Source organism: Eucalyptus grandis, chromosome 8 (genome assembly GCF_016545825.1).
Source record: "Eucalyptus grandis isolate ANBG69807.140 chromosome 8, ASM1654582v1, whole genome shotgun sequence".
NCBI classification, from domain to species: Eukaryota; Viridiplantae; Streptophyta; class Magnoliopsida; order Myrtales; family Myrtaceae; genus Eucalyptus; species Eucalyptus grandis.
In genome coordinates, this window is record NC_052619.1 from 65,965,202 (window position 1) to 66,106,872 (window position 141,671).

The following is a 141,671-nucleotide window of genomic DNA, read 5'->3' on the forward strand; positions in this document are numbered from 1 at the left end:
GCATTCGAATTGACGCCCTACTCGATGCGAGGCAATGATTTCTCCATGATCATAATGTTCTGGAGAATTACAATTCTTGGTTAGGGCAAATCCAATTCCATATAAGTTCTCAGAAATTGGGTTTTAAGCCCAAAAGAAAACAAAAAAGTCGTGGTTGACTTTGTCTATAACAAAAACTCTGATGTCGAGTTTGATAGGGCAAGATAAAATGGAATGGAGTGGAGCGATGAATTCAACGTATTTTTTGGTGGATTGTAGGAACAAACAGTGGATTTGTGTTTCTTGTGATTAATTATAAAGAAAAATTGGCGGGGGTGGAATTAAATGGGCCTTTTTAATCAAATTAATTATCATTGTGCTTTGCTGTTAAATACAATATATCAAAATATGTACAAGGAAAATTAGAATTAATTATAAGAAAAATAGTATAAATATTATATCTTTATATATAACTTATAATTGTTATTTTGTCAACATTAGTCATAGTATCCATTTATTATTAATTTATTGTAACTTGTCTTTTGTCTTATAATCTATTTCTATGATTAACTATTAGATATACCTAGAATTAGTAATCACTTAATATCAATCGTAATTCGTTAACTATAATTCATTATTGCTAAGTATTATTTATTACCAAATAGCATGAAAACTATTTTTTTTACTTGCTTATAATTTGTTTAAGAAATGAAATGAGGAGTCACGATTCCTATTATTAGAGGTGGAATGTCGGGCGTGAGCAAAAAAGGCTGGGAGCCCAAAAGGCTGGTCCGATACGATTTTGCGACCCGAATAGGCTCGGGCTTGGATTTCGGGCTCCCCTTTTTTTCTATTCGAGCCTGTCCAGGCCTTTGGAATGGCCCGAACTAATTTCTAAAAATAAAAAATATATATAACGAGTACAAAATACGAGAAAATACGTAAAATAGATAATATATTCACTATGCTCAAATAACGTTAGTATTTTCATAAATAAGTTGAAAAAACATAAACATATAGGGCGTGTTTGGTAACATTTATGTTCAAAAATTGTTTTAGGGAACAGAAATAAAAAAAAAAAGTGTTTCTGTTCTGGGGAACAATTTTTTATCAGAAACATGCGTTTGGTAAACTTGTTCCGGGAATAAAAAGTGAATAGAAACACGTTTGGTAGATTTTATATTTTTTTGTTTCTTTTAATTTTTTCATTTTTTTTTTCATTTTTTCCTTTCTTTTTTTTTTTCTTCTTTTGGCCGGTCGCCGCCGACGGGGGTTGACAGCCTCGCCCAGACACGGCGAGGCTCGCCGGATCTGGGCGAGCTCGGCCTCGCCGGGGGCCGGCGACGCTCCGGCAAGGTCGCTGACCCTCGACGGCGTCGCCGGCCCTCAACGGCCGATCGCCGACCATGGCCGAGGCCGGCGACCGGCCAAAGAAAAAAGAAGAAGAAAAGAAGAAGAAATAGTTTCTTCGAAGTGTTTCGGAGTAAGAAACAACTTTTTTTGTTTCTCATTTCCGTTCTTTTTTGTTCGACAAAAAAACAGATTTTGAACAAAAACGCAAACAAACGCGTTTGCTGTTCTTTTTGTTCGGGAACAAAAAAACAAAAAATCTGTTCATAAATAGATTCAGAAATGAAAACATGCAGGCCCATAGAAGAAGTGATCTTTGAAGCCGAAAATATAACAAGTAATTTGTTTATATATATTTACTTTTTATTTTTTAAATTCGGGTTGGGTGTGAATCGGCCTAGCCCCTACTGTTTTAGTTCAGTCCAAGACCCAGTGTGATGACCTAGTTCAATGAGGATAGGGAGTGGCCATCGGGGCTAGAGGGCTTAGACATTGAGCGGCTTTTGGTAGACTTTTAGGATGGCGTAGGGGACTAGAATAAACCGCATAGCACACTAAACAAACGGAGAGCATGCCTAGGATATACTTATGGAGACGCCTTTTAACATAATGGCAAACTTATCACTGGAACTCCTAGGAAAGTGCTTAGGTAAGAGTAATACCATGATGAGCGTTCTTTTCAGAAAATGCTCACCTATGGGATGGGTCAAAGTGAATAATATTTCGAGTGACTTAATTTAGAGATATAGCATCTGAAAATTCCTGTCCCGTGCTCACCCTAGTGGAACAAGCTTTTCAATTTAGAAATACCCGTTCCACCTCTTGTAAATGCACCAAATGCACAAATGAAGAAGTCGCACCTTCCATCAAATCAAACATGCAGTAAGTAGATGAACGCAAATAGTTAGGGAAAATTGTCCAAAAAGTTTTAGATATATTGCATATTTGCCAATCCAATCCTCAAAATTTTAATTTTACCAATTGAGTCCTAAATCTTTTTACTTTTTACTAATTGAGTATATTCAACCAATTTTGATCGGAATTTGTTGACCTGGACAAAATTTATTATTTTTCAATTTTTTTTGAATTTTTTGAATTTTGTATTTTTTTTCCTCTCTTTTCTTACTCTATTGGTCGTCTAGCCTCCAATGACCAACTGGAGGTTGCAACCGGCGAGGGTCAACCTCACCAGTCTCGAGCAAGGCTTGCCCTCGCCAAATCCGGAGAGGTCGATTCTTGCTAGAGGCCATTGAAGGTCGGCCTCACCAGCCTCATGCAAGGTCACCCTTGCTGGGATTTGGCTAGAGATGACCTCGTTGGATCCCAGCGAGGGCGACCCTCACTGGCCTATAGAGAAAAGGCACTTTCACATCTTCTTCACCAGAAATGGTTGGGGAGAGGAAAGGTTCCTTTTTTTTTTTTTTTTTGGTACTCCCTAGAATAGATCTAATGGAGATAGGACAAGGCCTGTAGCTCAGAGAATTAGAGCACGTGGCTACGAACCATGGTGTCGGGGGTTCAAATCTCTCCTCGCCTACAATTGGCCCAAACGGGGAAGGACCTTTCCTTACGGGAGAGGCTCAACCTCACTAGATTTGGTGAGGGCAAGCCTCGCCTAAGGCCAACGAGGCCAACCTTCACCGATCACAGTCTCTGGCTAGTCGCCGGATACTAGGCGACCGACGGAAGAAGAAGAGAGGGAGGAAAAATCAAAATCAAAAATCAAAATTTTTTGAAAAATTCTAAAAAATATTGAAAAATAATAAAATTTGTCCACGTTAGCACTAGCCATGTCACGTAAGACAGCTAACGTCCACATCAATGAATTTCGGTCAAAATTGACTGAATGGACTCAATTAGTAAAAAGTAAAAAAGTTTATGATTCAATTGACAAAATCAAAAAGGTTTAAAATTGAATTAATAAAAGTATAATAAGTTTAAGGTTTTTGGACAATTTTCCCGAATAGTTGGGAGGGACTTGGAAATCAGCACTTTGACAGACTTTCTTTATGTGCATGGCTGTTTCACTTCCAAGAATGTTAATTTTGTAGTCAAAAGCAGCAGGCTCCTTTGCTAATACAAGATTTCACAACCAAAAGTTAAAAAGAAGAGGGTTTGGCTATGCTAATCCCCATGCTGGGGCATGCATTATCGTACAAGCTTTTACTTGTCGACTTGATTTTCCTATGGCATCTCATCCAATTATTGACACTTGTCGCATCCCGCCCATCAATTATATGCATTTTCTCGGCATGAAAAGTCATTTTTTCTTGATTCTTTATTTAATCGAATTTTTTAATTGAAATAGTGCGATATCGATTTCTGTCAACGAGCACGTAATCGAGTTATACTAGTGCGCGCATGATGGTACGCAAAATTGGAACGATGACATTCTCTGCAGTATTTAATTAAGTAGCACAATAATTCTGGAATTTGTTTGATTAAAAAATAATTAAGCAACAAGATAGCATGCGCATGGCCTCACTCTTTGTTTAATCTTAAAAGAATAAGACTCATGAAAGTCAGCCTGGCTCTCAGCCCTAAATTTTATGTATTTGGAGGTGATCTTAGAATGTTATTTTATGAAATTTATCAAATCTTTTAGGAGTAATGACATAAATGGCCTTTGAACTTTGGTTTAATGTTTAGTGTGTTCCTCAAACTTTTAATTTATTCAATGTGGTTTATGAACTTTAGCCTAATGTTTAATGTGGTCCATGAACTTATTAACTATTCAATGTAATTATTTGACTTTTGGTACATATTCAATGTAATCCCTTAATTATATGAATATATTCAATTTAGTCTTTCCACTAATTTAAGATTAAGAATAACATTGAACATTTTCATAAGTTTAATTTCTTAAAAAAATTCCAAACTTTAGGTTCAATCTCAATTCTGTCCTGAACTTTTTTTTTTTTTGTCTCAGAAAAAATCTTAAACTTTAGGTCAAGTCCCCAATATGTCTCAAACTATTTTTTTTAGTCTTAGAAAAGACCCCAAAATTTAGGTTTAGTCCCAAATTTTGTTTTGTCTAAAAAAAAATACCAACTTTTAATATATTCTCAAATCTATCCTGTGGTCCACTCCCAACTTAACATTGCATTTCTACATCAATAACAAATCCACATTGGCAAGGCAACATGAAAAATTATTCTCAAAATAAAACCGTTCTATGACATGAAAATTAGGGACGACTAATTGCAGCTTTTAGACAGAGGGCTAACGGGGGCAAATTTAAGACCAAAGTAAAAATTGATGATTTTTCTTTTCAATAAAGAAAATTTTGGGGTAGATTTGAAATTAAACCTAAAGTTTGGGTTTTTAGTAAAAATTTGGGTTTTTTATTAGACAAAAAAAAAGTTCAAGGAAAATTTGGAACTTGATTAAAGTTTAGGTTTTTTTTTAGAAAAAAATTTGGGGCGAAATTGGGATGAGACCCAAAGTTTGGGATTTTTTAGGGAATTAGCCCCATTTTCATATAATCTATGAACTAAATTGAACATGTACCCAAAGTTGATGGATTATATTAAACAATTTAAAAGTTCCAGGACCATATTGAACAAACTAAAAGTTCAACGACCACATTATACACTAGGCCAAAATTCATGGATCATTTGTCATTTTTTCAACCTTTTATACATATATGATACATAGCCTCTCAATGAAAAGCAATCACCTATTAATAAAATGAAATATACAAAAAAAAAAAACACGAATATTTGTCATTTTTTGGACTCAGTGCGTGTAAATAACCTCTTGTCCTCTTGAATTATCTTGCCACCTTATTTACCAATCCAAAAGAAAAAGTCACTAAGACAAGTCAACTCTCTAACGTAACTCCAATCGTGCTTCCATTTTCTCCCCCAGTTGTCATCATCGAATAAGCTTTCAAATACCAAACTACATTAACCTTCTAGGTTTGGCCAAGTGTTATGTTTATCTTAAACAAATTTTCATATGCCGGACTAAGTTAATTACGAGTGGTTTTTCATGGGTGTGCCCCAGAGTCGAGGTTCGTTGAATAATCCTCAAGCTCGAACCTTGTGCTTCGAGGCGTGAGAGCCTCCGAATGGCTTTACCAATTCAGCCGACTGCCATTAACGGGAGACCATAATCGATCAATTTTTAGTCTGTAAGTGATGAGGTGGACGGAATCAATCATCGCGTGAGAATCTTATGACAACTTATTCTTTTTAGTGGGATCTAGCTTGGGTCTCTCCGAATTCTTAAATTACAATTAACTTGATTTAGTTATTTATACAATTCTTTCTCAATTGACAGCATTGGGTTAATAGTTTAATCGTAGTAACTCCTCCACTGACTCAGGTAGCATTTGAGGAATGAGGACAATAATCAAATGATCAGGTAAGAATTCAAGAGCAGTTCTCTCAGAAGTTAAATAGGAATATCAGTTGAACCCTCCTCTTTACGCTTCTTCATCATTGAGCAATCAAATGGTCATTAACAATCCATTTCCACTTCCCACATTTCGAGATATAGATCAGTGGTGGATTGAACCCAAGATTGGCAATGCAAAACGCGACTCGAATTAAACAAATGTATGATTGGATTAACCAAGTCAACAAAGATGACCTCCACTATATAATGTCACTCAAGACTTTTATTCAAAAGAGAAAAAAGAAAAAAAAAATCATATATATATTTTTTATGATTTTTTTTGGGCGAATAATTCCCATTTGACCTTCACTGCCTATAATGCCTGTAATGACCATTTCAGAAATTAATAATAAAACGTGAGTGATGTGCGTAATGCATAAACATCGACCGGTCATTAGCCAATTGGCCGAGCCCAATATACAAGGCGTTGACAGGGTATGCATCTGCAGCCATAAACGCCCACTGGCCGGAGCTTTCTATGTGTCTTTTTTATTAAATACTTGATCCAACTAAAATTTTCGAGCCCCCTTCTTGAATTAGTTTATAATTTTTTAGAGGTAAGCCCCAACATCCACCTGTGTAGGAAGCACCTGTGTAGGAAGAGGCCGGATGCAAACTTGTGCAGTTAGGATTTCTTATTTATTTGCAAATAATCCTGGCCTAGTACTTACAAAAGGCATTGACGCAGACTATAAAACAGTTTGCTCCTATCTTTATGGCTTTGGGTTCGGGCTTTTGGGAGTATTTCAAGAATAAAACCTCGAATGCACCAAGTTATGCACCAAACCAGTTGAATTGCGTGGAAACTTATCCGGACATTACTTGAGACCTAATGATTAGTTCATCTTTATACGTGTAGTTTTTTGGCGGTCGAAGGAAAGTGCATGTGTGAAATAGGCACAATATTCAGTTAACCTTCTCGGATGGCATATTTAAATTATCCACTCGAACGCAAGTAGTGTCATATCACACCGAAATTTAGGAATAATATTTCAAAAAGTTCTAAACATATCGTACGTCAACCAATTCAATTATAAATATTTTAATTGTGCTAATTTAACTCTAAACTTTTCAATCTGTTAATTTAATACTAAATTTTATGAAAAAATTGTCAATTTAGTCTAAACCTATTATTTGGATAATGGTTGGAAGAACTATATTAGCAAATTGTCAAAAGATTTAGGAATAAATTAGCAAGTTATCAAAATATTTAAAACTAAATTGACACAATTTAAAAGTTTATGATTAAGTTGATTATTATATAGTAGATTTATGATTTTTTGAACAATTTTCTCCCGAAATCTAAGTGGGTATTTTATAAATTCGGAATTAATGTTTCATTTGTTTCATGAAAAATAAATAATTTGTAAAACATATTCCTAAAATGATAGATCGTATCTTTTGAAATAATTGATCAATGAAAAATGTTTCTTTTACCAACAAAAATTTATATCTAAACATTTTCACGACAATGAAAACATTTTCTATTCAAAAGCGATTCCAAATCATTTGTTTTTTTGTGAAATAAACAAACCTAACACAGCTGCCAACCCCCTTTTATGAAGCTATGCTCTAGAGGGAGAGAGAGAGAGAGACCCTACCCTCCCCTCCCACTAGAGGTTCTCTTCAATCCCAATCAAGCCATAGATCTAGGATTTACAGGGTCTTATCTATACTCTTCCAACCTATTGGTGTTGTTGTCGTCTTTATACGATGATGGTGTTGGGAATGCTAAAAGTAGGTGCGCACCGCCTTCGACAAAATCGTAAGTGCTAGAGAGGAAAATTACAGCGTGTGCTCATCATTAATAATAATGCGAATTTCAGTAGTCGATTGTTAGTTATGCTTTGAAGTTATGACAGATTCATTCTTGTGGAATGTGCTTTGAAGTTATGACAGATTCATTCTTGTGGAATGAGCGAGATTCTACAAGCTGTACTAAGTTATTTTATTTTTCAAATTTGCTCCAGGACTCTAATTTTTTTAGATTTGTTTTATGTTGAAGTTATGTAATTCTCTTAATTTTCCTCTTGAAACCAAAAAAAAAAAAAAGAAGCCTACACCAAAAATAGGATTGATTGCAAAATTGCTGCATACACTTATTAATTGCCGTCAACCTCCTCGTTGGCACATCCCTCTCCTCCCTCTCCCTCAGTAACTCACGGGCTGACTTACGCCCGACAGATTCAGCCCCCCTCAAATTCGCCGTTTACCTGCCTGCGAAGGCACCCCCCAGCTGATGCCGCCGCTGCTGCTGCCCTCATCCATTCTACCTTGTACCCATTCCCACAAATTTTTACAGCTAGATTGTACTAAGACAGACAGATGTCCCCTCGTCTTCAATCAATCAATCAAAAGCAAAAACTGAGGTGCCGTCTTTCGACAGCCACCTTAAATTCCTAGAAACTAAAAGGCAAATTTAATAATCTGCAGGAGCGAGTAGGTGTAGTTCCTATTCATCCATTAATTCATCAAAAAATCGTTTTTTAAAGACGAAGGAGGTGGCGCACGCCTTATATTTCCTAGAGCGTTGACAAATGGGTAATAGTCTTTTTTTTCCAATTATATATATCAAGGGGTGCTTCTCTCCCCCAAGACCTATCCAAGGCGAAACTCAAATCGAAGCGCAATTCCTAGAAACTCTTTCCGCTCCCTTTCTGATTTCCTCTCCTTCGTCTTCTCCCCCGACGTCTTCCGGTTCGGGTTCTGAGTCGTGCCAGTCCCGATTCCTCGTTTTCTCTCGCTGGGTAATCCGCGCGTATACATATGTCTTCGTTTCCGGCCTGCGAATCCCGAAATATGAGCAACATCATGAGGCCGAGGCTCAAGGTCATGTTCGATTTGATTTACGACAGAGGTTAGTTAAAACGTCAAGAAGCCTAGGAGGGGCCAAAGTAGTTGTCCGTGGGCACCTAAATTCGAGAAAGTAGCGTAGTGTTGTCGTGCGTTCTTTGATTTCATCCGACGTCCAAAGTTGTCCTCTCTCTCCCTCGCGTACTTCGAACCGAACTTGCTTTGTCCGAAACAAATATGGACGAGACAAGAAGAAAGCCAAAGAGGGGCCTGATTTTCAAGACGTGGGAGCGGTGCAAGACCCTCGGCCGGGCCGGCAAGAGCTCCTCCAAGCCGAGGCTGACGCACGGCCCGAGCCTCGCCAAGAAGAGCAAGTCCTGGAGCGGGCCCCTGCCTAGCTTGCTCAAGGAGGTCAACGCGCCGCCGCCGCGCCTCCACGGCAGCCTCAAGCAGCTGCGCGCCGCCGTTCCCGAGGGCTGCTTCTCGGTCTACGTGGGCCCCGAGAAGCAGAGGTTCGTGGTGAGGACGGAATGCGCCAACCACCCCTTGTTCCAGATGCTGCTCGAGGAGGCCGAGTCCGAGTTCGGGTACAGCAGCGGCGGGCCCATCGAGCTCCCGTGCAACGTCGACCTCTTCTACCGGGTCCTGACAGAGATGGACTGCGACGGGGATGGGGACGGCAACGGCAGGACGAGGCGGCTCGGGTGCGGTTACGGGATCGCCGCATACCAGCTCCTGAGCCCAGCTCGGATGATCGCCGTCGGCCACCACTATTAAGTTTTTAACTATGGCTTTTAAGCGTTGATTATGTAAAGGTCAGTATCATCTGGTCATGTATGTGAACGAAACAACCAATGTAAGTTCCATACGAGTCTGGTGTCAAGCGATGAGCAGATGCAACCAGCAATCCATGTTGTAATATCAGTGTGGCATATTATATATAAATATAATCCAATATCATATAGGAGTGGTTTACCAAAATCCATCCAACGCCGAATCCTGGAATTCTTTAATTTCTGTTCTATCTAGTTGGCCGCAATTTTTTTTTTTTCTTCCTTCTCTTTCACGAAAGGATTAGGGTTTCTCGTCAGGCTTGAGCCTGAGCTCGACCGATTCGTCTTTGAAGAGTATGGTCATCAGTTTTGGAACGTAAACTGTAAAAGTTGATGAAGAAAGTGTCTGGTGCAGTTGGAACTTGAAAGATGGGTTGTCAAGGCTTCAAGCTGATTAAGACGTTCCATGGCGGCAATGAATAATATCAAAGCCAGATTAAGTTCTCTTATTTCGCAGCGGCCCGATCGCTGTGCTGAACAACGATGGATTCGCTTCATTCGATCAAGAATTCCTTGGACGCGCAAGATACTCTCTTGTAGAGATGCCCGCCCCGTTATCGCCCCCAGAAAGCTTCGAAAGCCAGACGGGTTTGTCAATTTTTCCCGGTCGAACCCGTTTCATTGTGGCGTCACGGGACTCACAGATTATGCCCGAGGCTTTGGGGATATTCTATTGCGGCCGCAAGTGTTCAAGCTGTGTTGCTTTCTCAACCACATGTATCACAGGCTCACGTCAGGCGTGACAAATCCCCCGGAAAAGCCAAAGGAGCAGAGGAAAACGATGCACTTTGGTCGGCCTCGGCGGTACCTAATCCGGTGGGAAACCTCATGATGGTGGAAAGGCGTGTCCGAATGACGACATCTCCCCCGTCGTCTTCTTCTTTTTCAAGGCCCGTTCTTCTCCTCCAAGCGGTGCCATGAAAAACAAGCAGAGCTCGCAGTTCAAAAGAGAGGATCGTCGAGTCGTCGTTGTCTTACATGAACTCGAAGTTTAAGTGCAGAACTCCAGGGGATCGTCGCTCTGACCGTGGGGTTAGGGTTAGACAAGGCCACCGTCGGCGAGATTCTAAATTACTTATTGCTTAATGCTGCATCGTTACTCTAAGGGGAGGGCCGACGGTTATGGCACCATGAACTTCACGCGTGTCCATGAAAAAAGAGATGCTCGGGAAGGACCTAGGGAAGGACCTTTCTAGGCCGCACGTCAAGGGCAGTCTAAGGTAGCTTCTAGCCCTCTAGGGGGTTGGGGTTATTGTATTGATCTGCCCTGCTTTACCACCTCCTTCCCTTTAAAAAAATTACTAAAAATATCTTGAATCTATTAAGGGTGCGAATAGTAACGTTTCTGTTCTTTTTTTGTTCCAGGGAACAGAAACAAAAAAAAATATTTCCGTTCCGGGAAATAATTTTTGAACAAAAGAACACGTTTGGTAACGTTTGGTCGGGAATAAAAAATGAATAGAAAACGTTTGGTAAATTTTATTCTTTTTTGTTTCTTTTAATTTTTTAAACATTTTTATTTTCTTTTTCTTTTTTCTTTTTTCGGCGGTCCCGGCCTCCGGCGACCGGCCGACGGGGCGGCGGCCTCGCCCGGCCACGGCGAGGCTCGCCGGCCCTCGGACGAGGCCGAGCCTCGACGGCCGGTCACCGGCCATGGCCGAGGCCGGCGACCGGCGAAAGAAAAAAGAAGAAAAAAAAGAAGAAAAGAAGAAGAGAAGAAGAAGAGAGAGAAGAGAAATGTTTCTTCAAGAAATGTTTCTGGAGCAAGAAACAACAAATTGTTGTTTCTTTTTTTGTTCTTATTTCATTCTAGAAACAAAAAAAAAAAAGAAAGAAACGCAACCAAACGCGTTTCTGTTCTTTTTGTTCTTTCGGAACACTTTCCGTACGTGAAATGTTCGGAAGCGTTTCTAGAAATGTTTCCATGCACGCCCTAAAAGTACGCCATTGGTAAACATTTCAATTGATTTATTTAATTCTAGACCGATTTATCAATATTTTCAGCCAATTTTAGACCAAGTAATCTAATCACTATAAATGTTGGCCATCCAATGTTGATATGAACAATTTTTTAAATATTTAAAATAATAGTTAATTTTTTTATAATTTTTTATTTTCTTTTTTACATTATGACTAAGTGAGGCAATGTCATAAGAGCTGCCTTGCTTGTGGTCAACAAGGATGTAAAAAAAAAAAAAAAAAAGGATACGAAAAAAATATATAAAAATAATAATTATAAAAATTATCTATATCAGTAATTATATCAGTCGAAATTGATCGAATTGACTATATTGATAAATTATCAAAATATTTCTGCTCAACAAATTTAATTTTTTTTTTTTTTTGGTAATTATATCCCTTTTCTCCTTTCTCATTCTTTTTAGCATTTAAATAATGACTCCTATCCAATGTTCCCACTCAATGATGTAAAAAGATGACTCAAAACTTAATCAATGCAATTAATTTTTTAAGGTATTCAATGAACAGTCAAGATAATCAAGTCTTTGTGCTCATATCCATGAATTATAACAAAAGAAAAAAATGGGAAATTTTTTTTGTATCAAAAGGTGTGAGAACATAGAATTTGATGCTTGTGCGACATAAAAAAAATTCAATCAACTTCATTTTGTATGAATTCATATTACACTCTTCCAAATGCAAAACCTAGAAGATTGTGTTAATTCTACTTTTCCCAATTACTTCTTTTATTTTTCCGGTTGCCTTCATATGATTATAAAAGCACATCAAACATGTCATAAACTTTTGCTTGTCCCGCCGCAACTCAGGTAAATTATCAACTTTTACCTTAAATAGTTAGAATAGATCACAGAAACCGACAAGTCGTATAAGTCAAATTCAGATTCCTAATCGGATTTTGGTTCAATAAATGCAAATTCGTCCTCTTGCAATTTAACCTGTTAGACCATGCAACATTCAATCGATTGATGTTTAGTATCCTTGGGGTCAATTAACAAGTTAATTTTTGACATTATGTCGTTGATGTATGAATATACACTCACGTAGCATAAGATTGACACAACATTGCCAATGGCAATCCCAGAATTTCGCATTGGGGCGATGGTAAATTTTGACTCAAATTCTCATGTGCCTTTGGACAATCCGATCTGCCAGAGAACTTAGCTCTTAGAAGATGGGTTAGTAGTTGAGAAACGAATTCGTGTGCAAAGATTAAGTGTAAACTATTTCTCTTATGCCGAACTTATGGGAAAATAAGAGCACGTCTTAGAAAATCCAATATATGATTACTTTTTTGGTAGAGGACTATGATCATAAGATATCTGACTTAATTTTATATTTCTTCCACTCACAAGTTGCTGATAATTCATTGTGTCGCTATAAAAGTAGCGTTTTTTCCAGCGCTGAAAATTAGGATACCGTTTTGGAAGGTTTCCTCGATTTTTCATAGTTATCTATATTTATTTTGATTGGTGGGGGCAGGAGAGTGTTTGGTAAAAGAGTAATTGCGGAAGTTTCATAAAGATGCATATTCTGCCGGCTCAACTTTCGAACCTTGGAATTTTGTGTAGGATCTTATTAACGGTAGGAGAACTTGTGTCTGAGACGTAAATTTTTATTAGATGATTTAGGGCAGAGGGAGGGAGGGACGACTAATTCACTTAATTATTCATATTCCTTTTAGTAGTTGCAACAAAACCTTGCTTGGAATAGTATGTATGTTGTGCTCTGGGGAGGGAAGGAGGGAGGGAGGAAGGGAGGGAGGGCTGATTCGCTTAATAATTATTCATATTCCTTTAAGTAATTACTACAAAACCTTGATTGAAATCTTGTATATGTTATACTCTGGGAATGCCACTTTGTTGATCAATAATATCATACATGAGTCAAAGCCTCTAACTTTTAGCTAATTGTTTGACTAAACAAATATTGTGAAACATAGTTTGTGAAACTAGTTTGCTTCTGCTTTCGATTTGAATAGCCATCACTTCAACCAAAAGTAAAAGGTGCTAAATTCTAGGGATGGTATTTAGACCTACCCCGGTAAAGACATTGATTTATCGATCAACAAAAAAGAATTTGGAGATAACAATCAAAATGACAAGCCGATTCTTTGAGATGCTAGAATTAAGGGATTGACAACTCTTGTAATATAATGATCTTTTTGTTTATTATTTTCCATTGTTGTATTGTTTCAAAGCAAAGCGTACATTGTTTGGCTCTTTTGGTATAGACTCCATCATATGGAAATTGGCATATATTGGATTAGGCTTCACAATACTAGCATGTGCTCGCTTGAGAAATCATTGAATCATTTGATTGGGTAGACATGCTATTAAAAATCAGTAAGGACATCCATAGAGGAATCTTCATTTGCCAAATTGGATGGAGAATTAATTGGAGCACTTGATAAGCCACCAATTTCAACATGATTTTCGTGAACATGTGATTCACCTCCATCAACGATATCTTCATGAGAAGTATCATGGATAGTAAATTTAAGAACTCATCCTATGATTGATTAGAGAACGCACGTTGTTGCAAATATTGAGGTGAAAATTCTGAGTGTGATGTTATCGTGTCTTGATTTAGCTAGCTTATAAATTTAGATATCCACCCACTTTATCACTTTGATCATGATATAATGAATTGGGCACGAGATAAGGAAATACAATTTCATAAAAAATGATATGTCGTGAAATATAGATTCGATAAGTTGGAGGATAGAGATATCAATATCCCTTATGAGGATTACTATAACGAGAAACACACATCACCCGTCATTTAAATGCGGGCTTTCCCAAGCTCGTACCTTATGCAACATCAGATATTCAAATTAATGGTATGAAAATTTTCTTAAAAATGAGTCACCACTAGTCTATTAAGGTCGGTTAGAAACTAAATGAAGTATGGGAGCGTACTTTACTTTTACGTAACCAGAAAATCTAGAGTTTGAGATTTGATTACACTAATTAACTAAGGGTTTTGCTAGCATAAATATTTTGGAACTGTGAAAATAATAGTCTATTATGAGCCATAAATTATTGAAGAAGTAAGTCTCGCAAAATTTTCTTCAATAATTTGAATTTTTTGTGATCCATAATAGACTGTTATTCTTACAGTACATTAAAAATTGTCATATAATTATTTCTCAATTAATTAATTAGTGCCATTTTGGTATCTAATCTTGTTTATTTCAAAAAAAAAGATTTTTATCAAATAGCCTAAATTTATTTTATACCTATCTACTAACATATAAAGTAATCATGCGAATGCACAATCATTAACATAACAATTGGCAGCCAAAGGGCATTAAATAAATAGCAAGGGAACGTAAGCACCTAACACTAAGAGATAAATAAATGCCAATCCCAACTAGTCTAAAGGTAAATCCGATTCACCCTTATGGAAGAGCATGGGAACTTGCATTTTGAATGGCATTTTTCTCCAAAAGATCAAAGCCAATCTATGGCCGATGAGCCCTAGAGGCTTGTCCAATTTTGAGTCACAAGTTTAGATCAAAAGGCTTCCACTTTTTAGAAGAAAATTGACCTAGGGGCGACTATTTTTGAACTTTTGAGGAATTCTTTTCTTTCTTTTTTTGAATTTTTGAATTTGCAACCAGGCAGCCAAATTTTTGATCTAGTGGCAAGATTTAAAAAAAAAAAAGCATTTTTTTGTTTTTTAATTTAATAAAAGTCATTTATAAATGCAAATTTTATACAATTTCGGAATTTTATTTTAATGCAAATTTTACCAAACGTTATTTGCAAAAAAACCCTTCAGCGGTACCGGGTCAAAGGGAAGATAAATAAATGCCAATTATAACTAGTCTAAAGATAAATCGTCATTATGGAAGAGCGTAATTGAGGGCATTTTTCTCTAAGATTGATCAAAATGCTATGGAAGAGCCCTAGAGGCTTGTTCAATTTTGAGCATGAGTTTAGATCAAAAGGCTTCCACTTTTTAGAAGAAAATTGTCCAAAAAGACTATTTTTGAACTTTTTGAGGAATTCTAATTTTTTTTTATTTTTTAATTTTCTAATTTTTTGCCAATTTTCTGATTTTAAGAGAACCAAAAAAATCGGAATTTTTAGTTAAAATTTTATACTTTTTTACAATTTTCTGAAATTTTTTTAATAATTTTAATTCCAAAAAACCCCGGACCGGGTTTGGAACGGATTTTGACCCGGACCCTGGAGGTCCGGGTTTCTTTTCTGGGCCTAGTCCGATTTTCTATTCTGGCTTGCCTTTCCCAACCTTTGAAGATGACATCTGACCCAAATCCCAGCCTAAACTGGCCCATTCTGCCAATTACCTCCAAGTCTCCACAACTCCGCCCAGCCACCTGATCGGAACAACTTTTCTGAAAAATGGACGAGCCGAATCAATCCGTCCAGAGGGACGAATCGACGAATATACCAAGTGGTTAATGGTTTTCATCAAAAGAACATCTAAAATGTAACAAGTTTGCATTTCAAACAATCAATGACCACACCAGCTAAAACACGGATGTGACTTATGCATTTTGTCGACAAATGGCGGGCTTCTTGGGAGAATGATTCTATCTGAGATTTCGAACCCAACAGAGAGAAGGTTTGATTCGTGTAAACCGAAATGATCTCAATCATAATAATCCCTTTTCAAGCACATATTTGCACCGATGTTCAGCCCAAATTCTTATTTTATGAACAAGCAATGTACAGTGCTTCGAACTTTACCTTGGCAGGGAAAAGTTTTGGACGAAATTGTTACTTGAGCTATCACGAGCCGGAGGGCAAACATTGACAACGGAGTCTTTGGGAAGTAGTAGGTGAAGGTGGCAGAGTGAGGTGGTGGTGGGTAAGGGACTGAACCGCAGTGGAGTTCGAGTGTCCCAGAGGAAGAAGGGCAACGAAAGAAGGATCTTGGAGCCCCCTTGCAGTCGCCAATCTCGGTCCAAGAGATTAGAGAAGGACCATTTTTTTTTTTTTTGAACAGGAAAGAAGGACCATTTAGATAAGTCGGAATATGAGACGAAATGTTGTTGGGTATCGCCGGACGCAAGACGCCGGCTCTAAGTCGTCGGACGAGCGGCTGGTCGGGTGCAGTAGGGGAGGAGCAGCATGTGAGGCTGGGCGTGAGAGAGGCCAAGATCCTCCTCCTTTTTGGCAATTTGCGACCTTAAAATAATCTTATAATTAGACTGTCGAACAGGTAGGTCATGTCATTTTTTTATAATTAAAAGAAAACAAACATTTTTCTAAGGCAAAAGAAAGAAATAGAGTGTGAATCATGAGTTGAAAATGGGTTCTAAGTTCAACCAATTTAGACTCATTTATTTTAAGCTTTCAATTTTTAAAATCATTTAAGTAATCTCTTTAAGATTTTAAGTTACCAATTTATGATCCATTTACGTTTTTTCAAGACTCATTTTGACAAGTCCACTTATAATGGAGTCTTCACAAGGACTCAGATGCTTGGAGATGGCGTACGAAGAAATAGCAAGCTGGGGTCAATCATGGGCTAAATCATGGATGTGTGTGGGCTTAGTGAGCTAAGAGAAGAGTGGGCTGGATAGTCCAAATTTGCTCAAAGAATGGGCTTAGATAAAACCGGCCCGCTCTATTTTTGTTATACCTTTTTGTCTTTTTTTTTTTTTTTAAACTTTTTTTATTACTATCTTTTTTTTTTTTTGTCTTTATCCTCTCTCTTTTTTTGCACTTTTATATTTTTGCAAAAATGGATGTTTAAATGGTCGGTAAAAATTCGATCAATAATATCATTGTGCGTTGCATGGACAAAACTTCTAATTGTTTGCCCAAATAAATCTTGTCGAACATAGTTTGTGAAACTGGTTTGCTTCTGCTCTCAATCCGAATAGCCATCTCTTCAACCGAAAAGTAAAAGGTGCTCAATTTGAGGGACGGTATTAAGACCTACCCCTACCAATAAAGCCACACCACCCCAACCCCCAAAGGGAGAAATATATTAACTCAAAATTTCAAATCGATATATCTTTAGCAAATTTATCCAAAATTGATATATTCATCAATTATCATGTGTCATCAAACTCACAAATTTAATAGTAAAATTTAATAAAAACAACGACAAATAAATTCATCATAAGTGTACCGATTGAAGTTTTTCATAGTCGAAAATTAGTTTATGATAAATTTGTCAATAAGTTAATTTGAATTAGATTTATTAATGTATTGGTTTGGAGCTTTTTGTGATATTTTGCCACTGTAATAAAAGCAGAGTCGTGCCACGAGAATGCAGCTTGCCTTTTCAATTAAAGAAAAAAAAAAGAATCGCTCCAATCCAGCAGAGGAGGAAGGTCCTTCTTCTTCCGTTGGCCATCTCCACCCATGCTGATCAGCAAGCAACCTCGAAGCTCCGGACCAGCGATCGAGCTTTAGGAGCGAGCCTCTCGAAAATGGAAGCTCGCCGATCCTGCTCCACTGTGCCACATTCAAGATAATCGACTCTTTGCGCTTGTACCCTTGAATTATAACCCAAAAAAAAAAAAAAAACTGGGAAGATTGTTTTGTATCAAAAAATGTGATAACATAGAATTTGATGCCTTCACAACATTTAAAAAAACTAAAATCAATCAACTTCATTTTGTATGATTTCATATTACACTCTTTCAAATGCAAAACCTAGAAGATTGTGTTGATTTTGCTTCTTCCTATTACTTATTTTATTCTTCCAATTGCCTTCACGTGACTATGAAAGCACGACAAATACATCACAAACTTTTGCTTGTCCCGCTGCAACGCAAGCGAATAGTCAACTTTCACTTTAAATTATCATAATGGATCATAGAAACCGACAAGTTGTATAGGTCAAAATTAAGTCCCTAATCGGATTTTGGTTTAGCAAATGCAAATCCATCAACTTGCAAGTTAACCCGTTAGACCACGTAACGTTCAATTGATCAATTTTTAGGATCCTTAGGGTCAATTATCGAGTTTAATTATTGACATTATGTCGTCGATGTGTGAATACATACTCGTGTCACATAAGATCGGCACAAGTTTGCCAATGGCGATCCAAAAATTTCACATTATGGTAAATGTTGTCTCAAATTCTCTTGTATCTTTTGATGACCCAATTTACTAGAGAATCTAATCCTTAGAAGACAAGCTTAATAGTAGAAAAATGAATTTGTGTGCAATGATTAAGCGCATGCTAGGGGTCAACTCCGTGCACCACCAAGCTTCAAAACAATTGGAATCATTTAATAATCTTGAATGTTCATCGAATACCTTAGATAAATTCGGTTACATAATTATGATGCACATGCAAAAACACTTCCACATCAACATCGCATATGACGAGGATCCATCTCCTAAACAATTTTTGAATCGCACTACTGGCATCACTTAAAAAAAAAAAAAAAAGAGCAGACTCCCGATCTAAATGTCCCGACAATCATCTCTATCCAGGAAAACATCAAAGGCCTTTAAAATAATCACCGGGAAGAGCCAAAACCCTGACTTTGCCCCCCTAAAGTTAGCGCCACGACCCTATTCAAATGTCAAAAACAAATGCTTCTCCCACGCTCTATACTCCCTCGTTTTCGGCGACCATAAAAAAAGAAAAAAAAAATCCGATCCGCACCATAAATATCTCGTTACATCCGCCGTCGAAATTGACCACCCGACCCGAGGGGCATGACCGGGACCCGGGAAAAATCGACAGCGCCGATTTGCACAGTGCAGAGATCTGCGCGTCCCTCTCTCTCGCCCCGTCGCTCCCTCAGTTCATTCTCCGTTTTTGTGAAAATTCGGGTAACGCATTAATCCTTTGTTATTGTTCGCACGACCATCCGAATGTCTCGATGCCACGATAGACCACCGTGTCTTAACAAAAGAAAAGAAAAACGCATCATCGAAAGCCCCCGACCCACGTGGTCGGGTCGTCCGTGCTCGTCACGCTAGCTGGACCGTCATAGGCCTACGCGAAGGTCTTGGTTCGGGCCTTGGTTTAATCTATCGTGTTCGTGATTGAGCTTCCCCCCATGTAAAGTTTTCTTTCTTTTTTTCTCGAGTTGTTTATTCATGAGGAAGGATGGACCTGAGCAGGTCCTCGAGAGGGTCAAAGGAAAAAAAAAAATAGATAGGAGATTTATTTTAGGGATCATTCAAATCACAAGTATTTTTTTTTCTCCTGGAGGTATTGTTTATTCACGTTAAAACAAATATCGCAGTCCCAAATTATTAATCCAGGGAATAGAAAAGAAGAGTGGAAAGAGCTCACGCAAAGTTTTTTTTTTTTTTTCTCCTCACGAGGAGGGAGAAAGCTCGTGGGAGAGAGAGAGAGAGACGTGCACAGATCACTTCGCACAATAAGTTTAATTCCAGGTTTTAATTTGAGCTTAATTTGGGATGGATCTCTTTAAAGATAAGATACAATACTAGTACCACTTTGCGTAATAGTTTGATTCCAAGTTTTAATTTGAGTTGATGCGGGACGGATCTCTTTGAAAGATGGATAAGATATTCTCAGCAAATAAGAGATGATCTAAATTAAATAATAAAATTTTCAAAAACATTAAAAAAAAATGAAATGAAGTCTTTTTTACCAAAATCGGGAAAAGTTATAACAAATAAAATATTATGAAAGCTTAAGAAGGCAAGGGGATCCTTCTTAAGCTCTCTCTCTCTCAAAACTTAACCAATTCGATAATTTTTGTAAAGTATTTGATGAACTTTTTAAGATAATCGAATCTTTGCGCTCATACCCATGAATTATAACCAAAAGAGGGAGATTATTTTGTATGGAAAGGTGTGAAACATAGAATTTGATGCCGGTGTGACGTTAAGAATAAATTCAATAACTTCATTTTATATAAATTCTCCCTCCCTGCCTCTCTTTCTCTCAAAACTTACTGAATTCGATAGATCTTTTAAAGTATTCGCTGAACATTCGAGATAATCGAATCTTTGTACTCATACTCTTGAATTAAAAGCCAAAGAAGAAGAAGATTATTATGTATAGAAAGCTGTGAGAACATAAAATTTGACGCCGGTGCGATGTAAAAAAATTCAATCAATCTTATTTTGTATTTATTCACATTACACTCTTATAAATGCAAAAACCTAAAAGGTTGCGTTGATTCTACTTCTCCCAATTACTTTTTTTTAATTCTTCCGGTCACCTTCATATGATTATATTAGCTCATCAAACACGTCAAAAACTTTCACTTGTCCCGCTACAATGCACGTGAGCAAATTGTTAACCTACTTTAAATTATTAGAATAGATCACAGAAATCGATAAGTCGTATAGGTCAAATTTGGATTCCTAATCAGATTTTGGTTCAGCAAATGCAAATTCGTCCACTTGCAATCTATCCTATTAGACCGTCCACTTGGGGTCGATTATCGAGTTTGATTATTGACATATGAATATACACTCATGTTGCATAAGATTGATGCAATTTGCCAATGGCGATATGAGAATTTCGCATTTGGGGCAATGGCAAATTTTGACACAAATTCTCATGCACCTTTTAACAACTTGATCTGCCAGAGAACTTAGTCTCATAAGATGGGCTTAATAGTTGGAAAAATGAATTCGTGTGTAAAGATTAACCGCATGCCAAGGGTTTGGCTCTACACGCCATGAAGCTTCAAAACAATTGCAATTTTTGGTTGTCCATGTTATGGGATTTGGCTCATGTTTACACCCTAAGTCCTAACTAGTATATGAGATTAGTAAGATAATTCACAGGTCGAGCTTCATTTGATGTGATCAGTTATACAGAATTTCAAAGCGCAAACGTTAAGAATTCTCAACTCAAGTGAGTTTCGGAACTACATCATTTGAAAAAGGCTGTGAAAGGAGATTTTCTAATTTGGCAATTGTTATTACCCTTCCACCAATTGAAACCGCTTGGGTCCATTTAAATGGAATTTCACCTGTGTTGCTAGCAAAAGTCACATTCCAATATGCCAAAAAAAAAAAGTGCACAATTTGTTCCATTGCCCTTTAAGAATATAACTTCGCAAAGAGAAAGTATTACGCGACAGTTTTTAACTTATATTGTAAATGACAATATATTTTGGATAAAAAAAATTAAATAATAAATAATTAAAAATTATTGGGGTCAATTTCTTCAAGAATTTATGACTTACAACTAGCTGCTAGCAAAGCTTCTTGGTAAAGAGAAATGATGGCGATGAAGATATTTTCATTAATTTTTCAAAAATAAGCAACATCTCTTTTTCTAGGTCTTTACTAACATAACAATTTTTTGGTTATTGTAAGAATAATAACTTATTGTTTGGCTCTATGCACCATCAAGCTTCAAAAAAATTGCAAGTTTTGGTTGTCCCTATTATGGGATTCGGCTCGTGTTTGTGCCCTAACTCCTAATTAGTCTATGAGATTAGTAAGATATTTCACAGGCCGAGCTTCATTTGATGTAGTTAGTTATACTGAATTTCAAAGTGCAAACACTAAGAATTCTCGGCTCAAGTGAGTTTTGGAACTATAGCATTTGAAAAAGGCAGTGAAAGGAGATTTTTTTATTTATGGCAATTGTTATCACCCTTCCAACAATCGAAACCATTGAGGTTCATTTAAATGGAATTTACACGATACGTTCCAATTTGCCAAAAAAAAAAAGTGTATATTTTGTTCCATTGCTCTTTGAGAGTATAATTTAATGATTACATGACAATCTTTAATTTATTGTGCAAATAGCAATATGTTTTGAACAAAAAAATCAAATAATAAATAATTAGAAATTATTATGAGATCAATTTTTTAAGAATTTGTGACTTGCAGCAAAGCTTCTTGATAACCAACCAAAAAAAAAAAAGAAAAAAAGCTTATTGATAAAGAAAAATGATGGTTCATTAATTTTTTAGGAAATGAGAAGTTTTTTAAGACTTTGTTAGCATAATAACTTATAGATTACTGCAAGAATAATAAATTATTGTAAATCACAAATCCTTAAAAAAGTAAAGTTTCATAATAATTTATATTTATTTATTATTTAATTTTTGTGATCTAGAATAAATTATTATTTTTGTAATAGATTAAAGATGATCGCACCATCATTTTCTCTCTCTTTATTTTTATTTTTTGTGGGTCGAGTTTCGATTTCTACATCTTTGTCATGTAATGAAAAGCTGAGGTCGTGCGACGACAGCGAGCGCGGTCTCCTTTTTCAACTTAAAAATATCCAATCCAGCACCAGGCGGTGTCGTGCTCCTCCACCGCGGCTGCTCAGCACAGCAAAAGCGACCTCAAAGCTCCGGACCGGCGATCGAAAATGGAAGCTCCCGGCGGCTCGCCGATCCTGCTCCTCCACAACGCCACCGTCGTCACGATGGACTCCGAGAGCCGCGTCTACGGCGACGGCGCCGTCGCCGTAGAGGGCGACAGGATCAGGGCCGTCGGCCGCTCGGCCGACCTCCTCCGCCGGTTCCGCGGCGTCGCCGGCGAAGTCGTGGACCTCGGCGGCCAGATTCTACTCCCAGGTCCTCTCCCTCCGCGTACTTTCGATCCGTTACTCGGAAAGCAGTCGGCGGTTGCTTTCGCCGGTCGGTTCTGACTCCGATTCATTAGTGAACCAGGCTTTGTCAACACGCACGTGCACACGTCTCAGCAGCTGGCGCGCGGGATAGCCGACGACGTCGATCTGGTGACCTGGCTGCACGACCGGATATGGCCTTACGAGGCCAGCATGACCGAGGAGGACTCCTACGTCTCCACCCTGCTCTGCGGGATCGAGCTCATTCACTCCGGTGTAAGCTGCCGGACGTTCCGGGATTTTTCGGCTCCGGTGTTTCGTTTGGAGTTTTCCGGAATCGCAATCGGTGGTGGTGATGTTGTGTTGATTTGATGGAGCAGGTCACTTGCTTTGCTGAGGCGGGAGGGCAGCACGTTCCTGGGATGGCTAGAGCGGTGCAATCGCTGGGCTTGCGCGCGTGCTTGGCTCAGTCCGTCATGGACTCGGGTGAGGGCTTGCCGGCATCTTGGGCTGTTCGAACTGCCGAGGATTGTGTGCAGGTTGCTGAACTGAACGAGTGCTATCAATCAGTAATGCGTTAAGGAAGTGTATGTCTAGACAAAGTCAGTGTCTTTTGGGGCTAAATTGGACTTAACAGTAGTAGTTCAGTGCGACAGTTCGGCGCTATAGCTGTGGTTTTGGCTTTGACGATGGTAGTTTTCTGTTTTTTTTTGGCATACATGCACGGACAATGCACTCAATAAACAGAGGATAGATAGAAGGTTTAAATCAACAATGGACTCCTTGAAGAATGTGACCATAGAGACAGATATCAAACTTGTATTGGAGATTCCTAAAAGGACATGCCTAGTGTCCCTGAGAAGAATCTACATGGACATGGATAGAGGCTTAGTTGCTGTACAGTATTGTTGTCCTTAGCAGTTGTCTTTAAAATGATAATCAGCCTGTGATGAAATAAGCAAATTTTTAACTTCTAAACTATTGATTTATTGAACAAGCCCTAAAAAAATAATAGAGAGAGCTTTGACTTGGGAAATAGTAGTACCCAAGTTCTTTTTTGATTTACTTACTGCGGAAACTCCTGCTTTCCATAATTCATAGAATCACAGAGATTACATCACAGTATAGAGGACATGATTTCTTTTCTATATCCTTCTGCTTTGGTCATTACCTTTTCTGCAGGGTTGAATCTAGATGCCTCTCAATGTCTCCCTGGACTCTGGTAGATATAGATATCACAAATCTCGTTATTTGTCTGGACAGATATTGCCATTGAGTTGGATAGAAAATTTTCTAGTTGGATAGAAAATTTTCTTGTTTTAGTTATATCTGTATGAAATTGCATGATAGGCTTCACTTTTTCCTCACATGCCTAGCTCTAGTTTCAACTGCATTCAAATGAGTCATAGCTGCTGTCGACAAAATATTCATGGCAATTGGCTTAAAGGATGCAGTCACAGAAGGAGCTCTATGAGAAGCACCATGATACTGCTGATGGACGTATCAGAATATGGCTTGGAATCAGGCAAATTATGAATTGCACTGATGAACTACTACTTGCAACAAGGGATACTGCAAGAGAATTGAAAACCGGAATTCACATGGTACTTGTTCTTTTATCACTCGCCTTTCTCGCTAGAGCATCACAGTGAACAGACTTTGTCCTCATACATGTGCTCGAAATCTCTAATGAGAGCCCGTAAAGTGAGAAAACTCAACTATTCAACCTTACAGCTTCTTTTCTTTCTGCTTCTGGCTGTGAGCTCATACCAGCCTTAATTTTTTCTTCCTTTTTTTTTTTTTTTGGAAATATTCTTTGTTAATTTAATGGGGCCTTCAGCTGTTGTAATAATCGATACCGAAACTTCCAATCTATTCTCCAAGAATAGATCAAACTGAATTTTTATTTTGTGACAATTTAGCATGTTGCAGAGATACCCTATGAGAATCAGCTGGTAACTGAGACACGGAATGTTGATCATGGAACGGTAACATACCTGGAGAAGGTTGACTTCTTACAAGACAACTTGCTTGCAGCTCACACAGTCTGGGTGAACAGTACCGAGGTGAACTGCTGCTGCACTCTGAAGATAACTCATATTTTGTTGCTTTGCAAATGTAGTACCATATCTTGCATCTCGTCATTGAGGATTAGGAAGTCATCTTGTTGTGTTTTTCTTACTCTAGATCTTTCTCATTTTTTATAATTGATTCAGCTTTAACAAGAGAAGAACAAATTGCTGTTTCCATATATTTAGGATAGAATTTGCAGAAACTTGATAAACTTCAATCTTAACAGTGATAAAAGTGAGAATACCAAGTGTTTGCCCATTCTCCAGTTTTTGATGGATCAAAAGTTCAAAGCTGACTTCTTTTCTCCTTTAAAAGGTTCATCTCTACAGATTTCCTTTCCATCAGCCGTTGCCAATTTCTAACATATAAAGGGTGGAACTCGAATGGTCTAGAACCATTATAGTATCTCAAACTAGAGGTGATCATTGGGCAGGCTTGGGCCGGGCTTTCTTGTTAAGAGCATTGCCCGAGCCCCCCATTTACCTCTTGGGTTTGGGTGGACCGGGCAAGCCACCCGCCTGTTGATCATCTCTATTCGGAACAGTAATATAATAAGAAGCCTTTTCGGTTTGTTGTTTGCTGAATCCTACATTTAGTCCCATCCAACGCTAAATAAATCAATTTTGCCGTGTGTTCATGCTTCTTGGATATTTAATCCTCATAAAGCTTGTATTAGGGGTTACTTTTGACACTCTGTTCAAAGTGTATTATGCAAATTCTGGTGGTTTGTAGTGAAGATGAAAAGATGATACATTAAAGACCATCCATAGAACTGTAGTAGTTGTCCATGTCATATTGACTTTATGTTCAATTTTTTGTGTGTGAAAATTAGGTCTCAATATATGGTCAGGGACATCATTGTTCTGAGTGTCCATAAGTGCTTGTTGTAATAAATTGCCTTCTTATTGTGCCCTTGGTTATGAAGATCGTCCTTCCTCTCCTTTAGGTTGGTTTTCTTTCACATGCTGGAGTTAAAGTTTCTCATTGCCCCGCTGCTGCAATGAAAATGCTGGGATTCGCACCTATTACGGAGATGCTTGATGCTGGAATCTGTGTTTCATTAGGAACGGATGGCGCGCCATCGAACAATAGAATGAGCATTGGTTCGTCCAAACTTTTAAAAATGTGTGTCCAAATCTCATATTTTTCTTGGCAGATGATGGTTTCTTATTCTTTGTGCAACTGGAAGCTTATGTTGAAAGAGATTTTCCTATCTGTTCATTTAACCATAATCATGATGATCCCAGCTTCTTGACTGATAATATTAACTTCTCGGGAAACTATGTGATGGTACTTGGCATATTCATCAGAATAACGAATTCCTCTGATTCATGCATACTCTATTGCCGCACAGTTGATGAGATGTACCTAGCTTCACTTATAAACAAAGGATGTGAAGTTTTCAAAAATGGCATAACTGATCCGACAGCACTTCCTGCTGAAACTGTGCTCAGAATGGCAACGATAAACGGTGCCAAGTCAGTACTGTGGGACAATGAAATTGGTTCACTTGAGGTTGGGAAAAAGGTATCATGGTCCGTGTCACTCCTCCCATAATGCTTTTGTTTCAACTCTCACTCGTATTGCTTGAGATCAGGAAAATGATTAATGACTATGTTTCTCATTCATAGGCTGACATGCTCGTGATCAATGCTTCCACTTGGCATATGGTTCCTCTTCATGACTGGTATGCGACTATTGTCCTGAAAACTCCACATTGTGTGGCGTTCATTCAATTCTAGTTCATCAATCATGCAGATGTACGATGGGTGTATTCTTCTTAAACATGTCTGGTGTCTGATAAAGTGTTCCACGGAGTGTCAAATTCTAAACATAATCTAGACTTCAAAAAGGGAAAACTCAGTGAGAAGATGTGGCCACTTTGCAGAGTTTCTGAATGTTAGAATATTTAAATAATAAATTACACGCTTATTTAGTAGCTTAAGTTTTTAAAACAGTTGACAATAGTCTCATAAAAATCCCACATGGTATTAGAGTAGGAGATTATGAATTCAAATCTTTCTAGGCACCTATTTGTCTCCCCAATTTAATATTGCCACACTCGGCTTAGGCCAAAGTCCAGCCCACGAATGAGGAGTGTTGGAATATTTAAATAATAAATCACATCTTCATCTAATAGCTTAAACCTTTAGTATAGTTGGCAGTGGTCCCACAAAAATTTCACACCGAACAAGTTTATAACTTTTTTGCCTAATGTGCTCATTCAAATTCATCCATTGTTTTCTTTCAATCTCTGCTTTCCTCCTTGCTTTACCTTGTTCCAACAAGAGTTATTTCTTGTTTGTCATCTGCAGCATTTCTGGCCTTGTATATTGCATGAGAACCGAAAACATTGTTTCTGTGATGTGCAATGGTCAGTGGATTATGAAGGACAAAAGGATTTTATCGGTCGATGAGGTAATGCTCTGAATGCATGCAAATGATTCACCAGGGTCAAATTGAGACTAGGTTTTTGCTTCTCATTCCTTCAAGATCATGTTTGTGTGGATCATGCCATCATTTTGAATGTCCTTTTTGAAATTCTTTACCTCGTTTCTTATCTGCTACGAAGCATGAATCTTCCCAAAGTTCTTCTTTCCTTCTTTTTCCTACCAGTTTGGTTATCAGACTATTTTGGTTCTCCCTTTTGGAAGCTATCAAAAAATTTTAGTTTCTGATGAGAGGGTTGATATTTGCTCTAATTCTCCTCTTCTTCCTACCCATTTTTAGAAGAATATTAGTTTATCTTGTATGTCTAGTGTCCCAGGTTTTAGGAAGCTTACTGCTTGCTGAATTATCAGACAGGCTGTAAAATTTTCAATATATGCTTGATATCTCATTTTTAGTCTCACACTTTGTCGATTACTTATTTGGTTCTTGATATTGTTGGACTACCACAGGAAGAAGTTATTTCACTAGCAAAGCGGGCTTCAAGTGAACTCTTGAAAAGAGCGGGCATCAAGATCCCAAATAGAATGAACATGCTTTAGTAATTTACTCCTCTCTGCAGGTGCGAGCTCATGACATCTCGGACAGACGCTGTTCGAATGTAGTTTCGCTTTCCTTGGACTCCTAATTTACCTATAATTCCAGAACTCCAGAAAATTGCTGTGGAGGGTGGGTGTTACTAGTTTGCTCTTCCTCGAGTGGCATGGAGATATTTCTCCGTGCTTCATCAGCCGAGCTTGGTTCCAGTGATTCATTTCCCTGCTTATTTGTTGGCCGCTGCTTACGACACATTCGATCACCTCTTGAATCTTATAAGGTCCTTAGATTCAAAGAGCAGGCTGAATAACCATTTAACTGTAAGATAACCTTTGGATCTATTTGTTTCAGAAAAAATGAATGATTTGAAAAATATTTTCCAAAAGGCGATCACATGTATAACTTGAAATAATTAGTCAATCGAAATTGTTTTTAACATCAACAACGGTCTATTCTAAACATTTCCAAAATTGAAATTATTTTTTATTAATTCATTTTTATAGAAGATACAAGCAATTGAATTTATAAAGATATTTTTTAAATTATTCATTTTTTGCCAAACGATCATGTCCTTTGTCTCGAATAGTGGGCACTAGTGAGATTTTTATTCACGTTGCCCACAAGAGCAAAGCCCATCTTTTGCAGCTTTTTTTTGGCCCAAAATATATCATTTAGAGTGCGTTTGACAACCGACTAAATAGTGTTTGATTTTGTTCTTTTATTTTTATGAGTAGATTCAAAATAAAAATCTGTTTAGTAAATTTTTTGTTCTTAGAAATAAATTTGGAGTAGAATCGAGAAGTAAAAAAAAGTTGATTTTTTGTTACCGAGAATAATTCCAAAATCAAGCTAACCGAATTTTTTCTTTCCTTTTCTTCTTGTTTTTCTTCCTTTTCTCTTCTTCCATCATCGCTGCTATCGCCGCTGCCGTCCAACGCCATTGGTTGCCAGAGGCTCACCAAGCTAGGGCGAGGTTTGGCGAGCTCGCTGAAGGCTCGTTGATAGCCAGGCAAACCTTGCTCGGACCTCCCTCGACCACTGGCAAGCCTCGCTTGGCTGGTCAAGACTCAGCCAAGCTTACTTAGCTGTTGGCAGGGCTCAACCTCATCAGCCAACAACGCTTCGGTGAGGTCACCGACTGGAGCTTGAAGAAGAAGGGAAATAAAAGAAAAGAAGAAAAATAAAATAAAAAAGGAAAAAGTGATAAAATTATTAAAAAATTAAAAGAAAATGATTAGGAGTAGAAATTTTAAGAACGGTGCTAAACGCAATTTTATTATGGGGATATAAATTTTAGAGGGTTATCAAACGCTTTACAATACTTAGAAATTGTTTCCAATATCATAATAAAAAAGAATAATTTATAATTAGAAATTATTTTCGGAAATAGAATAGTTATCAAACGTACATTTAGTCAAGTCAAACGGTTCCAAAACAAGACACAATACTTTCCGAACAAAGAATATTCCAAAGAGGCCTCGAGGGATTAGTAATCCAATCAGGGGGGGAGAGAATTTCTTTGATGGTTTGTGGCGACTAAGTTTGCAAGAGAATTTCTTTTGCAGCCTTTGCTTTGCCGTGCGCTGCTATTTTGTGCTCGCCTGATTAGATCAAAATCATGACATGGTCAAAACTTGAGTTTCGTACATACGAAACGCGTAATCACCTTCTTATTGTCATCCCATAAAGCTATGATTCTCAATACTTAGTGTGAAAGCTATGATTCTTAATACTTATGGGAGAAGGTAATTTGGCTTTTACATTTTTGGAGATGTCATTGCACGCATTCTTGTCTCCCAAAGCTTGTATCGTTTTCTTAGTGGCGGAACTAGTGGCACTTAAAAGATATTCGAATGCTCAAAATATTAAATGTCGTGATGATCTATCTAATTTATGAATAGACTTTAAATCGGATGAATATTAACTTTTATTCCCTCAAAAGCAAAGGCGGCGGTAGACATCCTTTCCATGCTTGCATAATTTTCGCAATTAGCTTCGAATTGATAAAAGGCCGCCTCAAACGTTGGTAAAAAACTACTAGGAAAAACTTGAGAAAAGGCCAGAGAAATTGAGGAGGACAGAAACATGCGATCTGGGTGTTTTTTTATTTATTATAGAAAATCAAGTTAATTTTTTTAATAGAATGAGAAAAATATGATTTAAATGTCGAATCCACGACAGGTTCATAAGATAATCTGACATTTAGGGAATTATCTCATTTTAAGAAATTCAGTAATTGGCTGTAAAGTGTAGGACAAGACAGATTTAATTATAAATTAGGCATGTGATACGTACACGCGAGTTACCCATCTTGAGAACCTCAAATTCCATATTCGTACTTTAGATAAAGATGCGCCGTTATCTTATAAGTTTATGTCGTACGTGGGTTTTCAAAAGTTTCTCGAAAAAAAATGTCGACGCCCCCACCGTCATCGAGTGCAAAGGGCATGATCGGCGGAAGGGAGCTTTGACCAAGAATCACAAGCTTCCCCCATCAAATCGCCTGAGGTTTGATCTCGATTTTAGGAGGGTTTGATCGTGCCCGAAGAAAGAAAACACCTGGTGAAAGGTGTGCGATGATGGAGGGGACGTTGACGGAAACGAATAATAATAACCTTGAAGACAAACTCAGAAAAATAAAATAAAAATATATAGTATAAACATATAAACATATATATGTGCATATCTATATTTCAAAGCGCACACTTTTCTAAGCATACTCAAGAAAGAAGGAAATATCTTTACATAGAACCCGCTTCCCAATTTGGTTAGTGTTGGATAATTCGTGGGATTGATAGTCTTAAAATGCAGTATATTTGTACCATATTTACCATAAAAAAAATTCGAAATAATTTTTTGGGTGAAAATAACGTGATATATCAATTTATGATCTTTGTAACTCTGTGATGTATTTCATATAAGTACATCAATTTGAGGTTTTCGATAATAACCCAACTACAAAAAAAGACTTGATCCCAATGAGAGTGAAACTGTTTCATAGAAGTTCATTATTATCTTCTTTTTATAAAGCAAATCGACTTCGATTCTTGAATAATCTACATCACTTCTGCTTCTATTGTAACAAAAGATTCCCTTTTTATGTGGAAAGAACCCGTATCAATAATTATGGTTTTACATATGGACGATTTTTTAATATCTTGTTCATTCGCAATAAAATATTTTCTTTGTGCGGTGACGGTGGCAATGAAAAAGAAGAAAAAAAGAAAAAAAGTTTAAAAAAATTATACATTTGAATCGTATTAATTGCATCCTTGTTTTTTTTTTCTCTATTTTGATAATATAAATTTGTATAATTATCAAACACGTTTTTTTACTTATAAATTATTTTAAAAATAAAAATAAAGAATTTTTTTAAAAGAAATTATTTTTCAAACTAAAAATGTTACTAAACGTACCGTTAATGTTTATCCCCTTGGAAGTACCAACCGGAAGCAATATAATAATAATAATAATAATAATAATAATAATAATAATAATAAATCTTTCATTCCGCTCATTCATTTATTTATTGAGCCGAAGAAATGAAACGGAAGAATCTACACGCGTCCAGATACTTCTTCCTCCTGAAACTTCTGGAACTTCTCGAATCTCAACCCCCCTTTTAAAATCTTCTCACCCTGCACCCTTCGCCACCACAGAACTCAACCAGAACTCGCAAAAGCACGAGAAGAAACAGATTTCAACGCAGCAAGCTGACGATGGACAGCCCGTTCTTCAGGAGCCGCTGGAGCTCGCCGCCCCAGCCCCAGCCCCGGCCTCGCCACTACTCCCCGCCGACCGCCGCAGCCCCCGCCCCGATCCGCCGCCCCGCGGCCCCGAAGGTGGTCTCGATCCCCGTCCACTTCGTCGGATCGGAGCGGCGCCGGTCCGAGTCGGCGCGCCGGATCCAGAGCGCGTTCCGGGGGTTCCTCGTGCGGAGGAGCGTGCGGAGGATCGCGGCGGTGAGGAGGGAGGTCGACGAGGTGGAGCGGAGGATCGCGACCCCGGAGGCGGCGGAGCTGATGCGGCGGGACGAGAGGGAGAGGCTGAAGGTGAGCGAGACGCTGATGAGCCTGCTGCTTAGGCTGGACTCGGTGCCGGGCGTTGATGCCGGGGTGAGGGAGTGCAGGAAGGCGGTGATCAGGAGAGCGATCGCGCTGCAGGAGAGGGTGGACGCGATCGTCGCCGGGCGGGACGGGGGACCCGACGGCGGCGATCCTGCGAAGGAGGCAGATGCTGTCGAAGGTGGCGATGCGGCGGAGAGAGAGTCTGTTGAGGCCGACGATCCTAGCTCTGGTGTCGTGCCTCCGTCGAGCACAACCGAGGCCGTCACGGCGCGATTAGGAGGAGAAAGTGAACCGAAAATGGCGGATGCGGAGCACTCGGTGGATGCAGGTAGCGAGAGTTACCAAGCAGAGGAGACTCCAGCGGAGCATGAGGTGAGTGCGGCGCCAGAGGCTGACGTGGCGGCGATGCCGGAGGGGGAGCTTTCTGTTGAAGCTGATGCGGCGATGGAACAGCCGGCGGCCGACGAAGTAGATACAGAAGCAGGCGAGCCAGAGATTAAGACGCACGCGAACGAAGATGAGATCACAGCGGACAATTACACTGTTCAATCGACGTGCGAGCAAGAGGAAGATGCCGCGGCCGCCGGAACGGAAAGCTCGGCCGATTCCTCCGCCAATTCTCAGAGTCCGATCGGGGGAATTGACGAGAACGCGTCGCCAAAAGAAGACGCCACCGCGGTGGAGTCGCAGAAGCCCGACGAAGACGAAGACAGCGGAGGAGGCCGCTGCGGGAGCGAGGGAAAGGGCAACAGGTGGAGCAAGGAGCTGCTGGAGAAGATGGTGGAGGACAACGAGAAGATGATGCGGCTGATGGCGGAACTCTTCGAGAGGAACGAGCGGCAGACACGGTTGCTGAGCTCGCTGTCGCAGAGGGTGGGGCAGCTGGAGAGGGCCTTCGTGTGCGAGAAGCTGAGGAGGAAGAAGAGGAGGCAGGCCGCCGGCCGGGGCGGCGACGCGACGGACTGCTCGGCCACGTCGCCGGACCCGAAGAAATGCGGAAAGAGATGAGACGGCGACGGCGACGGCGGCGGCGATGCGACCCTGATGTCGTCTGGAAGTTGCTAAAGAATCGATGTACGGGACATATAAAAGTTGCAGCGTTCTTTCTATCTTTTCTGTATATTTTTACCCTTTTCTTCTTTCGCATGGGCCGGAATTGGTTTCAGTTGTTTCTGGGCTTCTGTATTTTTGATCTTGTTTCACGAACCTAATGTTGCACTGCAACCCAAACAAACATCAAATCCCAATTCAGGCCCATCTATCAAGCTTTGCTTTATGGGGGCGGACAATTCGAGAAGGCATTGCTTGAATCTAGTCGATGCGGCGGGTATGCTCTTGTCGTTCGTGCGTGTAGCAGACCTGAAAGCAACTCAGTACGGATCATAGAAGCAAATGACAGAAAAAGAAAGCAACTCATTTTTTAGCTTTAAGTCGGAAATCCCTTTTTCGTTGATAAAAATAAGATCTCGTAATTCTTGCATCTTCTAGGTGGAGCAGCCTTTTTTCTTTTTGCCTTGGAAAAAGCATCCAAAAATCCAGAGGCGTGGTGGCCGCTTTTGCCCGTACGACCTCCCCCCCCCAAAAAAAAGGTTATTTCCTAACGTGACTTTTAACAATTCATTGAATTTCGATTCCAAAATTCGATTTTGGTCTTTGCATAATTTCAAATTGTAAAACTTAAGGGGGGTCAAAACGCATGAAATTCGAAAGGAGTAGCGACTTCCTTGACGATCTGGAAGTATCTGGAAGTCGTCGTTTCTCCGCGCACCCACCCAGCCCCTTCGCCTACCTAATTTCTTACATATTAATACCGACAGGCGCTCAAAAACCTTAAAGCCTCCCTCGGCAGAAGGAAAAATATCTTCGTCTTCCATGGCGGCTTCTTTCACAGCTCTGGTAAATCCCCTCGTTTCCCTATCCACTATTTCGTAGTGTCCCGCCGATGCTTTTCAGATTGGAGCGCTGATTTCTCCTGTTAATTCGCCATTTGCATTTTGTCGCTGTGCAGTCCAATGTCGGGTCGCTTTCCAGCCCGAGGAACGGCTCGGAGATTAGAAGGTTCCGCCCCTCCTGCAACGTCGCCGCCAGCGTCCGGCCGCCTCCGTTGAAGGCCGGCTTGTCGGCGTCGTCCTCGAGCTCTTTCTCCGGTTCTCTGCGCCCGATTCCCCTCAGCTCTTCTCCTCAGAGGAAATCCCGTCCGTGCTCGGTTCGAGCAAGTGCCGAGGTATACCTATGCGGTCTTCCGCGTTCTCTTAATTCTTTGTGCCTTTTCGCAGCATAGGGACGAGAAGGAAGTGGATTGACAGTTGAGTTGAATTAGTTGTCGCTGTCGTCGTTGTTGTGGTAATGAGGCCTAAATTGTTGTCAAAATCGAAGTCAGAGCAATGTATCCCGATAAGCAGTGGACGATCTTTCCGGGAGCGTGCAGTGTTGTTCTGTGCAGTGGATTGAGGACTATTATTCCCTGAAACTAATTGGCGTCTGCATAATCTAACTGCATACGCTGTTGGTTGTATTTCTTATGTATGTGTGTTGGTGTCTGCTGGGATTTCAGGCTGCGGCTGCTCAGTCGAAAGTCACCAACAAAGTCTACCTTGACATTAGCATCGGTAACCCTGTTGGGAAACTAGTCGGAAGAATTGTGATTGGATTATACGGCGACGATGTCCCGCAAACAGCAGAGAATTTCCGCGCTTTATGCACAGGTTCTCTTATTCTCTACTGTGGAACTAGCTTTATCAGCATGTGTCGAGTTTCGCATTGTGTGAATTGGAGGCTGTTTCCAAATAGATGATTATCCGATCGTTCTTTGTTTTCTTCAGGAGAGAAGGGCTTTGGATACAAAGGTTCAACGGTCCACCGTGTCATCAAAGATTTTATGATTCAGGGAGGTGACTTTGACAAAGGAAATGTGGGTACTTCATCGGTGTCCTCAAATTTACGTTCTAGTAACTTTGGCCTGTTTTCCTGTTGATGGTTGCCGTGTTTACCTGTTCTGATTGAAAGTCATGTCATGCCATAATAGTTGTTAAGACTCTTTGCACCCATTCTTTCCTTAGATGGGAGTGAAATTAGTCAATAGAACTGGGTAATGTCAAGGCCTGGTCTCACTGTGGCCATGTGGGTGATGGATGATGTGGATGGCTTTGTCATACTTGTTGACAATAAGTCAAAACAAATGAAGTCTTTTTGTAAGATAACTCGTAGGCAGTTCAGAGCTCTTCCGCACCTAATAGAGCAAATAACTAAAAGCAGAAAAAGAGAAAACCAAAGCAGCGTTAGATTGGGGAATCTATAGGCTGTTAAAGACATTAAAGGTGATGAGACAGAGTATTTCTTGTAGTAAGTTGTGAAGCCAGTTCTTTGAATTAATGAGAACACTACTTCAAGTTGAAGAATATGTGATGATCTTGACTCATGATGTGAGAGAAGTTTTGGTACAGACTTGCAATGCATCATAATACCAGCATTTTTATCATGAGCCTTCTGGGGGTGCCTGTTTTGATGGTTTTCATCCCTTAGTCTCAGATCATAAATTAAGTCAAGTATCGCAGCCATTTCTAACCATTATGTATATTTGTCCTTTTTGTTCCATTTTTAGGTTTTGTCTGGTATTTGTTAGCATTTATGTTGAACGCTAGGGGCAACCTTTCTGAAAATGTGGCAATTCTCAGTGACTTTGTAGCTAATATCTGTGAGTTGCTGCATTTTTTTCCTTGAACAGCTGAGATTCTTTTGGAACTGTATGATTTTTTTTATAAGGCATGCTATACATGCACATAGAACCATTTAACTTAGTGTGTGTTGTAACTTGTGCTGATTCTTGTTGGGTAATATTGGTTTGAGAGTATTAACAATTTAAAGGAACTCTCTCCAATGCTTAATCTGTCTAAAGTGAGAATTTATTGGCATTCTGTTTCCCTTAAGAGTGGCCTCAACGATGATATTTTAAATGATTCTGAATTAGTCTGACATTTGTCTCTATTGCAGGGAACAGGGGGTAAAAGCATATATGGTCGTACTTTTAAAGATGAAAACTTTAAGTGTAAGACTATTTCTCTTATGCTGAACTTATGAGAGGACAAGGGCATGTCTTAGAAAAACCAATATATGGTTACTTTCTTTATAAAGGACTATGATCATAAGATATCTGATTTAATGCTTTAATGCATCTCATATTCATTCTAACTATAGTGGCTGTTGTCAATACGGATTTCTCATATTTAATTTTCATACGTAGAAAGCATGTGGCGGCGGCAATTCCTAAGTTGAACTCACTTCTTCTGAGTGCTGTCCTTCATTTTCTAGCCAAATTTGAAAATATAGTTATTCTGCTATTGAATGTCACGCACGTCAAGATCCCGCTTATTAGGAGTAATGGAATTCATTGCAGTGTCTCATGTCGGACCTGGGGTGGTCAGCATGGCAAATGCAGGGCCCAACACCAATGGTAGCCAGTTCTTTATCTGCACTGTGAAGGTAATCTTAATTTTATATTTCTTCTACTCATAAGACGTTGCTGATAATTCATCATGTCACTAGAAAAGTTGTGTTTTTCCAGCGCTGAGAATAAGGATACCGTTTTGGAAGGTTTCCTCAATTTTTCATAGTTATCTATGTTTATTTGGATTGTGGGGGCAGGAGTGTGTTTGGAAAAAAGAGCTAGTGCAGAAGTTCCGTAAAGAAGCATATTCTTGCCCGGCTCAACTTTTGAACCTTGAAATTTGGTTAGGATCTCATTTACGGTAGGAGAGCTTGGTGTCTGAGAAGTAAAATGTTATTAGATGCTTTAAATTACATTTTATAGGAGAAGAGAAGAGAAAAAAAAGGGGGGTGGCGGCGATGACTGATGTCTTCTAAAAGCCTGGCCAACTTAGACCATTGTCACTTAATTATTCATATTCCTTCTAAGTAGTTACCTCAAATCCTTGATCAGATTCGTGTATATGTTATGTGAGAGAGAGAGAGAGAGAGAGATGACTGATGTCTTATGTCCCTAATAGCCTGGCCAACTTAGACCATTTTCACTTAATTCTTCATATTCCTGGCAGTTACCACAAATCCTTGATTGGAATCGTGTATATGTTATGCTTTGGGGATGGCACTTTGTTGATCAATAATATCGCATCTAATAAAAATTTTGGCTAATTGTTTGCCCAAACAATTCTTGTGGAATAAAGTTTGTGAAACCAGTTTGCTTCTGCTTTTGATCTGAATAGCCATCGCTTAAACCAAAAGTAGAAAACCTCTCAATTTGAGGGATGGTATTAAGACCTGCCCCAACAAAACCCACACCACCCCAAACGGGGTGAGTAAAACCCACAGTTCGCAGGTTTTGGAGTGGGGATGGGATCCCACTTCTTTCCATAGGCCTTCCACCATTCCTGCTGTGTCATTTCTATTTCAGGACTCCCTCATGGGAAGTTCTAAGGAATTTGCACTACCAAATCTATAATTTCTTGGAGAATTAGATCAGTCTAACGTGGCTGTGGAAAACATCCCCACCTTGACTGAGCCAGACTTTAAGCCAAGTTCTTTGTTACCCCGTTTGAGTGGAAAATTGCAATTAGGGGTGATGGTAGCTGAGAGGCAACTTCTTATTGCAAATTTGTCACCTATTAGTGATCTACTAATTGTTTGCAATTAGGGGTGATGGTAGCTGAGAGGCAACTTCTTATTGCAAATTTGTCACCTATTAGTGATCTACTAATTGTTTGGGTACCCTAGTGACCTCTCCTATATATAAAAATCTCATTGGTGCTTCAATTTCTCCTTCTCATTTTTTTTCAGCCATGTCAATGATTCATCTTGTTTAATGACAGACACCGTGGCTGGACCAGAGGCATGTTGTGTTTGGGCAAGTGCTGGAAGGCATGGACATTGTCAGGCTCATTGAGTCACAAGAAACAGACCGAGGAGACCGTCCCAGGAAAAGAGTGGTCGTCTCTGACTGCGGTGAACTTCCCGTGGTGTGATATGCCTTGATTGGTTGGGTTCTGCAAGTTAGTTCTGGCTAAAATCTGAGTCATGCTCTCCCTCGAATTTTCTTCTTTGTTAATTTCTCTGTTTTGTTGAGAGAGCAAACTTTGGGAAGAGCCAGGTCGCGATTGGTAACGCTCAACTATTGTAGTGTACCGACGGAATTTTCCTTAAATTGGAAGCACAGAATGACTGCTCCTGAGTCTCTTCTTTAGGGCAGGACCCCTTTTGAGGAATGGATGATATGAATACCATTAGACGCCTGCGATTTGCTTGAATTTCCCTTTGTCCTAGCTACCCAATGGTGTCGGATCCTTCACCGAGCTCTAACGTGGATTTGTGATTTGATTCTGCTTGGGATGATAAGAGTGACGATAATTGGGCAACAGAGCCGAAGCGTGCAACCTTGCCGTGGGAATATTCCAGGCCATTATCCCTGATTTTCACGACGAAGAGCAGTGCTTGCGCTTGGCTGCGAAAACAACTGAGTACGAGTCTCTGATTCAGCTTGGATTGCAGCCATAAATCAGAGGGCGTTTTCCATCGAGATAAACGACCCGATCGCATAGGAGAGAAGCATTGACTTGTCTATCATTTTCATTTCGTGGCTTTATGCTCCTTATCTGCTGGAAGCGGCTTGATGGGCTTATAACATCATCTCACTAAATAATCACACGTCGTAATTGGACTTCTGTACGTCGGTAATGTGAAGTCGATCGAGATTTCATGGTGATGAACAAAACAAAGTGAAAATGGTAACTAACGAAATCCCTCCGCGTACAAACAAAAAATGGGTTTCGGCCACTTTCTCTGATAGGCCAAAAAGAAAAAAGGCCATCCTACATGACCAGTCATTCCGAGCCCAACCTCAATTCTTCTGTTAATTTCTTCTCCTTTTGTTTTACGTTCTTCTCTGTGTTGGGAATATGCAATTTCAGGCATATCTATGATATGATAAGATGATAAGGTCAAGGCGAAGATCCATTTCATCTCCACGTCTCGAAGTGTGCACCGAGGTGGATTCGGACAAGATCCTCCTCCCCACGTGACTCTTACCAAGAAGATCCCACCACTCTTGGTTTTGTGACTTTTGTCTTGGGGTGAATTGGCGCCAATCCTACGATAAAATGACAAAATGAAAAGCACTTTATTGCGAATCATTCGGTATATGGGATTTATATCCAACGCGAGAGGAGACTCTATTATAATGTCATTGTGATTAGGGATGTAACCAAGTCTCAGATGAAATAATGGCGATTCAATAAGATTTACTTTTGGAATGAGAATAAAGAACTTGGATAGGACTCAAATTTCAATTCAAATGATTGTGAGTTCTAAAAGCTTGTGCTTAGCTCAACTTAATTATCGAAGAGAGGCTTTTCGTCGATAGTTGCATGACTCGAACTTGGCCAAGAGCCCAAAAACATCAAGCCGAGTTAAAGAACCCCAAGAATCGAGTTTGTCTAAGGCATTTGGATGAACTTCCAAAGATGATTTCAAGGCATCTAGCGAGAGAGGGTTCCAATCTGGCGCAAAAATCAAAACTATTGTCTTGGCTTATAAAACAATCACCATTCTCACATAATCTTCATAAATCAACGTTTATCTATAAATATAGGGGAATTTTTTTGGGAAGTAAGAAGTCCATTTCCTATGTCATCCCTTTGAATTTCATATTCGAAATTGCAATTCTTTACTAAGGGGACTCATAACTTATTGTGATTAAGGTAATGATTTCAAATATGACCAGCTTCTATAGTGTATTAAGAGGTGTGTACAAGTTTCGAGACCAAATTCATCACTGTATGATTAATTAGCGATTATTAGTGATTCTGACTCCATATAGGTGAGTTGTAGCCTGCAATCCAAATTGAAAATGGGTACTTTTTGGAGTCAAGCTCAAAATATGACGTGAATTTGAATTTTAATTACGTGCCCTTATTTATGATTTTTGGCGGTTCTAGCGCGAGGGGACAACGCTATAAGTACAGAAGTTAAACGACACAACCGCAAGAAACCAAAAGTGGGGGGCCCCACCGACTGCCGAAGGGGACGTGACGATGATGAGTACCTACAACAAGGTGGGCCCCGCTATGTACTGGCGGCTGATCGAGCGACCCGAGGATTCGTAACGCCACGTGGACCACGCCAAGTGGGGTTGATGAGAATGACGAGGGGAAAAGGATCTGGTCGGAAAGCAACGGGGGATTCTGTCGGGTGATTACAGAATCATTTGCCAGATCGAGGGCCGTTATCCACCGTCGTTTTTGGGCTTTACTACTTCGGTAATCATTTGGTGGCTCCGTATATTTCCTCGGCAACTTCATTTTTACCCGCCGCCGTTTACCCGCAGAATGCAATTGTCGGGTGACCCTATCCGGATTCTATCTAAGTTTCATCGGAATTCTTAAATTTATCCACTATAATATATTTCCTAAATTTTGAAATAAGAAATTTAATTAATATATCTAGAAATTTGGAACATACTATATTTCATCCATATTTGTACTAATAATTGAACGATTGTAGTGAATCATCACTTCTAATAATTATCATTTGTTATGATCTACCAATCATAACTCATGAAAAAATTTTAGTTATGAATATCGTCAGAAATAAAAGCTTAAATTAGTAATTTCAGATTATATGCTCATTATTAAATGGTATAAAATGTCACAAGATTTGCAAAAGACAAAAAAAAACACAGTCTTATTCCAATTAAAGCAGGACAAAACTGAAAAGAGAATCCGTCGAAATTAGCTTCGGCAATTTGTCTTTTCTTTGCCAATTTCCTGCCATTTGAGGAACGCATGATGTGATCAAGAGGCGAGTGAAAATGAGTGAACGGGGAAAAAACACGAATGTGATATTTTGCTTTCTAAATAAATGAGGATCGGATAAAATTGTTGAGGTGGAATGATGCCTACAACCATTTGATTTTTTCCTTAGGGTTGGATTTTAAAAGCGGCACACTCTTCATGTGTATTGACACGTGTAACCAAAATCATCTACATAGTTCTCGCGACATAAATTAATGTTCATCTTTTTATTTATTTTTCAAATTCCAGTTGATCAGAAATTTTCTTTGGATTAGTTCCTTGAGAAGGCATGTATGGTTTTAAATTTTCGACAGTCCATAATTAGCATGAGACCAACCTATCGAATTTCTCGTAAATGTTACTATGTTAATATAAATGCAAGATATTATTCAATTTATGATTTTTTTAGAACCACGAAACTTCCTAACAAAAATATTATGACATATTAACCGACTAGACTTAAACTTCTAATGATTCTACTTATTCTTTTGATCTCACTTGATGTTATTTCTTCATAAATACAAATAAAAAGATATGCAAAGTTAAGACATTTTAGACTTCCATTTTTCCTTTGCACACTAGTCTTACTAATGTGTAATATCGTCAATGAACGTTTAATTTATTCAATTTGGCCCCTAAACTTTTGGTAAATGTTCAATTCGATTTATAAAATATATGAAAATATATAAAATTATCATTAATTAATTCAAATCAACATAATTCATTGATTTGGCTTTCAACCTGGTAAGTTTAAATGGTGGACAAAGAAAATAACATTATAGATAGATTATCCATGTAAAATTTTTAAGTCAAATCAGGATATAACAATCCACTAAAATAATATGGTTAATCATATTTCTAAATTGAACAAATCAAACAAATTATATGAGTATTGCATTCTAATTTGAGTTGAATATCTTATGTAAGCAATCCATGCGTTACCTTCTCTTTTTTTTGCTGTTCAAACATACCGAATTGGAACCCAAATCAACATATTTAAATTAATGGAATGACAACATGGAACTAGGCACTAAATTGAACATGCAATAAAAAATTTTGAACCATATTGAAGAAATCAAAAGTCTAAGGACAAGATTATAGATTTGGCTAAAATTCAGGGATTCTTTGTGTTATTTTTCTAAATATTATTGTTTGAAATAGGCAACTTCCTTAAAACGTTTTGTTTTCTCAATTCTTGAATTATGTCGACATGTATTTTTACTTCTTTTTAATGGTGTAATTATGCTCTTGAGACTTGCTAAAAGGCTTGCTAAAAGGCCAATTCATAAGCCATAAGCAATAGGGGTGAGTATGGTTCAAAGTTAGAACCCGAAATTTGAGAATCGGACTAATGAAAATCTGTAGGTTCTAGGTTTCAAGATATATAGGTAGGGGTGAGCACGGTTCCCGGGTTCCCAGTTCCCTTTTTCTGGGAACCGGCGTTCCCGGTTCCGGTTCCGATTCCTAGAAAAAGGGAACCAGGAACCGGAACCGGAACCGGAGTCATAATTCATAAAAAAAAAAAAAAAAAAAACCCTAATGTTGCCCCCGCAAGATTTCCCCCTCTGCGGATTCTTCCCCCTTTCCCTTTCTTTTCTCTCTCTCTCTCTTTCTTTATCCCCTTTTCCCTCGTCACGTCACTTCCTGCCCCCAACTTTTTCTTTTCTTCTCTCTCTCTCTTCTCTTTCCCCCTCTCTCGGCCGAAACCGTACCCCTTCTTCTTCTTCTTCTTTTTCTTCTTCCTCCTCCTCTTGCTGGCTGTTGCTTCACCCACCACCACACCGCCGCCCCACGCCCTACTCACCACCACCTCTTGGCCACTGAACAACCACCACCCACCGCTCGTTCGACAAGCCGTCTCGCCGTTGAGCCCGACGAGCTGTCGCGCCGTCCGCGCCGCCCCTCGTCGCCGTGAGCCACTACCACCGTCCCCAAGCCACTGTCACCACCTCTTGCCGCCGCTCGCTCGGCCGTCCAGGCCGTCATTGCTCCAAACCGCCACCGCCACCGCCACCGCCAAAACCGAGCTCTTCCTCCGTCGGGGAAGTTGAAGCCCTCGAAGATCGATTTGGCCTCGAATGATTCGATGGCGAAGTGCTGGTGGCCGGGCTTCGCGAACCTCGCTTGCGGCTTGATGAATGGGATGGCCTCGTCGAGGTTCCAGTTCGCCGCTTCCATCTCGCGAGCCATGGCTTTTGCGAAGTGCCTCACGGATCGTAAGGCATAGTGGAGGGCTTGGGCGAAGTGGGTCGGGCTCAACGACGTGAGCTTGAAGCCGTCGAACAGGGGCAAGACGCTGCTCGCGTTGAGCTTCTTCTCCGACGACCGGTTCTTAGAGACGAGCTCGTTGAGCTTCTTCTCTGACGACCGGTTCTCTATTATTTCATTTATTTCTTTCTTTTTTCAATTCTGTTAAGCTATTGTATTGTTTTCGATGCTCCAGCGACTGCCAACACAAGTTTCTGCTCGACGTGGCACCCACTTCTTGCCCACTCAAATCAAGAGCGAAATGCCAAGCCTATGCTCATACAACATGCCCGTAGTTATTATTATGAAACATCGCCAAATTGACAATGTTTTCTCTAGAAAACTATGAATTTAGTTGTCTATTTGGATGTAAAAGATTTATATTGCTGTGTTTTGGCGGGTATTGAAAATGGAGGGCCAACTATTGAATTATTTCGGCTTCCGAATATTCGTGTCGACTACGAAAATGAAATAAAAAAAAAAAGAAAAAAAGAACCTATTGGAACTTGGAACCGACCCTAACCCGCGATGGGGTAGGTTCCGGTGTTCTCGCTCTAACGGGTAGGTTCAGGGTTCCAAAATGAGGAACCTGTCATCCGATGGTAGGTTCCGGTGTTCCAGACGGAACCGAACCGGAACCGGGAACCGCTCACCCCTATATATAGGATAAGTTCCAGGTTCCAAAAAAATAAACAACTTGTTTTGATAGGTAGGTTACAAATTTCGAGTTCTTAGTTGGAGAAACTTGGAACTCGGAACCTTTTAATCTAGAAGCTAGAATAAGTTTTAATATTTTTTCTTGGTTCATGTCTTTGCATGATCTTGCGATATTCCATACTATTTAATAATGAGTATATAATCTGGAAGCATTAGTTTGAGCTTCCATTTTATGACTGAGATTTTTACTTTATTAATGTTCATATTTTTTTTATGTGTCTTTATGATTAGTAAATTGTAGAAGCAAGTAGTGGTCATTAAGGGTTTTAATTCACCGTAATTGTTCAATTAATAATATAGGTGAAACTCACATAAACCTTAAAATCGACCCAAAAACCTGCAACATGGTAGATTTCAAGTTATAGGGAATGCATGGTAGGTTCCAAGTTCAAAAAATTAAGAAATTTGTTTCAATGAGTAAGTTTTAGGGTCCATATCGAACATATACGGAACATGTAACCGCTCATCCTAGATAAGCAAGACTTAGTTTGGAAAGGAAACTTGTTGAAAAATTTCTAAACTTATTGTACTTTTATCAACTCAATTTTAAATGTTTTATTTTTGCTAATGGAATTCTAAATCCCTTCACATGTTTGACCAATTTTGGCAAGAAGTTGCTAAGTATATATCAACCATCCTATTTAACACGATCGACATTGATGTCGGCATTTTTTAATAATATCTTTGAATTTTTATCATTTTTTTTATTTTCTTTACTTTATTTTTTAATTAAGGGTTGGCAAGGGTTAGAATGCCTTCATCTACACCGAGTGAGGACATCGCGGTCTTGTCTAGATCTGACAAGGGCATTGCAGCTCTAGCCAAATCTAGGTAGGGTGTTGCGCACCTTCGCTTTAGTCTACGAGGGCCAAGACGCCCACATTGGCCAAAGCGAGGGCCCGCGATGCCCTCATCTGGGGCCAACAAGGGTGTCCCGGCCCTCGCCAACTATATGTTATAAAAAAAGAAGAAGGAAAAACAATAATAATTCAAAAAATACTAAAATATTATTAAAAATGTTCACATCAGTGATTTTTGGCCAAAATTGGCTTGAGGCTCAATTGACAAATTGTCAAAATGTTTAAAACTCAATTGATAAAATTGAGGGTTTCGTCAATTTCCATAAAGCCGCCGCCCAATCCTCCTTTAGAGACATCCTAAGGGCTCTTTCTCTCCCTCCCCATCTGCCTCTCCCTTTCCCTATCTCTCTATCTCCTCATCTTCAAGACTTATACGTTGATTTTGCGGACATCGCCTTTGGCATCCTCCACGGAAGCGCAGAGTTTTGTCCATTGAGTTTCAAAGTTCGAAATGCGAGCGCCTCGGAAGAATAGATTCTTTCGGATTTGCTCGCTCCTCTGGCTCCAACGCTTGCTCCATATGGTCAAGCACTCTGCAAGTCTCCAAGGCTTCTTTGATGCTGCCTTTAGTCGTCAGCTTATCTGAGAGTGATTTTATGATCAACCGGTATCTCTTTTGTGGGTCTTCTTCTCTCGATTTAGAATTAAATCTAGTTTTGGGTGCTCTTCTATTCCAATCTATATATACAGATTTGGAATTTACAAAGCATTTTTTATGCTCTTTCAACCTGTTGGTGTTGTTCTGTTCAAAAAAAAAAAAAAAAACCCTGTTGGTGTTGTTGTTGTCTCTATACAGTGATGATGTCGGAGACGTTGAATTTAGATATACACCGCCTTTTAATAAATTTATAGCTACCGAAGAGGAAAATCTCAACGTGATGTTAATGCAAGATTCGATGATCGGCTGTCTTTTATGCTTTGATGCTATGACAATCCCGTCTTTGTGGAATGAGCGAGTTTTTATGAGATGTATCAAATTGATTTATCTTTTAGATTTATTTGCTTTGTGAGATTTGCATCTTTATCTCTTGAAGTTATGTACATCTCCTTCATGTGAAATGAAAATATTTCCTCCAAAAAAAAAAAACAAAATCAAAAGGTTTAGAATCAAAATTGACAAAATTGTAAAGGTTTAGGACTTTTTTGGACAATTTTCCCTAATTTGGAGTATACCAAAGTTCCTCCTCCTTAATTGCACACCTCCTATAAGCCTAATCCAAGCCTACTTATCTTAATCACCCTTTTCTGACAAACTCTACTCTAAATTGTGATGGTTATGTCTTATCTACCAGGAGACTATTCTATGGCAGCATCATTATACACGTATTGCCGACGACACACCCCACTCACCCTATGACAAAAAAAAGAAAGAAAAGAAGATAGTTTTGGGCCAAACATGATCATATTATGACAAAGAAAAAAATAGTTTTATATTTCACTGAAAATAATTAAATATAAAAATCGAGAAAAGCTAAAGATGAGAATTTGCCACGTTGTGCACGCCACATGAGAATGGGAATGGGATGAATCGAACCTTTTTCTAGAATATTTCTAGGAGTGAGTGCTGATCTAATGATGATGATGATTCTACATGCTTTGAATCTGGGCAACTTGCGCACATCCACACTGCCCGGATTCGATCACTTATTGGTTAATCGACTCATTATTTGATAGACTCAGCCGCCGGCTCCTAGTCATGATCATTGTAGGAGAGCACTTCCAAAAGTCAAGATATCCAATTAAGATGCTTTGCAAGGCTGTCTTCTTCGACCTATTGATTGCAAAAGGCGAATATAAGGAGAAAAAAAAACACAAGAAATCAATTCACAATTTCCATCATGCGTATCTCTGTAAGCTCGGAAGTACATGTACAGGGGGCAATTATTCGAAGAATTTAAGGGAGCATCATGCCTTAGTCCGAAGCGATGGATATGATGGCATAAACGAACAACGAGAGGTCTGATCATGCAATCATCATTTCGCTGAAAATTAGTAATGATTGACGTGCAATTAGCACGTGAATGATTCCTAGAGAATTAGTGGGTATAGATTTTCGCTACTTTCGAGCGACATACTGCCCAATTTATGCCGGAAAAGACGGGAATTCATCGATAGAGCTCCTTTGCGGTGGGAGCATTGATCGGGATGAATCTCGGTCGATAATTGCGGTCTTGTAGACCCCAGGGTTGTCTTTGTCAATGAGCTGTTGCCAGAGGTTCTGATTAGGGGAGTTCTCCCACCAGAATCTCCTCAATTCATGTCACTGTGTCAAGTACAAATAGGGACCAGTTCAGATGACTCCACTGAACTCGACTGCCTTTACAACTAGTGCTGTCTTTGTACACGAAGGCCATGTCACGCACGCGCAGCACGCTAGGGAAGGGAAACATAACCGGCCCCCCTAATCATGTCCTAGTTTGAAAACCACATATCAACAAATCCATCTCAATCGTCTGAGAGACGTCAAAGTCTCCCACGTTTCGATGTCTTGCTCTGCGGTGGCCAAGAACACTATTCCGTGGTTCAAAATAAAAGAGAGTTGAGGACATCTGAACTGAAAGCGAACCATGCCTAGACTTTTGTTAAAACCTCGGCCTATGTGGACCGAGCCAGCCAGGATTATGCTGTAACGTTCAAGAAATTCTCAGTAATAATCTATGTCAACCACAAAGAGAAATGTATTTCCATATCCATGGCAGGAGTATTCAGAAGTGAAAAACCCAAATGCCAGCATGGCGCCGAAAAAGTATCGAGAGAAACCAGTAAACAAGACTTGGATTGAATGATTGACCAAAGTTGGGGAACTAATATTATTTACAACATCCTTCCCTACAGCAACAGATGCTGCTAAAGAGAACTATGTACAGGGTACTTTACAAGCCAATTTTTATGATTCTACACACTTTAACCCCCGACCCGGATCAATTATGGTTGATGCAATGTGGTCATGAATCATCCTACTGCCTACCGGCACTACAGACAAGGTACATTCTTCCTAAATTGCCTCTAACGAACATGATTTTATTAAGCCCAGATTGTAAAGGAACTTCTCCGACCGTGACCGGAAGAGGTTGCCCAGAGAGAATTTACCAGTGTCTTGTGGTGGAGACTGCGAGTAGGATTCATCTTTAACCTGAAGTATCGCCACGCCAATCTGTTTCCGGACAGACTCGATTATCTCGCTCTTGACTGGATTACCAGAGGAATCAGTCACATAGAACGTATTCACAGCTTGCGATCCCCTAGTGGTAACCTCAGCCCGAGTAACTGACAGGCCATTTTCTCTAAATATTCGAGTCGCATCGGACAGAAGGCCAACTCTGTCAGGACAACAGAGTTCTAGTTTTATTCCCTGCATACCAGAAAACCAATTTTACCAAAAGGAGGAGGAACCTAGATGAATAAACATTAGGACGTTATATGCGTGGCGAGTCGCGAGTCTCTGTGGATCTTGTACCTCAGAAGTTCTCCTCTTAATAGCAGCACCCAAGCAATGAATCACCCTTTGCCTCTCTGCCTCAGAACTAATCGGGGAACCATCCATGTGCCTGATGTAGTATTCCTGGCGCAACAGAGGTTAAAGAAAATATCAAGAGAGATCGATCCCCGCATGAATTTGCTAGATTAGACAGTTAACACAAAAAAATTGCAAAGTTCAGTGCAGAGAGGAGGGTGCTTCAAGAAAAAAAAGCAGCAAAAAGATGAACTGGTACGCCATTTGGTATAGACAATCTTTCAACACAAACGTAGGTTGTAGAAAACTTCTCTAACACAAACATGTGAAGCACTTCAAACTGTATTGAATTAGCAACTCAAATCAAAGGATAGGAATTAGTTGGTCTGATACCTGATAAGCCTCAGGTCCCTCGGCAATGACAGTCCCGTGGTACACAACATAATCCATATCTGTCAATGTGCACACCGTATCAAAGATTAGTTTAGGGCGATCCTGGCATCTCAAGTTCACAACGGTATATCCCTTGTCCATGCAGTTGTCAACCGTTACAGAGAGTTTGCTCTGTTCTCCCGCAGATCCTCCGTCCACACCATCCATGTCATAATCGCGATCTGCGTACATCAACTGATGGAGCCTCCTCTCGGTGTGAGTGGAGCCCACCGTGACAGCGGTATTTGCACTGTTCTTATCTCTGTCGCCCTTCAACACAAACAGGAGCAGCTGCTTTATCTTAGCAAGGCGATCGGGATCGTCAATTGGCAAACTGGACTCTTCATCAGTGATATAGACGACAGACGCCATCCTCGAATTGTGGGTCCAGACTTCAGCAGCCACTACATTACATTTTAGGTTGGCCAGAACAGCAAAAACCTCCGAAAGCAAGCCCGGCCGGTCTCTCCCCGTCAGTTCAATAGTCGTGTTTTCCGCGGCAGCTTGGACACCAACAGAGCTCCTCAAGGAACGAAAACTCCGTATTCTGGGGCCCAGCGACTGTCACATGTAAATTGAAACTCAATTGAAACTCACATGATTTAGCTCAAAATGCAGATGAATTATCAAAGTTCGGCGCGAACGGCAATGATAGCTCTAATTCTTTATAGACGCTATATCCGACATAAACGAATTCATCAGCTCATATGGGGAAGATGCTGATGTTTCAATCAGAAACCTCCCGACTGTTTATGTTCATATGACCATTCTTTGATCCTCTCGAAACATTGTTCCCCAATTCTTACAAGACAAGATTTAATTAAAACGAAGGAGCGGTTTCCAAATTGTCAACACTGTAGTCGAGATCATGTATTTAATCTACACCAGTGATTCATGAAACATTCTTACAAAAACAAAAAACTTGCAAAATTGGAGTGTAGGATAATTCAGCCGATCTACCTGCTGAATCCGTTCAGCAACATCATCTTCAGAAAGCTTGTTCCCTTTCTGATCCGTCACGTAAAACACTGCGAACGATGATCGAAATGAAAACCGGTCATTGATAATGCAGTAAAAAGCACATGAACAGGAACAATAGAAATTAAATTCAACCGTCTCACCATCCATAAACCACTCCCCATCAGAAGAAATATAGGCGCGGCGAATTATGAGATTCATATCCGTCAGGACCTGAACCACCTCTAATAAGCTCCCACGCTTATTCGCGCTATCAACCTAACACAATTCACAACAAGCGAAACAAAAATTACGACCGAGAAATCATGTCATACACAGGACAATACAGAATTCAAGAAAACCATCAAAACCAAGTACCTTGAGCAGAGTGGCCTTTTTGCTGGAAGCATTATCAACCGCAACCCTGAAAATTCACCACCAACCACAGACAAATTAGCACAGCAAGAAACCCGTCATCACCTCGAGAACAAAAGTCAAATCCCACCGACAAAAGCAGAAGAAAAACCAAACCGGGGCCAGGAACAAGGAGAAGCCCACTTTGCATCCCGCGAAAACAGAGGAGGCGCAAGAAACGAACACACGCGACACGAGACGGACCCCGAGAACAGAACAGGGAGCGGACGGGGCGCAACGGGATCGACGTACCTGGGCGGGTTCATTCTGAGAACGAGTTTCTCAAACTCGTCGTCCAGGGCGAGAGGAGACGTCCAGCAATCCATTCTTCCCGAACAAAACCCAGAAGAAGGAAGAGAGACCGAGAGAGAGAGAGAGAGAAAGAGGAAGAACCAAGCGCCGCCGAACGAACAGAGAAAGAGAGAGAAGAGGGAACACGCGCGCGAGAGGTTCTTGCACGGGTTCTGCCCTGCGCCTCCTCTGTCCAAACTCTGTCTCCCCCCTCTCCTCTCTCTCTCTCTCTCTCTTTGTCTGTCAACTCGTTGCGAATTTAACACACGCCATTCCGAAATCCCGAACGGGGCGTTTGCCTTTTGCGTCGTTTCACGCCTTTTTTCTATGTATGGCGAGCGGGCGCGTCGGATGGCGGTGGCTCTTGCGTTGGACGAAGAGTTTCTTGGAGGGACTCCTGATAATAAAAGAGCAGATCGCACCAGCCGCCCTTGCCCACCCCCCTTCTCACCAGTATTTATTTTTTCCCTTCTCTCTCCTTTAAATTTTTTTTTTTTTCAATACCAATGCAAGAATTTGGCATTGTGAATCTAATAAACGACTTGAATATTCCTACCTGCGAGTACCTATCTAGAGTTCTCTTTAAAAAACTAAATTTTGGAGCGGTTTTTTTGTTGTACGGCGAGATCAAAGAGTATAATAATAATCGTCCCAAGTCCATGTATGGATTGCGTTGCTTTGCACGGTGGACTATCGTCGAGACTCTCGATGGAAAGAAATTGCTTTGGTGAAACATCTGCGCGCAATTAGAAATGGGAATGTTAAATACAACCCGATAGCAAATATGTTCTGCCAACGTCTTACGGAAAATGGCACGGATATTGGGTAAAATCCCTTTTAACAAAATCTGGGAGATGACACGTGAGCATGAATTGCGGGATGTAATTAGGTCGTATGTCATGTGCTTTCGCCGTAGATCAAATTACGATGTTCGTTCGACATACGCGTGGTTGGCCGAGTTCATGATGGTCGTCTCCCTCTGTCTGGTGTGGGCGAGCTTTGCGGTGATTTCTGCTGTTCACATGGCGGCTCTGTGAATGAATGTCTGTCTTTTTGTTCTTGTGCATTGCTTAGCATTCTCTCTCGCTCGCTCACGTTCCTGCCTTGTTTTGAGGACACTCTTGCTTTCGCTTTAGGATATGTTAATAAGTTAATAACATCCTCGAACCTTTTCTTCTTTTTCTTCTTCTTTTCTTCTTTTATTTTCTAAGATTTCAGCTTTTTCTCCCCTGGAAGTTTACTTAGGATTGAGCTAGGCCAGCAAAGTTTTGCATCTGGTGTCACCGACAAAAAGTCTTTTAAGCTCGATTTCCACGTTTAAATGGGTGCCGGTTCATGTACTTATTGAAGCGATCTTGATTTGAGTATTGCAAGAAGCTCCGGAGCTTTTATCAAAAGACAGTGGATCCAAAGGACCACGATAGAACGGGAAACCCGAATCTCTTTAATTCTGAGTGCTTTATTAGTAAAATAAATATCATCGGTAACATCGATCAGCAGTGAAACGTGCAAATCATAGAAATGTGAAAGAAGGACAAAAGAAAAGAACAAATTTCTTCTGACCCAATTTTTGTAAGTTCCGCATCATGTGGTCTAGAGCATGTGATTCACTGATTAAATTAACTTTTCTTACTGAGATTTAAATAAATGATCTCCATCAAACGCCGGGCCCAATGAAGAGATTTTCTGTCAAATCGGCATGTTACTACTGTGTATATGTTGTGACCGGGAAGCCTGCCAATCTGCAGCTTGACACAGTGAAAGCCTATTGACAACATTAAGGTGCAAAAAGCCCTATATGGTCTAAAGGCTGAACCTAGGTCTCCCTTTGTTGTCCCCAAATCAGAAAAATCTTTTGTGGAGATGGAATTGATTGCGCTTTTTATGGGGGCGACTCCTTTGTGGGGGCTTGAGGGGGGCATATATGTCTGATTATCAAGGCTCAAGATCTTAGCCAAGATCTCTGCTGTGCTTAAGGAGGACATCTTCCCCTGCCTCTCCTCTTACTCTTTTGTCAAATCTAAAGGAATCTGCCTTTTTTTGCCCTAGCAGCAGGATGCCCATCTCTCTCTTTCTCTCTCTCTCCTCTTCTTGGTTGGACTGTAGGCTCCCTATTCTGCTCCGGGGAAGCTTTTTGCTCGTGCGCTCAACACTTTCTCACCGTCAAATTTTGCATCATGATATGGTAAACGGACATCTTTAAGCTAGTCTTTGAGGATAGAGTCAAAGGTGAAAACTCAATACATCCAATCCCATTCGATTGATCTCAAGCTTTTTTATATATTGCGATGATGGAATTGAAAATTCCATCTTACCCTCTGCATTTTTATTTTGTATTGGGAATAGTCATATTCTAATGAGAGTAAAAAGAAGCCTCTCTCCTACCTTTTTATGATGTGTAATGTCACGATGTGTCATCGTAATTAAATATAAGAGTGTCATACCGCATTATAACATCACGATCATTTGCATTACTCGAGTGTAAAAGGATCATAAAGAAAAGTAACGGTACTAGTAGTGTATCTTGTGTTGCTAATGTGAGATCAGTATATACATGCCTTTTTGTATGGTTTTGCCCAAGCTCTGCTCCAATATGTGTAGTCTGTTGAACGAAGTTCACCTTTTCCCTCTAGTTTTTTTTTTTTTTTTGCAATAAAATACCTATGAAAAATAATTTGTTTGGGAGCCGGCCTAGCACATGATTCCTCCAAGGATATAATAAAATAAAATAGAATAAATTAAAATAAAACCTAGTGTCAAGATCCACTATGATTGGATAATCCCAACAACCCCTTGTCAAGTGTGGATATTGCTATGAGTTTTAATTTATTTAATGTGATTCTTGAATAAAATCATTATTATTTTTTAAATTATTTCACAAGTAATTCTTAAATTTGACATATCATCCTTGAAATTTTTAATTTATTTAATATAAAGTTATCCATAAACTTTTAATTTTTCAATATAATTCTTAAAATTTTAGTACATGTTTAATCTATTATTTAGATCGTATAAAAGTGTTCAATGTTATCTAAGAACTACATTAAACAAACTGAAATTTTAAGAATGACATTGCATGGTGAATTAAAATTCAAAGATTAAATTGAACATAATAAAAGCTCATATATGACATTGTACGTTTGCTCAAAACTCAGGGATCAATTGTATTATTACTTTTTTTCACTGACTATTTTACATTTGTTTAAGATGAATCGCATTTGTTTAAGATGAATCGTTGTAACTTGTAAACTAATGTTATCATGTGTTACGGTGTTCATGTCCTTAGTTATGATGATATGTCGTGATAGGACACTGTCCATCCAGAGTACCATACAAGTTGCAGTCCTATTATAAGGTGTATTGTTACTCAAATCATAGGGCAATCCCTCCCCCCCCTTTCCTTTCCTTTTTGTTTTACTTACGCAGTAGACAAGATAAATTGGAGCGAGAGTAAGACTATGGAGCAACAATCAACAATGTCATGAGACAAAACAAAGAAATTCAACGAATATTATCAATCGTCTCGTCAGCCATCTCAACATGTTAAAAATAATGATATATCACTTGACATCAAATGGGTCGATGACACGGTATAAGACCAATCATATAGCACGAGGAAAGTGGAAAATGGTAAATGGGTTATTTGAAGATAAAAATTTGGGAGTGACGTAATGTAATAACTCTTTATCATCATAACGCATTAATAGCAAGAAAAGTTAGATGTGTTCATGATGCTCCGGGTAGGTACGAACTGAAAAGAGGAAGAAACGTGGTGGGGACGAGTCAATGCTCAGCTCAAAGCGACGGACACTTAGAGAAAGTCACATTACTTATCTCTGGCAAGTAATTGTGGTTTGGTTTCTTTAATTCCTTTCTTCTTCTTCTTCTTCTTTTTTTTTATTTCTTTTGATTTTTTTTGCCATTAATCAGAGTGGAAATCATGTTAGGAATGACAACAACGTCTAACAATACCCCACAAAAACAGGGAAAGCCATCTAGATGGACTCAATTAACCTTAACTGGAGGATTTATTTATTGCTATTTTTATAAAATTATTATATTGTAAATATCACACATTTAGTAAATACTAATGCCTTTTATTGACTTAACTTTTATTTTTATTTTTTTTGGTCAGATTCTTGACTCAAGTTGAGGGTGTTGGAGACTCAACAAAATCTGTTCCTTAAAGTCATTTGCCTACACTTATCTGCTGCTTCCGATTTCCGTTCTATTTATGACTTCCTCTCGGGATTATTTCTTAAATAAAAGCGACGATTAATTTTTGAAATTTTTGTATAGGATTAATTAGGTAATATCTTAATGTCTTCGCGGATTTCAACTATCGAACAAAGTAAAGGCGCGTGGGTGTTTCAAGATTTACAACAAGTCAAACGGTTAAAACAAAAGTCACTATTTACAACAAGTCAAACGGTTAAAACAAAAGTCACTACGCAAAGCTAATTTAAAGGAATCTCGCTTGTCATGCAATATTCCGACAAGGAATTTTCTAACGTTAAGTAGGAGAGATAGGGTTCATACAGTGCAGTTTGGGTGTTCTCATGTTTATGTGTAAGCCACACGGTATGATCCGTTTATTAGGTGTTCCATTGGTCTTCCGACAGTCGAGTTTACCGAGCTCGTACATTACAAAGTCGGGTTATTTCCCGAGTGTCCAGATAATGCAGTCTCCATGTCCGTCCATGTACTTGAATGATAGAAAAGATAGTGAACTGGAAGCTGAATTTAAACACCCATTTAGGCTTTCTGCACACCTAAACTTCATATAAATTCAGCATATGCCGACTAAAATACCTACTTTGGTTGGAAAAATAGGGTTGTCTTGTTATATTCTGAAAGATTTGATCAGGAGAAACGAATCTAAGTATTCCATCATTTCTACTTAGCTCTAAAATGCCATTTCCAATTTGATGAGTTCATGCTTTAATTGGATGATATGACAGGGAAAAAGTCTTGATTACTGAACTTATCGTTGGTCGCCACATTTTGGCCATCATGGTCGGTGCCATCCAGCACATAGCAACTAAGAGGGGAAAGTGCCAAAAACTTAACCCTTAGGAAAACCAAGAGATGGAAAAAGAGGGAACAGACCATCACATGGCAATTGAAGTGCGTTGATGTAATGGGTCAGATCATAAAATTCACATCTTCATAGACCCACCAGATGGCATAAATGATGTCTAACCATGATGGGTTACATTCACTCTTTTACTCTTCTTAGATCGCGTCCGATCCTTCAAATTGTTCGCCCAAAAACACGACATTACGAAATAAGCATCTGCAGTCATCTGCAGTCAGAAAAATACACATTCAAAAATCTTTGCACATTCAATTTAATGATCTTTGCACCTGTATTTTCACACACAAGTTTTGCTTTTGCACCTTCTTTATGGCTATCTTTACGCATTTGCTGAAGCAGAACCTGTGGGGGGTCTATTTTTCAGCTGGCTTTCTTTCTTTTTTCTCGGCGCTCAGGTCTCGAAAAGCAATTCAATTTCGTTACCACAAACTCCAAAACAACGACCCCACGTCGCGCTCGAGCTGTCACGTTCATCACGGATACGTTCAAGTTCAAGAGGGGGGGACCTCCCCCGCTTCCCCAGATTCCTTTTGACTGAACCATCAGAATGTCTTTTTCTCTTTTTCCTTCTTCTTCTTCTTTATTTTCGCCCCCCCATTCTCACCTGTTCTTGCCAGTCCTCCACAGCTGTGACCCAGTTTCCGTACGAGTCGCACGACAGGCAGCAAGGGGGAAATTTGGGCACTTCATCGAGGACCGTCGAATTACAAGATAAGAAAACAAATCTCGATCGAAAATTTTCGAATCGTTTGTGAAGCACGACGTCTTGGGCAGAAGGTACAATACAGTATAATACGACGTCTTTAGGACGATCAATCGGTTTTCATAAGATCCAGTGAGGGGGGTTGTCTTGATCGAATCTGAGCTCTCTTTGATGAGCAGGATCCCATATATCTTTGCGTGGTCCAAGAACAACCCACGTTTGGACCACTCGCGAGCCTGTCTGGTTCTAACCAATTGCAAAGTCGTCGCCCCACTTTTATTTGAAAAGAAGGAAAAAAGAAAGAGGGAAGTGATTTTTCTTCTTTTTATTCAATTGCCGACTCGGGTCTGGAAGATACGAGATCAGTGGGCAGAACGAGCAAAGTGGGTTGCTTTTGGCTTTGCTTCGAGCCTGCTGCAGCCAGCAGAGACTGTGGAGGGGGCTTTTTGTGGTCTTTTCTAGGATGAGAAAATGGTTTTGCGCAGACCCCTTGGGGTGAAGCCAAAAAAGTGTGAAATGCGTCGAGGGTGAAATCGAATTCTGTCCTTTACAAAGTAAATTCCGACCATGTGACTTTTGTAACATCTTAAGTCTCTGAAAGCTTCCCCTTTCTGCTCACAAATGAGAGAGCCTCTCGAGAACTGCACGGTCAATAACAACATGGGGGACACTTCTAGGATACCAGAGTGTACGGTACTTAATTACATGTGCATTCGTAATTAAGTACAAAAATGTCGTAACACATGACAAAATTTGAACACAGGCTTGGGTGATAGAAATTGTTTATGAGGCATCTAGATAGAATGCAAATTCAAACCTGTCATTAAGATATTTGAGCATGCATAAACGTTTTTGAGCTTTAGTATAATGAGCCAAGCAACGATGCAATTGGGGACAGTGTGATCACATGTGTGCGAGCTTCACGAAAAAGTTCATGCACAATGGGAGAGCTGAGCTGGGGCATTTGGGTCTCTTCAATCCTAGTGAATACATATCTTTGTTCCGAGCGAATGTTCTAAATGTACACAAAAGGCTAAGATAAGAGATGTCCCAAGTGGCAAGAACACGATGTTGCCTAATTTAGAAAACCGAATAAAGTGGAGAAAAAGGGAGCCAACCATCCCTGAATTGGTGCAGAGTGGCTTTAATAGGTTGCTGGTTTTTTATAATAAGGGATCATATCAGAACATATTCCTCGCAATTGCCCTAATATCTACTGAATTCTTTTAAACGTTGACTTTAAAACATTAAAGAGAAGCAAAGGAAGATTTTTTTCCTCCTTAGCTTTCTCTCTAGACATGTTGCGATAAGAATCTATTCCAGATTTTCTAGCTTTTCGGGCATCCTCTGATTCAGGACGTGTAAAATTGAAAGGATCCACACAACCTCATTCGAATCTCGAATAGCTCAAAATGCTCTTCCTCGAAACTGGAAGTGTGCGTATCACGCAACTTCAGATGTCCCAACAGCAAACACATGAGCAATGACACCTACCCAGAATAGATGATTCCGGGTCAGGAAGTGAAGTGGATAAAAGAGATGAGGATCGTTTATGGGCTTCTGATCAAGGACCTGATTGGCCTAAACAATGATAGTGAAGAGTAGCATCATTTGCCATCCGAATCCGAAGGAAAAAACAAAACTGGGGTTATTATTTGTATTAATGAAAGAGCAAGTTATTACAGTGTTGGAGAAGTATTTGACAAGAACGAATGGTAAAGGAAACTTTAAGGCTCTTCCTTGGCCCATGTTCCTGTAGGATCGAGACTATTTTGTACCCCTAAACTGAAGCCTTTCACGTCTGGCCGAAGTCCTGATAAATGCTCAAATTTGTGCAAGGAGCAGTTCCTGGACCAAGATTGCAACTAATGCCAACTAGAAGAGGAAAACAATATGAACAGAAGAATGAACAAATAGAAGAATGTCATCTGTTGTAGGTCACGGGCCTGTGCAGAGATCACCCCACTTTACGTCGTACCTTGCAGCAAGACGGTGTGCTGCAACAGGGCCCTGACTGCCGTAAGGATAGCTCTCAGGGACAGTTTTCTTCTCCTCAATCTCTTTCAACACAGGCGTGAAGATAGCCCAAGCAGCATCCAACTCATCGCTACGGATAAAAAGCCTTCTTTCCCCCTCGATAGCATCAAGCAAAAGCCTCTCATAGGCATCAGGAATCTCCTTTGAATATCTACAAAAGGCACGAGCAGAAGTTGTCATGAGCGTATATCACTAAATGAAGCATTATCACATTAAGTGTCGAAACTTTGTTTCTCTTTTCCCCTTTTCTCCCAAGTACTTCAAATGTAAAGCCACTTAGACATTGTACTAGAACTTTTCTTTATAACTACAATCACAGTCAACAAATTAAAGGAAGCAAAAAAGGGACAAAGAGGATGCTTGAAGAAATACTACAGTATCTATATTCTACAGTAATTAATGTGAACATGTTTTGCTAGTTGTATCTCACTCCCAAAATATGTCATTTCAACAAAACTAAAGGGGAGAGATCTACAATTGCATATGCTCGCCACTATGGACAAGAAGTATATTTTGCCAAAAATTCCTAAAACATGTCAAAGATATGATTGTACCTCGCGGCATAATGTAGATTCAGATTACTGTGGTCCAATTTCATTTCCAACCCAGGGACCTTATTGTTTATCATCAAATAAATAGCCTCATCTGGCTGCACTCTAATGACAAGCTCATTTGTGGCTTGATCGAGATCTGTCCCAAGTTTCTGGTTATACAAATTGCCAGGCACATGCCTGAACTGTACCCTTATCTCAGCCCTGAAAAATAAAGGTGCAAAAAAGCAAGGAAAAGTTGGATGGCTGGGCGCGAGATGGATGAGTATGTAATACAAAACGTGCAAGTTTTATATAGAATAACATATAGATATGTTGAATCTGCAACTTTTAGTGACTCTAGGTACCTCCGATCTTGTAATGCTTTTCCAGCTTTCATCAAGAAAGGCACCCCTTCCCATCTTGCATTGTTTATGAAAAGGGCTGCTGCTGCGAAAGTAGGTGTTAAGCTCCCCTTTGGCACGGTCTTGTCATCGGTGTAGGCTGGGTAAGTGGTGGATCCCTCATTGTGGCTTGTGTACTGGCCAATTACCACGTCATCTAGATGTAAAGGCTTCATGCAACGTAAAACTTTGACCTGGTATAGGCCACAGAAAATTTGAGTTATAACTCACAAGCAATGACACTGAACTGTTTGAAATGCTACTCAAGCATACAACAAAAGAATTACAATACGTCATATAAAGATTTGGGTTAGAACCTTCTCATTTCTTATATCCTCTGCATACAAGCTGACTGGAGTTTCCATGGCAAAAAGGGCCAGTATTTGAAGTAGATGGTTTTGCATAATGTCCCTTATTATTCCGTAGTTGTCAAAGTACCTATAAAGATTCACATCTGCATACAATGACTATATGGACTTCCATTTGACCTTGAAAGGACAAAATAGGAGAAAAATTTACCCCCCACGCCCTTCAGTGCCAAAATCTTCTGAAAATATCAACTGTACATTCCTAATATACTGTCTCGACCACAAAGGTTCAAAAATGAGGTTTGAGAAGCGGAGGACTGACAAGTTCTCCACTAGCTCCTTTCCCAAGTAATGGTCAATCCTGTAAGGAAATGATGCATATCAATTCAGAGTAATAGTGTTCGTTCATGAAAAGAACCGAATTGTTCAATAACCACTCACCTGAATATTTGATTTTCGTCTAAGTATTGCTTGAGTGCTTTTGTCAGAGCAGCAGAGGATTCTGAATCCCGACCAAAAGGTTTCTCCACAATTACTCTAGTCCAGCCGTTTCTGGATGCAGCTGATGAGCTTGAACATCTTACAGCATCTACGAAGATATTTGGAGGAATCGACAAATAGAACAGGCGATTAGAAATTCTCCTGCCCTACACACCAGATTAATGGAAGTCAACTCAAGGCAGGATGAGGGTGATTACAAAAGGAAAAAAGGTAAATGCACATTGAGACATCGATCAAGAAACCAGCAAATTAAGGATTCATTACGTCATCTGAATTTACAACATCCTAAGAGGGGGTACATCAGATTCTGAGATAGAATAACATTTTGCTTATGATTTACAAATATTACATGACTAGGAATCACATACAAGCGCATAGTCTGTAATTCCAGTATACACCCTCCAATACTGTAACAAGAACCAAGATACAGTGCTCTCTGACAAGTCATTGCTGACCTAAGTTTCAAACACACAACTTATTTACCTGACAAAAGGAACAAAAACTACACTCCCATGTAGCACATTAGTTCTCAAAGTGAACCTTTATGTATTGATGCAGATCCCAACAAAGTTCTTGACTCAAGACAGCAGATGGACATGGAGTTTCCTAAATAGTTGACTGTAAATAGTGAAAGACACTGGCAAAGCAGCATAAATAGCTGCTGAGCATCCCTTGGTTTATACCAGGGGTGGCCTTTCAAAATCAAATATGCAAAACTGCCTGGCCCTTGAACTGTTTTAGTTCAGCATTTCTATCTGTCAACCCACACATCTTCCCTCCCAAGCCTCCCATTTTAAGGGCAACTCAAGTGCCTGAATTACTTGCCAATATAGTTGGCTAACCCACCATTTGGACTTTCAATCAAGATTAGTCTTCTGAGAGTTATGCAGGCTCAAAGTTGCCCAGGGAACTCTAATCGCCTTCCAAGTCATGATCTTGGTGTATTATGTCTAAAATCAACCAAGTTCGCATTGAAACATTCCATCAGTAACTCAAACCACTGAAATGCTCTTAGTAAAATAGAACTAACTAAGAATCTTGACTTAAAGTCATAAGATATGTGGATCAGCAATTTCATTTGAAACGACTGACCAAACTCTAGTCAAAGTCATAGAATATATATAATCTCGAAACAAAAGAGCTAAAAATATTTTCAAATTCCATACTACATGCAAGAACAAGTCTTGCATGCACTTGGTGCCTATGAGCATACTCCATCTCAACCATTAGATCACGTGGATCTCAAATGGGCTCCCCACCACTTAATGGCTGAGATGAAGTGGACTCACATGCTTTGGGTGCATACAAGAATTTTTCCATGAGCAAACCAACTAAACCTACTCTTGGAAGACAACATGTTTTCAACAACTAGTACACCCCCATTCCAGTTCATCTACCACAACTGCACCATACTTTCGTCAAAATAACCACTAGGACTATATTTGTAGCTGCTTATAAAATCTTACAACACGATTGAGAGCACAAGATGCAAGCTAACATGTACCCAGCTCATTGTTAACACAAATAAAAAAAAAAAAAAATGTATCTTTTCAATTACTTTGCCAGCTTACCTCGTGCAGCTTCAGCTTCATATCTAGCTCTGCAAAGTTCTCCAGGCAATCATAATGGCCTGAATGATAGAAACATCTCTTCAGGAACTGGTCCATCTTTTCTTCACAGTTCTCACTGACAATCCAGAATAAATGGTTATCTACGGTGAGGATTCACATAAATTTAAAAATCCAAAAGAGAGGTCTAGACTTTTTTTTTTTTTTGGGGGGGGGAAGCATCTTATATATCGTATATACCGTGCATCACCAATTAGATTTTAGATATAGGAAATTCAGAGATAGATTTCCCCATTTGTCGTAACAACAATCCCTTTGTAAAATAGCGACTGGCTTGTTGCGCCATGATAGCAGTATAACTGTTTGCATCCTGTGATTCTTGCCTGCGGGGTTTATATATACCTTGTCTACTAATAATCTTCATCTGCCTTATAGGCTTAAGCCGTCCATACTTAACTATGGTACTAGACCGAGTTTAAATTCTTTATGGCCCATTTCAAGTATCACTCCGCACGGAGTTCTTGTTTGTCCTATGCCTATTTGTTATTTCCACATGCCGCTCTTCATTCAGCATGCTTATGAGAGGGGTGCTGATATCCCGTATCACTTATCCATAGGCTTCAAATTGGCATTAAACATATAGTCTTCCTACACCCAGTAGCTCAATCTTTTAAATTGGAATTCCAAATAGTTGCACAAAATACTTTCATGACTGCAACAAAAGAACTAAAGAAGGATCCATGAATGAGAAATATTAGCACTTTTGGTCTACGAGATAAAAGCTGTATTTACCTTTTATCGATCCTGCAAGTTAGAGATTTACTGATCATGTTTCTGAGTTCAGCATCAGTCATCTTACTCCGAGCATAACCACATATAGTGAAATGCTGCAACCACAAAACCAATAAAAATGGATGAAGCAATTTGGATGAAGTCCTTGAGGCTCAAGATAAAAACACAAGACTGAATCATAACTAATAAAATTTTGAAAAGAGCAACTAGAGAACTTCCACACCTTAGGGAGACAGTCTTCACAAAATAGCGCAAAAAGCGCAGGAAAGATCTTCTTTTTGGCAAGGTCTCCAGAGGCCCCAACCACTGTGATGCTGACAGTAGACTCATTCTCGCTGATATTTACGTCTTCCACCTCGGGCAAGGTCAATGACAAGGAGCCTTTTGATTTCTTTAATGGAAGTTCATTTTCAACTGGAATGATTGTTGTAGCCACTGAACCTATGATTAACAAGAGCCGAATAATAAGTTAAGAATCAAGTTCCTCATCAGTGGAGAAAAACTGAAGTTGCAAGGTAGAGATACATTCATTAGGCAGAAGAAGATGTGCAAGAAACTCTCATATTTCATAATGCTCCTGTTCAGCTCAACGAAATTTCTTCTTGTTTTTTTTTATCCTACCCCTCTCGAACCAACTTCAACGAAAATCTAATCTCGTATAAATCAAAAGGGTCAATGAAAATAAGCTACAGCTGATTCTGTTTGCAAATATCAAAATCTTTTCTGTGGCATCTACTCCTATCAAATTCAATTCACATTCCCTTTTGACCCTTTGAAACAGAGAGAAATATGCATCATCTTACGTCAAAAAGATCTTTTGAATCTTTGTTCCTGCATCATAATTATCCCATCAAAACCAATCCAAGCTTCACTGGGTTGGAAAAAGTAATATCAACACAACAAAAGAAAAAGGAGCCACTACGCTACAGTGCCTCAATTTGAAAGAAACAACCTTCACGGGAGGCAAAAAAGAGAGGGAAAAAACATTAATCGCACAGCAAACTAGTAATAACCCGGATAGCAACAGTACAGGAATGGAAAAGGAAAAGGAAAACTTTTGGTACACATGCCAAAGAAAAACAATTGCAGTACCATATTCAAAAACTACATTACGGGTGGTGGGCATTGCGAACCGAACGTGTATTATCAAGAGGAAAACGCCAATTTCGACGAGGGTACCTTCATGCAGACGAACGGCATTGGCGCGGCGACTCCTGCGGAGCCGAGACGACGGCCGCGCGCGCAACGCGAGCCTGCCTGCGATGGAGGAGGAAAGCGTCGCTCGGCGATCAGGCCCGCGATCCAAAGAACATGGGCGAGGCCGGGACGACGGGGAGGATGGGGTTGTTACATGTGATGGACAATGCGTAGCAGACAAGGCCGCCATGTATCGCTCTCTCTCTCGCTCGCAGACTCGCAGTTGAGCTTTTTTCCGTGCAGGATTTCCTGCTTTTCAGGAATCGGCTTGAAGAAAAAGGAACGTGGAGAGAGAAGAGAGAAGAGAGAGAGAGAGAGAGATTGCAAGTGTGTGCGTGCGTGCGTGGAAGTAAGAGCTTCGGAGAGAGCGAAGGCCCTGGGAATCTCCGAAGCCGGAGGAAGAAGGAAGAGGAGTTGGTAGTTTGCAGGGGAGAGTGTCCGGGTGATTTATAAAGGTTGGTCGAATTAGGTTTAATCGGAGTGGTTAAGATGGGTTTCACTGAATGGGCTCCACTCTTTATGGGCTAAAATCCATCCTTATATCAATTTTTTAAAGAGAAAAAGTCACAAAAAACTTCAAACTTTGCCCACACCCATTTGTCCAAAACTTTTTTTGTAACACAAAAAAAATCTCAAATATGTAATGTGACACATTTACCCCAAACTTATATAGCGTAATATATTTACCTAAAACTTATTTTTTGTAACATAAAAAATTTCAAAATTTTTCTGATGACACCAAAAAACCCCCAAAATTTGTATTTGTATAACACATTTATCACAAAAATCTAGTGTCATAGAAAAAAGTTTAAGATTTTTTATATCACTAAAAAAAAGTTTGGGTAAATGTATTATACAAATAAATGTTTGGGGTTCATGGTGTCTTAGAAAAAAGTTTGGAATAAATATGCCTTAACGGGTAAAGTTTGAGGTTTTTAGTATCACAAAAAATAATTTAGGGTAAATGTGTGATTTTGTACAAAGTTTTGGGTTTTTTGTGACTTCTTCCTTTTCCATATTTGATGGACTAGATTGTTATTGATTAATTTTATCTAGTAAATCAATTATAAATAGGTGACTCTATGGGTTAAAAATAAGTTCAATATGAGTATTAATACTTTCATGACTATCTATACACTATCACTTGATCTCACACTCTCTTATTCCGTTCTCTTATATCAATTTGGATATGATTTTTCCTAGATTGGATCAAATTTAGATTTGTTTAGCAATATTGGTTGAGCCTAGTATTGATCGATATATTTGTATTGCATGAAAATTAGTCATTTGATTAGATAATTTTCAACCAACTCACCCATTTGACAGGTCTATTCATGGGTTCAAGGCTGAATTGATAGGTCAGACTCACACTCCAACATAAATCAAAGTAACATGAGCAATCTTATTGTAGTGAGTTTCACGTAATGTCACATGAAAAACAACAACTATAATAGAGTATTGACTCTTGATATAATCTAATTGTAGCACAACTCTGAGTCCTAAATAAACACGGATCTCCTTATAGAAAGGGAAGCAATGATTTGAAGTTTAAAATCTTGGATGGATGTGTAGCTTTTCCTAACCAATAGTGCATAAATTTTAAAAAATTAATACCATGAAAAACTACATATTAATATACATGTGATAAATTTATCTCAAACTAAATTTTTTATGACAAAAAATCGCAAAACCGTACATGTATGATAAATTTACTCAAAATTAATTTTTCTAACCACTAAAAACTCTAAGCTAGTATATTCATGACAAATTTACCCTTTGATTAAATTGATATCACGAAATCATAAATTAGTACACATGTAACAAACGAAGAGTAAAATCTCAAATTGATATACCCCTTAACTATCATGTGTTATCTAACTCAGTAATTTAACATATAAAATTTGATGGAAACTAACGAAGGGTAAATTTATCACAATTATATTAGTTTGGAGTTTTTGGTGGTCAAAAAATGGTAGTTTGGAGAAATTCGTCCTAAGTATATCAATGCAAGATTTTTTACTATAAAAATCCAATTTTAAATGCTATTAATCTCTAAAGATATTTTAGAACTTCATTTTTTGTTAATCTTTGTTTGGTGATCATATCTTCAGCTAGTATAGTAGTTGTGCAACTAGTATAGTTCGATTAAGGATTTAGTTGAAACTGGTCTAATTGATTTAGCTCAAGGTAAAACTCAAAATAAATTAGTTAGGTTGTCGTAGGTTCCAAAAATCGTAAACCAGTATATATGTGATAAATTTACTAAAAATTAATTATTCTGACCACCAAAAACTTAAATTAATACATTTGTGACAAATTTACTCTCTATTAGTTTTTGTTAAATTGAATTAATATCACGAAAAATCACAAACTAACTCCAAATCGATACATCCATCAATTTACACTTGTCATCAAACTCAGTAATTTAATAATAAAATTTTATCAGAACTAAAGAAGAGTAAATTTGTCACAAGTGAGATATTTTACAATTAATAAGTTAGTTTAGGGAAATTTGTCACAAGTATATCAATGTAAGATTTTGTTATTGTAGTTGTTGTTGTTGTTGTATTAACCCAATTTTAAATGCCATTAATCTCTAAAGACTTTTTGGAGCTTCATTTATTGTTTATATTTGTTTGGCGATCATATCTTCAGCTAGAATAGTGGTTGTGAGACCAATATAGTTCGATTTAGGATTAAATCGAAACTAGCCTAATCAATTTAGCTAAAGGTAAATACTCAAAAAAATCAGCTAGACTGTCATAGGTTCCAACCCGAATTGTCGATTCTTTTTCTTCTTACTCCAGGATAGAATAGGCAACCCGTTTTCTTCCTTTATTATTAAAAAGAAACCCTACGAATATACTAGAATTAGGACTGTGGGATGTAATGTGAAAGTACACTCAAATTTGCCCGAAAGAAAAAGAAAATAAGGAGAAAATGTACTCACATCACAGCTCCACTAATGAATTATCATGTAACCACTTTTAAATGTAAGGAATTTTGAAATTAGCCTGTTCTTAATGTTCATAACTATAATCGGGGAACCCGATTCATCATTTTTGAGATCGGGACCTCCAATATCAGCCAAAAATTGATCATCTTTCTTTTCCAGGACACGTTGCAAAGTCTTCATTGCTAAAGGACGAACTTTTGCGATGTGCCCATGTCTCCACTGAGGCTAACACGAGTGAAATATCATGCATAAATTTTAGTGAGTTCCTATTTGGTTAAAACCCGTGAAATTTATTATACTAATTTCGGAGGAAGTGAACTCCTAATGATAAATCGCCTCAAAACTTTGGAGACTATATATGCAAGATAATTCATGGATACACTCCTTTGTTTGTCTAATCTAAATCATGTCCTAAACCTACTATTTCAAAAGTCAAGGGTGGTCTATGATGCAAAATACATGGTGGAGTCATGCGTCGGCGCATATTCAAGATCTGGCCTCAAGCAACATTCGCTTGTTAACCCTAGCAATGAACGCTTCAACTCTCCTATTCAATTCCTCGGCAGGCAATTCCTCCTCCTCCTCCTTACCCTTCTCCAACAATTTCCTTGTCCCTTCTGCTTTCACTTCTTCAACACCGTGGTCATCTTTGCCCTTCTCCAACAATTTCCTTGTCCCTTCTGCTTTCACTTCTTCAACTCCGTGGTCATCTTTACCCTTCTCCAACAATTTCCTTGTCCCTTCTGCTTTCACTTCTTCAACTCCGTGGTCTTCTATAGTAAAGTCCTTAGAATCCCTCTCCTTATCGTTTTTCTTCTTCGGAATGGAATCGTATGCTATGAAACCCTTCTTGACTGGACTGATTCGGTTGATGTATTCAGCATAGAGATCGTCGGCCATAGAGGAGGGTGAGGACCGGAGTCTCGATTCACCAATGAGGAACACGATGATGGCATTAACCACCAAAAAGAGGCATTTCGGGTGAAGGAAGGTCGACTTCATGTGAGGAAGCGTGACGGATAGAAAATGATTCATGTAAGGCTCTAGGGAGGATGAGGGAAGAGAAAAATGGTTAGAACAGGCTAAAATGCACATCGATGCGGTGAGAAGATTGAGAATCAGATGGTTATCGGATGGGCCGCGGTGGCTGCTCTTGTGTTTCTTCATGGATCTGAGCTTTCTTACTCTATAAGATCGATCCATTTTCAATGTTTGGGGAGTGAGAAGGCAATAGAGGCACTTCTCTAGGAGGTTTGAAAGGAGAAGGTTAGAGAGAATTCTTTGCCGTCTGACTGAACATTGGAGAAGTGAATACATGGACTTTATATTAGAGGAGAAGGGATATTTTGGTGAGGTTCTGTATATTCCAATTATTATATGTACGCAATTCTAATAATGTGGGAAAAAGCTAAACTTTTACAAAGGCATGATGGCACGGGTTGAAAATGTGCTCATTTGGGTGCTTTTGCTTTGGCCTCCCTTTACTTATTTATTTGTTTGTTTCTTTCTTTCTCTCTTTTTTGCTGTTTGCTTGTCTACAGCGTGCTCTAATGGTTTTGAAACAGCTTCAATGCTGCAAGCTGATTCTATCAGATCCTCCCTACAGTGCTGAAAAAAACCCCTTCTTTCTCAATGGAACAGCTCATCTCTATCCCTTATGGTGTTAGCTTATTTAAATCCTACGAATTCCCTTAACAATCATCCCATCTTCGCCATATCTCGTCCCATCTTCTCCGGGTTAAAGCCAACTGTGTTTGGGCTTTAATAAGTTCCATGAGCAGTTTTATCGAGCTGAGCCGGGCCTTTCTCATGTTGTTGACGAGCTTTAGCTCTTTATGCATCTTTCTCCCATTCTTTTCGTTGGTCAACAACTAGTATAATTCCCAAAGTATCCACCAGGACAATAAAATATAGGAAAAGGTAAGGGAAACGCCGGAGTTCCCTCCCTTGGGGTTTCATCAATGTTCGGTCTTCCACTAGGTATTACCCTAATTTCAACGTGCACAAAAATCAAGCTTGAAAGAGTTTATTAGAGTTTTTTTTAGTAAACATTAAAACTTTGGATCAAAGGACTTTAGGACTAGGAGTCCAAATGCTTTTCAGATTCTTCCAAACTCATTCCTAGGCCCTCAAAATGAATAAAATTCTTCTTCCTCTATAGATCTTCTCTAAATCACATTAGCGAATCACTATGTGAACTCTTCTAATTACGTCAAGTAAGGTTAGATTTGTCCCAATTTTGTGCTTTAATTGAGTTAATGATAGCCTTAATTATTATTGGAACGATTTTCCCGTTATACGACATCACAAGTCACAATTAAAAGATGAAAAAGAAAAAAAGGTAAAAAGCATATAGCTCGTGCATCTTGTCTTTAGTATAAAAATAGAAAGCGAATGGAGAGCTGAGGACCAATGACACTTCTCCATGCTTTTCTCAAGAGGTTTGGCACGCCTTTTTCCTTAATAATTGAAGAGTAGGTATTCGCTGCCGTTGAACTTGGGAACCACCTTGACAATTGGCAATATGAGTGGCAAATTTCTATTTCTAAAGACACTTGGCAACCCAACAACATGTAATACTCTATAGTGAGACGTATAATTTATATGGTCAAATCGATTTGAGGGTCATTGCGTGCATGGATTATTAGTTGGTGGCGGCAGCATCGTGGCCGTCCGACCTAAGTTTAATGCGTCAGGATTTATAGTTAACAACGGGATGATTCCATCGGGCTATTCTCGCCACTCTATTGCTTGAAGTACTCCGATAACAGCTTCTCCAACGCATCAGCATGGGGATTAATTAGTCATCATAACGGTATCGCTCGTCTAATTAAGGTCTTCCCTTTGTGAACACGGTTAGTCAAATCTCTTATATGAAGTAACTTCAAATTGAATTTTATCAGCTCGGGATTCAGCTTTATTTTTAGGTGTGATTCCTCGTGGTTAGCTCAATTTTTTTCCAATCAATTCAAATCGTAATTTTCTTACTTGTGCCTCCCACGTCCCATCCTTTCCATATGCTTAGATTATCACGACGAGTACGAGTTGTAACGCACGAGAGCTTCATTACATGCACAAGAAAACTCACAAAAGTCAGAGAATTGAAAATTATGGGGTCACTTTAATGTGGAAGTGGAGATCGTGTGGTAAAGCACTCCACGAAAGACGTAATCAATCATGCGAAGTGGGTAGCTTCTTTCTTTCTTTCCCTTTGCGTTGCTTGATTGAAATAATGTCCTCCTTCCTTTTTCTCTTTCCCTTCGTTTCGTGTTTCCTCTTTAAGAATAGCTTTGGGCTTTTGTAGGGCATCGAAAGAAAGTTTCCAGGGAAACTCCTAGAGCTGGTTCTTTTGAACTTGGAAATTCGACCACGAGATGGTAAGCTGCTTTTGCGAGACGACGGATCTTATGATTCGATTCCCAAGCCGCAGATTCTTTGAGAAAAAGAGGGAGCGACCATGTGTGTTGCAGGTTCGAGGAAGGATCCCCGAGAGGTTGACAATAGGAAAAGTAGGACTTCAAGTTGCCTCTGCAGATTCGTTTTTGCACTGTTTAGCGACAATTATTGAGGAGACGCCTCTGGTTTTGGTGCTGTTAATAGAAGCACGCTGGTTTACGGCATAAAGACACTAAGGAGATTATAAATGTTTAAATGTTCCGTACTGTGTTTACTTTAATACTAAAAGTTTTCGCCAAAAAGTTTTGGAGAAAAACTCACTTAAGTGTTTTCAACGAAATTTTGGCCAAAACTAGTACATGAAAACTATTACTTAAGTGTTTTCAACGAGAAATTTTGGCCAAAACAAGTACGTGACTTTTTATAATTGAAAGTTTTATTTGACGAGGCTTATTAATTTAATTAAGAAGGCGTCCAACGCGGACTTTTAAAAGGGGCTTGCCTAAACGACGTCGCATTAATGCCAGCATAAACCACATCGAACAAAGGCTGTTCTGCTTTTGAATCACAAGGGAGATCAGAACGCTGCCATTATGGCTATTTTGCATAAACGACAAGGTAGAGAGCATGACGACATGAACGACGTCGCACGTCGCTTCCTTCCTTGCGTTTTGTTCAACGCGTTCAAGGCTTGTATTTTCACTCTCTCCCTCATTGTCATTGACGTTTCGCTATCGCTCGGTAGCCATCGCTTGGTCGCCATCGATTGCTATATCTCTCGCTCTCACTCAGTCACTCTCATCCTCTGTCACTCTGCTCAAATGGCAAGGGAAAGATTTAGGGCTTGGTGGTTGGAGGGAAAAATTAGGGCTCAGCTCGATCCTTGGAGGAAGATTTGGGGGCTTTTACTCTCTACTTACAAAATTGAGCTGTTAATTTTGGGCAAACTGAATTAGGGTTTCCATATCAAGTTGAATGGTTGTTAGAATTTCAATTTGGGAATTTCTTTCAAGTTGTGATGCAGGGTTTCTATTGGGGGCAAACATTGTAGATTATATCACTAAGGAATCTATATACTAACTAGGCATGCACGAGCCAAGTCGGATAAATAAATTAATAAATTATGGCCATATCGGATTTTTTGCAACTCAAATTAAAGTTGATTGTTAAGTAATCATTTTTTTAAATGGCTTTTAAGTGATCCCAAAAAAAAAAAACTTTTAGCACTAAAATGAACACCATATGAAATTTTTAGCACTTTTATTGTCTTTATATCATAGAATTCTATTAAGTTATCTTAATTTCGGTATTTTAAGAATGGGCCATGTCAATCATTTACGTGTTTCTTAATTACCAATGTTTAACCTTAACCCAACAAAAGAATTATATCCTACGTCTCTTCATTGACCTACCATCATCCCCTCACCATCTCGCTACCATTGTTGACACAGCTTCCATTTGAGCCTTGTACAAAAATCTTTATATTGAAAGACAACATTCAACATTTTTATACAATTCGTGGACTAAATAAATATGTATAAAAGGTCCATAGACGAAATTGAACAAATCAAAAGTTCAAAGACGATAATATGCATTAGACTAAAGTCTAAGAACCACATTAAATAAATTTAAAATTTATGGACCACATTATATATTGGGCCAAAGTTCATGAAGTAGTTGTGTCATTATCCCAATTTCATGTGAATCCCTACCTCATTTGATAACAATTATCGCAAATTGGGTACAAACAAACCGAATCATCTATATGAGGGAGGAGAAGAGCCCCCAAGTAACGTATTGAGCTCAAGTTTACTCTATTTTTCTCATCGTGTCCATAAACAATAAAACTTAAAAGGAACGAATCGATACGATAGGATAATTATATTATTCCTTTGTGCGGCAGTGAAACAGCTAAAAAAAAGAGGAACCGTGCCAAGAAATCTTTCCCATGTTTACATGGCGGAACAAGAATGGACATTCTCGTCGTTGAAAGCATTCTCCCAGCAGTGACAGCAGAGGTTGTTCATGCAGCACTGAGAGCACGGACAAGGACATTGAACCCAGTAGTGAATCAAACGGACAGCATCCTCCTTCTCCTCGCCTTTCTTCTTCTTCTTCTGCTCCTCCTCCTCCTCCTCTTTCTTCTCCTTCTTATTCGCTTCGCCTTTCTTCTTCTCCTCCTCGCCTTTCTTATCCTTCTTCACTTCCACCTTCACGATCTCCGCTTGCTTGCCTGTTTTTTTCTTGATGTACTCCATGAGCTTCGGCGGCTCGACAGCCCCTTTGACAGCCACCGTTCCCCCGGCCATGTCCGGTTTCACAGATAGAACACCTGATATAGGAACATAGGGCACACGCAAGTGTATATTAGGAATTTATTGCATAATTAACAAGAAGATATCACCTTCCATTTGGTAGATGCTCTTCTTGATATCACGCACGCAACCCTCGCAGTGCATGAAAATCTTGAGCACTACTGTTTTGACCGGAATCTGCAATTATAGAAAATTATCATTAACCTTAGAACGGAATATCGATCTTGCCTAGGTTGTAATGCATAAAAATCAGATATGCTGGTAAAAATCAAACCTCTTCCTTCTTCTTCTCTTCTTCTTTCTTGGCCTTTGGGAGTTCTGGGCTTATTAGCTCGGCATTTTTGTTAAATTTCTTCCTCAACCTCTCCAATACCTCCACAATATCCACACTTTCGCCCTTGACAATGACCTCGTGTTTCTCCGTATCTGTGACAATCTCTTCGACACCTAATTTCACCACGCAAAATTTTATTTTTTTTCCTGACGAGAAAAACAGCAAAAGTGGACTACTGTGTATGATGGAAATAATGCTCGACGTTCAATGAAAATATGTAAAATTAACTTTCCTATCCCTTGCGTTTTCTAAAATGAGGGAACGTAATGAACACGACAGCACGGGATATGACTTGGAATTTCTTCGTTTTCTGCAATTGAAATGGCTGCCCTAGACAAACAATGTTTCAAACACCAAATGAAAAGGAATGAAGGGAAATGCCGATGTACCGTCGAAACCTCTGAGGCAATTACGAACAGTGTCGGCGCATCCCTCGCAGTGCATGTTGACCTTTATCTTAACATCTTTTCCTTTGTTCGTCATGTTCTGCACCAGCTATTCGCAATGACTAGCAAAAATTTACAGCAAAACGAACAGCGAAATTAGTTTATGATGTGCTCCTCCTTATTTAATGTATAAGCACAATCGCTTGCCTTCTCCCTAATTTATTGGTATATCTAGTTTCCTGATTAGTTCGATTTTTCGCCCATTACGCTTGTTTCATTCTTGTTATGAATGGATTTCGATCATTCAGAGTTTATGAGTCCATTCTGGCGAAATTTGGTCTTAATGGCCTATCAAAAAAATGTGAATTTTGTCGACGATACACATACAAAAGCTTGAGCAAATTAGTTTTTGTACAAGCACCGTACATTTTTGACATATGTAAATAACTAGATAATATAGTTATAGGCATTATGTGTAAACAGGATCTCTCTATGTGTAAAGAGGTCGGTGATAAATGCATTAAAATAGATATTTCACTATGAGAGGACCGAATGAACATATTCTTATGTTCTTAGGCAAGCAAATTGCATGCTGTGAAGGAATCCAACTTAAGATTTTATGGATAACTCATGGTGATGTGGATTGAGAAGATTTGATACTAATGTCATGAGGAAAACTTAGGACATGATCAATGCTAATGGTAAATAATTTTTATATTATTTTTTTAATTTTTGACCCTCACCGAAAAAACACCCTAAATTTAAGGTAAGAAGTCACCAACCGAAAAGGCACTCTAGATTTGTCCTAGAAATAAAGAAATAGTTGAATCTTGTTTCCTTTACTTAGACAAACTTAGGATGAAAAAACAAGCCAGAGTTTATTTTATTTTTTTATATGTATCAACGCCGTTCGGAAAATTTGTCAAAGAAATGTTTTTGTTGACAGCGTCCAAGGGCATCGCTAAATATTATCATAAGTATTACATTTGCAGTACATTTGTTTGGTCAAGTAATTTTAAGAAGTTGAAATATAGAATATGGAGTGTGGTATTACACACAGTAAAAAAAGTAAATATGTACAAATTTGCCTTTTTAGATATTTGAAAAAAACCCTGTGAAAGTTTTGTTAAAAAGTCACAATTCATTGTTTTTGATTTTTTTTTTTTGAATAAAAATACCCTTATTGTAGTTTGGTTGCATTTCTTTTGCTGAAAATTACATGGTAAAAGAAAATAATTTCCATGAAAATCATTTTTAATGGTTAGTTTTTGTTGAGACAATTACCAAAAAAGTCTTAAACCTATTTCCAATTCAATTATAAATATTTTTTTGTGTCGATTCAATCTTTTATATTTGAACTGATTAAGTCAATCCAACAAATTTGGCTTGATGGTGCTTATGTGGACATTACTTGATGCTAAGCATCCGCCTAATGCCGATGTTTTTAAATTTTTTTATCAAATTTTATTTTCCTTTACTTTTTCTTTTCCCTTTTCCTGTTCTTCCTTCTTTTCTTTTTTTCTTTTCCACTTAATAGAGGGTAAGGCTCCAATGACACTCGCCAACAACTGAGCGAGCCTTGACATTAAAGGCAAAGCCTTGAACGGGAGATTTGTGATTTGCACGCACAAAGAGAGAGGGGGGCTTGAATAGTGGATTTGCAAGTCATTCATAGTTGATCATTACCCTCACCTAGCCTCACCAAGGCCTCATTAACCACCTTGCTCATGGCCTTGGGCCTTGCCTGGATTTGGGTAAGGTTAGGCGAGGGCCGTGATCCTTGCCGGTAGCTAGCAAGCCTCGCTAGCCACTAAGGGGAAAAGAAAAAATGAAAAAAAAAAAAGAGGAAAAGGAAAGAGAAAAAGAAAAAGAACAAAATTTAATAAAAAAGTTCATTACAAAAATTAAAAGTTACCATGTCCACGTCAATGCTATTGTCCAATGTCCAAGCTTTTGGCTTTTCATCGAGTCACCCAAAATTGTCCAATGAATTGAATTGACATAAATGCAATATGTTTAGGATTTAATTTGCACAAAGAAAAAAAAAAATTAGGTCTAAATTAGTACCATTGCAATAAGTTTACAACTTTTTTGGTTATTTTCCCGTTTTCATTTATTTAATGATTTAGGGGAAGTGTTATCCTTCTTGCCTAGAAGGGAAGTTATTTCCCTTAAATCTAAGCTTGTTGTTCTTGGTTGATGGAAATTTTTTCATAAACTGATCAGTTTTCATTTACCGAAATACATCAAAAAGTCAAAGAACAATTTCTCCTCAAACGGACGTGCCACTTATCAAGTATGCCAACTCCTGAGAGCATTTCTTCGTATTTTTCGATTAAAAATTTATTTTGAACCGCCATGATAAGTTGTTCAATTTAAACCCGAGATTTACATGTTCAAAACGAAACAAGATCATGGCAAGCACTTGTAAGTCTAGGCCACACTCGATTAATTAGAAAAGATAGCCAAAATTGAGTTGATTCTAGGAATGTAACCCCAAAATATTAAAAAAAATTAAAAATTTGATTGAACTTGTCAGGTACTGGGAGCCTCGGTCTTAGACCGCAGCGTTCAAACCCGATGGAGCTCGAAAGTTGTCCAAAATCACCAATGACCGGCATGCTCAAAAGCCGCTGAACCAAAGGTTAATTGATCAAGTTCTAAACCCTTACTCCTCTCGAAAAAGTAAATTAATGAAAAAGATGCATTTACGAAGGTTGTCATTACTTCAAAGAAGTAGATGGATTTGAAGGATGGGTTGCAAACTTGGTATCCCATCTGATGAACCATTGATTGAGTCTATATTAACTTACCTTTGGCCTATATTTGAAAGTCACAGTCAAATTTGATTATATCTATCAAATGAATGTGTCAAATCAAGTAAAAAATGGTCAAACCCAAATTGATCAATTTCCATGCAATCCAAATATAGTGGTTCATACTTGACTTAACACAAATTGATTAATTTCCATTCAAATCTCGTGAGTGGATCAAAAGTCATAGTTAGATTTGATTATACCTATCGAATGAATGGATGGAATCATGTAAAAATGGTGCAATCCAAATTGATTAATTTCCATGCAATTCTAATTTAGTGACCCTTACATAATCTAACACATATCCAATCCGATCTATATTACTAAAATACTTATATATTTAACTAAACGTAGAATAACTTATTCTCAAACTAAGGTGAAAACAAGAAGTGAGCGAACGTGATAGAAAATGAGGGCAAGAGAGAACCATAGAATTAGATTGGGTGGGTCTAAGTAATTTATGAACTTATTTAACACCCACACTATCTTAGGTTTTACTATTCTAAATTTATTTATTGAATACAACAAACTCATCTAACAACCTAGCCTATCAAATACGAGTCAAAAAATAAATTTATGATCCATGTTTAACATGTCTATATTTGATCAATTGCAGGCATCGAATCGGACGCAACCACATTAGCCCTAACAATTACCGCCGGACCAATACGTGATTAAAAAATATCTGGAATTTTCTATATGACTAAGGACCGACCAGGGCCCAAGAAGCAAATAATAATTTATGTTTCGGGGGCGAATCGCATCGATGCGCCTCAACCCTACGGACCTGTGGGCCTACTCAAGCGCTAGAAAACTCAACAGGCTAACTGGCTGGTGTATCTATCTTTCAATTAGGCATTGAATAATTTAAGAGAAAATAAAATCGAAGGAACTGGAAAACAAAAGAAGGGGTTAAAAAGAGAAAAACGACGCGATTCTCTAGTACAGGACGCATGGGGGACCGTGAGAGAGGGGCCGCTAATGAAAGCGCGACAAGTGGCGCGCACGCGCTCGGACGCGAGCGTCGACAGACAACCTTAGCGCCTCGGCGGGTGGTCCCCCCTCTATTATAACCTGGGAGACGGCCTCCCGTCCTTCTCTCCCCAGCGTCAGCCTTCTCTAGCAAGCTAATAATAACACCACCTCCCCAAGCAAAAAAATTACCCTACTTTCTCTCTCCTCATTTCATCATCTCCACCAACCCAAAATCTCTCCTTCCTTTCCCCCCTCTCTCTCTCTCTCTAGTTTCTCTCTCTTTGGCCGTCGCTCTTCAGCTCTTCCCTCTCTCGGACACACCCCCTCCGGAGCAGAGATGAAGATAAAGAACAAGGGCAAAGTCCACCCGTCTCCTTCCTCCTCCTCCTCCTCTTCTGCTTCTGCTTCTGCTTCGCACTCCTCTTGCGGCAGCGCCACCAGCAGGGATGTCCTCTCCGTCTTGAAGCTCCTGCCGGCGGCCATCTTCGCCCTCGCCACCGTCCTCTCCCTCGAGGACCGCGAGGTCCTCGCCTACATGATCACCCGCTCCCTCGACACCGCGGCTCCCGCGGCCGCCGGGGCCGGGGACGGGCCTGGGAGGAAGAAGGGGCAGCCGTCGAAGAAGGCGGCGGCGGCGGCCGCGTCGGCTCCGAGCTTTGACTGCGACTGCTTCGACTGCTACGGGAGCTACTGGCACCGGTGGGACTCGTCGGCCAACCGGGAGCTCATCCACCAGGCCATCGAGGCCTTCGAGGACCATCTCGCCAGCGGCGAGCTCGGCAAGAACAAGAACGGCGGCGGCGGCGGCCGAGGCAAGGCCAAGCGACGCGAGAGGGACGGCAGGATGGCGCGCCGGGCCGCCGCCTCGGGCCAACCCCAGCCCGAGCCAGAGCCCGAGCCCGAGCCGGAACCCCAGATGCCCGTGATCGAGACCGCCGCGCCGCCTGAGGCGGAGGACAGAGTCGCTTTTCCGACGGAGAACGAGGCGTCCTCAGCAGCTACGCCGGCTACCTCTCCGGAGAGGGCTGGCACGGAGAACTTCCCCGAGGAGGCTGAGCTCAGCTGCCACCCTCCGCCGTCTCCGGCGGTCCACGACGTGGCGGCGAGGAGGGCTCCGGCAGCGGTGAGCAGCCACAAGGGTTTGGCGAGGAAGGTGCTGCCGGACGTGTTGGGGATACTGAACTCCCGTTTGTGGAGCCTTTGGAGTCCGAATGTGTAGTCAAAAGAAGCCATCATCAAAAAGTCCTCCTGTTTTTTCATTAATTAATCAAAATCAGTCCCATCCAATTCATCTTTTTCTTTTCTCGTTGTTTTTCGTGTGTTCCTCGAGCCAAGAGAAGAAAGCGAAAGGGCAAACAGGGCAAGGCTCAATCTTTTTTCCCTGGGCGGGACGGTACGGTCCATCGCTACGCTAGGTTTACGACTATATTTATTTACTTTTATTTCCAAAGTAAATAAATATACACAAGATTGCCTCGGATCTTTTTGTTCATTCCCAATATCCAAAACTAAATAAATATATATATATATATATATTTCCTCCCAACAAATGGACTGGAATGTCCGGGCGGCGCCGTGGGGAGTGGAAAATATTTTCTTGCCTTTTCTGGGGGCGATTTTGATTTTGGGTCTCGCCTTTTTGGCGTCGTTCTCTTATTGCTTGGTGACTAAGTTTGGTGGTGACTAATTAGGTGGGCGTAAGTATCAAATTTGATTCTTTCGTGAGGTGGCGCGACGCAATTTCACGGCGAACTGGTCTCTTTTAGTTAGTGCGACATTAAGTTATACGGGAAGTGCTCCATGATTTTGGTCACTTCTTTGCCATATATTCTGTTATACTTTTTGTTCGAGAATGTCAAAGAGGGACGCGCCAGGCCTCCTTGCTTTCTCCCTTTTGATTCCTTTGCGGGTGGCATCGCGTAGCATGAACAGCTCCTGGAATTGAAGAGAGAGCGAGAGAGACCAAAGCGCCCCTCGGTTCGGCAGGTAATTTTCCTGCCGCTGCAACAGCAGCTACATGGCCTCTAAAGTTGTTGTCGCTTTCGTATGCCTAACTGGATGGCGCCTGTTCCCAATCGGATCTCTTTTGATGTCTTGTCTCGCTCTGCTCTTTTTCTTCCTCCCTCTAATGGCCGTGGAAGATAGGGTGTCAAGCTTCGAATTTCATGTCAAAGGGTTGGTGGGATTGATGCGTTGGACAGTTTAGAGAGCGTAGGATCTGGTGGGCTTTCTATTCGAGTGAAGAAAAAGAGAGACTGAAGCTTTGGTTGGACTGTGAAGCTGATGTTAATGGTGAAACCGTAGAGCTAGGTCTGCTTCTTCTCGTGCGCACAGCAAGTAAATAGGAGATGTACAGCTGGACTCTTATGATTATCATGTTGTGGCACCGTATCGTTTAATGGTCCGATTGAGTAAAGAATGATTGACTCAAATTAATCAATTTAACCCATTTCAATTAATTTCCATACAATACAAATTTAGTGAATATCCAATTCAATTCACATAGCTAAAACACTTAATTATTCAAGCTAATTTAGGAGAATTTATATCCAAATCGAGGTGAGTGTCGGAAGTAAGTAAGTAAGCGCAAGATCAAATGAGGGAGGGAGAGTCATATGGGTTAATAAAATGGGCATATGACTCTTTTTAACAAATCTAGGCCGCATGGACTTTCAATATTGGTAAACACATAGTAGGTGAGTGCTTTTATGAAGTATTTATGTGATCTACAGTGAAATGCATGTGTCTATTATGATAAATTGGTCATAAATTCAACATGTCTATATGTTTAACCTAATCTGGCTATTGTCATGATAAAATAATTCGACATCCTTATTTAGCGAGGGTGTTGTTTTTGGCGGTACGTAATGGGACAAAGGACTTGTTCCCTAAAGTTTATCTATAACCCTTTAGGGAACATTGATCACAAAATGAGCGCCGCATGTAGGGTACTCCCGAATAATTTATTAGCCTCTTCTTTGTAACGTAAATATGCTTCACTTCTCCTGTTCATTCAATGGCTGTATTTTATACATCATGCCTAATAAACTGACGGCAGTGGGGATAAAGGAAAACAATTAATACGGCTCACCAACTTCACTTGCCTATATTCGATAGCATATCCATAAATTATATCTAGTGAATCAAATTCGCAAAAAGAAAGATATTATGTCCTTAACCCTAATCTTGGGTAATACTAGCATCGGCACGCATGCCGGGGGGACCCTTTGGGAGGTGGGGCATCACGTTCGACGGTCGCAATGATGGCAATTCCTTATCCAACTTGGTGGCCCATGCTCTGGCTGACAGAAATGTCCAGTGGACCTCCCTCGATCGCGCTTTTTCCCTCCTTCACTGCCGACGAGGGGACTCGCATCTGGGCTTAGGCAATCACGTGAATCTCCCTTGTCCATAACTTGCAATGGGAGAGGCGGTCGAATGTACGTTTGGCCCGAAATCAAGGCCATCGCGATCGGGAATTAGTGCTCCGTAAATCCATGTTCGGACGCGACGCACGTAGTTCAATTGGGGCTTTGTTTCCTCGTTGAGATAATTCTCCGGTCGTCGATGCACCGTCGCCTCTGATGTCGCCGAGGTATCCCCCGACGCCTTCTCGCGATGGAGTAGAGAGATTCGAGAATGAATTGGGAGCTCGAGGGAAGTAAAGCATTTGAATTATCGGATTAGGAGGCTTCTTTCCAAAAGTTTCTGATGGCAACTCTTCTCCACGGTCATCCCTTGGAAGCAAGGTGAATTTGATCCTTATCGGAATTGGGGAGACCAAAAGCACCTTCAAGTCGCTATCGGACAGATGCTAACTGCCACGTGAAAACAGTACGAGAAACGAAAGGACTTGAAGTTCGTAAATTGTCTCGCTCGATGATGTTTCTTTCATTACTCCCTTGACAGCAATGATATTACTTTGAGGTGGAGAAACACACATGGTGGGTCAACCGAACAGCCTGTGCGGTTTAATGAATTTCGGCAGTAATGTCTTTCTGATCACGGTGAAGAAGAGAATCCGATGGCGTGGGTTAGTACGAGCTGATGGAAACAAGAACTGGGTTGTCATCAGATTTCAGTTTTAGCGATTACCAAACAAATTCTTTTGCCTGTATTTTCAGTACTTGAAGACAAAAGTTGAAATTCCAGTACTTATGTCTGGAGGAGTTATTAATTATGCAGTCTGATCAAACAAGCTCAGAGGTCATACAATGATGCCCTCTCATGTTTAATTAGTCTCGGATATAGGCAACAAAATGGGAGAAAAAGAAAAACAACGTTCCGGGTTAAAAAACAAGAGGCATTCATGTTGAGGAGCCTCGTTGAGGTAGAGGCGGATTGGTGCACCGATCGCCATTGAAGAAGACATTGCTCGAGAAGTTCCAATTTCCAGGACTCCCCTTGTAACTTATTACAAACTTCGCCGTGGAACGACCGCTTCCGAGTGGCCCTAGCCCTTGATCGTAGTTTTCGATCCCCCACAGCACGTCCATGCTCCCTGCAATTAAGGTGGAACGAGCAAGAAGCTCCTCTGTCACGCTTTCGATGTTCTTAGACCGACACGAATCACATTTAGCATACCATTCGAGAATTACAGCACAGTTTGAAAGAAGATTGAAAGCAGGGCAACTACTTACCTAGCTCGGACGGCAGCGACCAGTAGTTCGTGTTGGCATTGACAAACTTTTGCAACGCCGGATGCTGAATCATGAGGATCCAATCCGTGTAATTTGCGTGGCGATTCAGGTTCGAGATCGACACCTCAAACCACCGAACGCTTCCTTTGCTTTTGGACAGCAAGTGCCAATTTATGTTGATGGGGCACATGTGGTTGGTGCACTCGACCGGCGATTTCCCACGTTCCGTTTTGCCGGAACTCCTGCAACCAAACGACCATTTCCCATCTCGCTTGAACATTCGTGCCTTTTCGCATTCTTTAAAGACGTGAAAATTCCATACAACAGGTCTATGAAGATGTCCTATGAACCTCACGAGAGCGAGTAAGATGTGAGACGAAGCTAAGGCAGACGACTTATTAATGAAATTATTTGCATTCGTCACCAACACATCTAAACGGGAAAAATTGTCATAATAATTTTGAATTTATTGCGTTTGTGCTAATTTAGTTTTAAAATTTTTGAGTTAGTGCCAAGTCAATTATTTTAGCTAATTTTGGCCAGTCTTTATTGACATAAACACCGGCCAGCCAATGTATCAATTTTTTTTTCCTTTTTTTTTTCAACTGGAAAGGGGAAGAAGGAAGCAAAAGAAAAAAAAGGAAAGAGAAAGAAAATATAAATATGAAAGTATTAAAATACTATTAAAAGTTATTCACATCAATCGTCAATCATATCACGTGGGTTGGTCGATATCCACATCAGCAATATCCAACCAAAATTAGCCGAAAGAACTGAATTAACACTAGTTCAAAAAGTTTATGACTAAATTCATATCATTAAAATGTTTATGACTAAATTAATACAAATATAATAGGTTTAGGACTTTTCTAACACTTTTCTCAAAAGGCATAAGCATATCTATTTTTTTGAGTTATGAAGGGAATCTTTGGTCGTGAACATAGTGAACTATCAACTATTATGTGCTTTGCGATCTTTCATGGGTAGGCCTACCTGCTTTTTAACGAATCGAATTGGAACATCTTGGGTATCGACTCAATAAAAGCCCAATAATTCGAGTGACTCCGCGATTCTAGGACAATGGCATGATAATCATGGCCTCATGCTCAATCCGACCCACTTCTAAATTGCCCAAATGTCTAGGCATCACGAAAAAGAAAAAGAAAGGAAAGGAAAGGACAGAAAAAGAAGAAGACAAGACATGGAAAAAGACTTACGGCGCGCACGACTTGGCGTCGGAGGGCTTGCAGCTGCACGCACACGTAGCGCACGGGACCTTCATCCCTTGGTCGGAGGACAGGGACACGCAGCACGGCGGCTTGTATCCCCGCGGCGGAGCGTAGCGGCACACCACCTGCCACGTCACTGAAGCAAAAGAGGTCATGCAGATGTATGTTGCCGTGCTTGATCTTAATTAGATCTTAACGAGAGGGGATCGTACTTGAATAGCCTATTAAAACTCATGGCTAGAGTGACCCTCTTCCGATCCTTAGACAAGAACTTGGTGGGCGGCCCGATCTTCGCGCTCGAGCAAGAGTACCCGCCGCCCCCCGGGGCGGCCAGCGTGTAGTTCTTGGGCAGCTGCACCGTCTTGCTCGTCGTTCCTGCAGCCCCCACGGCGATCTGAAACTTTGCTACTGACTTCCGTGCATCCTGGAACTGGGTCAACAGGACTCCCCCCTTGCAGCAGCCGTTGATCTTTTCCCTCGAGGGCATATTATTAGCCGTCAGGTCGGCGACCGTGGGGCTGCGCGTGCAGGATGCGGGTATGCCGTCCTTGAACGAAGAGCAATCTCCTTGGCGCAGCGGCCGCGCCCCGACCATGCTCCATATGACCTCCCTCCGGGCCCACGTCCACCCCAGCCGCCAGCCGGGCTCCGTCACCGTCCGATATTGCTGGTAGTTCATGATGTCGACCGATGCCTGCCGTCAACAACGTCAGCACTGTCCGGCGAGTCTAAATCGGAGGCCGAAATGCAGGGGGACAGAAGCTAACTTACCACGTAGCCGTCCGGCGTCCACGACACGATGTCCCACCGTATGGTGATGTTGAAGGTTAAGATTGAGGGGATCGTCACCGCCGCCGCGAGCGCAGGTGAATATTGCCGTGAATGAGAGGAGACATAGCAATGGAGGCCACATTTCGAAGGGGGCTGCTCCGGCTCTAGCGAGATCTTGGGAAATTGCCGAGAGAGTTTATGATCCAAGAGTCAATCCTGAGAAGAAAAATTAGTGTCAAAATTAAGTATGTCCAAGGATGACGTGTGAATTTTCCTTAGACGATAAGGTGCGGAGAAAACTATATTGTTTTCTCTTGGGTTTTGGGAATTTTTGTAACCGGTCAAATCCGCGCAACAGTATATTTCCAATCCACATTTTGCTGGCACAAATTTTGGTTTTTGTTTAATAAATTTTGTGAGACCATTATTAATTGTTCAAAATATAAATAAGCATTTTAATACAAAAATACTCCTCCTTATAGGCATGTTAGAATTTAGCCTCAAATTAATTAGAAAAGATTTGAACTCCGAAGAACCTTCTCCTTCGGTATTATTGTCGAGATTGTGTGAAAGAGAAAATATGCACAGCGATTATAAGAATATTTGTAAGATCATTATTGATCATTCACCTATTATTAGACTCGATCGTGTCCATAATTTTTGGATCCAAAGTTCTCTTAAGAATGTCCACGCGAAACAGATTAGCTGAGTCCTAAAACAAATGGGATCTTGTACCTTGAAATGTGTGAGATTTTTTTTTTTTTGGTCATAAGAATGTGTGAGATTAAGCGTTTGATTTTGCAACAATTTCGGGTCAAACCACGATGAAGTGATTTATTGCGAACTCCTGTTCTCGAGGTGGATGACAAAACTTTAATTAAATGGGAAGATGGACATAATTTGATAGCAGGAACTATTTTAGTAACTTTGCCAGATATCAAGAGAAAAGCTCTCTGGCTCATCTGGAACAGAGGAACGCAGCAGTTTTTTGAGCAATAATGCCAAATCCGCAGGGCGTGGTGGCTGATCTGCTTAAGTCAAAACAAAAATTCAAAGATCCAACTTCATCACAGCAGCAAAACATCAGCAAAGCTACCGAAGTACCTGTAAGATGGAGACCGCCGGGATGGGTGAAAATTAATGTCGACGGAGCCTTCACACCAGGAACTAACAACAGATCAGTAGCAGGGGTGTGCAGGGACGACAATGGGGTGCTGCTCGGCGGTTTTGCTCGCACGGTGAAGGCACAATCTCCCTTGCATGTAGAAACCCTAGTTATATGCGAAGGCTTGGAACTTGCTGTGAAATGGGGGAAGAAAAAAGGGTCACGTGGGGCTGCTGTGTTTTTTGGTCAGAAGGGGCTGCTGTTGAGTGACTGCTACACAGCAGCTCAGACGATTTTGGGGTTAGATACACCCTAGGGAAGTCAATGAATAAGTCCAAACGGGCGTACTGGTTAGCTTCATTTCCTGGATTAAAATTGACCCATGGACCAAGATATCTAAATAAAATCGCCGAGTCCAGCTTTGCCAATCTCCACTTCGGAATTGGGTCTAGAGTCCCCCTTAATATCTTTTGGATGTTCTTTGTTCTTAAGCATATTTGGGTTGTTCCTCTAATTTTACTATTTGAAATGAAACGGGGACTTTTTCCATAAAAAAAAATAGAAGAAGAAATTTTTTCTTTGCTTTCCAAACTTGCTAAGTACTAAGTGGGATCTGGTCACATTGGGTGGCGCTTTATTCTATCTGGTGCTATGAGTTTGCTTATTATAACCCATAAGTCAGGATTAAAATAAACAAGTGCCTAATAATCAAAGCTAGCTGGATTGGTCGAGTTATGGCCGTTGTCTTCTATATTTATTAGTGTGAGCCTGTGAGGCGAGAGAATCGCTTCCGTTCTTCACTTCTTATCTAAGACGTTAAAATTGATATAATATATAAATATTAAATTTCATTCTTATATGATATTTTAAGCTTTTAAAACGGTTATTAGTGATTTCATCAAAGCTCATATGGTAGGGGTGAGCATGGTCCGGGTTGGTCCGGGCCACCCCCTAACCCTGTGACCAACCCATACTGGTGTCGGTTCTCAATTTTTAGGGCCAGAGGACCGACCCTATTAAGCTCAGGGACTGGGGACCAGGACCGACCCAATGGGTTCGGTGGGTTCCTGTGGTCAATAGGGACCGATCAATAATTTTTTTCGTCTTATTTTTTATACTCCCTAAAAAAGCAAACCTACAAATTCAAATTACACATCCATCGATAATGCGGTATTGTGCAACTAAACTATAAATACCAATACATATTTAGTAAATTTAAGATGACACAATAATAGAAATTCCGCACTGTTAACCGCTCATCGAGATATGGGACAAGATGGAAAGTTCTTGTAATCATCTATCTTTAATATTCATAACACCATATGCAAAAGCGTTCTCCTGCATTTAATTATAGAGTCCACTCAACCAAAAAATGAGCTTCACACCACTTGACTAGCAAATCACCGTAACAACTGCAGTACTACTCTACTCTTCAAAAATTTCTACTATTTGACACAAATTGAAAAGTAAAGTGCAGCTGAAATTCATTAATAAAATACAATTAAACCATAAAAAGTTCAAAATACTTAATATAAACCATGAATATATAACTTCACATCTTGTTAATTCACTTGAACTTCTAAATACACGAAAACAAAACAAACGACGCATAATTAATACTCAACAAAAGTTTTAAATTGAAATTACTAGTAGTGCTATTGATAGAACATCTCAATATAATATAATATAACAAACATTTTACTTAGGTTTGAATATATAAAAGAATTATAAATAATATAATATAATATTCGGGGTTGGTCAGGGGTTGGACCACCAAAACTCTAGGGACCAGAGGACCAACCCGCGCGGTGTTGGTCTTGGAATTTCAAGACCAAGGACCGACCTGGGTCCTCTTAACCAGGACCAAGACCGGGAGGTTGGGCCGGTCCAGTGGTCGGTCCAGGTCGACCCTAGACCGCTGCTCGCCCCTATCATATGGTATCAGATTATGACACTGAATTTGAATCTTTCTAGACCTCTATTAGCATTTTTAGAATAATTTGTAGTGATCTCGCCAAATCTCACAAATATATCTTTCGTTTTCTTTCTCAATAAAACAATCTAAAAACGCAGTTCTTTTCATTTACAAGTGTTGCTTATTTTGCTCCCGCTTGAGTCGGCTCAGTCAAACTGCACCGCAAATTTGCAAAAGTTTGGGTGTGGAGGGTTCTTAACTCCTGACCAGTGCCTTCCATCTTACCTCCCCACGTCCGCCTGTTGTCTAAATAGACGGATGGTCTATAGGTATGGCAGAAAGTTCTAGATGTTTCGCACCTTGGGCAATTGAGATTCAGATGTTTGATTTTAATCGATTGACGTCCAAACGTCTTTCAAAATGGAGAACCGAGTCGTCGTCACTTTTGCCTATGGACATTTGGACGGGGGGCATCGCATTCCACGATCGCAACTTGGTGGCCCCATGCTATTGCTGACAGAAATGTCCAGTGGACCTCCCTCTCTCTGTGCAGGCAATCACGTGAATCTCGTTTGTCCATAAATGCAATGGGGAGGTGGTCGAATGTCCTTGCGGCCCGAAATCAAAGCCATCGCAAGGGGCAATTAGTACTCCATGAATCTGTGTCCGGACGTGACATACGTACTTCGATTGAGACTCCTCGTTGAGATGTTCTCCCAGTCGTCGATGCACCGTCGCCCCTGATGTCACCGAGGTATTCTCGGACACCTATTCGTGATGGAGTGGAGATTCGAGAATCGGGGGATTGAGGGAGGCCTAGATGATATTAAGAGAGAGGAGAGTATATGTCTTTGATAACGTGAAGCATTTAAATAGTTGAATGCGAAGACTTTCTTCCGGTAGTTTATGATGACGGGTTTTCTTCACGGTCGTCCCTCAGAAGCAAGGTGAGTTCGATCCTTATCGGAATTGGCGAAACCACTAAGCACCTTCGAGTCGCCATTGGACGGATGCTAACGGCTACCTGAAGACGATACGGGAAACGAAAGGATCTGAAGTCTGCAGTTGTCTCGTTCGATCATGCTTCGATTGTCGCTCCCTTGACAGCAATGATATTACTTTGAGATGGAGAAACACACATGGCGGGTCCACCGAACAGCCTGTGGCGTTCAATGAATTTCGGCGGCATTGTCTTTCTAATCACGGCGAAGAAGAAAGTCGGCTGGCCTGGATGAGTACGGGGTGATGAAAACAAGTACTGGTTATCATCAGATTTCAGTTTTAGCGGTTAGCAAACAATTTTTTTTGCCTATATTTTCAGTACTTGAAGACAACCAATGACCTTCCACTACCGTCTGTAGTAGTCATTATGCACTCTAATCAGACAAGCTCAAAGATCAGATCAGACAATGACGCCTTCTCATGTTTCATTAGTCTCGGATATAGGCAACAAAATAAGGGGGGGGTGGAGAAGAAAAACGTTGTTCCGGATAAAAAAACGAGAGCCATTTATGTTGAGGAGCCTTGTTGAGGTAGAGGCGGATTGGCGCACCGATCGCCATTGAAGAAGACATTGCTTGAGAAATTCCAATTTCCAGAACTCCCCTTGTAACTAATTTTGAACTTTGCCGTGGAATGACCACTTCCGAGCGGCCCTAGCCCTCGATTGTAGTGTTCGATCCCCCACAGCACGTCCATGCTCCCTGCAATTAACATGGAACAGGCAAGAAATTTCCTGTCACACTTTCGATGTTCTTAGATCAACACGAATCACATTTAGCATACCATTCGAGAATTACTCACCAAGCTTGGGCGGCAGCGACCAGTAATTTGTGTTGGCTCTGGCAAGCTTTTGTGCAGCCGGATGCTGAATCATGAGGATCCAGTCCGTGTAATTTGCATGGTGATTCAGGTTCGAGATCGACACCTCAAACCACCGGACGCTTCCCTCGCTTTTGGACAGCAAGTGCCAATTTATGCTGATGGGGCACATGTGATTGGTGCGCTGGACCGGTGATCTCCCACGTTCGGATTTGCCGGAACTCCTGCAAGCAACGTACATTTCCCATCTCACTTGAACACCAGGTCTATGAAAATGTCCTATAAACCTCACAACATCAGGTAAGACGGGAATTGAAACTAAGGCGGACGACTTGAAATTAATTGCACTCGGCACCAATTCATCTAAATGACATAAGCATGTCCAGTTTTTTGAGTTATGAGGCCTGTCCATGGTTGTGAATATACCAAACTATCGATTGTTATGTGCTCTTTGATCCTTCATGGGCAGGCCAACCTGCGTTCTATGGATCAAAGAGGATCATCTCGGATCGTAGTACTCGATCAGATTTGGGCCTCAGGGTGCACTGATATGCACGGTGTTCGTTCAGATCTTACCAAATGTTAAGGCATCGTTGAAAAAGGAAAGAGAAAAAGAAGAGAAGTAGACATTGACGTGGAAAAAGACTTACGGAGCGCAGGACCTGGCGTCCGAGGGCTTGCATTTGCATGCGCAAGTAGCGCACGGGATCTTCATCCCTTGATCGGAGGACAGGGACACACAGCACGGTGGCTTGTATCCTCGCGGCGGAGAGTAGCGGCACACCACCTGCCATGTCACTGAAGCACCGACATCGGCGGTGATATAATTAATTTATAAGCCGTGAATCTTCTTGTGCTTGATCTTAAATATTGACGTTCTAGTGCGTATCGATATCAAAGTGTATCCGGGTCAGTTTACATCTTTGACTGATTTAGAGAACAAAATGACAGAATGAAAATGGAGGTAGATGGATGTCTGCGAGTCAAGAAAAGGCCTCGTGGACCTGAATCTTTTCGCCGTGAACTTACTGAAGGCTAGAGTAGCCATCCTCAGATCCGGAGACACAAACAGGGTGGGTCGCACGATCTTCGGGCTCGAGCAAGAGTACTCGCCGCCTGGCGTGACCAGAGTGTAGTTCTTGGGAATCTGCACCGTCGCGTTCGTCGTTCCTGCGTTCCCCACGGCGATCCGGAACCCCGCCGTCGACTTCCGAGCGTCCTGCAGCTTGGTCAACAGGACTCCCCCCTTGCAACAGCCGTCGATCTTGTCCTTCAAGGGCGCCTCAGCCATCAGATCGACCACCGTCGGGCTGCGCATGCAGGAAGCGGGTACATCCCGCTCGTGCTTAGAGCAATCTCCTCGGCGCATCGGGCGTGCCCCGACCGCGCTCCGTATGACCTCCTTCCGCGCCCACGTCCACCCCAGCCTCCAGCCGGGCTCCGTCACCATCCGGTAGCGCTGGTAGTTCGTGATGTTGACTGATGCCTGCAGTCACAGTCAACTCCATCAGGACCATCCAGGGAGTCTGAATCATGGGCTGAACTGCAGGGGGCAGAAACTAACATACCACGTAGCCGTCCGGCGTCCACGACACGACGTCCCACCAGACGGTGATGTTGCCGGTCGGATCGAGGGGATCGTCGCTAGCGCCAGCGCCAGTGAATATTGCCGTGAACGAGAGGAGACAGCGATAGCAGGGTGCAGGGGGTCGCCTCCATTCTCCCTCCGATGTAGTACTCCCTCCCTCCACTACATTTCGAGAGATTATATAATCCAAGAGTCAATCTTAGGAAGAAAATTAGTGTCAGAATTAAATCTGTACAAGGATGACGTGTGAATTTTTATTTAACGATAAGGTATGGAGAAAACTATTTGCTTTCTCTTGGTTTTCGCAATTTATGTAACCGGTCAAATCCAAAATATTATATTTCCGGTCCACGTTTGCGGGGGCAAATTATCGTTTTCATTTAGCAAGCATTGCTCGATCGGTATAAAATTTTATAAGACAACTGTGAGCTATTCAACTTATTTAAGTTGTTACATATTCATGTGGTTTAATACCAAAACCACTCCTTATGCGCGTGTTAGAATTTAGTATGACATTGGGGTTTGAAAATGTTTGAATTCAATAAGATTTCTTGCTCCCGCACTATTATAAAGGTTATGTAAAAGAGAGTATGTGAAAAGTTTATACGAAATTTTGTTAGATTATTCTTAATTATTCTAAAAATTTAAATAGTTAGATGAAACTATGATTTAATATCTAAATGGTTTGATTTCTACGTGACAATGATGCGACTCATCCCTTTTGCCCTTTAGAGAATTTTGATTCACCTATCATTAGACTTGATCATGTCCATATTTTTGGAAAAATTATCCAAAAGTCCTAAATATATTACACTTTTGTTAATTCAATCCTAAATTTTTTTTTTTAATTTTGTCAATTCATTCTTAACATTTTCACTTATTGCCAATTGAGACTATCCAACCAATTTTGCTTGGAAATTACCAACGTAGACGGCTAGTGTTGACATGGTATTTTTTAATAATATATTGAAATTTTTATGGTTTTTTCTGCTTTTTTTTTTCTTTTTTTTAGATGGGGTTGGTCAGGTTGCCGGCCAACCCTCACTAGCTCTCAGCAAGGGGCCGTCGACCCTTGGTGTGAGGGCTTGCACGCCCTCACTTTGGTTGGTGAGGGCATTGCGGCCCTTGCCTAGGGTGGGTGAGGGTCGCCGACCCTTGTCTGTGGCGAGTGAGGGTCGGTCAACCACCATTCCTGGCCAAACTCCAAACCCAAAGGAAAAAAAAAAACAAAGAAAAGTTAAAAAAAGAAATCATAAAAAAATTCAAAATTATTAAAATATCATTAAAAATTTATTAAAAAAGTGTCACGTCGGTGTCAACCATTCAAATTAGCAAATTTCAGTCAAAATTGATCGGATGTATTCAATTGGTAAGAAGTGAAAATGTTTATAACTAGATTGATAAAATTAAAAGATTAAGAGTTGAATTGATAAAAATGCAACATGTTTAGAACTTTTTGAATAATTTTCTTCATATTTTTTGATTGGCTGAGTATTAAAACAGCGACAGATGGAATCTTGCACCTTAAAATGTGCAAGGCTAAGTGTTTAATTTGCCATAATTTCGGGTCAAACCACGATGAAGTGGTTTATCACAATATCCTGTTCTCGAGTTGGATGGCCAGTCTTCAGTTGAATGGGAAGACGGACATAATTTAATTGCAGAGGATATTTTAGTACTTTGCCAGATCATTAAAAGAAAATTTTCTTTGCTTTCCATATGCTGAGTAGGATCTGGTCAAATTGGGTCAAGCATTATTCTATCTGGTGCTATGAGTTTGCTTATTATAACGCAGAAATCAGGATTAATATAAACAAGTGCCTAATAACTAAAGCAAGCCGAGCTGGTCGACTTGATTCCCTTGACTTGTACATTTATTAGTGCGAAGTGGATGAATCGCTTTGGTTCTCCACGTCTCGTCGGAGATGTTTAAATATGTTTCGTTTTCCTTCTCAATTCAATCATTTGCCAAAAGATAGCTCTTTTGATTTATTAGTGTCGCTTATCTTTCTCCGCCCATTGTCCAAATAGACAAACGGTATAGGTATGGCGGAAAGTTGTAAATGTTTCGTACTTTGATCAATCGAGATTCAAATGTTTGATCCGAATCGATTGACTTTTAAATGTCTTTCAAAATTAGCAATCAAGTCCTCATTACATTTGCCGAAGGATAATTGTTGGCGTTAGAATAAGATATATAGGACCGAATATGAGTGAAATATTCGGTTGCACATTTTTAAACGTTTAAACCTGAATTGACCAAAAATAAACATTTGAAACTCAAATGACTAATGGGTAGAACGGGACTTTTCCCCACGGATTCACAGACAAATAGTTTCCTTCTTGAGCCCGTCTGTCTTAGTGGGGCGTTCCGTACCAGATCATTTCCTCGTCTATGTCGGTAACATGAAACCATTTCTCATGTATTGTTCATTACGATAATGGACGGGCTTCTGGGCTCTATTAGGGTCAAGTATAATTCCGGGCAGCGATCTTATAGGAATGGAAAGTGGCCCTTAGGCTGGTTTGGAAAAAATTGCAGGCGTATGTTCGACTTTGAGGAGGATCATGGACCCCGCTTTGATTCTGTAGTTTTAGGCTGTGCTTGGGAACACAATTTGCATAGTCCTTCGGATCTTTAAAGACACTTGGGTAAATGCTAAAGTGTTTGGTAAAAAAATAAAATTGGAGTCCTAGGAAATACTAATTTTTCCGAAGTCTTCCTATCAAGACCACCGCTCACCAGCATTGGTATTCAAATTCAAAACGATGGAGCCCATAATTTATGGAACTTTTTATTCCAATTTTGCTTCTCAACAGTTTCTCGTATTCCTATTTTACTCCCGTATATTGGCACATTGCTTGTCCCTCTCCACAGCCTATCGGTTCTCTTTCTAAACCAAGGGTACTACGCAAACAATCGCTGAGGGACAGTCATTAATGGTCGAATGATGTCCACGGTTGATAGTGGACGATCGCTAAGGTTAGGCCAAATCTGGAGGGTCCATGTGAGATATGGAGAATCGAGGGTCACTAAGGCTCGTTGACGATTGCCGATGGTCGCAATGCCGACGGAGGGTTGCTATGCTTGTGCTCAATTTTGTGCCCTAATATAGAAGTAACCTGCATGAAGAATTTTGGAAATTGATCGAGTTACAGGATCTACCATCGCAATTATTAGTCGATCAAGTAGGAGTTTTTTATCACAGTATGGAGTTCTGATGTAATATTTGCCTTGGGCCTTCTTTTGTTTAAAAGAAAGTAACAAATCAGTCAGGTTAACTAAATCCTTTTAGTTATCATGTAATCTCAATTGTTCCTGAGAAGAGAATTTTATCACGACCATAGACATTATAAATTCTTAAGTTAAAATTTAGAATGATCTGAAATCCCTTAGGATGATCCTAGTTGGTTTAATTTTTTTAGTTAGTATGGGCTAGTTGATTGATATATTAGGGACTTCCAATTCTTGAACTGGAGATAATTTTATTCAAATTCTACTGACTGCATGTAAACTACTTGGCTTTGAGCCATCTGCACATGTTGAAACGCCGAACTTAATTAGAACATGATTTTTTGCAGCGAGGTTTCAAGAACTTTCAGGTAGTCGGGCCTCCATGCCGATATCCCAGTAAATCGTACGATAGTTACTATCTAGTTGTCACGAATCACGGTACCCGATAAGAGCCGCTGGCCACGTCTACCCCGTTTTGGTCCGTGGGAAGTTCAGTGTACGACATGTGCAAGTCTTTCCAAATGATGGGATATGTAAAAAGTATGCCGCCCCCTCTCTTCTCTGGAGTAGCATAGAATCAGAAGTTCAGTATAAGTTAATGAGGGTAATGACAAACATGGCCATTTTGTTGGGTCCATGGAGCAGTGCACTTTGTAGTGGGAATCTATGCTTTGGAACGTGAATGATTTGAGAGTTTTGGGAATTAATGTATGCACCATTTTTATTCTATCTCTATCATTGATCCTGCTATGGACACGTCGGGAGCCGGGACAACCCGCCGGCTCGTTTTACACTCATCAACCATTGAATTTGATGGATGTCATTGAATTGCTAAAAGTAATGATCCAATTTCACATAAAGTCTATGCATCGGGCCTACCGATAACTTTTTTGTTGTGCACACATAGGTCACTTTATATGGAGCTAGACCGCCAAACAAATGGTGTGTTCGTGCAATGATGCTACATGAAGTTCTGTGTAACTAGGGTTTGTATGATCGATTGATTTAACATTTTCTCATGATATCATATAGTTATCTATTAGAATAATTAAATATTAAATCACGCATTCATTTAACAACTTAAGTTTTTGGAACAGTTGATAGTAGTTTTACAAAATCTCATATGATATTAGAGTTAGAGATCTCGAGTTCACCAATTAAATATGTCCACGCTTAGTACTGAGCTGTTGGAATAGTTGTTGACACTTATGTTGAATTTGAGTCTGTTTATGGAATAATTGAAAATATATTGAATTTAAATATAGAATTTAAGAGATTCATCGATTACTTGCCAATCATTTCCACTAGCGCAAATTACATTTTCTCAATCTGTAGTCATGTGTGGTGCTAGTGTATATTGTGCAACTTAAATGTATGCATGGGTTTTTATGAAATTGTTTCGGTAAAATTGAAACCTAGTAGACAAGCAAATATTGGAAGTTGCGTTTAAAAACGAGTTGTACTAACTGAGGTTGCGCCGGACTTATTTATCAATGCAACGATCTTTGCTTATGCAATGTAAGATCAACTCCATATCTTACGCCGAGCAATCCCATCTTGGCTTCGATACCCAATAGGCAGCCCTCTACCACCAACACAACATTTGGTCACGGTGTATCCGCCCCCGGATGGCTCTAGTACGCGTCATTTCAGTTCAAAGTTGATCGAGACTTATCTACCGCCGCGATAGCTCAAGCCCGAGCTAAGCAAGATCAGACACACATCCGACACCCGACGGCTCAAACTCGCAAGAAAGACCTTGTCCCCGGGTTTAGCATAATGTGAGTCGCTTCTTCTGTTTCGGCACATGCTATTCTTGTACTAGCACATCATAACCTGAGGCGCACAAAAGCTTATGGCGATGCGAAACATACCTTTGTTTGCCTCGCACCATGAAGCCAACGTCATGCCAAGCGAAAGTACTAAGACTGATTGATGGTCTCTGTGCGCTCGCGCTGTATGTGCGCGCGACCTGGTTAACACCAAACGAAACCAACAAAAGCAGCGAGGAAATGGCGGAAAGTGAAATCGCAAAACAACCTAAGGAAATGGACAATACGCAAGATGGCTTCTAGACCGTGTTGAATCGCTCAACTTGGGAGCTTCAGGACCCCCACCTCCTCCCATTTCGCCACATGATTTGCTGTTTGCTACCCTGACAAGTTGAATTACAACCACCCCAGGATTTCTTATCTTCTGCGTGTTTCGTTCCATCCATCTCTTTCTTGGAACATTAGCGGACCGCTATTAAATATTTTATCGTTTGGAAAAAGTTCATTGCAAGCACTATTCTCGCATCACCGGAGCGATCGAGAACCGAGAGCCTTTGCTGGACGATCGAAGATGAAGGTAAAGCCCCGCTTCCGATGTTAATGATTGTGTTAGGTCCCCAACGATCGATGGATTGAATGTTCTGTTCCGGTGTCTGCAGTTACTCGGTTGGATGCACCGCAAGTTACGGCAAAACGGCCACGAGCCGCTCAAGGATTTTGGCGCCACCGCAGGTAAGTCCGGGCACGTGAGTTCTCTGTTTCTCTGAAGTGGGCTCATCTACGGATTGGACTATGTAGGTGCGGATTCGGATACAATGTGTCTAGCTCAGTCGAACATCGTTGGATTTACCAAGTACTGATCTCGTAAACAAAAGAACGTGTCGCAAGAATTGACTTTAGATAGGGTGTACGAAAATCGTACTCTAAGGAAGGCTCTGATAAGGATGACATCGTCGATGCGATGCGCTACTTCTTATGGCAATGCCACAGTAATTAACCGCTATTTGAAAGGCCGAGATCGTGGATTAAGAGAACTTGTTGTCTATGAGAGTTTTCTCTCGATCTCGTGAAAACCAAAGACCAACCAACATAGATGTGCCTTTCCCACTTACAAACTCTCGCTAGTATACGCTTGTTCTTTCAGCTGTATCACGCCGCATTATCCGTCTAATTGTCTTTCAGGACAGCCATGTCCAGATGATCAGAAATTCTCTCAAAGGCGAAGCTGCGGTGCCGAGCACCTCAAGCAGTCGCAGCGCGAAGTCCTCAGAAAGTCCTTTGCCTGCTTGGAATCGGCCATTTCGCAGGACGATGAACACTACAAAGAAGAGCCACTAGCTGCTGAGATAACTGACCTTTTCCATGGTTTCCTGGCGATCGGCACCCTCGGTTCTGAGCCCGCTCTCGGCCATGATCCTGCAACTCCGACTTTCTCCTACTCTCTCGAGAACATAACCGAGAAAGAGACTGAGGTGACCGAGAACGATCTGAAGCTGATCAATGAAGAGCTGGAGAAGGTGCTCGCGGCTGAGGCGAACAAGGATGAGTGGGGAAACCAGTCATCCGGGAGGAACAGCCATGTTAGCACGGGGAGGAGCAGCCACGTGAGCACCATCACGCTCGGCGGGAAGGTGGAGGCACAAGAGACCAATTCAAGCAATGGGAGTGCTGTGTGCCCGCTTCAGGGCTATTTGTTCGGCTCGGCGGTAGAAGTGCTGGAAGCACCTAAAGTGGATAAGAAGGAGCACAGGACGTCGCTTGGGGAGCTGTTCCAGAAGACCAAGATGACCGAGGAGGAGTTCGGCTATGGCAAAAAGGATTGGGACAGTTCAATGGTGCATTTCGTGAAGAAGAAGCTGAAAAAGAAGGCCCTGCAAGCTAATCCTGCAGCCCGGAGCTCCTCTTTTGATGCAGGGACGAGTTCCGATTCTGGTTCGGCTGAGACTAAGCTACACAAGGTAAGCGTTTATAATATCAAGTCATCACCTTTAGTGTATCCACTCGCGAATGTGAACATAGGAATAGATCCCAAAATAGCAATAGAAACTGTCCTGCTTGCCAAGCAAAGGAATACATGGCTGTTGTCCTTCACCGGATAACACAGGCCGATCCAAGTATAGATGAGCATACATATGGCAATCTGCAATTGACGCGCCGTATCTACACCGTCTATGGGATGTCCAAAAGGTTTAATGATCTCCTAGAGTCCTTCTCTATGCTTGCTGGCTGAAATAAAGATGGTTCTCTCATGTACTCCTGAAGCATACAGAATTGCTGAATTCTTGAGAAAGCTTAACTCAGGTAGCTGCACCTGCCGTGTACTGTGCAGATCCTGCATATGTTCCACAAGAAAGTCCACCCTGAAAACTCATCCGCGGCAAAGAAGTCCTACGAGCAGCAGAAGATCGAAGTCAAGAAGAAAGCGACGAGGGGCCACGGGCACAACGTCGGGAACCAGGTCCTTCCTGAAGAAGACATCGTGATAGTCCCCGAGAAGATCCTCCTGAAGGAGAAGATCCGGCGCCTCAGGAGCCAGTCCAATCGCGCCCGGATTCTGGTCACCGGGGACGAATCCAACGGGAACAGGGAGTGCTGGATCAAGACCGATGCGGACTGTAAGTTGCGTGTGCCGTGCTCATCCTACCCATCTTTCGTTCTGTAGATACTAATGTTTTTCTATTTTAGGAAATTTCAGTAAACTCACGTAAATTTAGTAATTTACCACCTCGCATGTGAAATTACTAATTTCAATTTAATTGATTCATCAACTTTTTTCCAGTTAAGTTGTCAATTAATTTTGACCCTTTAGGTTGCTAACTCTTATTTGAATTAGTTTACAAACTTTTTTTTTTTTGTGGGTCTTTTTCTTGTTTACCAACTTTTCCATGGTATACTTTAATCGGAAATGAAAAAAATTCGACAAGTCAACCGAATAGATGCTGATAATTACGTATGATAGTAGTGAGTTTGGGACTTCGGCAAGAAGGTAGTAAAAGTTAGTGATTGGTATTGCCAAGTAGAGGTTGATAATTACATAAAATTAATTAGTTTTGGATAAATTTGTTAAAGGTGTAACAGTTTGAAGTGTTTGATGATAATAACCTTAAAAGATGAGGGAATTCTTTTGTGAGAGAATTTGGTAATTGATAATAAATAAAGAAAACCCACGTAGATATAGGTAATTAACTCAAAATGAGTTCAACCACTTGGGGGTTAAACTCAATGACTACCCTTCCCACATGAGAAGGGAAAGGTGGGGAGTTCAATTATTTACCTTCTTAGGGATTAGGGTAAGGACTTTTGATTTTAGGTGTGCGGTTCGACTCTCATACTTTGTTGAGATAGAGATAGGGCAAAAGTCTAAAAGTGACATTAAAAGTTAGAGTAAGATAAAAAAAATAAAATCAAAATGAGTTCAAAACTAGTTGGCAACTTAATTGTAAAGAACATTGATAACCAAGGCAAAAAAAAGTCGTAACTCGATAAATTAGACAATTGCTAAAATTTAAAAGATCAAACAAAGCAGCTAAATCGTGGTTGGTAATTTAATAGGAGAAGAATTGGTAAGTTGGAAAAAAAAGGTCGGTAGTTTCTTATTAAATTATTAGCTCCGGTCCGGATTCCACCATCAATGGAATTATTTAGATATTAAAATTAATTGATTAAGTTGTCAAAAGTAATGAGACTCGCATCATTTATAAAGAACGCTTTTATCCTAATGTAATTGCCCAATCAATCTTATATCCATTGTACAAAAGTCAATTCCATAAACTTTTCAATTTTACCAATTTAGTACTAAATTTTTGCACGAAATTCCAATGTAATTCTTTAAGTTAATTTTCGTGGCAAGTCACTATAGGATAACAATGATGACTAAACGATCATATCAGTGATTTTCAGCGAAAATTGACTAGAATGATTGCATTGGAACTTTGCTCAAATATTTAGGACTAAATTAGTAAAATTAGAAAGTTTATGATTAAATCGGTATTAGTTCAATAAGTTTATGATTAGTTTAGTAATTTTTCCCTTTTTCCTATTTAACTTTAGTCATTAAAAACCAAATTTTCTATTTCTTTGAATGAATTAGAATATTTTTTTCTCTTTTTGCCATAAATTAAAATTAAATAATTTATCCACCATATTCATATTTATAACAAAATAAATAATTTTTCCTAGAGTATATTTTTCTCTTTTTTTTTTTCTGGAAAAAGAAAAAGTAAATATTTTATTTCCTTTTCCCAATATCATGTATATCTTACTCCTTTTTCCTAACTCCTTAAAACAACACTTAAATTGCCAAAATTCTTCATATTATTTTGAAAAGTCATCGTATGAATGTAAATGTAACTTCACGAATAATTTACCAAAAGTCTTAGAGCTTAGCATACTTGGTAGAGCAATTGTAAAATATGTATATTGAAAAAGTTAGCTGGCCAAATAAAAAGAGATAATTCAATAGGAAAACTATTAAGCTTAAAAATAACATATAAGAATTAGTAAGCAACTCGAACAAGAATTGACAACCAAAATAAGTTGGTATTTTAATTGAAGAAAAGTTACTAAATTACTCAAATTAGTGGTAAATAAAAGTGATAATACAAATATTGGTAAGCTTAAAAATAACAAATAAGAATATGTAAGCAACTCAAGTAAGAGTTGATAATAAAAAATAAGTTGGTAACTTAATCGAAAAAAGTTGCTAACTTCAAATAAATGTTTGTTACTTTATGTAATAGTTAGCATAATTAGAGAAAAAGTTGGTATTTACTCTAATTACCATTAGGGTTGGTAAATTTAAAAGGTTAGGAAGGTAAATAAAAGTGATACCTCAATAAAAAAAAATGGTAAGCTTAAAAGTAATAAGAACTGGAAGATGATTTAAAAAAGAGTTGGTAAGCCAAAATAAGTTGCTAACTTAATTGAAAGAAAGCTGCTAAGTTAGTCAATTTTTAAAAGGAGTTGGTAAATCTGATGAGTTAGTAAGCAAGCCAAAGAAAAGTTGGTAACTCGATAGGAAAAATTAGTGAGCAAGTTAGATGGGACAAGCTTGTTAGCAACCATGAAAAGGCTGATGATTCATATAAATAAGGGTCAGTAAATTCTTATAAGATGTGATAAACTTAATGTATTTGTAAGAACGACAAATAAAAATTAATAAAATATGCCAAAATTTGGTAAATTAAAAAATCCAAATAGAGCTGGCAACATAATTAATTAGTAATTTAATTGCAAAAAACCCGGTAGGTTGGTCAAACAAAAATTGATAAGTTCACATAAACAAATTTAAGACGTTAGTAAAAGAGACAGATAAAAATTAACAAAAGATACAATAAATTAACGTAATTTGTAAACCGTCAATAAGATTTGGTAATTTCGTAAGTGTTGATAACTAATAAATTAGCAGAAATTAGGTGATCAATAATTTATTTCACCGACAATTTTTTTTAATACTTCCTAAGTCATTCGAATATCTACCGGTACGCAAAAGAAAATCCAATGCTTCTCTTCGAACTCATTGGCATATAATACAAAGACTTTCTCAGACTCTTTCGCAACTCCCGACAGAGAACTAAGCTCTTTCGTCGATACTGTGGTGAATGCAGATCTGGTGCTGGAGCTCTGAGAAGCGGATGACAGAAGCCGTCGGACGACCGGAGCGCGAAGACGTCGACGGCGACGACGGCGCGGCGACTTGTGTTCCGAGCTTGTAGCGGTCCTTTTTATGCACTTATTATTTGTTATGTTGCTGGTAGTGTGCGAGTGATATACGAAGAGCCTTTGAGTGGGGAACTGTCGAGAATAAGAAAAGAGGGGGGACCCTCCCTCCCCTCTTGAGACCTGCTTCTTAAATATAGCATGCGAATGGTTGGTGACGATGATCGCTTCCGACTGTGCTTATGAATGTCTGAAAATGTTACTTATTCATGTGCTAGTTTGTTCTCTTGATTCTCGAGAGCGCTAGAAGCGCAAACTCATTACTTAGCTTGTGCAGGACGAGGGATTGCTGCATAAGGCGATGATTAATCTGTGGGGTTAACGCCACAAAAAACTCAAAACTCATACACTTGTAATAATTCTATCTAAAACTGGCACTTGTGATAAATTTACTATTCCATCGTGACAGTTGACAGGTGTGTTAGTTTGGAGTTTTGCCATCCATTTGTTATAAATATATTATTTTATTTCGTAGTATTATTTTAACTTAATGAAAACTAACAAAGAATAAATTTATCATATATGTATTAATTTTGAAATTTTTTATGATAAAAAAATTAGTTATAAGTAAATTTATTATATATGTACTAGTTTAGAGTTTATTATGGTATTAATCGTTAATTTATGTGTATCCCAAAGGATTATCCTCAATACATGGAGATTACTTTATAAAACCGATTTAATCGACACGATGAATTCCTTTAGTGTATGCTCGAATATCATCAACCTGTTAAAACCACGTTACGAGATAAATCGATTATTTAGATAAGTTAGTGGTGCCATTACTGTCTTGAGCGGGTCGGTTCCGAACCGTCGGACCTCAAACCGAAAATTCTAAATTTGAACCGGACCGGTCCGTCAGATGGGCCCAGCCAACAAATCGTATCGTTCGAGCCCATGGATGCGACGACAGGTCCATGATAACAGGTGGGCCCCCAGAAAAAGCCCACCTCGCTCTCCGCGCCGAGCCGAGCCCCCGGCCCCCCCGAGCGAGCGGCTCGGCGTCGGGCGCCGATGACGGCGTCATCTCCCGCCATTTTTCCCGCTTTTTGCACTGCTTGGCGCGCGCTAATCTAGAGCAAGCAGAGAAAGAGAAGAGAAGAAGAGATCCAGGACGAGAGAGAGAGAGAGAGAGAGAGAGAGAGATGCAGAGCCTTGGGACGCGCAGGGTTAACCACCAGAACGACGCCGTCGCCGTCGCCGTCGCCGGCGCCGCCTCCACGCTGCCTCTCTACCGCTCGGCGCCGCCGCTCGAGGTCAGGCTCGAGGACTTCGAGGCCTTCGCCGTCGATCGCCTCCGAGGTACTCCTCTCTCTCTCTCTCTCTGTGAATCCGGCTCTCGTTTCTCCGGGAATCTCGCCTTCCGATGCCGCCGCCGGCTGCTTAGGGAGTAGAACTGGTCGGAAGATTCCATTCGTAATCGATGGCTTTTTTCTTTTCTTTCTCGAGCGTATTCGCAACGAATTTGGTATTGAATCGGTGTGTGACGCAGTTCTCAAGGCGATCTCCGATGGATTGTCCCGAGGAAAGAAGCCTGAGGAGATGAAAAACCTGGTAAGGCGGGGGGGAAATTGTATAGACAGAGTTCGTTTTCCATGGTATCGTGTGATTACGATTGCTTATCGGTTTGGAGTTTTATAGGTTGATGAACTGTTGAAAACGCACATGAGCCATCCTAAGCCATCGGAGGCTGTCAACAAGGACGTCATCTCTCATTTCGTCCTGCGTCTCGTGTACTGTAGAACGTATGATTCCGCCGTGCTGCGCTAGTTGCCTAATTTATGCGATTGATTCGGTCGTGTTTGACTTCGATTCGATGGTTTTTTCTCCTAGTGAGGATTTGCGGAAGTGGTTTCTCTCGATGGAGACGATGCTCTTCAGATACCGTTTCAAGCGTGAAAGTGCAGAAGCTCAGGTAGAAACTGATCTTTTTGTGCATCACCATACCTTTAGGTGCTGAAGCAGGGGAACTGACTAATTGCATCCCATGCTAATTCCTTTCAGAGAGCACTTATGGCTGATTTCAACCTCCCCTACAAGGCAGTTAATACTGCAGAATTTGAGGTAGGAAAATACCCTTTTACAAGGTTGGATTATGACAAGAGAGAGAGTTAATGAATTGCAAGTTTTGATACTCCAGTTTTCGTGCTCGTATTGCTTGACTGGAAACCTAGAAGTTGAACGAACCCTTATTTGCCATAATGTATTTACTTGCTTGAACCTTCCAGAAAGGCTGTTAAAGTTTTACTGGTCTGTTGTCCTGCAGAGTGTAAAGGATAAATTGGGCCAGGTTGCACGTTCCATTGGTCAGCCTCTGCTAACAGGTGCTATAATTTCGATAAATTACTGTTTGTTAACATTTTTCCTTGAGTTAAATACCCAGGCTACAAATCATGTGTCAGTCATAATGCAGCAATGCCTTCAGAAAAGAATGTCTCTGGAGAAATCTTTTAGATTTTCTTATTCGCTAAAGGCTTGCCTCATGATGTCCTTGTAACATGCCTGTTCGGTCTCCAGTAAAGTGAGGAATGGCCAAATTCAAAGAGAAAAGCCTGGGTGAATTTGAGGATATTCCATCTCATCTTCTGTAACTCACAAGTTCCAGCCCAAGTCATTGATCTGTAGCTATTAATCATGTATAACAGATTTCTTACTTGTTCAAACTCTAATCAAATTTGTTTGACCTTTCTCTGTTGCAGCGGATGCTATATTTTACAAGGTGAGGTTAATCTAACTTCACTTCGTCTATGTTTCTTTCTAATGAAGTTCTGGTTACTTGCGATTTACTCAGTTTGATATCACTACAATATTTTAGTTTAGCTAGATACTTGTTTTGGAGATCTTCGATTGAATGTGCTACAAATGATTCATTGAATCAAGTTCTACACATCTATGAAAGGATGAGTGTCTTTATTGAGCATCTTGAGTTTGGTCAGCGAGACCATATTGGCTGCTGTGATTGGCTGCTTTACTTACCTTTGTCTCAACCTGATGAAGGTACCTTTTGAAGATGTTCCAGAACTTGTAGCTGGCCGCAGGGTGTATATTCATCGAGGAAATGCTTATGTGGCTATGAATCAGGTGACACATAATGTCTTCAATTTTTGACATGTCATATCACTGTCAACTCGGTTTGGTTGCTTGATGGCTCTATGATGTTATTTTTCTCCTCAGGTGGTCTCGCTTGTTGTCACACAGTTCCGTAGTTTTCTGTCAAAGGCGCTCATCCTGACAAACAGGTAATTTCATCCGTCATGGTTAAGCTTGCCATATTTTGGTATCTACTTTTTAGCCAATCATTAGTCTCAAAGACAACATTAAGGGTAGTTGATGCATAAAACCAAGAAAGAGGTTGCATGTAGCTAGGGCATTTATCAGATGCAACAAATTGGCTGCAAAGGCTTTGCATGCTGAGCCTTTCTGTGGTTTTACCCAAAAGAGATGTTTCTATTGATATAATTTTTCAATACCATCACTCTCCCTATAAAATAATCATCTTGGTACCCTCTAACAAGACGTCCATAAAGATAAAAGCTATCTGAAATCTAAGAGATAGTGCATTTTTTTTTACTGAAATAGGAAATGAAAATGATGGAGATTTCATGGTGTGTTTTAATCTCATTCTTTCTGATATTTGGTGAATGACAGTTTCTGTATATTGTTAGATGCTGCTGCCTGCTTGTTACTTGGTAAGGAGACATGGTGAAATTGCCTGCTTGCTGACTCTGTCAAATTCTACTTTTGCCTGCAGGAAATGGACCTCGTCTATCAAAGAACAAGAGAAAGATCGCTTGACCCCTGTAAGTGTTGCCCAGAAGTAACAATCCTTTACTGAGTAAAAAAAGTAACAATGCTATGTATTTTATGCATGGCCTCAGACCTTTTCACTATTTTTTTTTTTTTCATAACATTTAGATTGTTGAAGTTTTGTCAACGAGCTACTTGGGTCCTGATTATTCACAGGTATTTATACCTTTATTTGAACCACCTTCTTTTAATTTTCATTTTAGAATTTCTTATGTGCTGACTTAGACAAAGTGCATATTCAGCCAAGGGAATCTGCTGAAATATCACTGAAAGATATAGATCACTTGGCTAAGAGTTCCTTCCCTCTTTGTATGCGTCACCTCTATGATAAGGTCCGTGTTATAATTCTAAAGCAAAGCTCTCTACTCTGCTGCTGCATCACAACTTTTTCCCCTGTTCTTCGTCTCCCTTGATTCCTGTTTTTGCTCTAAATTGCAGTTGAAAGAGGACCATCATTTAAAGCATGGAGGAGGATGCAATTAGGTCTTTTCTCAAGGTTAATTATACTATGGCGTTTTATGGTTATCTGAAGCTCTGTGTCTTATCATATCTCAATATGTAGAAATGTGGACAGTTGTTGCGATGCATGAAAATCATTTTAAATTTGCTTTAAGAATTAAAGTTGTCAGTTGACATGTTAATTGTTATATCTTGACATTCTATGAATACTTCTATTTTAAATATGTCTTGAGTTTGAGCTCCTAATGGAAAAATGAACCAAGTAGGTTTCCTGATTAGAGTTGTTTAACTAAAAGGATTTGCTATTATGAATCCAAATACTATATTTATGAAAAGTGGGTATTTTTCATAAACAGCATCTAAGAGACTTGAATGGTTAAGCCAATGAATATTGTGGTAAGATTTGAGAATTCCTTTGTGAGATTGAGAGATTGTCTTGCAAGGAATTATATGGCTAAACACTATGAGTTATATAATTCGGGCTTGGGAAAAAGTTTAAGTCACTCGAGTATGGTTGTAATCTTGGTTTTACTGCTTAATCTAGAGTGGAATCTTGTGCACTCTCCTCATGGAATAAGTCTCACTGGCCAAATTGTGTAAATCTAGTGTCCAATTTATTTCCTTGTATTGTTTATTATATCAATCACATGTTTCTCACAACTTTTCTTTTGTTGTATTGGAAAATCTGGTTATAATCGCATGATTTAACATTATTATTAAATGGTCTCCATGGATTATTTTGCCAAATTGCGAGAAAGGATGAATTCATTCCACATTTGATGCAATTAGCAGTTAAATGTAGCAAAATTTCTGCAATTTGTACATGTAAAAAGAAAAAAGAAAAGCACTGACAGATACCGAATATCTGCTAAAGTTAATGTGATTAAGATGATGATTCTGAGATATTTATGTGTAATTGGATGACTGACATGTTTTTCTAGCCATTAGTCAGTAGTCCTTTTTCCTCTCTCAAGTTTGTCTGTCTGTATACAGGGAGTTGGCTTGAAGCTGGATGATGCACTTGCATTCTGGAGAGCTGAATTCTCCCAGAAGGTAAGTCGGTTTATTATTTTTCCATCAGACATTAGCTTCTCAAGTGTTCTGGTCATCTGAGATCTTTTCCTTTAGTACTTATGTTTACAAAGTCCCGTGCAGTGTTATTTTTCTCCCGCTTTCCTCTATTGAAGAAGAAAAGGCTAAGGGTGAAAAGATAAGAAATTATTGGTCATCTGTTAAGCTAATGCCACTTCTCTTCACAGGCGCATGTTGTTATTGGCATGAGAAACTGCTATACATGCTTCTTATAGGGGATCATGCCTTTTATGAGATTAGATGTGTGCTAATAACTAGATAAAGGTGCACTGGTATACTGCAAGGTATTTTGTCATGCAAGCGGACATTTGAGCATGTGTGCACACTAGTTTGCATTTAATTTGAATTAAAAAAAAGAATGGTCTAAAGTGGTAGCATATATGTGGTTCACTATGGCCATTGTTTATGGCAAGTGGAAAATGGATATATTGATATTCTTCAGATTTTTTAACTGTTAAATAACCAATTTGGGAATTCCTCTATTGTTCGCCGACATGAACCATGTTAACTCTGAGGTCTTCGTGGAAGTTGTAAAGCACATTTTAGAGGTTGATAACCACCCGTAGCATCACTTTGCATACATAGATTGGTGTGTGTGGGTCCTCCTTACATGTTGAGTTTGTGTCTCTATTTGCCAGTGTGCATAGGCATGTGTGTGTGTCGGTCCTTTTATATGTACGTTGCGAGCATATGATGCTGCTGTTCAGATGTACTTGCAGAAGGTATGGTGACTTGTATCACATGCAATATTTTTTAGGATTCTAGTTAATGAAGAAAAGTTGTCATTTTGTTGGAAAGTGACTAGGATTAATTGTTGCTCATCGTTGTTAGTGTAATTTTAATGCTTTGATCTTCATGAATGTGTATTCTTGGTTCAAGAGGAAATTGGGATTAAAGGAGTCATATGATTGTTATAAATCCATCTATCTCTCTGTCTTCTCTCTCTCTCTCTCTCTCTCTCTGTGTGATGATGATGATGAAGTGCATCTACATAGTATTGTAAGCCTTAGAATCCCCAATAACTCATGGACCTTTAAGACACCAGCCGAAGCGAAAGTGGGTGGCCCAAATGCAAGATCGAAGGCATGGGTAATGAAACCTGTTTCATGTATCCAATCCATGCAGACATCCATTCTTTAATAAGCCAACATTATAGGGTTGCCATATTGCTTGCTCTTAGAATTACCTCACTCCTTAGCAATACTTAAATTGAAACATATCCTACTTTGGACCTCAAAGATTTGTAAGTACTGAATTCAGTACAATACTCTTCTTCATGGACTTGCGGCTTGCCATGCCACAGATTCATTTTGAGTTGTTTTTGTTCTTATTTTGGTTGATCCACTGATGGTCATAGAGGTATTGCTTTACTTACGGAGATCTTGCAACTAATTTGACCCCATAAGCTCTTTTTAATGAGCGAAAGGCACTGGAGGTGTTTCTGACTAGTTAGGCATTAATACCAATTTTAATCCAAATTAATTCAATTGAAAAAACCACCTCAAAGCAGCCTTTTTTCTTGGGACCACTGGGTTCACAATTAAGCATTGATATAAATGGTTTGTAATTGAGTAGAGACTTGGCTTTATGTTTTCTGTGGTGCATTGTTCTCAGTATTTATGCATTAGTTGTGGGCAGCTAAAATATTGCAGCTTTTAGTTATGATGGATTATTTTCTTGTAGGTTGGCGCTGAAAGGTTTGAAAAGAGTATGCTTATAACATACGACACAATTATGGAAGAGAAGGGAAAAGAACAGTAAGCATTCTTTATTTTTCCCTCACCTTCCTTGCAAAAATGGCAGTGACCTATTTGATAACCATTTACAAGATGTTGTACTTGTCATTCTTTTCTGGGAGTTGCCACAACAATGCGACAAATTGCATTGTGAAACCAAAATTCTCTTTGCATATCCTAGCTTCTGTGAATTTAATACATCATTATCTTTTTTCTTATTGTTATTGTAGGATTACACACCGTTTTCTTGTCAAAAGGTCATTTCATCAACTCCTGGTGTTGGGGATCATCATGGGTGTCCTTTCCGACATTTCAGGTTCAATTCAAGTGCTAATGATATTTCATAAAGCATTTGTGAAGGCAAAACAATTTAACTGCCAACCTCTATGTGTAAGGTTATGTATATGTCAATTTATAAACAAGGCCAAGGAGCAAGGAGAAGGAAACACTGATTTTTCTGGAGTCACATCATTTTAGGCCATGGAATTAGTGCCTACCACCTGATAGTCCTAATCACTATTTTAAAGTTCACCAAATAGCATCACAGTTCTCTGTTTCTCAAGGAATTTCTTCGAAGTCCTTGCCTACTCTTCATCTTGTGAAACATCGATGTGGCCTCAAAGATGGTAGTAGAGACATTTTGGTCTCTCATTTGACCATGCTTGGGAACCTTCTGTTATTCTGAATATTGGATGGCAAGTCCTACATAACTTGAAAACCTTGCTGAAATGTGGTAATAATCTGTTAGGTGCCTATGGCGTATATTTTGTATTCATTGGAAGAATAATCTGGATGTTTTTGTTTAGGTAACAACAAGGTGATAATTGAATTATTTGGCCTCGCTCATGATGCAAGTTGTTCTTTTCCTCCTCAACTCTTGCAAGGAGGAGAGGGTATTGACTGGGCATGTTACATGTTCCTGACCTCCAGGATTAGGATTGCAGTCTCATTGTTTGTACAATTGATCTTGACTACTGATGATTAAATTTCCTTATGCCTAGGAACAGACTACATAGTAACAACCATGTCATATGATAGTGATGTTTACATCAGTTGAACAAACATGTGAACTGCCTGACTGGATCAACTCCAATGATTCTAAGTTGTAGAGGCATCTAGAAAGCTGTCATACTGGAGCTCCACATTTTGTTTGTGCTGATGCTCTAATAATGGATAAGAATTACTGGCTTGTCTATCCAATTGCTGTATTAATGTCTACTTGCTTGATCCAATTTTGAGTTAGATGAAGAGATGCGTGTAGTAACAAGGAACATCTTGGCTGCTCCAGTGCATGTGAGCCCAACTCATATTCCCTGTCGTATAAGGTGGGCCCCTTGTGGGACCTAACAGCTCTAAAGTGGCATGAGTTTGGCTCACCTGCACTAGGTGCAGCAAAGACTTGCTCTGACTACCAGATCACATATACAATTCTTCTTATTTCTATAACTTAAGAATTTGTCTCTGGTCCTTAATTGAAGTTTTATATGCTTGTATGGATTTTAATCTGTAGTTAACCTCAAAGATTACTTATCATATGCTTTTTAAACCAACACTATTGCATCCATCTTTATGGTAATATCTATAGAGCAACATCTGACTCCATTTTACGACATTATGCTGCTTCTGAAACATAACACAGAGTATTTGTACTGAACCATACATATTGATCTTGGTTCATCAATTGTATGTGACAGTGAAGAAAATCTAAGGGCTGCTCTTGGTGGAATGGGAGTAGGTAATCGAGGAATGGATGACATAATTGACAAAGTGCGAAACCGACATTATCAGGTCTGAGAACACACCCCATAACTTGCTTTTTAGTGCTTGTTATTTCCCTTTACCGTCAAAGTGTTGCTCATGAATGTTCTTTTCCCATGAATTCAGGTGGCGTGTACATTAACATTTGAAGCTGTTCATGGATCATCATGTGATGCTGGCATCAACCATCCCAATCAGTACTTTATTGACAGCCAAAAGATTCTGCAGTCTAAGGTGAGTTCACTTGATAAACTACTTAACGCTGTTGGGTAAGGAATTTAGCATTTAAATAACGTCTAAGTTTTGTAAACTTGAAGTGATAGACAAATGAAGGCATGAGATTTGAAGGCCAGGTTTGGCCATATGTTATTATAAAATCTCAATATGTTTTGAGCACTTTATCAACTCCGGTGGAGCACATGCTTTTGGATGGTTGGCATGTTATCAGGTTAGATTGGCACAAAGATGCGCATAATATGTAGGTCCCTAATTTGAGGCACCTCAATCAAAGCCTATTCATTTTGATCATAGTAGCTTTAGGGCACACAATATGCAAATATATATAACTTAAATACAATATATGCAAGTCCTTTTTTCAGCAGTAGCTAAATTGAGACAATTTGCCAGGGTAAAATTGTGGCTCGGTTGAAGCCTAATGCAACTGTCAGGTGTATGTCCATGTAGACACTTGCTCTTAGGAATACTAAGTTGGGAATGAGTGTGAAGTTTGAACTTATATGTCAAATAACAAATCCTTCTGACTCCACATCAGACTTGAGTTCTCAGTAACCCACAGCACAATTGTTGTTCCCTTTGCTTTACCAATCGCTGTCACATTTACATCCTAGGCTGTGTGGTTCCACGGCACATGGGATACGTGCTAATGGCAATCACACTCCAAAGTCAAGGTGCATATTACATCTGTAGTCCTCGTAATTTGCACACAAGGATCAATGATTTTAACAGCGGTTCACCGCTCAAATTCAGTTGACATGTAAGCCTTCCACAAAACTAGTAGTCCTTTTGAAAAAGGGTCTTTCATTCATGAATCATATTAGTACACTTAGCTGTATATAAAAGCCTCCATTAGAAAAATAGAAGATCCTGGACATCAAAAAGGTTAGAGGTTGCTAAGTTAGTCCCCACTAATTTACTTCTTGTGAGAGCTGATTAGCAGCTCTTACAATGCACGTCCTTCAAGGATGTTGAAGACAATAATCTCACTTGCAAATATATCAATCTGTAGTAAGCTTTGAAGGTCGTAGACATCAGTGACAACCTCCCATGGGGGAGTAGAGTTATTGTCTGCTAGTTATTTTTGCTGATTGTTAAACAACCATCCAAAGACCATTGGTGACATTGTGCTGCTCATGCTTCTGCCATCAATGGTGCACAGGAGTTTGATGCTTCAGGAGTTCTTAAGGGCTGATATCTTGGCTCTTTCCTCTCCTTTAGCAATCCTTTGTATTATTGCGTGTGATGTAGGTTGATGGTTCTCGAATCATTCACCATTGGGCTGGGGCTTGGCTTGTCAATCTTAAAGAATGAGTCTCAATTGACCAGTAGTATTAATCATCATCTTTAGTCACATGATAAATGAGATGGTCATTTAAGCCTCAGGTGTAAACCTTGCTCTATGCAGTAATGCAACTTGCCTGTCCATGTTTAATTTGGTCATACATCTCAGCCTAAATGATTTCCTTGCTTAATTTGCATCAGTTTAAGAAACTGGCTATTTGCTTTTTTTTTTTTTTTTTTTTTTTGGTTCTAATTACACTTACAACTGAATTGAGATGACTTACCCTTTTTTAAATGTACAGAACCAGCCCACCACGTAAAGCAGTAGAATCTTTGAAAGTCACTAAGATCTGATCATGTTGCCTCATTCCCAGGTTTGAATATTTCTTGTTCTTTATTTCCTTTCCGCAACTAGCTAGCAATTCTCTCATTCTCAATTGTTTATAATAATAGTATATATAAGTTGAGGACCTGCGACTTTAAGTTCCCTAGCTTATGCATGCCGAACATGAGTTTGCCAGTTTTTTTCTTTTCTGTGTAGGATTAGTAGCTTCTTTAGGTTCTTCTTATATCTACTACCGTTGCTGTGTGAGATTCTTTGTCCGTCAATTTTGCATCTACCAGGATCTTCATTTGGAAACACTGCTTTCTTTTTTTCAATATTAATCCATCAGTTGGAATTACCATTCACATTAAAATCATACTGTTAACTGGACATTTACTTTTCTGTGTGCTCCGTGAGATCTGGGAAACACCTAATGGTACCTAGTAGCAAATCTGAATTCAAGGGAATCTGTCTTGAAAAGCCTTCTTGACAATTGCCAATATATGTGGGATCCTTTTCTTAACCATACAATTTGTCATTCAGCCTTGTTTGTTATGGACTTTTGCATCTAGTGAAAGGACAGTTAGATGTTGGGATCAAAAGCATTTATAAAATTTTGTGTTGAGTTTAGTTGGCTTGAGTTGGATAAGCATGGACTGTATCTGCAAATACTAGCAATGAGCGATTAGAGTCTACCAATTTCTCCAGGATGTTAGACTAAATTGCTTTTCGTTTAGAACAACTCTAAAAAGGATGTGGAGATTTTCCCCCGTGTGTACTATGTGGTAGCCAGGGATTCTAGCAGAGAACCTAGGAAGAGTGCATATCCTTATTTTGATAGTTTCCTATAGATTTTTTCCTGTAAATAGTTAGTTTATTTCAAACTTTCCAAGAGATGGAAATTAGATGTTGGGCATGAGGAAGCACCTTTGGTTTGGGGCACTGTAGTTGAGGTTTGGATTTAGTTCACCGATATTACTGTGTGTTTTGTTTTGACCATCTTTTCATTTGTTTTATCTATAAGCTGTACAACTTTTGCAAGTTCTGTTATGTTGATCAAAATAAAAAAGATGCTCATGAAGGAAATTTGTTGCCAAACTGTTAGCTGAAGATCTGTCACGTTTTCCTTTCAGTGTAACTCCCAGCTTCCTGGAGGTCACAATCATTGAGTTGTTCGTGATTCCAAGGAAATGCATTCTGTTGTAAATTCTCGACATTGACCTGTCCTACTAAAATCAAATTATATACATATAAGATCTGGTGTATTTATTTATCCAGTCAGGTTAGTCTTCAGTGCAATTATAGTCCATCATACAGCAAAGCCAGTGAAAACCCTGGATAAGTTAAAATATCTGGGAATTTCTGTGCTATTTTGTTTTAAAATATCTGGGATAAGTTAAAATATCTGTGCTATTTTGTTTTAATTATTTAATGTTGCTGCCAAATCTAGATTTATTCAAGGTTCTGCGTTTCAGAATCTCGAATATCCAAGCTTCTCTTGCCAGAATAGCTGCCTTCTGTAGCTGTATGACTGCATTTTCCATTTGGTGGCTTCCGTCTCAATATTAGTCATGGGCCTCTATACTAAGGCTCACGCAATGATGCCCTGGTCAGTTTCTGACCATTCACGGTGCTATCCTTAGCGGCGATACGCCACAGTTGACTCCATCATTGATCAGCTCGGCCTAGACCTTAGTGAGTTGTGAAGTGATGAATTGCTTGGTACAAAAGAAAATAGAAGGAGTGAGGCTCTCTTTAGAATAATACGAAGGACGGTTGAAGAGGCAGAGGATTTTCTAACTTGGGCTTTGATGGGCTATGTGGAACTGGGCCTCATCTTCGCTCTCGGAAAGTAGGTTCTATTTTTATTTTTTTGCCGTTCCATTCCCTTCTTATGAGATTCTAATTATTGGCTCTGGAAATTATTCTTGGCTCTATGATAAGTTGATTTCATTTATATTTATTTTTCTATAAAATAATGGAGTAAAAGATTGAAAGGTCGGAGAATAGGAAGGCTCGTTACAATGCAACTTCTAAGCAATTACTGATGAGAAGAGGTGAAGGGCAAGCCGTGCAATTCATTCATACCTTCTCTGATACGACAATGAGCGACCAGATTCAGAAGGGACCATTGATTTGCCTTTTTTTCTTTTTAGTTTTCTTTTTGAGATTAATATGGTTAGGAGATCGGTAGTCAAATGACACTAGACATTTCGATTGATGAATTAGAATCGGGAGTCTAGTTGTCCTTAGATTTACCTAATGTAACCTAAGCAGTAATTACACTCTCGGCTGAAAACGGCTTCCATTTGTTGTTCGAGGTAGAAAATAGGTTTTTGGTGGGTTAGTTGAGGTAGCTAAAGTAAAGGCATTATTGTCGGCTTTGAGGCGATTGGCGCGATGCTTTTCTCAATTCTGGCATTCTAGGAAAGTAAATCAGTCATGTGCGATAATTGACCACACTACTTGCCTACTGGCAGTGAGCACACAAGAGTTGTTCATTGACATTGGTGGCTATACATTTAGGAAGGTCCTTCACGATATTACAACAGAAGGTCCTTCATTGACGTGGGTGCCAACAGAAGGTCCTTCATTAACAGTGAGAAAGGGCGACCTGTGTTGGAAAAACTAAAATCTATAAACTGCGCATATCGCATAAAAAGTACTATTAAGTTTTCTCATTCGATATTTAATCTTCTCGGTCTTTTCTTGAAGTAAAAATGCTAGCTTGCATTCGTGAAGGAGTTTTAAAGTTCTCGAACAAGTCATGATATGAACGGACATACAATTCCTCTGCTTTCTTTCTGTTTGTTCTTTTTTAACAAGTAATCAAGGGAACTTTTTCTTCTTGTGGATAAGCAATTGGTAGGACGCTCAACACCAACCAGCTCTTTTCTTTCTTTGCCTGCACATGAATTCAAAGATGTAGGCGCAACCGTCACACGACAAACACGCGTAGACCAGGCTCTGTTGTGGGGATCTTCTTAGCCCGCAATGAACAACATAAGACAAGTGCTTAAGTGGGCAATCATCTAAACTCTACGATCGACGGTTAATAGGTTGCGTCAATTCGTCGGAGAACGATGTTTACCAAACACCCTTTGCCCCTTGCACCTTTTCACGTGTTGTGACATTCATTCTCTAAACAAAGAATGTCAATGCCGTGCCATAATCTGCAACGAATTCCTTTTTGAGGACCGAGTCTGGAAGTTGCCGATACATTCGTATGGAATTAGGAGGTCGAGAGTTGCCAAAATGGCTAATCAAAACATTTTGTTTCTTTATCCGACAAATTGGACTTCGCACAAGCAGCTATCATATTCCTTTCTTGTATCTTCAGCATAGTTGTATTTGGAGACCCATGTCACAAATTTAAATTGTATATGTATGGATTACGTATCATGAATTGAATTATAAGATTCAATGTAGTGCCCAAAATCAGTATTTTGTGTCACGCTCACTTAGAATTTTCGTAGATAACACTATATAATATGAAAAGGTAAAGATGAGCAAGATTTATGATTTACAAAAAGAAAAAAAAAATTTGAGTACAAGCAATGATTTCTATCCAAAAGAAGATATAACTTTTCGATTGTTTTATTTAACATAAGGATTGCATTCTAATAACCTTTATGGGGAAAAGTGCCAAAAAAAGTCCTAAACCTTTTTGCACATTGCCAATTTAGTCCTAAACCTTTTTGGTGCCGATTCGGTCCTAAACCTTTTTAAGTTATGTCAATTCAGTCATTTCCGCCAATTTTAGCCGGATTTTCTTACTAGACGCCGGTGACGTGGCATAATCGGCGGCGACGTGGACAACTTTTAATAATATTTTAATATTTTTAAATTTTTTTTAATTTTTTTTTTCCTCCAACCGGTCGCCGAGGTCCCGGCGAGTGGACGCCAAAAGTGACCGCCGGCGAGGGTGAGGCCGACCTCGGCCGGGATGCAGGCGAGGTCGAGCCTCGCGGGCTCAGTGGCGGCCATGGGCGAGGCTCGCCTCGCCGGATCGGCGAGGCCGGCGAGGATGAGCCTCGCACATGGCCGACCCGGCGAGGCGGCCATGGGCGAGGCTCGCCCTCGCCGGCCCTCGCCCGGCCATGGGCGAGGCTCGCCTCGCCGGATCCGGCGAGGCTCGCCTCACCGGATACGCGAGGCGAGCCTCGCCCATCGGCCATGTTTGGATCCAACGAGGCGGCCATGGGCGAGGCTCGCCCTCGCCGGCGATCGCCCGGCGGAGGAAAAGACAAAAATAAAAATAAAAATAAAATATTAAAATATTATTAAAAGTTGTCCACGTCGTAGCCGATCAGCCACGTCGTCTGGCGTCGAAGAAATCCGGTCAAAATTGCCGGAAAGAAGATCAATTGGCATAACTTAAAAAGGTTTAGGACCGAATTGGCACCGAAAAAAAGGTTTAGAACTCAATTGGCACAAATGCAAAAGGTTTAGACTTTTTGGCACTTTTCCCAACCTTTTTATGTGTCATTTTGCTCAAATTCAACTAATTCAATTTCAATGATTTTGTAACTCTCAAAATACAACATGCATCATAAAATGTACGATAACATTACATTGTTTGGCACGTAAACATACAAAAAATTTGAATCCACTTAAATTGATGGATATGTATTAAATTGTAGATTGACTTGCAACTAAGGAGATTAGCAATTCTCCTAATGAATACATATTGCTTAGATCTTGAATCGTACTACACGAATCGATATATGCCTACAAACTTCGATTCAATATATATATATATATATATATATATATATATATATATATATTTGTATTTTGTTCTAATTAGGTGGCATTGGGTCCAATTTTCTTACACCATAAATTTCCCTTTCGGCTTAGCCGCGTTGGTTCTACTCTAAAGCCTATTATTCACACTATTCTCTATGTGGCCAAATCCTACTATGGTCCAAACACGGGTTCTTGCGTTGACTGAACAACTTTTGCCGAACAAAGTACGCATTAATATAGGAAAATTCCTAAGCTCCTAACGAAATTATGGTCCATTTGTATGAAAGAGAACTGTTTCCAGAAACTTATTTTCCGACTTTTTGGTGTTTGAATAACGAAAAACTAATCGACCTATGGAAAATATTATTTATGAACTAAAACAAAACAGGCTTAAATTAGGGAGGAAATGACTTTCCTTCTAATTAGAAGGAAATTATTTTCTCTAAATTATTAAACAATGAAAATTAACAATTTTCTTTTAGAATAAATTTCAAAAAAAAAATATTTTATAATATTATGAAGTTTTCAATAAAACAAATGCATAATGCTAGAAAGGAACATGCTTGAATTCCTGCATAGAATGTGCTGCAACGAAGCTACAAGGGTCTGAAAATTGAAGGAAAGGAAGGCAACAAACACGTGGGGAAAAGGGGGGAAAAAGGAAAAGACGAGAAAAAAACAAAAATACACGAATAACGAGAAGTACGTGCTATTATAGAAATTGAAACATGATAGCCAATAGACAATATTTAAAGTTGCTAGGAGGTAGGGTCGAAGGTAGTACAAGGTGCGGTTGCCTCTCGCCGTTGCTAATGCAATGCCTACAAAATACAAGGACGCCTGCAAGAGGACCACGCCTTCCGTTCTAACTGGTCTGCTTCGAGAGGATTTACATCGACAAATCAACGTCAAACAAGACCAACATGTGGTCATAACTCTTGACTTGGGATGTCGCAGAAACTAGTATATGCAACTACCGCCGCTTATTAGGCCCACACTCAATTATTGATAAAATTACCAAAAAGTCTTGAATTTATTATAGTTGTGTCAATTTAAATTTCAAATTTATTCGATGGCCAATTGATTTTAAACATTTTACAATCAGTATCAGTTTAGTTAAATTCTGTTAAATTTGACGGTGAGAACGACTTCCTACTTTGGTTTAGTACCAATGACAATTTTTTTAATAGTATGTTATTTCCTCAAATTTTTTGTTAATTTTTTTTATCTCTCTTTTCCCCTCCTCTTCCTCCTCCCTCCTTCTTCCTTTGGCTCTAGCCCTCTGATCGGTCTCCAGATTGAGGCAGCTAGGCAAGCTCACCTCATTGTTGCTAGGCGAGGGTGAGCTCGCCTAGCCAATAGCGAGGCAAGCCCTTGCCAATCGGCAAGCTCACCTTGCGATCACTAGGTGAGAGCGAGCCGCCTAGCAGCCACCGGTGAGGCGAGCCCTTGCTCAACGATGATGAGTTGACCTCGCCCAGCCGCTTTAGTCTAGTGATGACCAAAGGAAGAAGGAGGGAAAAAAATAAGAAAGAGAAAAGAAAAAAAATGAAAAAAAGATTAAAAAATTAGTAAAAAAATAATTTGAAAAATTATTCTCAACATCAGCCGGCGGCCACATTAGCACTATCCGACCAAATTTGGTGGGATGGATTGAATTTGCACAATTGCAATATGTTTAAAATTCAATTGGCAAAAAAAAAAAAGTTTAAAACAAAATCGACACAACTGCAATAGATTTATGATTTTTTTGATAATTTTCCCCTCAACTATTAGTCTATCTCAATACCTTCACCTAAAGATTGTTGAAAGGAACTCAAATCGAAATTCATCAATACATTCAATAATTACCTTAAACCAATGATTTGTGACAATTGCAAAATATTTAGGATTGAATTGACGCAAAAAAAAGAAGTTTAGAACTGAATTAGCACAATTACAATAAATTTATGACTTTATTAGTAATTGACCAGCAACTCTGGTCCCAAAGAGTACATATTAATTACTCCATATCATGTCAATTCTCTGATGTGTGACTTTTTACAACTCACTAAGAGGAGGCCAAATCTCCATTATAGAACTTTTTTAACACAATTCATTGAGAGGGCTACTAATTGACCATTGGCTCTTATACCAACTCATTGGGATAAGGCCACTAATTGGCCATCAACTCCAATACCCAATTGTTGAGAGTGCTTAGCGAAAATCTAATACCTTCACTTGGAGGAGATTGAGAAGAGAGTTCAAATTCAAACCCATTAGTACCTTTAGTTGTATCCTTCTTCACTTGAAAGTTTGAATTAATGAATTAAGCTATATTTTTCCAACACAACTCACACGTGTATCTCAATATAAATGCATGATATATGTGGATTTCACTCCTTCAATTGCACTACTCATTTGGAGCTTTGACATCCATTCGACTCCATTTTGTGCCACTAAATATTGTTAGAAGGGAACAAGGATTTCATTCCCATTTGCTACCTCTATTTATTGATAACCAAACAGAACCACTCCAAGTCCTTTAGCGGCCAATACTATTTACTTCTACTTTCGTGATCGACAATATGGCCGATGTACAGGAAAATTACTAAAAAGTCATAAACTTATTGCAATTATGCCAATTAAGTTCTAAACTTATTTTTTAGCCAATTAAGTTATAAACCTTTTGTAATTGTGCAAGTTTAGTCTTTCTAGCCAAAATTTTTGCAAATTATTTTATTAATTTTTATCTTCTTCTTTTTTTCCTTTTTTTCTTTTCTTATTTCCCCCTCCTTCCTCCTTCCATTGGCTTCGGTGATCGGCTAGAGGGTAGGACTAGTTGGTCGTAGACCGAGGCGGCCGAGGTGAGCTCACCTCGCCATCGTTGGGTGAGGACTTGCCTTGCTAGTGTTTGGATGATCCATCACCCAACCCGCGGCAAGGCAAGTTCTCGCCGGATCCGCCGAGCCTCGCTAGAGCAGGGGATGGCGAGGTGAGTCCTCGCCAAATCGATGAGCCCTCGCTAGTTGTTGGGTGAGCTTGCCTCACTGTCACTAGGTCGCTGAAGCCAAATGAAGAAGGAGGTAGGAGGAGGAGGAGGGAGGGAGGGAGGGAAAAAAAGGGGACAAAAATTAATAATATAATTTGAAAAAATAAAATATTATTAAAAATTTATTGTCGGTGCCAGTCAATGGCTACGTCAACACCGACTAGCCAATTTTGGCTAGAAGGATTAAACTAGTACAATTGCAAAATATTTAGGATTCGATTAACCAAAAAAAAATAAGTTTATGACTGAATTAGCACAATTACAATAGTTTAAGACTTTTTTGGTAATTTTCCCGTTGATAGACTTTTAGTTTTTCATGGCATGAAAAATAGGTGAAATTTCCTAGACAATGTGAAAGGTAATTGTACAGGTACGTAGGATAACTTGTCGAATTCCTTGTCTCATTGGCCATGATCTGGCCCACACATCCATTGATTGAATCTTTTCTCACCACATGGGTTGACGTGGTGATGGGGAACCAGCTTTTGAACCAGCTTTTGAACCAGCAGTACGTGGGTTAGGCGCACAAAACATATTCGATTCTCACGTTTCAAAGTGTGTAGACGATGAGATGAAAAATGTAAGATTGAAATTTGATCTGGTCACTCCATTATATATATCCAACCATCCAAGAAAAACTTGGATAGAAAGCAAATCATCAAATCTGGCACGAAGTAGATGTCAAGAACCCCTCAGATGACATATCAAGCTTTGACTTCAAAATCTAATCCTGATTCGAGATAACTCGACGACGATAGTTGTCCAATGGAGGAGCAACGACAGATGCAAAAGAATATAGCCATAAAGAAAGTCTTCTTGCCATCGCCAATCAATTTTGTGCATGAGGCCTCATTTGATCTAAATTGACGGTGTGTCTTATACTAATCAGGCAATTCTTTGTCGCTTTTGTGCCTCAATCAAGTAATGAATCCGTCATGTTTAAAAAGAAAAAAAAAGCACTGAATCTAAAAAGAAAAAGAAAAGGATAATGGTCATTTTCTTTTGTTGAAGTCGATATCAAATAAATAGTATAACTGATTTTGATAAGCGATTGCGCTAAAAACAAGTATGGAAATGACATATTACACAAATTGAAAAGGCCTAGATGTTGTCATCCCTCGTTGATTATTTTTGAATTGAGTGATAAATCCTTATATTGATAGGAAATGGAAAATGGATAATGACAGGATCCCGACATATGAGAGAGAAATATAAGAATGAGATAATGACACAAATGGGCCATAAGATTTAGCTAAACATGCAATGTAGTTCCCAAACTCTTAATTTGCTCAATGTGGGGTGCGCATGGAAACGTTTATTTCGGGGAATTTTATTTTTTTTTTTTTTTCAGAAATAGTTTTTTTCTATTTTGCTTCAAGAACAATTTTTGAGTAAAATAACGTGTTTTGTAATTATACAAAAATTTTATTCTTGGAATAGAAAAAAGAATAGAAATGCGTTGGTAAAAATTTATAAATTTTTGTATTTATTTATTTTTCTTCTTACTCACGTTGCACGTTCGCTACCACGACCGCTACATGGCGCGCACAACCATAACACACGATCACCGCACTGCGCCGTGAGACGTCGCACGATCGCCGCACGACCGCCGGCTGTCGCCGCCGATCGCCACGGCAAGATTGCCGCCCATAGCCCATCGATACAAGAGGGGTGGGTGGTTGGTGAGTTGTGGGCGGCGATCTTGCGGTGGCGGTTGGCGTGATGGTCAATGGTCGTGCGGCGGTTGGCCACGAAAGACACCAATGAATGGTGGCGGTTGTCGGCGGGTGGGCTATAGGCGGCGGTCGATGGGCTACAAGCGTGGCAACCGTCGCCGAGTGATTGGCTACGGACGGTGGCTACGAGCAATAGGCGGCTGGCGGTGGCTGCAATAAGAAAAGAAGAACAAAAGGAAAAAAAAAACTTGTTTCTAGAAATTGTTTTTAGGAATAAGAAGATACCTTTTTTCTTGTTTCTATTCCCGCCACTTTTCTATTCTGGGAAATTTGAAAAATAAGTTGACGTTACCAAACAGATTTTTGTTCTTTTTTTGCTCCAAAGAACAAAAAAGTAAAAATCGGGAGAAATAGAAACATTACTATGTAGGCTTGTGGTCATTAGACTATTGGTTCTCTAAATTATATGAAAATATTAAATATTATCCTTAAACATTTTCGTATATAATTTAGTGGCTAAATTAAATATGTATAAAAAAAAAATTATGAATCACGTTGAATAAATTAAAATTTCACGGACCGTAATTTACATATTACATTAAAATCTAGAAGTCATATCGAACAAATTGTATTATATTATACGTTGAGTCAAAATGTAGAAATCACAAGTGTCATTTTCTCGTTAAAAATTGATGCGAACATGAAGTGTAATTAATGCTAATATTCATTTCGAAATTAGGCTGAGCATAGCCCAAACATAAACTCCCCTTCTCCTCGAGTTCGGCGAAACGACTTCGGCTCGAAAGACAAAAGAGAAAGCACAGCTAAGACGCGACTCCCTGAAGGGAAGTCTTTGCCATTCTTGGTATAGAGTCCCCTCCGTATTTAATGTCGATCTCCATCATGTCCACCTCAAAATGGCAAGTAATCTGACAGTTTTTTCAAAGTACCTTTAGTGGGCACCCCACCTTGGGCGTCGATCCTCTGCCGTCGGATTCTTCGCGGAAAGATCTCTGTGGTCCCCACCTCGGCTTGCTTTTCCTTTGACGCAACTCATGAGCTTTGGACAAAATTGTTACCTTGAAACACAGGATTATGTCGTACTGGCTTCTCCAGACACTGATGATGTCTCGTGTTAGCTTGACATTTAGGATTGTTTCTTCGAAAGGGTGTTGATGATATATCTTTATGTTATAACGAAATTGAATCGACAATGAATTACTTTTCGAATATGACAAAACTTATTAAATATGCTTTGTTGATCTTAGACGGGAAAGTAAATGACAAAAAAAATAAAGGTATGAAAATTGGAAGTGGTCATAATCAGATATTTAAGATAAAGATAAATTTGCAATAAACATTGAGTTTTGTGAGTGATTGGATATTGTGCAAAGAGTAAAATGTGACGGTTACAAATAGTTATGAAATTTGAAAGAGATAGCTTCCCAATTTTATTTTAATAACAGATAACATCCCAATCTAATATGCACTTACAAGATGGTACATTATCCACCATAAGTTACAAAAAATCCTAAAATAGTGGCAATAAGTATGACCGCCAAGTAATTACTTATTATCTAGCAAAACTTATTTAGAGAAGTTACATATCTGAAAATCTCAATAATTGCATGTTGATGTTGGCGACTTTATCCCCTCAAGTGAGAGTTTTCATCAATAATGGATGTTTTGATCTCCATAGCTTCCTTGACAAGTTTCTAATGCTCTTTAACTTGTAAACTGTTCTTCTCGTCAATCACTTCTATTGTTCACAGTATTATGTTATTTTCGACCAAAGCCATCATTTGTCAGTTAATAAAAGTATGTCATTTTAAAGTGTCAACAAAGGATATGATTTTAGTGAGAAATGAAACGGGGTTAGGCTTGTTGTTGCAATCAAAGAGTTGGATCAACCCAAGGAGTAGGTTGCCAAATTGGAACTGCTAAAGGGAGAATAGTCACTTTGTGGTACTACCATGTTGTCTTTGTTTTCTCACTTTACTTTGTACTACATTCTCTCCTCTTTTGCCACTTTATGTTGGGATAATACTGAGTACTCCGCCTAAAAAAAATGAAGTAGCGTTCCTAGAGGCTAGGCCAGCTACACCCATGTGAATTGAAAGATAGCGAGAACTCCGTCCCTTTCTATCAATCTATCATCTTCATTTATCTCCTTCATCCAATTTAGCATTTCCTGTGTAATCTTCCCCCTCAAATTGGAAGAGTGCATTCCTATGCTTTTCCACGAAAGTGATTGATGCCCTTTTGTTGCACATATGGCCTGATATTATCTATCTCCTATTCTTATTATGAAGGCTCTTTATACATATTGTCTTTGTGAAGGGATAATGACACCATAACCTAAATTTCTCTTTGTTCGATCAATGCCTTTTTCAAACTTGACTCAATGCGAGATCTCTTTTATATAAATTGCCGTGTCATGTGATTTTGCTAAAATGGCTCGTTTATTTGGCAAAAGATTATGCCATCTTTATTTAGGTTACACGAGAGAGAAAGGGGACGAGGGGGGAGGGGGAGGAGGGAGGGAGGGAGAGATGACTTGGACCATTTTAGCCTTCAAGATGTCGTCATTAACCTATCATTTCAAAAGGCCACATCAAATGCCAGTGTGTTGTTATTTAACGACATGAATGTCCAATTTGGCATTCTCGTCCATGATTTAACGGAGGTTTTATAGCATCAGAAGTACTTAATTGAATAAAAGAAAGTTTGAATACCCAGTACTAAATTGGACAAACGTTCATGCATTTACTGTGTGTTTACCTATTTTATGAAATATTCTTGCCGAGGAGGGAGAGAGAGTGGTTTTTCTTTTGGTCTTTTCTAAAGGACCCGCATAATTCAACTTAGTGAAGAAAAAGTCATTCCTATCGAGAGAAAAGGTGTATTTATCAGTCTCAGAAGTCTGAACTTGCAATATAATTTCAAGTTGATCTTCGACTCGAGATCAGCAAAAACAGTTCCTTAAATTTGCGGAATTAATTATTTTCCAATCAAACCCCTTCCATCGCCAATTATAACAAAGCAAAATATGCTTATTGATGCCATCGAAAGTGAGATGCCGAAATGATGAATGCCGCCACTAATCAAGAAACATTGAAAATTATGCTTGATTGCACAATGGATTGATGTTTGTGAGATTTTGGTAGATCACTATCAACTATTCTAAAAGTTTGTTAGATGAAAGTGTAGTTTTAATATTTAATTACGCTAACATTCCTCATCACACTTATTTTGGGGTATTTATCCAAGTATTAAGCGTCAACTCTCATATCGTGTAAGATTTTGATGATAACCTAATTGTTTTAAAAGTTTAAGTTGTTGAAGAATGCGCTGTTTAATATTTGATTATGCTAACAATGCTCTTGCCATCTTGAAGCTTTTTTTTTTTTTGGTAAAGTTGCCCATCTTGAAGTTTGACTGGTGCGAAATTGATTAATCATAATGTCACTTATTTGGCCACTGTACTTTCGTACTGACGGTATGTGTTACCTTCCATTTTGCGGAATCTGGACGGAATCGGATAATGTAGCGATCAAAGACTTGATTACAACAACTGTGAAGTCGAGGACTGCATTGAAAGCCGATCTACCTACCGAAACGATAAGAAGGAAGAAGGATCGATCATCAAGTACAAAGAGACGAACACATGCGCCTTCGATCTCCGTAGCCCCCGAACGATATCGCTTCGAAATGTCTCGGCTCTGTCGCCGTCATCGGATCCGTCCACAATCCAGTTCACTGTCATCCCCCGGTCCCATGCCGACACCTGCTGGCTCCTCCTGTACGTTTGGACCACACAGCATTGCGACCAAGCCCATGTTGGCCCCTCCTAATTATTGATGCGCTTGTAGCTGGTCCCCCATGCCATCCCCGTCGCATTCATACGCATCAGAAAATAAGAACCGAGACTCGACTGGTAAGTAATGCGGTGATGTGGCGAACAAGGCGAATCTCGGTAGAGAATGTATGGAAACCTGTTTCTTGATGAGACCCGAGGTGGGTTTTATGGATTCATGAAATGTGATTGGTGTGATATGATGGATTTAGTCTACACCATGTATGAGAAATGGAGATTTCCATTATCTCCAAAAATCGTTTTCCGAAAAGTTAGTAGCAGTTACATCATCGGAAATGTTTATCAATGATCTATTGAAAACAACATGAGAATGATGGTCATTGGATGCACATAGATCAACCATTCGGGCACTTATTTCTTACGTCACTTTGTATAGGAATTACGACATTATGTATGTGAATAACAATAGAATACTTAAATATTATATCATACATTTTTCTAACGATTTAAGTTTTTAGAACAATTTGTTGTGTTCTTACAAAATCTTTTATAAATATTGGAGTAGGAGAACTTGAATTCGAATTTGGCTTAATTTGTTTCACTAAAAATGTGGCATTTTATTTTTCAGTATTTAGCTAAAATCTAAATTCAAAATGAAAAAATTAATTTGATTTTCTTAATAGATATACATTATTCAAGCATTGGTAACTTGCATGGCTCCTAACTTGGGCGCTATGGGGCACAAACAACTTGATCTCAAGCTTGACCTTAATGGATCAAGGCGCGAGCATAGGGGTTCTAGCCCAACTTTGATGGACTCAAAGACAAGCACCAGCACCAATGTCCTCGCCTTACCTTGATGACCTTGGCTTGGGCACAAAGGACCAAGCTCGAGCATCGAGGATTTGGGCATAGCCTTTGCGGACAGTCGAAGTGCTAGGGACCAAACTTGAGCATTGGAGACCTAAGCACAACCTTTGTGGACTTGGGTTAGGTGTCGGGCATAGGCACTACGGCCTTGGGTTCTTGCCTTAACCTCAATAGACCTGGGTGTAGGCACTGGCAATCCGAGCACAAGCACCAAGGTTGTGGGGTCAACCTAGATGGACTTGGGTGTGGGCTTTGGAAACCTAGTCCTAGATGCCGGGGACCTGGGATTCAACATTGGGGTTTTTGTGTCTAAGGATCAAGTTTTTTTGGATGTAAAAAATACGATACCTAGTCATATTTTGGGAAATGATTTTTGATTTTTAAAGAAGAAATTATTTTCTTGAATTTAAACATAGGTTTTCGTTAACTCATTTTCTTAGGGAAAATTGTCCAAAAAGTCCATACCCTTTTATACTTTTATCAATTCAATCTTAAACATTTTAATTTTGTCAATTATGTTCTAAACATTTTTCATATTTTGCCAATCGAGTCGATCCGGCTAATTTTGGCTAAAATTCACTAATGTGGAAGTTGGCCGTCTACGTGGTATAATGTGGACAAAATTTAATAATATTTTATTTTATTTTTATTTTTATTTTGATTTTGCTGATTTTTTTTTCTCTTTAGCCCCATTTCTTTCTTCCATTTGCTAGTGGCCGGTTGGCTAGGCCAATCCGGGCCTCGCTTGCACAAGGAGGCTCGACTAGGTGAGGGCGAGCCTCGGCAAGGAGCCCTAGCCTGAGCAAGGCCGGCGACAGCCAACCTCACCCAAGCTAGATCTAGCAAGGGCCGCCACCTTACCAAACATCACCCAAGCCCGGGGCAAAGGGAGCCATCGAGGCATGACCTCGCCCTGCACACGTATTGAGCAAAGGCGAGACAAAATCGAAGCTTCTCTAGAACTTCAATCGAGTAAAGAGAGACAACAATTAGGGTTTACTTGAGTCGTGGAACACACGGAGGAGACGAGGTAGTGGACTTCAAACTATGGATGATGAAGGGATGATTCCTTAGGTGGTCATTCTCGCCCTCGCTAGATCTGGCAACACTGAGCAAGGTAAGCAGCACTTACCAAATCTAGCCTGGGTGAGGGCTCCCCTTGCTAGGGCTTGCCCTCACCCGACTGGGCCTCGCCTATGGCCGATGAGGCTAGCTAGCTTGGCCGGTGAGGCTGGCTAGCTCGACCAACCTAGCCACTAGCAAAAGAAAGAAGAAAGGGGAAAAAAAAAGAAAAAAAGGAAAAAAATTAGTAACAAAATTTAAAAATAAAAAATATATTATTAAAATTTGTCAACGTTGGTGCTGATCATATCACGTAGGATGGTTTGGCATCTATGTCAGCTAATTTTGACTAAAATTGACTGAATAAACTCAATTTGTAAAATATGAAAATGTTTAGAATGCAATTAGTAAAATCAAAAGATTTTACGACCGAACCGCAAAAGTGTAATAGATTTAAGACTTTTTGGACAATTTTCCCCATTTTCCTAAGTGAATTAAGTGCCGAAAAAATGAGGAAATTTTTTTCTTCGATTTTCTTTTTTTTTTTTTTTAAACAAACAGAGCATTAATACTAGGCAAAAGACCAGACTAAGTATAAGGGGCGATAAAATATCTAAATATTAAACTCTAATTTCTTTTAATATCTTAAACTTTAGAACATTTAGTCATAATCCCACAAAAAGAACACATTTCAAATACATTAGAAAAATAAAACAGAGAGAGAGAGAGAGAGAGAGAAGGGTGATGGGCAGCGAGTCGGCGACGGCCGCCCCTCCACCTAGTTGACTGGTCTTTGAATTTTTCCGTTTCTGTTTAGGTTCGAACACCATGTGTTTTCTTTTTCATTTGAACCCTTTCATTGAACACGTAAAAAACATGCTTATGTTGAATCCAATGGCAGTACCACGCTCGGCCTCAATGGACAATTAATGACGATGCGGATTAAACAGAGAGATCGCATACGAAAGTCATGAATTTATTCACATTGAATGGCGAGGCTTGCAACCCTTGTCATAGATCTGGGCGATGGTCACTGAAGATGCAAGGGTCGACTCTCAATAGAGATGACAAAGAGGAGGCAGACTGACAAACATCGGTTGCCCCGAACATGGCCATTGGTCGCCTAGTCGTTGCAATTGTAATCGATACGTGAAATACCTTTTCTTTCCTTCTTTTTGGTGCCTAATGTCTATATGTTATTGCTGTCATTGTGTCGCACGAGTTTGCTGGCTATGCTATGATCGTGTTGCCAAGATATCATAACTTGTGTATTTGGTGTTCATCAGAAAGTTGCAATACCTCAAAACTGGCAAGACTATATGTAAAAATCGACATGATAGTGAGGACTTTGTTGAACATCTCATGAAAGGCTATAATGTCCTTTTATAGTTGCAACTGCTGGGAAAAAAACCCGTTCTTAATCTAAGTCGTGGAGTCAATTGGAAAGGGGTTGCAAATTGTTTTCCACGAAAGTTCAAGGTGTGGGAAATGGACAGAGAATGTCTACATAACACGCTATATAACACTTCCCCTGGCGTGGAAGTCGGACCTTGCACACGACAAGGGATTCGACGTAATTAAATCAGACAAATAACGGGGACATGAATATCCAAAATAACAAGAATAATAGGCATGAAGATGAAAGGGAGTGTCGGGATTTCAACTTTTCACTCCGTGCTCCGTATATTGGATAAATTATTTTCCTATAGATACAAGCTATCGGGAAGATAGCCAATAATTTATAAAAAAAAAAATGTTGTTTATGTTACCCCCGAAACGTCACAAACGAACATGTGTATATTTTATCTTTTTCGATAATTACGATGACCGCTTTCCAAATCTTTTTCGATAAATAACATTTGTGATGTACATATGCCAATTATTAGAAGTGCCATATTTTTTTGGGTTAATTCCAAAAAGCACCAACTTTGTCGATGGACAAATCGCCCAACTTTTGTCATAAAAAAGACAAACTTTAGGTCAAGTGACAAATTTGGCGAACTTTTCGTCATAAAAAATCATCAACTTTAGGTCGAGTGACAAAATTTTGGCCCCTTTTTTTTTTGTTTTGAAAAATCACCAACTTCACTTAAATCCTAAACCGCCCCCTTAACTTAAATTCATTGATTGTTTTTATCAATAAATCCATGTGCACTTATCAAGCAACACCGTTAACCTGCCTTCTTGTTTGAGCTGGGCGCCTGAAGAATAACGTAAAATCGTGTCATCTCACAAGAAAAAAATCTGATTGAATTCTCTACCTATACTTTATCATTTGTCGTAATACGGCTCGTATCACCGCCCTCGGCAAGAGAAACCACAAATGAGATCCATCAATCTCATAGCTAGAACATTTTCTCCTAAAATAAGGTTAACTTCAAATAGAAAGTTAATGGTAGGGGTTAGATTTTGATAGGAAATAAAGTTTGTAATTTTTTATGAGAAAAAATTGGGGCCGAATTGTCACTTAACCTAAAGTTGCGCTTTTACGAGACAAAAAAAGTTCATGCCGATTTGTCCCTCAACCTAAAGTTTAGTGCTTTTAAACGAGACAAAAAAAGTTTTTAATAGATTTGTCCATCAACCTAAAGTTGATGCTTTTTTTATGGAATTAGCCCATTTTTTATTTATTTATTGAAAGCATTTGTCTCACACAAAAAATTTGACGCAACAAATTATAGTGGCGCAATTAAATCCGCCAATAGAGATAACCCTGAAGTACTTGTAGGAACATACGAGTTTGCCTAAGCTTTTTGTTAAGGTTGCTGTTGCATGATTTTTGCCCAAACCAAAAAAGAAATGGTCAGTTTAGGTGGACCTAGAAATGATCTCCACTCCTCCTCTTGACACGTGGCAATGATCGGGGACCTTTTGCATTGATCTCGCCAGCCTCTCCGACGTGTTCCTCTTTAATTCGTAGTTCACCGTTATCTTTCTCTCCTGGTCTCCGTTAGACGACGTTTCTTAAGCTCGTCTTCCTTGCTCCTCCACCGTCCGATTGACTTTTGTTCCCAACGATACTATAAATGGGGAATCCAATCACATCATATAAATCACTTAAAGAATTCATATATTTCGATAAGATTTAACTTGTGAGTCTTACAAAATAAATATCTTGATATGTGATTTGATTCAATCTGATACAATGAACCCGAGTAACATTTAACGCAACTCATGGTTAGCGATTTTCAAAGTCTTACCTTTACTTGGCAATAATAATGTACGAACCACTATGCAATCAACTAATTGGGAAGGTTTTTTTTTTTTTTTTGGGGGGTGGGGTTTTTGTTTATTGGGTGGTTCTGGTCTCTTTGACATTGTAATTTCCCCTTAAAATTCCGCTTCATGACAAAAAGTACATAGAGGGGCTACTATCTTGTTGACTTTTACCGTGTAGAGGGTTCCTAAGAGAGAGGGGGAGGGAAGAGAGAGACCATGCATAAGTATGGCTAGACACAAGAAAGGTTGCAGAAACTGAGAAGAGATCTTTGAAGAAGTGAACAAATTTGTGGGATTGTGGGTTGGTGATGAAAACAGCAAAGACAAGAGAAAGGGAAAAGAAAAAGAAGGTAGGGCGGGGTGGTGGGAAAGATGGGGAGAGGAAGGGTGGAGCTGAAGAGGATCGAGAACAAGATCAACAGGCAGGTGACCTTTGAAGAGAAGGAATGGTCTTTGAAAAAGTGAGCTTTCCGTGCTTTGCGATGCGGAGGTTGCTCATCATCTTCTTAATAGAGGAAAGCTGTAATGAGTTCAGCAGAGCTCCTCGAGGTATTATCACCAAACAACAACAAATTATTTCGCATAGCCTCTCCTAAGTTAGAAAGAGAAGAAGAAGCAAGGAAACCAAAGTGAAACCTACCATTTCTCCTCTTTCTTCTCTCTCTCTCTCTCTCTCTGACTCTATTGGGTCATCTTAGATCTCCAGATTTTGGTTGTTTTAACCTTTTCTTCTGCTTCTTTTCATTTATATCGGTTTGTGCTCTCTTGGGGTGGTTTCTGAAGGGTGATGGTTTCCTGCTTTTTCGGTCTTCTTTGAAAATTTAAGGGAAATAAAGTTGCTGTATCTTTTTTCCTCTCTTTTGATGTTTAGGTTTGAACGATTTTATTTTATTTTTTTCCTTTTGATGAATGTCTCGGCGTTTTCTAGAATGTTGCGGTTGCTTGATGTTAGATCTGCAAAAGGGAAACCATGGAAAGAAGCTACTAAGCCTTCCGTGGCTCCTAGTTTTGTGTTGTCTTTCTTCTCTTTTCTTGAGCTCCTTTCTCCTTCCTCTCTTTCCTTCTTTGGTTCACAATTTAACGTAAAAATCAGACATTTTTATGGTATGTCTGATCAAAGTGCGATCAGACGCACTGCCTGAGAACACAAACCGGTCTTGACCGACATATCCTCAACATAATCCAATCTTTTGCTCTTTGACGTGATAATAAAAAGAAGAGCTTTGAGGATGATGCTGAAGATTTTCTGATCCGGTAAAGCTCCTGAACCTCGAAACTTCTTTTGGTTCCTTCCATCAAAAGGGTCTCGTGTGAAACTCAAAATCTTGAAGCGTGTCTGATTAGTTGCTTTCCTTTCCTCTCTGAATCTGCGGCCCCAGAAAAGGAAGCCGACATTTTTGCAGCAGATCATGAAAATTTGTCCTGGCAGAAACCATCTTTCAAACCTACTTGATTTTTTTCGTTTCCTCGTTTCAGAATCTGTTGGGTTTTGAGGGTCTCTACCTTGAGGAAGAGATTTAGGGTCTTGCTAAAGCTTATTCAGCTTCCCATTTTTTTGGGTTCTTGTCTATGCCATTATATCAAATTTCCCTTTTTCTTTTGGTTTTTGCAGATCAACCTCTTGCTCAACTTGACTGCAGTTTTTTCTTTCCTTTCGGTAACACAGCTTTTCGTAGACAGAAAAGACACCATTTTCCCTAAGAGATGTTGCGTTAAATCAATGCTTTAAAAATCCAAGCGACGAATGTTCTATTCCATGTTGGTGTTGCCTATCTTACCGCTGTGTTTCACTTCTCTATCCATCCATATTGCCTTGCGCAGTCAATCTGATTGAACATCCAATCCAGACATCAACCTTCGTCCTAGGGTTTGATGTTCCTGAAGTTGATGCAGGGTTTCCACTGGTTTCTCTCTCTCTCTCTCTTCACGTCTCCGTTTGTGGGGTGTGCTTGGCGTTTCCTAATGATTCGTGGGTGGACTTCTCTCAAACGCGATCTCCGCCTGCGTGTGATTTTTGTGTCCGAAAGGTTTGGAGATGTGCCTTCTGCGGGGATTCTTGTTATTAACCGTAGGATCGCTTATTTCCTCTTGAGACTGAACTATCAAGCTCCCCATCTTAAGCCTTTTCCTTCTTTGCCAGAAAACTATTCCATTTCCTGTCTGATTGTATTTTTTCCTTTGTGATTTGCAAAAAAAAATTATAATAAAAAAATACACCGTACTTACACGAGCTTACAATTTTCTAGAATTTTCTAGGCGACACATTTAGTCCATAATTAAAATTATTTGCCTGTTTTTTTTCTGTTGATTAGTGGATTTTCAAGCAATAGTTTTTACGAATTTCTTGCCGACACCCTCGCCTTAATCGATGTGATATTTTCAACGGGTTCTATTAATCTTTTCCAAAGTTTTCGTCTTATGGCTCTTGTTCATATGCTTTGTACTACCTAGCTTAATATCTTCAAAGCAATGAATGATTCGGATTAGGTCACTTGCAAAGCAGTTCCGGTGCTTGTGTAAGTTGCTCTATCTTTGAATTCACTCATTTTGAACGTCTCCAAAGGAGCACAGTATCTTCCAGCGATTAGCGACGGCTTGAAAAGCATTTGAGAACTTACCACACGTGATTATAGTTCGCATATCTACGTGCTTTTATTAACCATTCTATTCCACTCTAATTCATGCTTTTCGACAATAATTTTGTAGCATGCTCAAAACTCTAGAGAGATATCAGAAGTGCAACCATGGAGCCCTGAGCCGAACGTGTCCGCGAGAATCCTTGGTAATGGACTGTACTGCCGGTCACAATATCTCTGAACATACATTAGCTTTTCCTCTGTTAGCTGAATCTTCCTATTATTGCCGGTCCCGATCTTCTCAATGCCTGATTGTGGTTTATAAGTAGATCACGAGAAGTTTATTCACACACTATTCACGTTCGTTCACTATCTATTATGAATGGTCTATAGTTTGCTGATAAGGTTCGATGAACTTACGTCTGATTACATCACATTAACTGAAAGTGCATGCTCTCTACTCGACCAGTCTGCATGAGTGAATAAGGAGAAAGCAATTGTTAATTTGTTATTAACTGGTGATTTAGTTTCTCATCCTGTCTAGTCTCTCTTTTCACCTTGCTGGTCACAAAAAGGTTGGTGTTTTTCTGTGTCTTTTACCATATGAGGAGCTATGAGATTTCTCACGAGCAAGTTTATGCTCTAGCTAATTAGCCATATGCATCTGAAGCACAAACATGTCATGCAAATGCCGAACATACAATGGCGTAATTGTTTGGAAAATAAAGTCATGGTGTGGCAAATGCATAATGCAACACAACTAACGGTCCTGATTGAGTTTGACTTGTCTCACATGCTTGTGGATGGATAAGTATTGAGGGGATTCAGTTAAAGGATCCACGCTTCCGATTGCTTCAAAAGCTTAATTTGTTAAATTAAAACGATTCAATATTTAATACTTTAATAGAAAGAAACATAAATAGCCTTTTTGTAATCAAGTAAGCTGATCATAAACTTGATTAGCCAAACGATGAATAAAGACGAGTAACGATTATGGTTTGGTGGATGTGGGTTTTTACAAGTGAAAATGAATGTACGTCTATGATCGAGTTGGTTACAAAAAGATAAGCAGAAGAGACAAAAAGAAGATGGTTGTGGCATTTTTTTTCCTCAAAATCCAAGGGCATGAGCATAGATGCCCCACTACCTCGATAGTCGATTGTGTTTATACTGTAAGAAGATATAACTTCATGGAAGTAAACATCGCCAAGGTGGTAATGAAATTCAAGTCTAGAGTTTATCACCGACGGCGAGTTTCTTTTGCATGAACAGAAAAAATCTAAAAGATATTAGAAATACCTTTAGTCATTGAACTTCATATAGTGAATCGAGCATCAGTCAGTAAAAGTATTATTTGAATTAAGTCCTTTTTAGTAGCAAAAAGGCTTGGTGATGGTACATCAGTGCATTAAATTGTTGTTGCGATTGCTTTTTTCTTTTTGTCTTTGTTGTAGACTCACTGGAAACCCATAAGAAAAAGGAAGGGCTAAACGTGAATTATTAGCCGCATTTTGCTCATATGATAAACCCCAGTGAGCCAGTAGGCAAAGGTTGGTCGTCTAAGCATTCTAATAGAGATTGGTCCATATAGCTTTTGGATATTATTGATCCTTTTAGGGATGTGGATAACATTTCTGTAAAACCTTGTCTTTAAGAGCCTCAAATGGTCTTTGTTAGAAAGGAATGTTACTGTAACGTTGAGAATAGTGATAGCAATTCAACATCTGCTACTTGTTAATTTGTTTGACCAGGAGAGGAGGAATTTCAAGCTTTATAAGACATTGTCTGCAATCTTCTTTGAACTGGTTTTAAATCTGCTTGGCTGTTTTACGACCAATCAGACTTTTAATTATGAAGTTTCCGATTCAAATTGCCTATCAATTTGGACTGAACAGTGAATGTCAGTGTCTAGTAACTACACCCTGCTCATCATGAACGTTTCACCAAATTTGACTGTTGCATGCATGCGCAAGGACATACACCATGTCGTAGCGAACTTATGTCGATGCAGTACTTGTGCCAAAACTCGAATCTGTAGATATGTACTGCATATATTTGTTACCATAAACGAAACCATTGCCTGAGCCTGGTGAATATCTGTTTTCTAGCTCTTATTGGCCTTTCCTTTGGTCCGCATGTAGGAGTTAAGCTGTCAGCAGGAATATTTGAGACTTAAGGCACGTTATGAAGCCCCTACAGCGAACTCAAAGGTATTGAAGTTTCTATTGTCCTTTAATTAAATGTCAGCATTCGCAGGATGTAGTTATTTTCCTACATGATTGGGGTCTATCTGTGTCATCGTGAACTAGAATCTTCTGGGAGAAGAACTTGGCCAGCTACAGCAAAGAGCTCGAGTCCTTGGAAAGACAGCTAGATGGGTCATTGAAGCAGATCAGATCACGAAGAGTATGTAAATTATATTCATGAATTCTATCTAAGTCACATCCTGAGTTATTGTGAATACAAGTTACTGTGTCAATCGCTGTGATTAGTGTTCATCGGTCTGCCTAACTTAGTAGCGAACCAAGGAAAACGAATGCGTGGATCTGCCATCATTATACTGTTGCACTACTAAAATACTGCAACTGTCAAGACAGATTTTGCAAGAAGTGCGATGACTGCGTTGAAATAGTCAATTGGATGACTTTGTTTAGAGAAAATGACATGCTAATACATGTTCCCTTGGGGTTTCTTCTGCTAAGGCTTGTTTACTATTGTGCCTGTCATCAAGATTCGATGGATGATCCGAAAAGTGCCCAAAGCTTTATCTTGCACCTTCCCCTTTAAAGAATTCATCCTACTTTGGCGAATTTATTTCTATATTGTCTATTTAGCCACGATGATCTACTAAGCATTCCTAGCATACCTTGAAGATAACACGCTATGTCATTCATATTTTCGCCAGCATGTTTCATCCCGTGTTAAGGTAATCTATCTCTTAATCAGGAGGCATGTCGTCGCAGCTATTCTGCTGCGTATGACAAATTGCCTCAATGAATGTTTCACGAATTGATCTTGTTTTCGAGGATTTTGCCCAATGAACTTGCTCAAACTTACGTGCACCCCGGTTTCTTCACTTTCTTCTTGATTTTTGCAGACTCAGTACATGTTAGATCAGCTGACTGATCTTCAACATCGGGGTGTGTTATCTTCCCAACTCTCTTAATTCTGTATTCATCTGTATGTTCAAGTCCGTTGTTAATAGCAGCAACTGCGTACAGGAACAGTTGCTCCACGAAGCAAACAGGACCTTGAATCAACGGGTAGGCCATGCGGAACCTAAGTTTAACGACTAGCATACTATGTCATTTTGTGAAAATTGCACCTGCTCATTAAACTCAACACTCTGATATTACATCAAACACTAAAACTGGAGCATGTTCACACAATGCATGTGAGATTTAAGTTTGAAGAAGTATTAAAAGATTCGATGAATCATTCCATCGCCTTGACTAAGTTGACACTATGATCAAATTCGAGTCGTATTATGGGTTTGAAGGATCGCCTTCTCATCTCAACCAAATTGATATTACGATTTTGTCCCTCTGCATGATTATGGTTCATCTTCACTGAATATAAGTTACGGATTTTGGGGTGATGGGCTTTTTCAGTTGATGGAAGGATACCGGGTGAATGCGCTCCAGTTAAATCAACATGCCGAGGAAGTCGGAGGATACGGTCATCCGCCGCCGCCGCCACTGCCGCCACAGCCACTTGCTCAGCCTCACAGCGAAGCCTTTTTCATCCTTGGAATGTGAACCCACTTTGCAAATGGGGTAAGTAATCCTTAATCAAGCCAATCTTCATGTTTTGCTACTGGTCACTCCTGGTTTTGTTCTGATTAGTTCCAAGTAGTGACTTGTACAGGGGTAGACAATTAAATGATTTTGATGGGCTTGAGTCCATGTCACATTTTGACTGTTCACGACCCAATTGCATACATACATGGGATTGATAGAAATTGTTGGGTTTTCTTTGACATTGGTTAGATGAAGGATTGATTGATTGGAATGGATTTGATGGGCTTGGAGCTCGTGTTGTGCCTCACCTAAGATTAACCATGTCACGACAAGCAACGAGTGTTCAATTACGTACACCATAGTTGACTTGCTTTACAGATGTCGACATTAGCGTTGTTTAAGGAGATTAGTTTGCCTGCCCAGTAAAAAATCCCCTCCTTTTAACTATTGCTCCATCCATTAATCTCGGATTTCTTTCTTTGGAAACGATGGATTGCAGATACCAGCCCGATCCAGTGTCATCTGTTATAACGGGAGGACCAAGTATAAATAACTTCATGCCCGGATGGTTGCCTTGAAGATAACACGGCTGATGAGCCTGTGTCGATTCTGGCCATAAGAACCAGTGTTTTTTATGTGTCGTTTGACAGAACATGCCGATCGATAATGCTATTATTAACTTTAATTGCGCTGGACCTTAGGAGCTTTGTAATCCTAAATGCTTTGGTCGTTTGCTTGCTAAAGCATTGGATTAGTACTTTCAAGCTTGTAGAAAATAATCTGCCTCTACAAGCTCAATGGATATGCTTCTTTGCAAGTGGCTTTTGAGTCGACAGAGAAAGAGAGAGAGAGAGATCTTTGCCTTAGCTGTCAGCATCACATCGTCTTCATAAATTCATCCAATCAATCATGGACCATCAATCGTCGTTAACTTAATGAATATCCTGTAGCCTGATAACTTTGTTTGTTCTTCATGATTTGCTGTGTTAGACGATTAGGCCAATTCGTGTCATTCTATCGACTTGGATTTTCTGAGGGCCTAATTGTATCCAATTGCTGAAGTGCCCTATCATCATCATCATCACAATCATCATCACCATCATTATCATTATCGAGAACAATAACGAATGGACGAATGAAAGCATCAAAGTGAACATAAGACTAGTGTTTGTTTCAAAAGATGAGTGATTATCTTATGCGAAGTAAGGGGCAGTCCTTCAGCCATGGTCTTAGTGGGGAAACGCTAGGCTGTTTAGTGATTGAAGAAGCTGTAAAAAGATGTATAATTCATATTTATTTTATTGCGTTTGACATTCATTGAACTATACTATCTTTTAAATCAAACATTTGGGTTTGGTTGTTTGAAAGAAAAATTATTTTGAAAGTTATTTTTGATTCTTCGATATTTAAATGACAGAAAACTAATCGATATATATCAAACATTAATTGTGAACTAAAAACAATAAGTTTAAATTTAAGTTTAGATTGGGCAATGAGTACTTTTCTTTCTAACAAGAAGTTAAAAAAAAAATTGAAACTATCAAAAACTGAAAACTAACAATATTACTTGAAAATAATATCTATTGAATTTTTTTCTTTTATCATGAAATTTTCGATGATACAAAACATACATTTCATTTATTTCACAGAAAATGAATCATTTTGAAATGTGTCAAAGTTTAGAAAACTAAATTCACCAAAATTTCTTCTTTCCAAACGGGTACATCCTTATTGTCCACCCAAGAAAGTCTCATATACCCCTAGAGATTCACCGCCCTCTTTAACTAAAAGGTGGGGTAAGACACGTCCACTTTGCCTGATATTTTGCCACTTGTCCACTAGCTCCGTCGACCTCCTTCGAATAATACAGTGCATGTGCACCCATGAAAGCACACTGTCTTTTTTTTTTTTTTTTGGTCGGAAAAGCACACTGTCTTAAAAAAACCACAAAACGTCAAAGTCTTCATTCGATGTCCGCGGCTGAAAATGTTTAGCTTACGAGACAGGATTTATCCATAACCAAAAGTAAGATGGCGATTTCTCCCGTCTTTATCTGTCCACGGATCAGAAATCATTTGACCCAATTGTCATAATAAGATGCTTCAGACAGCGACACTCCTGAGAATCAATCGGTGTTTTTCATCCCTGTTTAATTATTTTTGAAGAAAAGTGCGTTAAAGACTGATGCCTGGGTGAAAATATTATTGTTTGTTGCCGAAAATAACAGTTCGATAGTTTTTTGGAAATTAATTTTGTCAAATTTAATGTTGCTGATAATACCGGAAAACACATAAGACATGTGAAAAAGTTTCAAATGTCAGCTATTGGTGGCGATTTCTTGAATATCAAGTTGCACAAATTCCGTTTTTCGTGATTGGCTGGGAGCTCTTTGGCATTACTAATGACTGTACCATTATTATTTATTTTTATTTTATTTTTGGTAAGAGTACCATTATTATTTATTGAAGTTGTACAAATCTCATCCATATCCTGACAGCAGCAGCACTAAAAGATCGACGTACAAAATTCGAAGAATAGCACATTTGGAGAAGAAAGTCACGAACCAAAAATAGAAATTTTTACTATCAAAATACAAAATACTTTATAATTGGCTGTTATAATTTTTTAGAAACTTCTATTAATTACTCTATCGTAACATGATTATGTCATAGGTTTGATCATTTAAGATCGAGACCGTGTGGCAACTTAGGTTCTCTTTTAAATCGATATAGACATAATTAAGTTTCCTTTTCAATGATCGATTACTCGCCACTCGCCTGCTCATGTTACGCATACAAAGAAGTTTTGAGAAAAAAATTTGTATTGTTGAAATGTTTAGATGAATAGAAATAAGAAAAGAGCCTCGATTTATACAAGAAGTGCACCCGTTACAATGTTGATCGATAATCGATCTTTCGTACGCAGAGATTGCATCTTCGGCATTTAAGTAAAGGATGCTCTAGAACTCGGTACAATTACTATCCTCAAAATGTTTCAAAAATTCTAGGCGACTTTGGTTGGTCTTCTTCAAATGAGCATGGTCCTGCACACACTTCATATAATAACCCTATTGACTGGACTCCAAAATAAAGAAAAGGGATAACAAATTCATTAATTAGTGTTATAACAGCAACATTTAAAATCGCTAAAAGTAGTAATGGGCACGTACATCATTTCGAAAAATGCACATTTCGAGAAAAAGTCATAAGCTAAAAATAGAAACTTTTATGATCAAAGATGCAATTAGTGATTTTGCTAGGAATTATAAATTTTTAGAAATTTCCATTAGTTACTCTACTGCCACATGCTTGGCACCCACTTTATAAAATAATCACGATAATAATAATTAAAAAAAAAAAAGGATTAGCCAGTTCCCTTCATGAGTATTGAATAATAAACCCCATCTGCCGAAAAGGCGTTCGCGAACCGAAACACCATCATGTGTCGGAGAGCGGTGACGGCAAATCCTGGAAAAAGCGGAGAGGAAAAAACAAAAGGCAAAAAGAAAAAGAAGAGCAGCATCTCGGAGGCGTCCCAGGGCATGACACGTGTCGTCGCACCTAATTTCCGGGATTATTTAATCATTGAATCGACCAACTCAACATTAAATTAGATTTCGACGAATCAGCGGAACGAAAGGGAAGGCTGGCGCGCGTCCTTTTCAGTTCACGGCCCCCTCTTCTTTGCTTCGACGCGCCCGCCCGCACGCACGCACGCACAAGCACACACTCTCGCTCTCTCTCTCGAGGAGCTTTTTCTGCTTCGATTCGGAGCGCCGGGGCCGGCCGCCGCCGCGTATGGGGCGGAGGAAGGTGGAGATTCGGAGGATCGCCGACAAGAGCAGCCGGCAGGTGACCTTCTCGAAGCGCCGGGGCGGGCTGATGAAGAAGGCGCGGGAGCTCGCGGTGCTCTGCGACGTCGACGTCGCCCTCGTCGTCTTCCAGCCGCGGCAAGCTCTACGAATTCTGCAGCGGCGACAGGTGCGCCTCCCCTTCGATTCCCTCTCTGTCTCTCCGTGTCTCTCTGTCGCGCTCTGGCGATTGCGAGCTAGCTCGCTCGCTCGCTCGGTCAGCGTCGCTCCCGCGCTGCGGCCGTGATTTTTTCGAGCTTTTGCTGATGCTACTGCTGCGATTCCGGCGGTTGATGCCGACGCGTCACCTGCCGTGTTCGTTTGCTTACGATTCGATTTTTAGTGGTTCGTTGCTTATCCGCTTTCAGGATTTCGTCCTTTTCGCTGCTTATCTTTTATGCACTGTGCGTGTTTGCTGTCTCTCTCGGTCCATTTTTGCTTTAAATTCGGGGCTAGGTGGATTATAGGCCTCTGACCCGGTCGCTTACGCTATTCGGCATGGGAACTCGCGACATTCCTTGTCATTTCTCGCTCCTCTTGGTATTTATCTTCCTTGTCATTTCAAACCGGGGGGAGGAATGGAAGCGTCATGCAATAACGAATCTCGAGATTTAAGCGACAAGAAAGGTGGCTTGTTATCTCATGTTACAGCGAGCGGTACTTTCGTCGTTAAAGAGAACTCCGCAATGGTCAACTACGAAAGAACTGATGCCATGGAAGTCAATTTGTCTTTGTCAAGAACCTCGTGTTCAAAAGATTCATTAGGAATTTTGAACACACGTGACTAACTAAATGCGAGGAAGTTTAGGAGTGAAAAGTATAATTGGCAATTGTGATGACGGAAAGATGCAATATTCTGTGCATTATCAAATGCAGAGTCCACGGGCCTATTTATAGGCTTTACAGACTGACTATCTAAAGTAACATATTATCAATTAAAATTAATCGGGACCAATTAATGGAAATATACGAAATCTCTTAAATATATTTCATCCCTGCAAACTTAAAGTGATTTCAAAGAGTCAACTTAAGTTTGGAGGAAAGATCCCAAAAATGCCCAAGTAAATGTATTTTGGTGAAGATATCAACAATTTGTTCAGCAGATGAAGTAGAGACAAGTCAAACAGTGCCATGGAGAATATGTTATCGGGTGAAGCGACAGTTTACTTCAATGCTCTTGATGCATTTACGGAATCAATATGTGCTATTTGGGATAGCACTTCGGTTATCGCAATGAATGACTATTCCATTACACGGCGTAGTCTCATATCTTCTAGTAATTCTCATATCGTATCAACAAGAGTTCGATATTCTGCATTTGTACTAGAGTGAAGGATAGGGCCTGTTTTTTAGTACTTCATGAGACAAATGAGGTACCAAAGAAACAATGGCCCATAGTGGAGTGACAATCTTGAAAGTTATCAGCCCAGTCCACAGCAAAATAAACTATCAACTCCAAAGTAGAACGAGCAAAAAAGTGAGGGCCATGAAATAATATCCCTATTGAAGTGAAGAATTCGAAGGACCACAACAAAATGACTTGTACAAGGTGCAATCATGTTCGAATTAATAATATGTATGGTATAGGCAATTTTAGGTCGAGAAACAAGTGAGATATATAAGACTGCCAACTAGCTGCCAATAGGTGTAGGGTTTAAAAGAGAGCCCCATTTGTGGAATTAAATTTGGCATTGGTCTCAATAGGAATTGTAATGACATTTTTGTAGTGATTTGGGCTTGAGAGACAAGATTACTAGCATATTTGGCTTGTGAAAGATGAATGAGATACTACTTGAATTTTAAATATGATCATCGCCAATAATAACTATATTGTCCACATATAAGAGCAGCATATACCCACGAAATGTGAACTGAACAAAAGAGCATGGTTTTAATTGAAATTGAAACCCAAAAACTCCATGGTGGAGCTAAGCTTAGAAACCATGTATGAGGAGCCTCTTTGAGGTTATATAATGCTCTATGTAATTGACATACTTTGCTAGAAGGATGAGTATCAAGTAAATCACTATTCATGAATGCTTTTTAACATCCATTTAGAATAGACATGAAAGCTTGATTGCACAACAATGGGAAAACTATGGATAGAATAAAGGTGTGCAACGGGAGCAAGTCTTTTCATAGTGAACTCTATATTCCCGAGTAATGCCCTTCGCCA

The 141,671-nt window shown here is 39.6% G+C and overlaps 13 protein-coding genes and 1 pseudogene across 13 annotated transcripts; 9 read left to right on the forward strand and 5 right to left on the reverse strand.

The window, feature by feature from the left end:
- The first annotated feature begins 8,760 nt into the window (after positions 1–8,760).
- Positions 8,761–9,300, forward strand: LOC104415655 (auxin-responsive protein SAUR41-like). The gene has a single exon (XM_010026981.3). It carries the CDS (start codon positions 8,761–8,763, stop codon positions 9,298–9,300), a length of 540 nt encoding a protein of 179 aa, XP_010025283.2.
- A 13,192-nt stretch (positions 9,301–22,492) lies between these two features.
- On the forward strand, positions 22,493–28,092 carry LOC104415656 (5-methylthioadenosine/S-adenosylhomocysteine deaminase). The gene is made up of 10 exons (XM_010026983.3): positions 22,493–22,812; positions 22,909–23,081; positions 23,186–23,344; positions 24,260–24,409; positions 24,728–24,871; positions 25,825–25,981; positions 26,233–26,405; positions 26,510–26,565; positions 27,194–27,296; positions 27,779–28,092. The coding sequence occupies exons 1-10, from the start codon at positions 22,605–22,607 to the stop codon at positions 27,866–27,868; spliced, it is 1,413 nt and encodes a 470-aa protein (XP_010025285.2). The 5' UTR covers positions 22,493–22,604; the 3' UTR covers positions 27,869–28,092.
- Positions 28,093–31,582: 3,490 nt separating this feature from the next.
- LOC104417739 lies at positions 31,583–32,938 on the forward strand. The gene has a single exon (XM_010028961.2). It carries the CDS (start codon positions 31,583–31,585, stop codon positions 32,936–32,938), a length of 1,356 nt encoding a protein of 451 aa, XP_010027263.2.
- A 674-nt stretch (positions 32,939–33,612) lies between these two features.
- On the forward strand, positions 33,613–38,187 carry LOC104415657 (photosynthetic NDH subunit of lumenal location 5, chloroplastic). The gene is made up of 7 exons (XM_010026984.3): positions 33,613–33,826; positions 33,939–34,154; positions 34,485–34,635; positions 34,753–34,841; positions 35,921–35,975; positions 36,324–36,409; positions 37,753–38,187. Exons 1-7 carry the CDS (start codon positions 33,803–33,805, stop codon positions 37,903–37,905), a joined length of 774 nt encoding a protein of 257 aa, XP_010025286.2. The 5' UTR covers positions 33,613–33,802; the 3' UTR covers positions 37,906–38,187.
- Positions 38,188–47,299: 9,112 nt separating this feature from the next.
- On the reverse strand, positions 47,300–50,533 carry LOC104415658 (ACT domain-containing protein ACR4). The gene is made up of 7 exons (XM_010026985.3): positions 50,062–50,533; positions 49,774–49,819; positions 49,560–49,674; positions 49,399–49,466; positions 48,400–48,999; positions 48,010–48,114; positions 47,300–47,904 (listed from the first exon to the last, which is right to left on the reverse strand). Exons 1-7 carry the CDS (start codon positions 50,133–50,135, stop codon positions 47,548–47,550), a joined length of 1,365 nt encoding a protein of 454 aa, XP_010025287.2. The 5' UTR covers positions 50,136–50,533; the 3' UTR covers positions 47,300–47,547.
- Positions 50,534–57,531: 6,998 nt separating this feature from the next.
- Positions 57,532–63,660, reverse strand: LOC104415659 (glucose-6-phosphate 1-dehydrogenase, chloroplastic). The gene is made up of 10 exons (XM_010026986.3): positions 63,221–63,660; positions 62,265–62,482; positions 62,042–62,136; positions 61,253–61,367; positions 59,622–59,827; positions 59,392–59,541; positions 59,190–59,310; positions 58,837–59,066; positions 58,493–58,693; positions 57,532–58,089 (listed from the first exon to the last, which is right to left on the reverse strand). Exons 1-10 carry the CDS (start codon positions 63,426–63,428, stop codon positions 57,840–57,842), a joined length of 1,794 nt encoding a protein of 597 aa, XP_010025288.2. The 5' UTR covers positions 63,429–63,660; the 3' UTR covers positions 57,532–57,839.
- A 7,882-nt stretch (positions 63,661–71,542) lies between these two features.
- On the reverse strand, positions 71,543–72,722 carry LOC104417740 (heavy metal-associated isoprenylated plant protein 8-like). Its single transcript, XM_010028962.2, has 5 exons — positions 72,629–72,722; positions 72,180–72,352; positions 71,995–72,082; positions 71,801–71,922; positions 71,543–71,623 (listed from the first exon to the last, which is right to left on the reverse strand). The coding sequence occupies exons 1-5, from the start codon at positions 72,720–72,722 to the stop codon at positions 71,543–71,545; spliced, it is 558 nt and encodes a 185-aa protein (XP_010027264.2).
- Positions 72,723–76,543: 3,821 nt separating this feature from the next.
- Positions 76,544–77,896, forward strand: LOC104415661 (myristoylated alanine-rich C-kinase substrate). The gene has a single exon (XM_010026988.3). The coding sequence runs from the start codon at positions 76,754–76,756 to the stop codon at positions 77,633–77,635; it is 882 nt and encodes a 293-aa protein (XP_010025290.2). The 5' UTR covers positions 76,544–76,753; the 3' UTR covers positions 77,636–77,896.
- Positions 77,897–80,507: 2,611 nt separating this feature from the next.
- On the reverse strand, positions 80,508–84,422 carry LOC104417741 (COBRA-like protein 1). Its single transcript, XM_018860092.2, has 6 exons — positions 84,161–84,422; positions 83,057–83,272; positions 82,517–82,979; positions 82,274–82,421; positions 81,057–81,298; positions 80,508–80,917 (listed from the first exon to the last, which is right to left on the reverse strand). The coding sequence occupies exons 3-6, from the start codon at positions 82,962–82,964 to the stop codon at positions 80,724–80,726; spliced, it is 1,032 nt and encodes a 343-aa protein (XP_018715637.2). The 5' UTR covers positions 82,965–82,979; positions 83,057–83,272; positions 84,161–84,422; the 3' UTR covers positions 80,508–80,723.
- A 3,146-nt stretch (positions 84,423–87,568) lies between these two features.
- LOC108954058 (COBRA-like protein 4) lies at positions 87,569–90,675 on the reverse strand. Its single transcript, XM_018860511.2, has 6 exons — positions 90,525–90,675; positions 89,466–89,647; positions 88,927–89,383; positions 88,548–88,695; positions 87,880–88,121; positions 87,569–87,779 (listed from the first exon to the last, which is right to left on the reverse strand). Exons 1-6 carry the CDS (start codon positions 90,673–90,675, stop codon positions 87,586–87,588), a joined length of 1,374 nt encoding a protein of 457 aa, XP_018716056.2. The 3' UTR covers positions 87,569–87,585.
- Positions 90,676–94,883: 4,208 nt separating this feature from the next.
- LOC104417743 (protein LAZY 1) lies at positions 94,884–100,368 on the forward strand. The gene is made up of 5 exons (XM_018860067.2): positions 94,884–95,069; positions 95,152–95,224; positions 95,675–96,450; positions 96,822–97,107; positions 100,099–100,368. Exons 1-5 carry the CDS (start codon positions 95,064–95,066, stop codon positions 100,116–100,118), a joined length of 1,161 nt encoding a protein of 386 aa, XP_018715612.2. The 5' UTR covers positions 94,884–95,063; the 3' UTR covers positions 100,119–100,368.
- Positions 100,369–101,309: 941 nt separating this feature from the next.
- LOC104415662 (probable DNA primase large subunit) lies at positions 101,310–112,332 on the forward strand. Its single transcript, XM_039299320.1, is given in 22 exon segments — positions 101,310–101,512; positions 101,703–101,764; positions 101,852–101,955; positions 102,044–102,125; positions 102,215–102,274; positions 102,477–102,534; positions 102,910–102,929; positions 103,208–103,291; positions 103,385–103,449; positions 103,962–104,010; positions 104,126–104,173; positions 104,260–104,349; positions 104,456–104,486; positions 104,489–104,513; positions 105,451–105,529; positions 107,252–107,267; positions 107,270–107,325; positions 107,535–107,620; positions 108,999–109,092; positions 109,189–109,296; positions 110,883–110,954; positions 112,039–112,332. Coding segments are annotated over 21 exon segments (1,392 nt in total). The 5' UTR covers positions 101,310–101,355; the 3' UTR covers positions 110,901–110,954; positions 112,039–112,332.
- Positions 112,333–129,701: 17,369 nt separating this feature from the next.
- Positions 129,702–136,238, forward strand: LOC120287789 (annotated as a pseudogene).
- Positions 136,239–139,442: 3,204 nt separating this feature from the next.
- On the forward strand, positions 139,443–139,742 carry LOC120287454 (MADS-box transcription factor 23-like). The gene has a single exon (XM_039300259.1). It carries the CDS (start codon positions 139,443–139,445, stop codon positions 139,740–139,742), a length of 300 nt encoding a protein of 99 aa, XP_039156193.1.
- Positions 139,743–141,671: the final 1,929 nt, after the last annotated feature.

What these genes read in the sequence shown, in the direction of transcription:
- LOC104415655 (XM_010026981.3), top strand. Translation starts at nt 8,761, where the DNA reads ATGGACGAGACAAGAAGAAAGCCAAAGAGGGGCCTGATTTTCAAGACG.
- LOC120287454 (XM_039300259.1), top strand. Translation starts at nt 139,443, where the DNA reads ATGGGGCGGAGGAAGGTGGAGATTCGGAGGATCGCCGACAAGAGCAGC.
- LOC108954058 (XM_018860511.2), bottom strand. Translation starts at nt 90,675, where the DNA reads ATGGTGGTTGACCGACCCTCACTCGCCACAGACAAGGGTCGGCGACCC. An exon ending in GGACGCCGGACGGCTACGTG is followed by an intron (nt 89,384 to 89,465) that starts GTATGTTAGTTT and finishes CTGTGACTGCAG; the next exon opens with GCATCAGTCAACATCACGAA. An exon ending in GTCGCTGCCGCCCAAGCTTG is followed by an intron (nt 87,780 to 87,879) that starts GTGAGTAATTCT and finishes TGTTAATTGCAG; the next exon opens with GGAGCATGGACGTGCTGTGG.
- LOC104415659 (XM_010026986.3), bottom strand. Translation starts at nt 63,428, where the DNA reads ATGGCGGCCTTGTCTGCTACGCATTGTCCATCACATGTAACAACCCCA. An exon ending in AGGATATAAGAAATGAGAAG is followed by an intron (nt 59,067 to 59,189) that starts GTTCTAACCCAA and finishes GGCCTATACCAG; the next exon opens with GTCAAAGTTTTACGTTGCAT. An exon ending in AAAGCATTACAAGATCGGAG is followed by an intron (nt 58,694 to 58,836) that starts GTACCTAGAGTC and finishes TTTATTTTTCAG; the next exon opens with GGCTGAGATAAGGGTACAGT.
- LOC104415661 (XM_010026988.3), top strand. Translation starts at nt 76,754, where the DNA reads ATGAAGATAAAGAACAAGGGCAAAGTCCACCCGTCTCCTTCCTCCTCC.
- LOC104415656 (XM_010026983.3), top strand. Translation starts at nt 22,605, where the DNA reads ATGGAAGCTCCCGGCGGCTCGCCGATCCTGCTCCTCCACAACGCCACC. An exon ending in GAACAATAGAATGAGCATTG is followed by an intron (nt 25,982 to 26,232) that starts GTTCGTCCAAAC and finishes ATTGCCGCACAG; the next exon opens with TTGATGAGATGTACCTAGCT. An exon ending in GGATTTTATCGGTCGATGAG is followed by an intron (nt 27,297 to 27,778) that starts GTAATGCTCTGA and finishes GGACTACCACAG; the next exon opens with GAAGAAGTTATTTCACTAGC.
- LOC104417739 (XM_010028961.2), top strand. Translation starts at nt 31,583, where the DNA reads ATGGACAGCCCGTTCTTCAGGAGCCGCTGGAGCTCGCCGCCCCAGCCC.
- LOC104417743 (XM_018860067.2), top strand. An exon ending in CTGAGACTAAGCTACACAAG is followed by an intron (nt 96,451 to 96,821) that starts GTAAGCGTTTAT and finishes TGTACTGTGCAG; the next exon opens with ATCCTGCATATGTTCCACAA. An exon ending in GATCAAGACCGATGCGGACT is followed by an intron (nt 97,108 to 100,098) that starts GTAAGTTGCGTG and finishes TGGTGAATGCAG; the next exon opens with ATCTGGTGCTGGAGCTCTGA.
- LOC104417741 (XM_018860092.2), bottom strand. Translation starts at nt 82,964, where the DNA reads ATGAACTACCAGCAATATCGGACGGTGACGGAGCCCGGCTGGCGGCTG. An exon ending in GAGGGTCACTCTAGCCATGA is followed by an intron (nt 82,422 to 82,516) that starts GTTTTAATAGGC and finishes CTTTTGCTTCAG; the next exon opens with TGACGTGGCAGGTGGTGTGC. An exon ending in GACGCCAAGTCGTGCGCGCC is followed by an intron (nt 81,299 to 82,273) that starts GTAAGTCTTTTT and finishes GTTTGGTTGCAG; the next exon opens with GAGTTCCGGCAAAACGGAAC.
- LOC104415658 (XM_010026985.3), bottom strand. Translation starts at nt 50,135, where the DNA reads ATGGATTGCTGGACGTCTCCTCTCGCCCTGGACGACGAGTTTGAGAAA. An exon ending in CTCAGAATGAACCCGCCCAG is followed by an intron (nt 49,820 to 50,061) that starts GTACGTCGATCC and finishes GTGAATTTTCAG; the next exon opens with GGTTGCGGTTGATAATGCTT. An exon ending in TTAAGAGGAGAACTTCTGAG is followed by an intron (nt 47,905 to 48,009) that starts GTACAAGATCCA and finishes TCTGGTATGCAG; the next exon opens with GGAATAAAACTAGAACTCTG.
- LOC104417740 (XM_010028962.2), bottom strand. Translation starts at nt 72,722, where the DNA reads ATGACGAACAAAGGAAAAGATGTTAAGATAAAGGTCAACATGCACTGC. An exon ending in AAGAGAAGAAGAAGGAAGAG is followed by an intron (nt 72,083 to 72,179) that starts GTTTGATTTTTA and finishes CTATAATTGCAG; the next exon opens with ATTCCGGTCAAAACAGTAGT. An exon ending in GAGCATCTACCAAATGGAAG is followed by an intron (nt 71,923 to 71,994) that starts GTGATATCTTCT and finishes TTCCTATATCAG; the next exon opens with GTGTTCTATCTGTGAAACCG.
- LOC104415657 (XM_010026984.3), top strand. Translation starts at nt 33,803, where the DNA reads ATGGCGGCTTCTTTCACAGCTCTG. An exon ending in TTTCCGCGCTTTATGCACAG is followed by an intron (nt 34,636 to 34,752) that starts GTTCTCTTATTC and finishes TGTTTTCTTCAG; the next exon opens with GAGAGAAGGGCTTTGGATAC. An exon ending in GTGACTTTGACAAAGGAAAT is followed by an intron (nt 34,842 to 35,920) that starts GTGGGTACTTCA and finishes TCTCTATTGCAG; the next exon opens with GGAACAGGGGGTAAAAGCAT.